This window comes from Cervus canadensis, chromosome 25 (assembly GCF_019320065.1).
Source record: "Cervus canadensis isolate Bull #8, Minnesota chromosome 25, ASM1932006v1, whole genome shotgun sequence".
Lineage (NCBI taxonomy): Eukaryota > Metazoa > Chordata > Mammalia > Artiodactyla > Cervidae > Cervus > Cervus canadensis.
Genome location: NC_057410.1, coordinates 39,509,371 through 39,653,549, shown reverse-complemented (window position 1 = coordinate 39,653,549; position 144,179 = coordinate 39,509,371).

Genomic DNA, 144,179 nt, shown 5'->3' with positions numbered 1-144,179 from the left:
GACAGATAGATACCTAAACCATTCTACATTACACTTACTAAATGACAGACACTGTTCTAAGCACATTTATGTGTGTGTACATGTATATATATATATATATATATATATATATATTTCATTATATATATATATATTTCATTTAATTTTCCCAAAGCCTCTATCTGTTTATTACTATTACTACTTCATCTTCTTATAAGAGGTAACTGAGTATTATGAACTAAACCAAATCAATTTGATTGTTCAAAATTGTTATATTGTTTTAGGTTGTTATAGTTAGATATTGGATAATCAACTCTGCTGCAGGTGGCATGAATTATAATGAACTCAAGTCTCCAAGTGAATTTGCCTCACACTTAACAGCAAGAAAGTACAAAAATAACCGTACCACCTGTTCTGTATACTTGATGAAATTCCAGCTCTCTATTATTTTAAATACTCTGACAGCACATATCATGAAAGGTTCATTCCAGGCAAAAGCAACATTATTAGAGGCAGAGTAGCAGAAATCAGCTAACCTAATTGAAGTCAAATGAAAAAATACTCCAGTAAGTATTTAACCTAGCACCATCAGAATTCTTCTGAACCTAGGACATCATCCTGACAAAAACAAAATTCAGCACTCCCAAGAACAAGACAGGGACTTAAAGTAAATTTGCCCAAAGTATGCAAAAATCATTTAATGGAGATAGATTTTTAAATTACCAAGCTATAGTACCTATTGCAGAAATAAAAATACAGTGAGTATGGAAAAATAGTTTTTTAAAATAGCTTTATATGTAATAGTCTCAATCTAGGGAAAAAACACAAAATGTCTATCAAAAGGTAAATAAACAACATGTGGTAAACTATATGCATACAATGGAATCCTCTCATAGGTAAAAAAGAAACAAACTATTGATATAACCAAAATATGGATGAATGTCAAGTTCATTATGTTTGGTGAAAAAAGCAATACAAGATTACATACTCTATTATCCATTTACATAAAATTCTAGGAATTACAAAGTAATCTATAATGGAAAAGAGCAGATGAATGACTGCCTGTCATGGTCACAGAATGGGACCAAGGTGAAATGAGAGATGAACTTGCTAAGGGGCATGCAGGTACTTTTGTTGGCAGCAAGCAGTTTTGCTATTCTGACTGTGATGATGAAATTCCAGCTCTCTATTATTTTAAGTTTTAAATATATAGACATAAGTTTTAAATATATAGACATAAGTACATGTGTTGAAGCTCATCAAATGGTACTCTTTAATAAGTCATTTTACTATATGTAAAAAAAAAACCTCAGTGAGTTTTTAAAAACTACAATTATTGTGAGGGTTGTCTCAAAACCTGAGAAGAGAGGATCCCCAAGGGAACAGAGGAAGGAGATGAAATCCTGCAACTTCATTTCAGATTGAACTCAAGATGCACTTGAAGAGGCATCATCCTTCCCCCACCAACCTGGATCTTATTCCTATGAGTCAAGAAATTGTCCTCTTTTGCCTCAGCCATTTGGGACAGGTATTCTATCACTTGTAACAGAGAGAATCCTACCTGCAACAGAAATATTGCCTGTCACTCAGTTCTAGCAAAGATAAATAAAATTGTTTATGCTAAATCTAATTTAAAATTTAATTATTTTCAATGATTGGGCTTCCCTGGTTGCTCAGTGGTAAAGAATCCACATGCTAATGCAGGAGATGGGCGTTCAATCTGTGGGATAGGAAGATCCCCTGGAGAAGGAAATGGCAACCTACTCCAGTATTCTTGCCTCAGAAATATCATGGGCATAGGAGTCTGGCGGAGTACAATCCATGGGATCGCAAAAAAACTGGACTGACTTACCAAGTAAACAATATCAACAAAATCTCATTTATCATTTATGAATTGTAAACATTTATGAATTGTAAACACTTAGCCCAAGTAGCAGCTTATCATTTACAAATTGTAAACATTTAGCCCAAGTAGATAGTTCTGTCAAAGGTTTAGATTATCTTTGGGGATTTGTTTATTCTCCAGTAGGTTCCAACCAATGTCCGCTACTGGATTTTGAGATGAGTCCCATGATGTGAATCTCCTTTTGCCTAGAACAAGAGGACTTGTGTCTAAGAAGGCTTAGATTTTAATACACTGGATCTCAGTATAAAGTAATGCCTACATGACAGCAATTGGCAGTTTTGCCTTGAGAAAATAAAAGATTCTCCTCAAGGCCCAAATGCCACTTCTTCTATGAAGCTTTTATCTTTTCAACCTTTTCTTCCTACTCTCCAGAGAATGCAATTCCCCTTAATAGTGATATTTCCCTTACTTCTCCTCAGACTCTGTATTTTTCCCTAAAGGCTTAGTTGTTTAGCAAGGCAGAAACTGAAGAGGAACAAAAGAATCTCTTAATGAGGGTGAAAGAGGAGAGTGAAAAAGTTGGCTTAAAACTCAACATTCAAAAAGAGATGCCAAAAATGTCATCCAGTCTCATCACTTCATGGCAAATAGAAAAGAAAAAGGTGAAAGAAGTGATAGAATTTATTTTCTTGGTCTCCAAAATCATTGCAGAGGGTGACTACAACCATGCAATTTAAAGATGATTAGTCCTTGGAAGGAAAACTATGACAGACCTAACAGTGTATTAAAAAGCAAAAACATCACTTTGCTGACAAAGGTCTGTCTAGTCAAAGCCATGGTTTTCCCGGTAGTCATGTATGGATGTGAGAGTTGAACCATAAAGAAGGCTGACTGTAAAGAAGGTAGTCATGTACGGATATGAGAGTTGGATCATAAAGAAGGACTGTAAAAAAGCTGAAGAACTGATGGTTTTGAATTGTGGTGCTGGAGAAGACTGTTGAGAGTCCCTTGGACTGCATGGAGGTCAAACCAGTCAACCCTAAGGTAAATCAACACTGAATATTCATTGGAAGGACTGATGCTGAAACTGAAGCTCTGATACTTTGGCCACCTGATGCGAAGGGCTGACTCATCAGAAAAGACCTGATGCTGGGAAAGATTGAAGGCAAAACAAGAAGACGGTGGCAGAGGATGAGATGGTTAGTTAGATAGCATCACCAACTCAATGGACATGAGTTTGAGCAAACTCTGGGAGACACCGAAGGACAGGGAAGCCTGTGTGCTGCAGTCCATGGGGTTGCAAAGAGTTGGATACGACTTAGTGACTGAACACACAAGGATCGATTTATTTTTAATTTCTTTTTATTGGGAGGGTAATTGCTTCACAATGTTATGTTGGTTTCTGCTGAAGAACAGCATGAATCCGCCATAAGTATGCATATGTCTCCTGCCTGTTGAGCCTCCCTCCCACACCCCCTGTTCCACCCCTCAAGGTCATCACAGAGCACTGGGCTGAAATCCCTGTGTTAAACAATTTCCCACTAGCTCTCCGTTTTACACATGGTGATGTATATATATCAGTGTTACTCTCTCAATTTGTCTCACCCTGTTCCCTTTCTGTGTCCACAAGTTCATTCTCTATGTGTGCCTGTCCTGAAAATAGGTTCATCAGTACCATTTTTTCCAGATTCCATATATATTCTTTGATATATGATATTTGTTTTTCTCTGACTTCCTTCACTCTGTATAATAGGTGTAGGTTCATCCACCTAGTTCAGTTGACTCAAATTTGTTCATTTTTTATGGCTGTGTAATATTCATTGCATACGTGTACCCTGACTTCTTTATCTGTTCATCAGATAAAGACATTGTTGATAGACATTTAGGTTGCTTCCCTGTCTTGGCTATTATAAACAGTGCTGCAATGAACATTGGGGTGCGTGTATCTTTTTGAATTTGTTTTTCTCAGGGTGTATGCCCAGTGGTGAGATTGCTGAGTTAAGTGTACACTGAAGATAATATTATTTTCTAGGGCTCCTATAACAAAATACCACAGACTGGTGACTCAAACAACAGAAATATACTTTTTCACAGATCTGGGAGCTAGAATTCCAAGATGGAAATGTCAGCATGTTTGGTTTCTTCCAAGGCCTCTCTCTTTGGATGGAAAGCTTCTCACTGCTTTCTTGTACAGTCGTCCTTCTGTCTGTGCTGTGTTCTAATGTCTACTTAGAAACACTCTAGTCATATTATACTAGGGCCCATTCTAAGAACCCCATCTTAGCTTAATTACCTCCTTAAAGGCCTTATCTCCAAATACAGTCATATTCTGAGGTCTTGGGAATTAGAGCTTCAACATATGAATTTTGGAAGGAGATAGTTCAGTCTATAACAGAGATAATAATCCATGTTTTCTGCTCCTGATTCTTCTCTTATAAACTGAAAACTCTGAGAGAATGAACTTCAAATAAATAAACATTTTGAACATTTGAAATGTATCTTATAAACCACACTCCATTACACATGTCGAAGTCATTTGATTGAACTAAATTATAAATGCTTACCTTTATATTTTCCCACATAATAAATTATCAACCTGATCAAATAAAGTATCCCAGCAGAGAATGTCCGCATCTAGTACACCTCCTCACTCAAGTACTTAAGCGAGTATATACATATTCCTCAGGGTTTCCCTGGTAGATCAGATGGTAAAGAATGTGCCTGCAGTGTAAGAGAACTGTGTTTGACCCCTGGGTCGGGAAGACCCCCTGGAGAAGGGAATGGCAAAGCACTCCAGTCTTCTTGCCTGGGGAATTCCATGGACAGACCGTGGGGTCTCAAAGATGGACATGCCTGAGTGACTAGCACTTTCACTTCCATGCATATTCCCCACTGCTTGTGTGTTTGCTTTATTCTGCTTCATGTGCAAGCAGGACATTATGCCATCTGATATCCCTCTTAGCTTTATGACCTTCCTCTTTGCCATATGCAATCGGAACCTCCTTTGAACTTACCTTTTAGAGTTTTCTTTGCTGAGTTTCCCAGTTGCCCTCTGATTCCCACTCTTCTCCAGGAGGGAGAACATGTCTTTGTCTCCTGCTTATATAAGAGGATAATCAGTCAAATATTCCTTGCCAGGCCATTGCCATTTCTGTCATTGAGAAAATTTAGTAACTGCTGGAGTATGATGACATGAAAGTATGTGTACATTCAGTCTCTTCCTGAAACTCTGCACCAGATATGCTCTGACTCATATCACACTCAGACCTGTCAGCCTATCATTTTTCTGACTGACCTATGTCAAACTGTACTGAGGCTGGAGTTCTCAGAGATATTCATAGGACAATCTCAGCATGTGTCTCAAGACTAAGAATGTTTTCTAAAATATCTCAATGCTGTAGCAAAAAGCATGGATAGAAGTAAAAGATTAGGAGTGATAAAATAACTCCCATAAATTATTTTTTCTCTGGGATCAAAATTGCAAGACTAAGCTATTACTTTTTTCTTTGCCACTCACTGTCTGAACAAGTTTTATGCCTCAGTTTCCTCAAATAAGGTATTAACATTCCTGAAAGAGTGTGTCATACATAACTAATGGTGGTAATGACCTTGAATATATGAACACTTATTATAAATCCTGTGTGCATTCCACACACTACTGAAAATAATAATTACATTCTCTGTTAAGGTTCCTACCATACAGAATCTCCAAAAGAATTATAGTTCTTAGAGCCAGAATCTGTGGGAGGCAATTTCAGTCTAAAGAAAGATAAGTAAATTAAGCCAGGAGTCAGGGGCTGAAATGTGTTCTTTTTTAACTGTTAGTTTCTTTATCTCTGAAATTTGTTTACCATATCTATCTTTGTCTAGTTCCCCAAATTTTCATAAAATAATTTTAAGCAGATTGGAGCATTTTTATAGTTGATATTTTATGTAGCAATACATATACTAATTCACTAGACAGAAAGATTCACCTATACAAAGGATTCTTTGGCCATATTCTCTACTTTTTTCCCTTCTTCTTCAGGTTTTTCAGGCAACTGGAAGAGCAGATCAATAAGGCCTGGAAGAAAATATCTTCAGGATATTTAGTTCATTTAATTCTAGAAGCCCGAGACTCCCATTTTATGTACTGTTTTATGTACTATTTTATGTATGTACAGTGAAAACACTGTTTCCCGATTTTGTTTTTCTTATTGTGATTTTTTAAAATATAACATAAATACTTTTCATATTCACAAAAGATATTAAAATTGAAAGATATAATATTCTAAGTGTCCAAAATCATACTTGGTTGATTAGCACGCTGTTAATACCATATTACTTAAAAGGTGACACAGTTGAATTGAATTGCAATGTGCAAACTATTTCACTGATTTGTATAATGTGAAGTCAGAATATAAAGCCAGTCTTTGGTAGGAACTGTAACATTAAGTTTAACTATCTATACAACTTCAATTATATTTATTAAAGATTAATATGATTGTTTTGCAAGAACTTAAAACTTTTAAACACTACTGGGAAAAGTATGATTTTTTCTAAGAGAGTAAAATATTTTCTTTGTACACCTGGTTTCAATTTCTGTATAAATCTAGAGAGTAGAGGAGTTAGGAAAGTATACTTTAAGGAAAATGCAGTAATTTGTTAGGGCTGCCTGGCAATTTCTGTGGTTTATTCAATCTCTCACCCTTCTATACTATTTCATACCCTTTTTTCCTTAAACCTGAAATACTTCTTGCCATTTGTTCTATGCTGGTGATATCAGTTCCTATTCCATATGAAAAATGGAGAAGTCAGAAGAGAACTATTTTATGCTCCAGCATCTGCGAGCCGGTCCATCTGCTTCCATAGATTCTCTAGTTCCCTATAACCAACAGACCAAGGAAGAGCCAGTGCTCTTATCTAAAGCCAGCCTCTCTCTTCATGGCAATCACGTCTTACCCCCTGAAGGGCACGGCTCTAGTACTTTCTCCCTCTGTCTCTTCCACAATCAATCTTATTAGGTTGACCCAAAAGTTCATTCGGATTTTTCCATAACATCTTACTGAAAAACCGGGGCAATCTTTTTGTCCAACCCAATACATCCCTCTAATAAATCATGCTTATTGAACCCATGCCATATTATATCCACCTGAAAAAATAATTTGTTTTCGTGAAAACTCAAGCCACCCTACCTTTCCCTTCTATTCCTTTTCCTTGTCCCTTTAGCCCTGAAACTCCTCCGCAGTGTTCCTCCCCTCCTCTCTCCCCTACTGTTCTTTTTATTCTTCTCGGACTCACTATAACCAGGGCCTCATTGGTGTCACTCCTTTGTAACAGCTCTTTACACCATTTGGTCTATTGTATTAATTATTCAACAAACATTGTGAGCACTTGCTATGTGCCACATCTCTTCAAAGTACTGAGTGGAGAACCTCAGAATGATATTTTTATTTCCTTCTCCTCTGGAAGTAAAGTTTTATACTCTCTAAGGGTAGCATAGCTGGACAAATCTTGGTACACTTTCAGGAAAATTACACAGTTGGGCAAGTCCTGTGCACCTCAATTTCCTGTTTGTCAGAGGAGATGGGATGCACAGCCACCCTAAAACAGACCCAGGGCATCTGGAGCAGTGAGTACATCCTTCTGTGCACTGGTGACCTCGGCTTGGCCCACACAGTCACACTCTAAGTTCAGGTCCCACGCTCTAAGTCTCTAAATTACATGGATTCAAACATGCAGAGAATCTCAGTGCACATATTCCTTTTAATCACCTTTATCTTCATGACTGTCCCAGCCTCTAAGACTGCATAATTAGATACTAGATGGCTTCTAGACATCCCGTGTTTTCTGTGATGTAACTTTTTTTTTTCCACTTCTACTTTCAAGTGCCTTGACTGTATAGACTCCAGAAGATTCCCTGTTGATTTTGGCTTCCCTTTTAATATTTTATTACTTTTCTTGAAAACCCTCATCAACCGTTTTCTTGAAAGCCACCCTCAGTGGCTAGTGTAGAGAAAGGAAGTGATTTGATAATTGTCTCTGGGTACTAGGATGCTGCTTTAGGAAGATATCACTTACTTCGTCAAAGACTGAGTTTATCAAGGCATTATAAGGTGGAAGATAGAGGGCCGCTTTTTTCCTTTCTGCTTTTCAAATGGATAGCTTTCTGGATTTCTCTGGTGGTCCAGTGGCAAAGACTCCAGGCTCCCAGGGCAGGGGGCTGGGTTCATCCTGGTAAGGGAACTAGATCCTGATAACCCAAGGCCCTGTGCAACCAAATAAATAAATATTTTTTAAAAAAGGATAGGATATCTTTCTCTCAGATATACTTAAAAAAATGGAAATAGACCATCAAATCTTTGGTAACAAGTAATACGAGTTCTAAATTTCAAATAATGTTGTCCATAATAAACTAAAATGATTACTTTTATAGTCCTAACCTCAAGTAACATGTACCCTGCAGATCCACTGACAGAAGCATGATCTAAAACGTTCCAAGTTCCTAAGAAAGGCATCCTCTTGTATTTGATGAATGGTATATCTGGAGAGCATCCTCCTTTTAAAGATGACCAATTTAAACCATTTATTAATTCTACTGGTTGTCTCTAGTTATTAACAAAAAACAGAAGTAGAAGCTGCTTTGTGGAAATAGCAATGGACCTAACAACAGGATGTTACATGAAACAATCAGGGAGACTGCTTTGATTAAAGTTATGAACACACAAAAATAACAAAACTAAACTTACAGAGTTCCTTCTATTGTATAACTCCAGAGCCTTATACCAACAATAACAACACATTTTCCAATGAGGTACAGATCTCTCGGCTGGACGCCTATAGGTCTTATTATCAGTGTTTTTCAATCCTGGTCCTTTTGAAATTCCTCAAATGAAAATAAGTCAAGCATTTGACATAAAGCCACCTTTAGGATTTTTTAAAACAGGTTTTCTCCTCTGTAGTGTAGTAACAGATTTGCATTTTTCTAACATACCTCTCACAGTTTATGCTGGCAACAATGCAATTTCAAGCAGCAGATGGTTACTTGCATATCCTAGATAAGGAGGGGAAAAAGCGAGTGATACACCAACTGGGATTGTAACTCTGGGAAAACTTGCATATTTCAGCAAAGCCTACAGAGATTGAATGTTTATGACAATAAAGAAAGGAAAAGTGAACAGGAGGCACAAACTTTAACAGAAAAAAAAGGAAAGGTTAATGGGGCAGCTGGTGGGCCTGTTACTCCTCCTTGAGGAGAAAGCAAGTGCCTTTGGTGATGTTGCGGCGTAATTTGTACACCATCAGAAAAATGCAGCATGGACACAAAGTTCTGTAGAGAGGAAGATAGGGACTTATCGTGGCCTCACCACTGAGACTGTCTTAACACTGTATGACTCCTCTGCACACACAGTCTAGCTCCTACCTGTAGTCTCCTTTTCCTTTCTGATCTGTTGATCCTGATTTTTTTCTCATCTCATCATTAATCTATATCAATTATACAAACCTACTAATAAATTTATCACCTCTGTAGTGTGTGGTGAATGCTCTAATTTGCTCACAGCTTTAACAGAACATTCTGATATATTGTTACCAAACCCAGGTCCAGTTGCTTGCTGCTCAAAAACCAATAAAAACCCAGGCTGGTGGAAAGAAAAGTCTGCTTTATTTTGGATGCTGGCAGTGGTGGGGGGTTGGGGAGGAGGCACATGCCTGTCCAAAAGCGGACTTCCACCCCCGCCCCCACCCCGCAGCATCAACAATCAGGGTGTAAGAACTTTTATAGATAGAGATAGGATGGTACATGCAGAAATAGCACAGTCAGCTCTGACAGTCATCCTGAAATCGGTCATTGGTGGTCTGACCAGTATCATCTTGTTTGTTTTAGGTACAGTTAATCTTCAGGTCCCTGGCATGCTGCCGTCCATGAGGTCCCAAAGAGTCAGAAATGACTGAGCAACTGATCAGTGACAACGATCGTCAATTCCAGAGTAGGTTTATTTTCATTTTTCTAAGAACGGTTTTTAGGATTGTGGCAGCTTATGTGATAGCTGCAGTCTGGTGATCATGTAGTTAACTTCTTTTATCTGGTGGGGGTTCAGGCTTCCCAGGTGGCACTTGTAAAGAACCCACTTGCCAATGCAGGAAATATAAGAGATGCACAACCAATCCCTGGATCAGAAAGATCCCCTGGTATAGGGCATGGCAACCCACTCCAGTATTCTTGCCTGGAGAATCCCATAGACAGAGGAGCCAGGCGGGCTACAGTCTGTAGGGTCACAAAGAGTCAGATGTGACTGCAGGGGCTTAGTGCAAGCGTGCACAAGACAGCTCACAGAACATGGCTAAGAGTATCATCTGTAGCCTTTGAGGAGCACCTGAAGGTCCTTGACTTTGCCTAATGACTGAATTGTTACTATTTGGTCTCCTTTGACTGTTTTCTTTTGTGTTTGCATGTTCTCACTTCTCCAATCAAACTTACCCTTCGGCTAAAGCTTTTCTACAAACAAAAGGCAGGCAGAGGACAGGGGGGCAAGGACCATAGGGTCCTGCTACATTTCAATAGGAACGAGATTTGGAACACATCAGAACATATCGACTGTAGAGTTCATTGGGTTTCAGAGCAGTCCAGAAAAAATTTCTATAGCTCATTTCATACCTGAGGCCCATTTTGTTATTTATCTATGTATATCCTCATTTGCAAAAGGGGATACTTCCAGTACCTATCGCACAGGTTTGCTCTGAGGAGTTAGTGAGTAAACATAAAGCACTAGAAGAGCAAGCACTCTGTTGGTTACTCAATGATATTTTTAGTGTTTTCATGTTAATATGATTTGCTGTGTGTGGATAACACTGCCGAGGAGTTACTGCAGACTTTTCTCTAAGAATTCCAATTATCCTCTGGTGCAGCAGAAGATTTGCCAAATAATTAGAGCTAACCTTTAGTGTTTCTCATGTATGAGGCACTATTTTGAGTGCTTTCTATGTGTTAACACACATAATGGCCACAATCAGCTCAGTTCAGTCACTCAGCCAAGTCTGACTGTGATCCCATGGACTGTAGCATGCCAGGCTTCCCTGTCCATTATCAACTACTGGAGCCTACTCAGACTCATATCCATCACATTGGTGATGCCATCCAACCATCTCATCCTCTGCCATCGCCTTCTCCTCCCACCTTCAATCTTTCCCTGCATCAGGGTCTTTTCCAATAAGTCGGTTCTTTGCATCAGGTGGCCAAAGTTTTGGAGTTTCAGCTTCAGCATCAGTCCTTCCAATGAATATTCAAGACCGATTTCCTTTAGGATGGACTAGTTGGATCTCCTTGCAGTCCAAGGGACTCTCAAGAGTCTTCTCCAACACCACAGTTCAAAAGCATCAATTCTTCGGCACTCAGCTTTCTTTATAGTTCAACTCTCACATACATACATGACTACTGGAAAAACCATAGCTTTCACTAGATGGACTTTTGTTGGCAAAGTAATGTCTCTGCTTTTTAATATGCTGTCTAGGTTGGTCATAGTTTTTCTTCCAGTGAGCAAGTATCTTTTAATTTCATGGCTGCAGTCACCATTTGCAGTGATTTTGGAGCCCCCCAAAATAAAGTCACTCGCTGTTTCCATTATTTCCCCATCTATTTGCCATGAAGTGATGGGACCGGATGCCATGATCTTAGTTTTCTGAATGCTGAGTTTTAAGCCAACTTTTTCACTTTCCTCTTTCACTTTCATCAAGAGGCTCTTTAGTTCTTCTTCGCTTTCTGCCGTAAGGGTGGTGTCTTCTGCATATCTGAGGTTATTGATATTTCTCCTGGCAATCTTGATTTCAGCAATTATGCTATGATAAAGATATTAATACCACCCCTATTTTCTTTATAAGGAAATGAAGGCACAGAGAAGTAAAACCCTATTGTCCAGAGACAACATGGTCAAAAACTGGCAGAGTTTAGCTTCAGACTCAGACTGTCCATCTCCCAGGCCCACATCCTTGACCACCTTCCTCCATGCCTATCTACGTTTATTCTCATGTTATCCTACCTCTGTGTCTCATGCTTTTAGTCCCTAACTCAGCTGAGCTTCTCACCTGTTTTTTTTTTTTATTAATTTATTTTTTATTGAAGCATAATTGCTTTACAGAATTTTGCTGTTTTCTATCAAACCTCAACATGAATCAGCCATAGGTTTACATACATCCCTTCCCTTTCCATCTCCCCCTTGCCCACCCCACCCCTCTAGGTTGATTCAGAGCCCCTGTCTGAGTTTCCTGAGCCACGCAGCAAATTCCCATTGGCTCTCTATTTTACATGTGGTAATGTAAGTTTCCATGTTACTCTTTCCATACATCTCTCCCGCTCCTCCCCTCTCCTCATGTCCATAAATCTATTCTCTGTGTCTGTTTCTCCAGTTTTGCCCTGTAAATAAATTCTTCAGTACCTCACCTGTTTTTTTACTTGATGATTTCCCATCTTTGGCCCAGCAATTTGTAATTCTCCCTTCCTTTCAAGTGTTTTCATTCTCTTCTATATCATTGATTTTTCAGTTGCTTTCCAAACATCAGTTTTCCATTTTCTTAAAATAAGTAAGCACAACTCTTAGATTAATATTATTGTGTCTAGGAATATTCAAAATTTTCCCTCTTAGTCCATGTTGAACAGCACAAAACAAGTAACTATATTCTATGTGTTCTTTCCTCATCTACTCCCACCATTCCCCTTTGAAATCTGAAGGGGACCCAGGCAAATCTGAAGATTTCCTTCGGATTACCTCTTATTGGAGGCAGGAAGGGGCCTTTGGAAATAGAGCCCACAGAGGTAGTTATTCCAGGTAATGAGTGACTTAGGGCAACAGGGAGGATAGTATAAAAGTCTTCCTTAAAAAAAAAAAAAAAAAAAATCAGTGTTCAGGCTTCCCTGGTAGCTCAGAGATAAAGAATCTACCTACCACTGCAAGATACACAAGTTCAATCCCTGATCGAGGAGCATCCCACATTCCATGGAGCAACAAAACACATGTGCAATAACCATTGAGAATGTACTCGAGATCCCGGGAGCTGCAACTACTGAAGCCCAAGTACTTAGAACCTGTGCTCTGCAATAAGAGAAGCCACAGCAATGAAAAGCCCTCACACCACAACTAGAGACTTGCCCCCACTTCCTGCATCTAGAGAAAAGCCCATGCAGCAATGAAGACCCAGCACAGCCAAAATTAAATAAAAATATTTTTGAAAAGAAATTCAGTGTTCTTTTTTTACTTTTATTTACAAGCTCTTCAGGAGCTACTCTTGATTACTTAGTATTTAAATTGCTCATTCTTTTACAAAAATTTTACCAATATCTATGTTTGAGGATTTTTTTGTTGCTCATTCATTTGACATTCCTTTAACATTGTTCTGTTATCCCAAACTAACAACCTCACAAAAACTTCTTGCAAAAGAATTAGATAATTAGCATAATAATATCTGTGACTTTCCTTTTCTTAAAGCGATTGACATTTAAGAACTAGTAGAACAGCTTGTCAGTAAACTGCAATAATTACCTATGGACTTTGCAGATAATTGTTGATTTAAAAACAGTCATGGTTTGATACTGAGTATTGTTTAAAAAGGAACGTCAGCACATGCTTAAACTACTTATAATTTGAATCTCAATAAAATTCCCAGGGTTCAAAAAGAAGATTTAAATATATGTCTGTCTGTCTACCTACTTAACATCTGTTTACCCATCCCTGACATAACTTGAGAGCTAAAACCCTACCTGAGTTTTTAATCTGTCTACCTGCTTAACATCTGTTTATCCATCCTTGACATAACTTGAGAGCTGAAACTCTACCTGAGTTTTTAATTCCAGAGATCTGTTCATTCAGGAATCGTAATAATCATATTTTATTGATGCTTATAGATTTTTTTCTCAACAAAGAAGATTAAAAAAAGTTTTTTTTTCCTGGTGAAGTGTGCTTTTCTCACTAAAAAGAAAATAAAAAGAAACATCAGTATCTATGAAAGGGCTTTTTTAAAAAATTTTTTCAGTATGTTGGTTTCTGCCGTTAAACAATGTGAAAGGGCATTTTATTATTGAGCTGGCATTCATGCAGTGTCATTTCCTGACAGGGTTTTAAGCTCACCTTTTTAAGGGTATCTTTGTATCTCTCACAACACTAGCACGGTGTCTAACCTAGGTTAAGTTCTCAGTAACTGTTTTTGAATGAGTGCACACATTCACGGGGGGGTTGGAAAGGTATATGGGAGTATTTTCAGTCTGTATTGTTTCTCATCTGCATGTTTCATTTAAGAATAATGCGGTGTTCCAGGAGAAGAATCTTGTAAGTTGAACTAAAAATAGGAGGGAAAACATAGTACACAATATCCCCTCTTTCCACTGAATTCTAGTCTAGCAGTCGGGGTGTTTAGCAGTGTTAGGTAGTTAGAATAGGAAAAAGGAGTCCATAATGATGGTGGCTAAAAGACAAAGAAGGTAAAAGCCCGCGAAAATAGGACAAAGGAAGGTCCGAGGACTGGAGTGAGAACCTTAGGGAAAACAAACAGCCCTCCTGGCTGTCCAGTTTACATAGGGTAGGCTCAGGGGGAGGAGAAGAAGCATAAAAAAGAGGAGCCAAAATTGAGCTGGGGGCTTCTCTTCTCTTTGCATCTTTTTGGTGGTCAGCCCTCTCACTTCAAGGATATATGATCCTTTGCTTGTCAAATAAAACTGAGCTGTAACACGGAGCTGTAACACTGGTCCATCCATCGCTTCAAATTTTTGCTGTAGCAAGACAGAACCGAGGAAATTGTAAACTCCCCTGACATATATTGTGCCATTTCCCAGATTTAACTTGGCTGAAACAACCTCAGCTCGGCTCCCGCGAGGTAGAGGCTGAGCACAGCAGAAGCCCAACTTGGTGGAAGCTCCCACAGTGGAAGCTGAACACAAGGAGAACCCAGCACAGTGGAAGTGACAAGAAGCCCATTGTGCCAGAAACCAGGACATCAAAAACAAACTCGATAGAAAGCTCACATGACTCAGTCTCAGATTCCAGGAGACTCTGGTTGGGGGTAGCAAGTCCTCACTCCTATGGTTGGAAAGGCATATGGCTAACAAAATCTTAATTCCTTTACAATGTCTCATTTCTTGCTTCCTTGAACCCCCTGCGAACAGGCAAGCAGCTGAGGGTGCCCCAGGTTGTCCCGAAGGCTCCACTATCTGCAGTGCCCTCGTAGGCCCAAGTAGTGCCCAAGTAGGTGGAGGTTCTTCTGTCCTTAATCTTCTTTGTGCCAAGGATCAGGCCAATGAAAACTGTGAGCACGGGTCAGGTATTTAGCAGATTTTCCAGCAGGTTATGAAGGGGATTCCTTGTCACGTTTTTCCCACTGCTTTTTCCTCCCATCCTTCAGCTCCTCTCTCCATCTATGCCACTGCTTACAAAGTATTGGGCAGGTCGTTATCTTTACATTTCTATAAGTTGTGCTTGAAACCGTTTACCTAAGATCGGGACTCAAACCCGCATGGCAGGGACTCTGTGCTGTGCTTTGTCACTCAGTTGTGTCCGACTGGGACTTGAGCCTGGCCAAAACCCATGGTGCCCGGCTTTAGAACATAATAAAGCTCGGGCTCTTGAAGTCTCATTGCAAAAAAATTCAGCGAGAGACACAGCGATGGGTAAGAGGTGGATTTGTTCGGATTTAGAGAGAAGCACACTCCAAGAGTGTGGGCCATGGAATGTGATGTGGTTAGTTTTCCCAAGCTCGGTGATTTCATATGCTAATGAGTGGGAGGATCATTCCAACCATTGGGGGACCACCCACTCCTGGGTCTTTTGACAGTGATTTGGCACTGTTCTAGCACCTCTGGGTGTATCATTTAGTTTGCAGATTGAGGATCAAGGTTTAGTTGAATTTGACTTGTTTTCTTGGACCCACTTGATTTTAATCAGTTTATGTTATGCCCTGTGCTATGTCATTCTTTCAAAAGTTGTGCCCTGCCCCCTTCCCTCCTGCTTCATGCTCTTTTCCTGAGCCCCATCCAGGCCCACAGTGCTGCCTCTACAATCTTCTGGAGGGACAACCAGAAAATAGCTGGCCCTTGGGAGGGAAATACTGTATAATATCTAACCCTTCTAGATATTCAGGCCTTCATCTTCCATGTTTCCTACATATGCAACAACAGCATCTCTCTGTGGACCCGCTAGGGCGGGTGACAGGCACACAATGTCTGCTAGAAGTCCATCTGTTGACAGGATCCCTTCAAGGGCAATCGGGTTTCCAGGGATAATGTTTGCCACTTTGGGAGTTAGCCCTGTAGGCCGTTTGGGCCCAAACCCTTGCCACCCTTCTCCTAAAGTTACAAACATACCCCTGGATCAAATCTCCACTCTGCTTTTATGGAACATTTGCTCTGTTACCTCTTATGAATTTGTTCTTAAGCCACTTACTAACTCCTACAACCAGGACCTTGCCCCCTTGTAGGTAACATTGCTCCACCCTGCTTATTATTAAAATAGTCTTAATGCCCCTAACAGGACCGGATAACCCACTCCTTTGTCATTACTTCTATTTTTACCTAAAGTGTGTCTATGACAATGAAATGTTTACCATTGGAGACACTCTAAACTGCTCTTATGAAAAACTAGGGGAGGAAATCAGTGACTTACATTCCCTAAGAGCAATAAGAAGATAAGGCTTATGGCTATTTGCCCAGGTTCTGAGTCTCAGGGCACAGATTTGGACTGCTTTACATCATGGTATTTATTCCCATCTGCAGTGGACAAACTAGCAATGAGTTAAGATTACAACCCAACCCCTTAATCCGATCCAGCATTGGTCATACTGGAGACCTTGGGGGTGCCCAACTCCAGTCCGGGGGTCCCAGGAGGTCAACCTGCCTTGACCTGTCTAGGGATCTGGTCCTCGAAAGGTTGTCACACCCCAACCTTCTTGGGGATCCACCAGTCCAGGGGTCCCAGGAGGTCAACATGCCTCGATCTGCCCAGGGACCAATTCTTGGGAGGCTTACCTGCCTCAACCTGCCCAGGGATTTGATCTCCAGGAGGCTTTCATGCTTTGGTCTGCCTGGGGATCTGCACCCTGACCCAGGGATGCCTGGCTCTCAGGTTGCAACAGTACTGGTTAGGATAAGCTTCAGAAAGACTCACCCCTAAGGAAGTCCACCCATGGAAATAGAAGGAAGCCTATTAGTTGTGGGACTGTGCCCAGTCTCAGCAGTAACTCAGGACCCCAACAAGAACCCCATTGCCTTTCTGGAAAGGCTAAAGGAGGCCCTCCAAAAGTTTACCAATCTGGACTTAGGCTCTTATGAGGGACATGTGATTTTAAAGGACAAATTCCTGTCCCAATGTGCATCAGACATCAGGATAAAGTTACAACAGCTATAGCAGCAGGACCCTGCTGCCTCTTATAGATGAGATGGTCCAGACAGCCACCAATACCTTTTATAACAGAGAACAGGACAGGAAGGCCAAGGCCCAGGAAGTGGAGAAAAGGAAAGAGACGAGGCATGTCCAGATCCTGGCCATCCTCCAGGGAAGCTGTATGGCAAACCCTGAGTCTTTAAAGGACAAGGCATGAGGCAAATGCCTAATCTGTGGACAGGTGGGGCATTGAGCCAAAGAATGTCCAAACCATGACAAGTCTCCTAAAACAGCTTGGTACAAATTCCATCAATTGGGACATTGGGCGGCACTCTGCCCTCAGGATCCAAGATCCTCAAGGTCAAGTACCAAGCCTTCCCTCATGATGGTTCAACAAGACTGAAATGGCCCCCTCCAGCCAGCCCACTTGTCACAGATAACCATCACGGGGCTGGAGCCAAGGGTGCAACTGGATGTGGCAGGCAAGTCCAAGAATTTCTCGGTTGACACAGGGGCTACCTACTCTGTCCTGACCTCCTACTCTGGAGCCTTCTCCTCTCAAACCATTTTGGGTGTTACAGGAAAAACAATTACAAAAAGATTCACCCGAGCACTTCTTTGTTGCTGGGATGGATATATTTTCCCACCAGTTTCTGGTGGTCCCTGACTGTCCTACTTTCTTATTGGGAAGAGATCTTTCCCTTCGAAATCTTGAAGCTATTGCAGTCCTGATAGAAAATGCTTTAAAACTCTCTTTTGGGATAAACTAACTATTTTTACCAGCCAGCAAGTGAAACAGCTTCTAAATGGGAGAGGTCATTTATGGATGTCTGATCAAAGAAGTCTCAGATATCAAGTAGTGCTGCTGGAAAATCCAGGCCTGACTACATCCCCTTGTGAGGTTCTTAACCCAGCTACCCTCCTGCCTACTCCCGAGAGCTCTTCCCTTTTCACTCTTGCCTAGAAACTTTGGACCATTGGGCAAAACCTTGAAAGGGATTGTCAGAAGATCCTCTGACAAATCCTGAGGAAATCTGGTACACTGATGGAAGAAACTTTGCCTTGGATGGAAAAGGAAGAGCTGGATATGCAGTAGTCTCCAATTTTGGGACCATAGAGGCTAAACCTTTGCCACCAGGACTTCAGCCCAATTAGCTGAGCTCATAGCCCTGACTCAAGCTTTAGAGCTGGGAAAAGGAAAAAGAATAGCCTTTTACACTGACTCCAAGTATGCCTTTCTGGTTCTACATGCACGTGCTGCTATTTGGAAAGAAAGAGGCCAGTTGACCACCCCAATCAAATATGGTAATCAAATCCTTAGGCTCTTGGTGGCAGTACATCTCCCTGCTGAGGTTTCAGTCTCCCACTGTAAAGGACACTAAAAGGGGAGCCCAGAAGTGGTATGAGGGAACCAAGCAGCTGATCAGGCAGCTGAGAGAGCAGCATTACAGAACAATGACCTAATAGAGGTTGCCACCTTAGTTCCACAGACTAATTTGCCAGAAACTCCTTCATATACTGAAGGTGAGACTCTTAAAGCTAAGAGTGAGGGCTTTTAAGGTCATATGGGGTGGTTCCGAAAGGAGGGGCTCCTTTTTCTGCCTGGGAACCTCCAGTGGAAGTTGGTTAACTTCTTACATGCCACCACTCACTTAGGCCCTCCAAAGATTACTAGAAAGATCTTTCAGAGGAACAAGCCTCCCAACAACTATAAGGCACATGGTCTCCTCTTGTCCCACTTGTCAATTAAACAACCCCCAAGGAGCTTGAAGACCCCAGCTAGCCCAGCCCATCCAATGGCATGGGACCTACCCAGGAGAGGACTGGCAGATGGACTTCACCCAGATGACAGTTTCTCAAGGCTATAAATATCTATTAGTGATAGATGCATTCACAGGATGGATTGAAGGCTTTCCCACTCAGGCTGAGAAGGCCGAAGAGGTGGTAAAAAACTGCTCCGTGAAATCATTCCAAGATTTGGTCTTCCCAGGTCATTACAAAGTGACAATGGGACATCATTTACTTCTAAGGTCACCCAAGGGGTCTCTAAAGCATTGGGCATTACTTATTATCTCCATTGTGCCTGGAGGCCTCAGTCTTTAGGAAAAGTAGAAAGAGCAATTCTTAAAATCAGTGATAAAAAAGATAACCCAGGAGACCTCCCTGAGATGAAGGAGGCTTTACCAATAGCTCTCCTCTGCACCCATAATACCCCTAAGGAACAGGTTGTTCTCAGTCCTTATGAGATGCTATATGGGAGACCTTTTTTTTAATGTCAATGATCTCTTCCTAGATCTACAGGCTCAGACCCACTGATCTTATACTATGGCCATTGGGCAATTCCAACAGGATATATGCTTGTGGGGTGTCAACCAGGACCCAAAAGATTCTAAAGAGTCACCACTATATTCTCCAGGGACTCAAGCCCTAATTAAAGTTTGGAAAGGTGGGTCCCCAAAGGCTCAACTCCAGCCCACATGGAAGGGCCCCTCCCCTGTAATACTTTCTACCCCCACAGCAGTCAAGGTACCAGGACATGACTCCTGGGTTCACTACTCATGAGTCAAGCATGGAAGAAAACAGAAGAGGACACTCAGTACACCTGTGAGCCCCTGGGAGATCTCAGATACCTATTCAGGACTACAAATGAGTGCCATTCTAATGAACACCCCCAAAATTGAATTTCTGGGGATCAGATTTCTCAGGATAGCTCCAAAGAGCCAACACAGCTTGGCAGAGACAACACAAAATAGACAGGAGATAGATTTCCTGATCCCTAAACAAGGAGGGACTTGAGTCATCTTGAACGAGACGTGTTGTTTCTGGGTAAATACCTCCAGCCAAGTTAAAAAAATGTCTCACAGTCCTCAATAAAAACATTCAGATCCTATAGGATCTCAAAAAATGAGCTGGAGAGTTCTCAGGTGGCTATAATCGCTTTTGGGGGGATCCTTCTCCTGGCAAGGGAAATTTGGAGTTGGCTAATGCCCCCATTAATCCCTGTCATAAGCATACTGATGCTGCTTATGATTGCTCCATGTATTATCAATTGTTTAACCCGTTTTGTTTCTGCCCAGGTCAACAAGCTACAACGTGCAGTGCCAGTTCAACAAGGATATATAAAACTACACCCAACCACAGAAAATATAGCTCACCTTTAGATGGACACCACTATAAGGATTCTGAGGCTTGAGACTAAGAGGGGGAGGCCCAATGCCCCTCGCTGTCCCAGGTCAGCAGGAAATAGCCAGAGAGACTCTATGCCCCTGTTCCCAAAGAATAGGGCCTCCCGTCTCTTGAGGGGGGAATGTCTGGTAGTTAGAATAGGAAAAAGGACTCCATAACAGTGGTGGCTAAAAGAGAAAGAAAGGAAAAGCCCACAAAAATAGAACAAAGGAAGGTCCTGGACGGGTGTGAGAACCTCAGGGAAAACAGACAGCCCTCCTGGCTGTCCAATTTACAAAAGGCAGGCTCAGGGGGAGGGAAAAAAAATATACAGGGAGGAGCCAAAAATTGAGCTGGAGGCTTCTCTTCTTTTTGTGTCTTTTGGATCGGCCTGCCCTCATGCCTTGAGGGTGTAATTTCCTTTGCTTGTCAAATAAAACTGAGCTGTAACAGTGGGCTGACCATCACTTCAAATTTTTGCTGTGGCAAGACAGAACCGAGGAAATTACAAACCACCCTGACAGCAGGAAATAATAGTTACATAGTCATAATAATGCAAATGCTGGATATTGATTTAAACAAAATTGTGCTAGAACTACATTGAAATCTGTATTAATCAGGGTTCTCTAGAGAAACAGAATCAATAGGACAGACATATATCTATACATAGTTATAGATACAGATGTTCTGTGCTGTGCTTTGTCATGTCCAACTCTTTATGACCCCATGGATGGTAACCCCCCAGGCTTCTCTGTCCATGGACTTTTCCAGGCAAAAATACTGGAGTGGGTAGCTATTCCCTTTTCTAGGGGATTTTCCCAACCCGGGGACTGAACCCGGGTCTTTGCATTGCAGGTAGATTCTTTACCATCTGAGCCACCAGGGAAGCCCAGTTATAGATACAGATGTAGATATAGATAAATACAAACAGTTGTATCTATCCAGGAAGCAACAGTTAGAACTGAACATGAAACAACAGACTGGTTCCAAATAGGAAAAGGAGTACATCAAGGCTGTATATTGTCAACCTGCTTATTTAACTTATATGCAGAGTACATCATGAGAAATGCTGGGCTGGAAGAAGCACAAGCCGAAACCAAGATTACTGGGAGAATATCAATAACCTCAGAAATGCAGATGATACCACCTTTATGGCAGAAATTGAAGAACTAAAGAGCCTCTTGATGAAAGTGAAAGAGGAGAGTGAAAAACTTGGCTTAAAACTCAACATTCAGAAAACTAAGATCATGGCATCTGGTCCCGTCACTTCATGGCAAATAGATGGAGAAACAGTAGAAATGGTGGCTGACTTTATTTTGGGGGGCTCCAAAATCACTGCAGATCAGTCCTGGGTGGGTGTTCAGTGGAAGGACTGATGTTGAAGCTGAAACTCCAATACTTTGGCCACCTGATGCGAAGAGCTGACTCATTTGAAGAGACCCTGATGCTGGGAAAGATTGAGGGCAGGAGGAGAAGGGGATGACAGAGGATGAGATGATTGGATGGCATCACCAACTCAATGGACATGAATTTGGGTAAACTCTGGGAGTTGGTGATGGACAGGGAAGCCTGGTGTGCTGAGGTTCATGGGGTTGCAAAGAGTTGGATACGACTGAGTGACTGGACTGAACTGAAAGAGACATTTTTATAAGGAATTAATTCACACAATTATGAACACTGGTGTGTCTCAAGATTTGCAGAGTGAGTTGGCAAACTGGAGAACTAGGAGACCTAATGGTTTGGTTCTAGTTGAAAAGCTACCTGGTTGAAGACCCAGGAGGAGTCAATACTCAACTCAAATATGAAAGCAGGAAAAATCCAGTGACCAGTTCAATTCAGTTGCTCAATCGTGTCTGATTCTTTGCAACCCCATGAACTGCAGCACGCCAGGCTTCCCAGTCCTTCACCAACTCTTGGAGCCAACTCAAACTCATGTCCATTGAGTTGGTGATGCCATCCAACCATCTCATCTTCTGTCATCCCTTCTCCTCCTGCCTTCAATCTTTCCCAGTATTAGGGTCTTTTCCAATGAGTCAGTGTTTCACATCAGGTGGCCAAAGTATTGGAGTTTCAGCTTCAGCATCAGTCTTTCCAATGAATATTCAAGACTGATTTCCTTTAGGATGGACTGGTTGGATCTCCGTGCAGTCCAATGGACTCTTAAGAGTCTTCTCCACAACCATAGTTCAAAAGCATGAAAGCCATCAAAGAGTCCTACTTGAAAGGGTCAGACTTATTGTTCTATGCAGACCCTTAATTGATTAAATGAGACTCACCAACATTAGGAAAACAATCCACTTTATGCCATCTACCAAGTTGAATGTTACTCACTCCCAAAACACATTTATAGAAATACTTAGAAGAATGTTTCACCAACTATCTGGGTGCCCCATTGCCCAGTCAAGTTGACACATCAAACTAACCATTGCAGATGCTCTCAGAGTGTAGTGTATGAGGGAGAGGAGCTAAGTGCAGGGGATGAGGAGGGAGGAGTAAGAAATCTAAACAGTTGTTAAGCAAATAGGTAATTCTAAAATATGCAGATCAGAAGCTAGCAGTGTAAGAATACTTGAAACTCTGTATTAGAATTCTTTATCAATATGAAATAAGATGTGTTTAGAACAATACCCAATATACCATACACTCAATACATATTAGGTCTTATTTCCCAAATATTAGGATTCTTAATGATATACCTCGCCCTTTCTTTTAATATTATTTTTATGCTTTGTATATTAATTTCTCAAGTAGTCTCAGTTTTCAATATTAAGTAAGTAATTTTTCATATAACAGTACTGAGAATATGACACTCTATGAAGAGGATGAAAAGACTTACAGTCAGTTCCTACCAAAGAACTGTGGTGAACTATAAAAATGTGAATTTTGAGGTCATGCATAACTATTTCAAATATTAGACTCATCTTTTACTAATGCAAGCTCATACTCATGATATTCCACATATAGCACTTTCAGTTTGTGAAATAAAGTAATAATACCTAAATCAGAAGTTGCTGTATGGTATAAATGAGTTTAACATATGCTATACTCTGCATACAGAGGCAGGATGAATTCAGAGAGTACTAATTCTTCTTATTTCCTCTGAGGACTGAACAGATTGATTAACAATACATATATTCTAGATTGATCTAGGGCAAGTAACTCAGTATCTGTGTGTTTCTGTTTTCTTATCTATAAAGTGAGGTTAATAATAGTACCTTATTATTATTGCAACAATAAGTGCTATGAAGATTAATGGAGTGAAAATTTCTAGTGTGTAGAAAGCCCTTGGAGTAGTCCTGGAACCAATGGGAGCTATTTGTGTGATAATAATAGTACAACAATGATAACAATTACTGTGATATTATTTGCCCCCAGAAACATTAGTATTAGTCACAACTAAAACAAATAACAGCTATTATATTTTCCAAAGTCTGGCTTTTAAATTATTCATTTTCCAACTAGTCTTACACAAGTTTAGGCACGGTGCTAAGGAGGCACTAGAGAGGTCAGGAGTCTATTCTTATCAGAAAGGCCTAAGAAAATGACCTCGGATGCTGATAGTAAGGAATTTTGTGGTAAGTTTGCCATTATGTTTCTATTCTATTTCCCTTCCCACTCCCCCAAAGCAAGGGACTCTTAAGAGACAAACTCTAAAGGTTTACATTATGTCCCTGAACTTGAGGGAATAAATGATGGTACGTAAAATCACTCCCCCAAAGCATTTTCAAAGAAAAGGCCAGCCAAAGAATCCTGAGGAAGCAATATATGGGGTAATGTGCTGGTATATGTTTACCAGTTGTCAGACCCTGCAGGAGGGGAAAAATATACATATATACATACCTATATATACATATACATATATATGTGTGTGTGTGTGTGTGTGTGTGTTTAAAAACCCTGATTTGTAGGACTTGTTGATTTCCATCATATAAGTATGTGCACTATGGTGGATTTCAAGTTACCACCATGAAGTTACTGAACACTGAATTGGGAATTGATGCTATCAGCTTTCATTAGCCCTAGGAGCAAGCTACATTGCTACAGAAAGCATTATCTTTAACAGTTAAAGTTCTAGCAGGTGAGGCTATCAGAAGAAACTGCTGAAGCATCCTACGAGAAAAACAAAGCCACCATCGTAACCAGTAAAAAAAGACCCAACATTAAGTTACAACAGAACCAATCATGTAAAGTCTTTTTCCCCTTTCACCGCTTCTCTATTCTCCTACACCTTGTTGACATTTAATGGTGGCACCAGCAGTAAAAAACCCGCTTGCCAATGCAAGAGATGTAAGAGTTGTGTTTGATCCCTGGTTCGGGAAGATCCCGTGGAAGAGGGCCTTGCAACCCACTCCGGTATTCTTGCCTGGAGAATCCCACAGACAGGGAAGCCTGGCAGGCTACCGTCCAATAGGACCACAGAGTCTGACAGGACTGAAGTGACTTAGCACACAGGCAACAAGCAGAAACCTCAGATAAACTGAGAGACCTGAAGGAGGAGCTCTTACATCCTGTGAAGTAGCAGAGGCCAGCAGAGAAGACTTTAACACTTTTCTTTCCTGGGAGGGAGCCAGTCAATGAAAAACCAAGAACTCCTTATTTACTCAGCCCTCCCAACTTCCTTCTCCTCTCTGTAAGAGCGTGTGCCTTCTCTTGCTGTGAAGGGGGACTTGCACATGGCTCACCATGGTTGCAGACTCCAAATTGCAATTCTCAGTTAATCCTGAATAAACCGATATATGCTGGAGAAGCATCTGGCAGTCTATTTGTTTCAGGTCTGTTGGCCTGACACTGTAGAGAACAGAAATGTGAGATAAGTGACAGAGCATGAGGTAAGAAATACATCAAGAGAAAAAAAATGAGGTCGGCTATGACATTCTTCCCCAGTGCAGCCTGCGGCAGTCTTGAGCAGATGTTGGAGAGAAGTTTTAAATTGAATCATGGTCTCTCTTTTCATGTGAAAAACCTAGATTCTTTTGCGTTATTTCAAACTTTTCTAAAAACTGTGGAAGAGGAAATGACAACAAATCTTCAGATAAAACCCAAGAGATAGAGGTGAAGAAAAGAAAAGAGAGTTGCATTCTGCCTGTGCCCAACCTGGTCTAGCTGGTTCAATAGATTAGTTCTAAAGTAATATATACGGCTTCCCCAGTGGTTCAGCGGTAAAGTGTCTACCTTCAATGCAGGAGACGTAGGAGATGCAGGTTTGACCCCTGGGTCAGGAAGATCCCCTAGAAGAGTGCACAGCAACTCACTCCAGTATTCTTGCCTGGAGAATCCCCTGGAGGACAGAGGAGCCTGGCAGGCTAGTCCATAGGGTCGCAAAAGAGTGGAACATGATTGAAGCGGCTGAGAAGCATAAGTAATATAGAAGTCACTCGAGAATGAAGGCTTCATTAAGATATAATTTTAATAAAGAAGAGTAATGGTCACAGTGAAGCCCAGTCTTAGCTGGCTAGCCCCTGCTATTATAGTCACATTATTAAAATTAATCATGCTTTTTAAACCCCAGTGAAGGTTGTTATTCCTATAAAGTTCTTAGCACAATCTTTCTTGGATTTTCTCTTGACTACTGAATGTCCTCTTGACTGTGAGTACTTGGGGGTTGGGACCAGGTGTGTTGATTTTCTGTTTTCCTGCACTGCATAGAACAAAGTACACTTTTTCACCTGTCCGTAGCTGTGTGCCGTCATGTACTTGGGAAACATGTGTTTCTTTTAGTAGATTAAAAATATTCTTTGTTCTTTGTATGGAACTGAATTTGCTCAACAAGTCATTTTTTATCTGAAATGTAAAGGTCAATTTAATCCCAATTTTGGTCAATAAAATGGTATACTTCACTCAACTAAAATGGAAATTAATGGTGTTTTATCATCCAGTGGGGATGATTCACAGCTCCTACAAACCTGAAGAATAAGCAGACATTGGAAAGAGCACAGTTAAATGGTGGACATAGTGAATCCTTAACACCAACACCATAAAAGTGTCTAACTCTTTTAATGAATGTCTTCCCTTTGGAATTTTGTGCCATAAAAATGACAAAAACCACTACAATATTGTAAAGTGATTAGCCTCCAACTAATAAGAATAAATGAAAAAAAGAAAAAAAGAAGAATAACTTCCTAATTGCATGTGTAATATAGTTGAGAAAGAGAAATGTTAAGCATCCTATAAATTTATGTAAATTAACATAAAGAAGAACACCATCCTTTTCTAATTCATTGGAACAAAATCCGTTAGCTCTTGCTCACATTCTCTCTGTGGTCTGAAATGTATGAATCGTCTCACCTGTGTACCGGGCTTATCCTCAGTCATGTTTATTTTGGAATTTCCTAACTTGCACTCTTGTTGCATTTTCTTCCCAAACTTGTTACATGCACAGCTTTTCATAGTTTGTTTGACAGTAGCTCTGTCAGCTTATAATTGTTCTAATCAAAAACCTTAGCATCATCTATGACCCTTTTCTTTTTCTCATAATCTATACTTATTTTGTCAGGAATCTTGCTAACTTAACCTCCAAAAATATATGGAATCTGACTCATTTTGTTGATCCAAACTGTTATCTGAAACAATCATAAGCTGGTATTTCTATTTATAGCGTGTCTCTTTTCTCTTAGAGTGAACATTACTTTCTTTAAAAAAATATTAATCACTTTTAATTATTTAATTGCTCTATTCTCTATTACAATGTGAGCTCCACTAGGGCAGGCATCTTTCTCTGTTTTGTGTCCACCGATGTATCAAGGACACTTTATACAGTACCTGGCATTCAGTAGGCCCTTAAGCACTTTGTTGAGTTAATAAATATTTGGCCTAACAGATATATTTGGATAATATCTCTCTTTATACATGTATGTGTGTATATGCTATATATATTATATGTGTTATCCACACATATGTATATACACGCATATATGTATCTGTATATATGTATATTATTTGGATAGAAAATTTATTTTTCTGGTAGAAAGAGTGCAAGTATATTTGTTTTGGATCTTACTAAACACATTTGTTTCTTTCAAAATTCCATTCTACACAAAGATTATGACTTAACTTGTTCTATTAAGTTTAAATCAACATTTTGAATGAGGAATGGAGTTCCTCAAACAGACCATAGAGCAAATATTAGAGGAATGGGCTTATGTCATTTATGGATGTATCTACAAAAACAGCATGTTATGTGTCTTATTTAACAGAAAAATGGCTGAACTCTTTACTTAGAAATATTAGTTTAGTATATACTGCATACCTATTATTGTAAATAGTGTTTTTTTTTTTTTTTAAGCACTAAAGTGAATGAGACCTGGGCATTGTTCTTAGGAATCTAATAAGTTTAGAGTTTTATTTAATATTAAAGTAATTATAACATGTGAGTAATAATATAACTATTATCATGCCAGGAGCATACATATAGTGTTATTGGCACTCAAAGAAAGAAGAACTAAATATGAAGTTTTGTGGTTTTATTTGCTTGTATTGATGTGATGGAGAATAGCAAGGAAACTTTTCAAGTTGGAAAACTTCCCTTCCTCTTTGAAATGAAATATCTACAAAAGTTTATTAAAATATCATGCAACAATTAAAGACATTTTGAAAGCATTATCTTTTTTAAATTTCAAAACTCTTACACTTTGAAATGTGGGATGGTTAAACTTTTACAACATGAAAGACTACAAGAGCTTTGTTTTTGTTGAACATTGTAATATGGCTATTTCAGCACAAACATCCAAGTTAGGCACTAATTAAGTATATATCAAAAGGACCACCCATATAAAAAAGTCTTAAATACCCCTGGAATTAAGATAATTTATGTTTAGGATTAAATGTAGGAATAATTAGTCCACTTATAAATTATGGAATGAAGAATATAAATTTGTGTTAGAAACAACAAATCCTGTAGTATTTACTTTTAGCTATGAAGTAGACAGTAAAAATATATTTGCATTTTTGAAAGATAGTCTGATTTCTTAAACTCAAAATTTGTAATTATTCCATTCGGCAGTTTCTGGGTATAAATTTTATTCATTGACTCCTTAATAAATCCATCTCTAAAGGAAAAAAAAGTAGATATTTCTAGGATATTCTGCTTTTCTCTCAACAAAGGCAAATCTCACAAATTCAAAATATTCAGAAAGTTCTCCCTAGTTCTATATTTTCCTATTCCCACAGAATATAATCCATCCCCCTAGTATTTACTCTTACCATTTTACTTCTAAGTTCCTTCACAAATTTCCCTGACTTTAATAACTGTATTTATTCCTCCTGTTTCTTTTTAAACTGTTTATATTCTTCTACATATTAATAAACCCATAGGGTTTTAGATTTGAAAGAACGAAAACTCTTAATCATTGCACTGACATCATCTATAAAAACCCTGTAGTATGCTGGTAAACTAGCTCTCAGAAGGAAAAAAAAAATCCTGATTTATAGTGTTTGCCAATATCTTTAATGTAAATATTCCCAAAGTTTACTGATTTTAAGATACCTAGCCAACTGGAAAAATTCCTAAATATTTAGCATTTGTCTTTCATAACTGGTAGGAGATAACTCAAGTACATGTTGCAAGTGTTCAACTCTCTCTATTTAGAATATTTTTTGTGACCTGCAACGACTTCACGAAGAAGCCCATGTACTGATAGACTTCAAGTTTTAAAGAGATCTCCCTTATATATACTCAAAATTCTTTGCTGTGAAATTTACCTCTGAGTTCGCATTAATCACAATTCAAAAGCTACACAATATAAAAAGAAACTTTTTGCCATATGACGGTCAGTCAAAGACTATGGAACTTCTACTTCTATTAATGTCTTCTTTCCCGGGTTAACCATAACATTTTTTTCTAACTCTTTCTCATATCCCATGGTTTCCATAGACCTTAACAACCACTTATGTTCTTGGGCTGTACTATAATTAACTGTCAACGGAGTCTAAAAATTAACACATAGCTCCAGATGTGGTCCGGGCAAAGCAAAGAGCCACAGAATTATTACTTTGCTTTCCCTGGGTATTAAAATTTTGCTAATGCAGTTTGAAAATTCATTAGAATCACACGGTTGGTTTTACAGAATTCTAAAACTGACTTTATCCAGACAAGTTTTTTTTTTTTTTTAACTAAAATGCAGTTAAGCCAGTGTGTGTGTGTGTTGTTTTGTTTTGTTTTTTTAATAGAATCATCCTGTACTTGCCCAGCTAATTTCTGAAAACGGGTGTAGGAAATTACATTAATACCTCTGGCATTTCATCCTATTAATTCAACTTTTCTTTTCAAACAACAATACAATTGAATTCATAGTCTATCAACTTTTCCTATCTTTATGTTTGTGATATTTTCAGATATAAAAGTATACTTTCACTGTTTGCATCCAAATACAAAATAATCTAAATGATAAAGTGACTAGAGTGGATGGGGAGCCTTCCTATGGGAAGCAGCATATGAGAAAAGCCTGAACTTGAGATCTTTTCATTTTTCTCCTGCGATGGTCTCTTTTCCTTTTCCGACATCCCTCATTCTCAAATGAGCAGCTGTAGCCCAGGAAATACCATCAAAATTTTTGTATCATCTGCGTGGCCTCAATTCCAAATGCTTATTTGTCTTCAATATGCCATGTTCAGTTAGATAAAAGGATGACATCTCCAACTGTACAATCCAAATCTCCTGCCCCCAAAACTTCAGACTTCAACCTAAGACTTCAAAGTAACTAAAGATATAATTCATGTTCCTTTCTGATATATCACTTACTCAAGACTCAGCAGGAGAAGAAAGTTACTTGGGCTTTTTAGAAGTTTTGGCAAATTCCTCCTTATCTTGGAGATAATACCTTTCCCAATTAGCTATGTGCGTGCTCCGTTGCTCAGTCATGTCCGACTCTAGTGACCTGCAGGGCTCCTCTGTCCTTGAGATTTCCCAGGCAAGAATACTGGAATGGGTTGCCGTTTCCTACTCCAGGGGATCTTCCTGAACCAGAGATCAAGCTCATGTCTCCTGCATTGCAGGCAGATTCTTTCCCACTGAGCCCCCTGGGAAGCCCAGTTAGCTATGGGGAATCTTTATATAACTAACTCTATATACTTCAAGAGAAAACCATTAGTGCTTACTGTACATCTTTCCTCCAGGAAATGATGTTCTCTGTGTGTTTATTTATACAATCTACTTATTTGGCATATATCAGTGTGAATATATCATTGTATCAGCCCATGTTATCATATACCCAATATATTGTAAGCTTATCTGCTTATATCACTTCTGTTTTACTTAATTTATATCTCACAAGGCACTGAAATTGCTTAATAATTTTTATAAATATGCTTGCTGTCTTAAGTGAGAATTTTCTCACAGGACTAACTAATGTAGTAATATGACTGTAAGATTGATTAAAATCTTTCTAAATACATTGCTATTTCTTTATTGAAATAGTAACAGCAACAGCAAAGTTTTCTCCATCGTTCCCAAATGAATTAGATACCCAAAAATAATTTCATCTCTCATTTTTATTTTCTAACTCATATTTTAACAACTCCAGTCTTCTCACATACAACTTGTTCTTTCTTGCTCCTTGGTTTTATTGCTTCGACTTGTCATGCTTCATTCTGTTCTTATTTTATCTACTCGTGTCTCTGATATCAAATCTGAGATCTAAGCAAGGCTTTTCTAGGAAACCTGATCTTAGTAGCCATGCCTGACCTTCATCAACTCTTTCTATGCATCCTCTCAAGCACTGATGTATGTACTCAGTGTGAAGCACACTAAATCACACTTATTAATATGTCACAAACACATTACCATTCATCATATTTCCATCTTTGTCATATGCATCCCCACATCCATAACATCCTCTACCTGGGTATGGATGTTATCAATTTAATTTAACTCTCTGCTCAGAGCCCTTCCAGGGCATCTTCTATAAAACTAAAATTTTCTTTGAACAAGATATGAAGCCTCTGAGTGCTGTTCATCTTCTGGGCTCAACAGTTGATATAAACAGCTCCTCACGTCTAAGTCTGAGTTGCTCCATAAAGTTTCCAGAAATTCTATACATTATCCCACACCCAGTGTGCTCCTGCTGCTTCCTGAAATGACTGAAACTATATCCCGATTGGAAGAAAATGTCTTTAGGCATCAGGCTTATTTCAAGTACTACTTTCTTGATGAAATCCATCCTGTGTTCATAACCATAAAAAGTGTTCCACTTTTCCATTCAACTTTCTTTTCCACTGATGCAGTTCTATAGGCAAGAGTCAGCACAAGCTTTATAGTCACATAGACCCGGTGTGAATCCAGCATATTCTTTAACAGAAAAACACGAACAAAAACTAATGACTTGTCATTTTCTGATATAGCCTATATTGTGTATCCTCTAAGTTTCTTCTAGAATGTCCTTTACCCTCATCTCTACCCTACTTTTTCTTACCATTATATTTAATTTGTATATCTCATATGCTGCTGCTGCTAAGTCACGTCAGTCGTGTCCGACTCTGTGCGACCCCATAGAGGGCAGCCCACCAGGCTCCCCCGTCCCTGGGATTCTCCAGGCAAGAACACTGGAGTGGGTTGCCATTTCCTTCTCCAATGCATGAAAGTGAAAAGTGAAAGTGAAGTCACTCAGTTGTGTCCAACTCTTTGCGACCCCACGGACTGCAGCCTACGAGGCTCCTCCATCCATGGGATTTTCCAGGCAAGAGTACTGGAGTGGGGTGCCATTGCCTTCTCTGGTATCTCATATACTCACTTCTTAATTTTATATGATAGACATTGTTGAAAATTGAAAGGTGATTACAAATAAAATCTAGTTGAATTTTATCAAAATGTGTAGAAAATAAGAGAAAAAAAACATTTGTATTATTTTTCCCACATCACATAAAACCAAATAACACATTTTTAAAGAAAAGTAAAACTTATGATGGCATTAGCCTTTAATCATGAATTGATTATTTTGCTTCTCCATTATAGAAAGTCTTGCATCCAAGTATCTGTCATGCTGGAGGCTTTTCCAGATTTAGCTCTTCCTCAGATTGCGCTGGCATTGTCGTGAGTTAATGCATTGTGTTTTCACTATGGCGAAGTAGGTTTATAGCAACAGTACATTCTTGTCTCCCTTGTGTCTGATGAACTCTATTTTTTCTTCATTGCAATTACCTTTTAACAGTTATCATCAGAGTCTTCTTTTAAATGAATTAAAAAAATTTTTTTTAGTTTTGACTTAAAATAAAAATTAAAAGAAAAAAAAGCACTTGGGATAATTCTGAATTCTAAACCTGTATTACCAAACAAAGCAATGTCATCTGACAAGGTCAATCCCACTTAGGAAAGTACCTGTCCTCTTGCTTTGGGTATTTAATTTGCTCCCTTCATTCACTGGAGGACTGGAATGAGTTCCTCAAAAGTACTGATGTTTAATTGACAAGATACTGGTGGAGTCTCTTATTTTCTGAATTTCTCTTATTAATTTGAATGCACATTTTAAAGAAAGAAATAAATATAATCACTACATTATTTTAAAAAGCATATCAATTAATCATCCATAAATGAGAGGAAGGTATCTTAGGATTATTATATTCTACCATGCATTCTATTTATTATTATGCATTTCATTCTCTCCTCGATTTGGAACTCCTGTAGGTAAAATGCCTACCTTCTCTATTTCATTTAGCACTGAAAAAGTCAAATACGTTGCCTTATTAAGAAGAATTCAGTTCAGTTCAGTCGCTCAGTCGTGTCCAACTCTTTACAACCCCATGAATCACAGCACGCCAGGCCTCCCTGTCCATCACAAACTCCCGGAGTTTACTCAAACTCATGCCCATCGAGTCAGTGATGTCATCCAGCCATCTCATCCTCTGTCGTCCTCTTCTCCTCCTGCCCCCAATACTTCCCAGCTGGGAGGGATTAAGAAGAGTAAGTGCATTAAAAATGTTGAATCAAACTGCATTTGATTAATTACTGGATTGGAAAGATCCCCTGGAGTTAAGAAATGGAAACCCACTCAAGTATTCTTTCTTGGAAAATTCCATGGATGGAGAAGCCTGGCAGTCTAGGGTCTATGGGGTCACAAAGAGTCAGACATGACTGAGAGACTGAGCGTGCAGCACAGTTACTGGCTGGTTATTTTGAGGCGAGGGGAGGTCTATTTCTGTATGTTGTTGTTTTGTGATTATACACTGTAACATCCAATAAAAGGTTCAAACAATTTAAATTTAGAAATGTGTACTGCAATCAATGCTAATCTTTATCACAAAAATTCCTCTACTGAAAGCCCACCTCTCATCAAAAATGTCGTCTCATTGCTGTTAAGAAAAGAGATGTTCATGTAGAAATCAAATGATAAAAAGTATTCAGCACCTGCTGCCTCTAGGCAAATTCTAAATTAAAGTTTTCCATGTTTAGAAATACTACACATCTAGATAGCGAAAGTGTAAAATTATTTTGTTTGGCAAGATTATCTCACCTCAACTTTTTGATGTATAGATATTTGTGTGAAATAATTTAATCACCACTTATTGGTTATGTGACAAAACCTTTGTACTCTTACTATCAGAGGATTCATTGAATTAATTGATTGGTCTTCCTAGGGCCTCCTTTTGACTGTAACACTACTAAATTATAATTTTCAGAAAGATAAAATTATGACATATAAAATAAGCGTGGGCAAAAATTTTATTTAATTAATTAATTAATGGGGAAATCAGTGAAATGTTATAATCAATTCAAAGGAGAATTTGACAATCAGGCCTTTAAATTCTTCAAATTAATTTGCTTATAGATTCTTTAATCGTCCACGCAACGTTAGGTCATATTTGATGTCATCTTTTCCATGAGGCAAGAATCCAGTTTCTTTCCTCCCTGGACCATATTGATTTGCTCTATGATCCTTTTTTGAATAAGTTATCATCTACTCTTATGGAGAGGTATTTATTTATTTTTATTTGTCGCTCAGTCGTGTCCGACTCTTTGTGACCCCATGGACTGTAGCCTACCAGGCTTCTCCATCCATGGGATTTTCCAGGCAAGAGTATTAGAGTGGGTTGCCATTTCCTTCATGACCTAATTGAGAGAAAACCAGTAATAGCTACACACCTTTATGTGCTAAGTCGCTTCAGTCACGTCCGACTCTTTGCAGCATCATGGTCTGTAGCCCGCCAGGCTCGTATATCCATGGGATTCTCCAGGCAAGAATACTAAAGTGGATGCTCCAGGCATCTTCCAGATCCAGGGATCAAACCTGAGACTCCTGCGGCTCCAGCACTGCAGGCAGATTCTTTACCAGTGAGTCACTGGGGAAGCACACCTTTATAGAAAGAGATAAACCCAGAAGATAAAAGTCTATCCAATACTCTCCTTTGTAAATTTGGGCATTTTTTTTTTTAAATGAAAGAATATCTAATTTTGGAATGTGATCTTGATATTTAATCTTTTCTAGCATTTTTCTCAGTAGTGAAGCCTACTACAGTTTGTTTTAATGTTATTCAACAGTATGATTAATTTTTTTTAAGGATATAAACTTTTCATGGCAACAGACTGGTTCAGAATTTACCTAGATACCAGAATTATTTAATATAGGCAGTGACTCAAGAATTTCTCATTCTATGATCTTTCTGAGCTCAACCCTTTTAATTTGAAGCTTTACATTAGTTTCTCTGCTTCTCTAGCTACTAAGGGTTTGTGGTCTGGTTTAAACTACAGGTCCAAATTAAGTTCAAAGCTATTTCCAGTTCCCAAGATCATAAACTCATTCTATTTCCTTCTTAACTTCCGTATCCAGAAGTTCTTTGAGTCCTATTGTTCTCAGGCCAGGATAAATCTCTTTGCTGTCAAGTAGGGCTGAGTGGAGAAGAAGGGGAGTTCAGATTTTCTCTAGCAGGGTATGTCAATGGATCACTTATCCTTTGATGAAAGACAAGAGTAGTTCTACTTGTTGGGGTGGTGGTGAGGGCTAAATAAATGCCTTAGAACCACATCTTAGCCAAAGAGAGAGTGATAACATTTTAAAAAAGCAAAACACTTCAGAATGCACCTTTCTACTTTGAGTCATAGGGAGCATTTTCAAAGAGTTAGATTTCCAAGGAGTCAGTTTATGGGAGAAGAGCTATGCAGGTGATGAATTTATTATTTTAGAAACTAATCATATTCTATACTTGCTGACCTGAAGAATGACATGCCAAATCATTTGCCAAGTATAAGAACATAGTTTTACTCCTTGAAACCATCTTTAAGTAGTCAAATCACACTTCATTTGTATAAATCAAATATGCTTTCATGTTCTATTATTTAGCAGTGCTATCAAAGGTGAATTAATGATAGGTAACAATAAAGACAAGGAGCCCAATTAATTGGACGTTTCAATGGTCCAAGTAAGATTTAATGATAGACTGAAATGAGGCTAGTTGCTATAGGAAAGGAGATGGTTCCAAAGCACAATTATCAGAATTTGGTGAACCAAGTGTGAGGGAAAATGTAGGCTATAAATTGGCTTAAGTTTTTTCTCAGAGTTTTATTAGCACAAGTACAATATGCACACAAACTCTCTATTCATTTCCTTTGCTGCACAGACTGGCATTGGAACTGGAGACTCTGGTGGCCAGCTGGGTTGCTCTTTCCACAATGGCTCTGTAGTTCTTGGAGGAGACACCGTGTGCTCTCAGCATAGTAAGATTCGTTGCACATCAGTAGCACTTCATGGAATGGAAACTTCTAGAAGCCACTGAGCAGCAGGTGCTTTGTTTGCTTGTTGCTCCCATAACCCATATTGAGAATCAACATTTCCGTAGACAGAGAATTCATTAATTGAGGTTTATTACCTGAATAGTAGATGCAGGAAATAAGAGATGCTGTGACATTTGACATTGATGATGTTGAGTTTGAAACTCTATTAACTCTTCTGGAAAGTAGTTCAGGATCTGAAAACTGGAAATACACAACTGAGGTTATTGTGTTTATAGGCTTTAGTTAAAACCACAAGTGATGATATTGTCAAAGAGAGTGTGTGCATGGAAAGAAAAGACTGATCATTAAGAGAATGAAACTTGATAATAGAACCAAAACGGAAGCTAAGAAAACTAAGTCAAGAGTTTGTTGAAAAACTGTGGATAAGTTGGTGTCAATTAGATTATTGGAAGAATTGAAAGCCTTGAACATATACATATATTCATATATTTATATCTATAGCTGTACCTATCCATCCTGAAGCCATAGAACCAATAGAAATCAGGAGAAGTTAAACATTTAGGAGAAAGAAGATAAATTTTTTGGACAAAGATCCTGGAAGAAGAATACAAAAGCATCTGCAGGTATAAATTATTTTGTACAAAGTTGGCAGGTGGTTTATATGGTTCATGCCTGATGACCTCAATTTTATTAAAAAAAATGCAGGTAAACTTGTTAAATGTGTCAGGGTAGGCTTTTTAAAAGAATCTAAAGAAGACCAGTTATATGTATACCAGATTCACTTTGCTGTGTACCTGAACTTAATATAGCATTGTAAATAAATTACACCCCAATAGTTTTTAATTCTAAAGAGAAAGATAAGTATATGAAAGGTATTAAGAAAGGAAAAAAAGTAACCGACCAAGAAAAATATATGGATGGTTGAGTGTTTCTGTAGTTCAGCTTAAATGGGATTCCCTTAATTTATAGTGGTTTAAATAACACTATAACATACTAAATCTAGGCAATTTCATGATTTTCTCCAGTAGTGGCAGATCTGTGTATTAAGAGGTTGAGAATACTTGGTAAAATCAGGTTCAGTGACTAACCAAACATCTCGGTACATCAGAGAAGAAAGTTCAGTTGAGAATAATACACTGGGAAGAAAAGGACCAGAAGTAAAAAAATAGCTTCTGGAAATGAGGGTTTGAGAAAACAGGAATTTTAGGAGATGATAAATTTGAGGTTTATGATTAGAGAAGTGGAATTGACTCAAAGTTAACGAGCTTAAAGCAATAAGAATTGTGAAATTAGGCCTATATATAGGTCCTTCTTTTGGACTTTGAAATCACCACAATTAATTATAGAACACTGAATAAGGAAAAATACTGATTCAGATTCCAAAACCTTTCATCAATATGAGATAGTGACTAAATGTTTTTAGATTATTGTAAAAAGGAAAAATAGAGAATGATGTATTCAGAGGTTGTGAATTTCAAATAAAAAGGAAATATTGTATGAAAGTAGAGAGTAAAAGTTTGGAAATTATGGAAATTAGTAGTAGAAATCACCCACACAAGGCCTTATGGTATGTAGGAAAAAAAATATTTACTTTTTGTGAAAAATTTAAGGGAAAACTGTTCTTCTAATAAGGAAGGTGGAAAGCAAGTGTTAATATTGTTAAACAATTTATTTTTTATTTTATGAATATTTTAAAATATTAGACTAGTAATTCATTAGGTATATTTTAAAGTGTGGAACAGAGGGTGAGAAGAACAGTTGTGTATGAGAGGTGATTGGGTAGTAATATATAAAAGAGAGATTTCCATAGTGAATGTTGACCAAGATGCAAGGAGCAAGGTTGTAAAGTGTGCTATAATGATCTGGCCATAGAGTCTGGAACTGTAATGTCAACTTGGTCACAGCTTCCTGGTGTCTCAGAAAGGGATACTCACATGGAAGCCTAAGGCTTTTGGAATGAGAGTTGATGGAGTTGGGATCTAAACTAGAGCACAGTGTTTGCCTTTATGGATAATGTTGGGATGTTCCTCATTTCCCCACTAAACATCTTCAAATGGCATGATTTTCCTTTTTATCCTCTTTTGAGCAAGCTCTGGCTTCCTCAGTGTTCTTAATGTGGTACCCAGAAATAGTGTATACACTTACATCCTGACCTAAACACAGAAGAGGACTAAGATACTCCCAATACACACATGAGTGTAAATGCAAGGGAATACTGTGTTAGCTCACTGGATACTATTGTACTATTGTCAAAAAGCAACTTCCACTATAGCCCAATACTTTCCTTTTTCAATATGATATATATGTATTTTAGATTTTATCAGACTATAATTATTATTTGACATCATGATTTCAATGTACTGATTTTCCTTCCCAATATGGTGGTTTGAAAATTTTAGTACTTTGGAATCACCAGTGTTAATTACAAATATGAAATAAGGCACAAAGATACAGCCTGTGGCGTGATATTAAAGATCTCTTTTCATGTTGACATCTTTCACATGTAGTGGTTTGTTCACCTAAAAGCCACTCAACCATAAACTATTATCATCTCTTCCACATTTGTGTATTATTAATAAGTGTACCATGAAAAATGTTGCAGGCAGCTTAATTAGCACTATGCAGTCTCTTTGTGTGTGTTAGTTGCTCAGTCGTGTCTGACTCTTTGTGACCCATGAACCATAGCTACCAGGGTCCTCTGTCCATGGGCGTTCTCCACGCAAGAATGCTGGAGTGGGTTGCCATGCTCTCCTCTAGGGGATCTTCCCAACAGAGGGATCAAACTAGGTCTCCCACATTGTGGGCAGATTCTTTACCATCTGAGCCACCAGGGAAGCCCAAGAATACTGGAGTGGGTAGCCCATCCCTTCTCCAGGGGAACTTCCTGACCCAGGAATTGAACCAGGGTCTCCTGCATTGCAGGTGGACTCTTTACCAGCTGAGCTACCCAGGAAGCCCTACAGTCTCTTTACTTGACTTCAAAAATCCCATAAATCAGCACTTCCTAGAATTTATGTGGTGTGGTGAAACTATTTTGCTAAATCCATCCTCTGAAGGCTTTTGCTCTTGTTTTCCTATTGCCCCAATTCTGCTTGGTACTTCTCAAAACTCTAAACCTTTGGTCAGTTTTCTGAGACAAGTTTGTTTTTTGTTGTGTTTTGATGGCACTGTGCGCCATGCAGGATCTTGGTTTTCCAACCAGGGACCCTGCGCCCCCTGCAGTGGAAGCATGGAGTCTTAATCGCTGAAGCACCAGGGAAGCTCTCTGAGACAAGCAATTTAACTAAAGATTTTAATACAAAGTTTCTAAAATGATCTCTGACTGCAGAGAGGAGAGCTCTCCAGTGGAAGATCTTGGATAATAATAGAAGCTAGTGCTCCAACTTATAAATAGCCTAAGACAATAATATCTTTCTGTCCCTCAAGGCTCAATTAAGTTATTTATTCAACAGCAGACCCACCACTGTCCTATTTATATTGAAGTCACTTTTGTTGAATATTTTATGTACCAGGCCCTGGCAAATATTGGAAATCCACAGGTGAATACAGTTTAGTTTTTATCCTTAAGGAGCTCATAGTCTAATGACAGAAATAGATATTTAAATAGACACTTCATGGTAACAAGTGTAAATAATATGAGAATATATAAGACTTGAAACATGTGCCAGCTGGAACCTAAGTATAAAAAATTATTTCATAGTGTTCTCAAATTAGTACCATTTATATAGAGTTTTGTCTGAAACTTTTCTCATTACATGGAACATTCTGTTTTGAGGCAAACACTTCAAGGTGGCATTTCATCAGACCGGTCTTGGCCCACCGACATCGAACAGCTACCCACACCCATGTTCATCAACCAGCTCTCTCATGTACCCTTTTGTTGTTGCTGTCTACTTGGGGTCAGTATAATACAGTCAGAGCATCCCTGGGCATAACTCAGAATGCTGATTAGCAATCCATTTGCGTTTCTATTTCACATGAACCCGGAGTCTGTTTCTCTATACATATTGTTCAGCACAAAGTTAAAGAAAATAAATTCATTGCTTTCTGGATCAGAAAGCAGGCCTAAGCTTGTTGACATCTGTGGCTTCTTTCCAAGTGCTTACTTTCAAAAGCCAGATCTCCATTCTTTTGTTGAGCTGAAAAATCAAAAACAACAACAACAAAAAAGCTATAGGAAACTTTCTTTGTGGAGGAAGAAACCATGTGTGAAGAATTTTTATCCACCCTGCACTGTGCATGTTCCTAAGTCTAAGTACTGAGAGCGCTGCCTCATGATTGAATCTGCATACCAGTGATTAAGGCCATAAATTACACAAAGAAAATGAGCATACTGCTAAAATAATTGCTCCAACATTAATTCTACCCTGTTACATCTTGCTAGGAATTCTTTGCCATTTATGTAGTCCCATCATGTTTATTGCAATTTTCAAGCCTGGTCTAATAAGATTTTTTTTCACCCCCACTAAATCCTACTCCTTTCTTGTCTTTAAGTATCATAAGGACTGGATAATGAAAACTTTAAAATTACTCTGCAATTCTTGCTTACAAGGTGGTCGAAACTACCCAATTTTATTAGTACATTAAAAAAGCCATATGAAAGAATTAAATTTATATGTTTTTATGCTAGCAGCCCTATTACAATATTCCTTTCAGTTTCTATGAGAGGCCTTTCATCCTTAGAACTACAAAATTAAGAGACATTCTGCAATGAAATAAGGTCCTTTCATGTTTTAAGTATCAGAGTGATTTACGACTCCCCATTGACATGAAGGTGCTCAAATTATTGCCCCCCCCATCTTTCTTTTCAAGTTCAAGATGAACTAAGTGAATTTGCCTTTGGTGTTTTATAATGTCAATGAATTTTTAAAAGCTTTTGAACAAATAATATTGCCTAGGCAGCCACCTGGGACAAGATCATCACATGATTTGTTTTCTACTCAACTGAAGCTGTCTCACTGATTCAGACAGGGCTCTGTAAAATGGGTGCCTCGGTACTTCAACCACTTGTCAACACCATTCCTAGGAAACTTGCCCACCTGGGCTTTCCTTGAAGATCAGTTCTCTTATCCTTTCTTGTGAAGAAGAATTACTACTAGCAGGTGGCCTTACCACTACAAGTGTGATTTGGCCCCTCCTTCAAGTGAAGTCTCTACCTTCTCAAGTAAATCTCTTACTAAGGCTCCTTTGTATACATGAAATTTTCACAAGGCCTCTGCTAAGCCTCATCCTTTTACACTAGCATGGCTGCCCACCACTCATGTACCATTCAAATTAGAAACTCTCACTCTCCTTTCCTCAGACTTCAATGGATTTACGTGTAAAGACCCTACTTTTTTCCAGGCTTCCCTGGTGGCTCAGCTGGTAAAGAATCTGTGCAATGAGGGAGACCTGGGTTTGACTCCTGGGTTGGGAAGATCCCATGGGGAAGGGAAGGGCTACCCATCACTCCAGTATTCTGGCCTGGAGAATTGCATGAACTATATGGTCCATCAGGTCGCAGAGTCAGACAAGACCGAGCGAAATTCACTTTCGTGTAACTTTAGTTGCTCTACAGTTAAATTGCCTTGATGTCCAAAAGTTGAAGCTTGCACATGAAGTAAGACTCTCAAAGCTTGAGACTTAATTCATTGAACAGGGATAGAGCGTGACTAGAATGAAAATAATAGTTCTTTTCAGTTCTGTGGTATTATTAGCTGTCACAAACAAAGCAGGCTTGGACTCATATCTCTCATGAATGACAGGCCTTGAAATAAACACATGCTACTTCATGAAAGGTGTTGTCGAATCTTGGGGATCATTTTTTTTTTCTAGGAGTGATATTATTTAGAAAAACTAGAACAGTGCTCTCTTGAAAGGCTTAGCTATTTATAGGCATGTCATCTTAAAAGCTTCTTTTCATAATGATGACTATAATAAGCATCTCTGAAAAGGTACAAGCCTCTATAAACAACTATGCTCAAAGCAGTTTTTGAAAGTTAAATGTAATTTACTCACCAAACTCAAATGTTACCATTCTGATTTTTCCTAACATCAGTCAGTCAGTCAGTCAGTCAGTCAGTCAGTCAGTCCAGTCGCTCAGTCGTGTCCGACTCTTTGCGACCCCATGAATCGCAGCACGCCAGGCCTCCCTGTCCACCACCAACTCCCGGAGTTTACTCAAACTCATGCCCATCGAGTCAGTGATGCTATCCAGCCATCTCATCCTCTGTCGTCCCCTTCTCCTCCTGCCCCCAATCCCTCCCAGCATCAGGGTCTTTTCCAATGAGTCAACTCTTCACATGAGGTGGCCAAAGTATTGGAGTTTCAGCTTCAGCATCAGTCCTTCCAATGAACACCCAGGACTGATCTCCTTCAGGATGGACTGGTTGGATCTCCTTGCAGTCCAAGGGACTTTCAAGAGTCTTCTCCAACACCACCATTCAAAAGCATCAATTTTTCGGCACTCAGCTTTCTTCACAGTCCAACTCTCACATCCATACTTGACCACTGGAAAACCGTAGTCTTGACCAGATGGACCTTTGTTGGCAAAGTAATGTCTCTGCTTTTTAATATGCTGTCTAGGTTGGTCATAACTTTCCTTCCAAGGAGTAAGCGTCTTTTAATTTCATGGCTGCAGTCACCATCTGCAGTGATTTTGGAGCCCCCAAAATAAAGTCTGACACTGTTTCCACTGTCTCCCCATCTATTTCCCATGAGGTGATGGGACCAGATGCCATGATCTTAGTTTTCTGAATGTTAAGCTTTAAGCCAACTTTTTCACTCTCCTCTTTCACTTTCATCAAGAGGCTTTCAGTTCCTCTTCACTTTCTGCCATAAGGGTGGTGTCATCTGCATATCTGAGGTTATTATATTTCTCCTGGCAATCTTGATTCCAGCTTGTGCTTCTTCCAGCCCAGCGTTTCTCATGATGTACTCTGCATATAAGTTAAATAAGCAGGGTGACAATATACAGCCTTGACGTACTCCTTTTCCTATTTGGAACCAGTCTGTTGTTCCATGTCCAGTTCTAACTGTTGCTTCCTGACCTGCATACAGGTTTCTCAAGAGGCAGGTCAGGTGGTCTGGTATTCCCATCTCTTTCAGAATTTTCCACAGTTTATTGTGATCCACACAGTCAAAGGCTTTGGCATAGTCAATAAAGCAGAAATAGATGTTTTTCTGGAACTCTCTTGCTTTTTTGATGATCCAGCAGATGTTGGCAATTTGATCTCTGGTTCCTCTGCCTTTTCTAAAAACCAGCTTGAACATCTGGAAGTTCTCGTTCATGTATTGCTGAAGCCTGGCTTGGAGAATTTTGAGCATTACTTTGCTAGCGTGTGAGATGAGTGCAATTGTGTGGTAGTTTGAGCATTCTTTGGGATTGCCTTTCTTAGGGATTGGAATGAAAACTGACCTTTTCCAGTCCTGTGGCCACTGCTGAGTTTTCCAAATTTGCTGGCATATTGAGTGCAGCACTTTCACAGCATCATCTTTCAGGATTTGAAATAGCTCAACTGGAATTCCATCACCTCCACTAGCTTTGTTCATAGTGATGCTTTCTAAGGCCCACTTGACTTCACATTCCAGGATGTCTGGCTCTAGGTGAGTGATCACACCATCGTGATTATCTGGCTTATGAAGATCTTTTTTGTACAGTTCTTCTGTGTATACTTGCCACCTCTTCTTAATATCTTCTGCTTCTGTTAGGTCCATACCATTTCTGTCATTTATTGAGCCCATTTTTGCATGAAATGTTCCCTTGGTATCTTTCATTTTCTTGAAGAGATCTCTAGTCTTTCCCATTCTATTGTTTTCCTCTATTTCTTTGCATTGATTGCTGAGGAAGGCCTTCTTATCTCTCCTTGCTATTCTTTGGAACTCTGCATTCAAATGGGAATATCTTTCCTTTTCTCCTTTGCTTTCCACTTCTCTTCATTTCACAGCTATTTGTAAGGCCTCCTCAGATAATTAGATACAATTTTTCTTGCCCAGCAATAGTATATTTGTTTTTTAGCCTTCATTAAATTCTTTTAGACCTGAGTTCAATCCCTGGGTTGGGAAGATCCCCTGGAGAAGGGTATGGCAACCCACTCCAGTATTCTTGCCTGGGAAAACCCAGGGACAGAAGAGCATGGGGGAGCTATAGTCCATAGGGTCACAAAGAGTTAGACACTACTGAATGACTAACACAACACAACAACAAAAAACTCTTTTATCCTGCTCAATTTTTAATGCCAATAATCACTGGCTAATTAGAGTCTGAAAGATTAGATTTGCATACTGCATATTTGAAATATATGAATTGTATTTTATTATAAATAGTCTATTAAATTGTTTTATATGCCTTTAGGTAGTTACATACTAATTTGTGGAAACTTTAGAATGCTCTGACAGTACTTTTTAAATGTAATATGGCTATAAGTATAAATAGAATGGTTTGTTAATCTATTTTCAACTTTATCTTATTGGACATGCCAATAAGATATTGATATTTTACAATATCATTTGCACAAATAAGCATTTTCACAAATAAACATTTTTTCCTGAATCCAAATAAGTGCTAAACACACTTAGGCTGAAATCTAAATTGTCATGATTGAATTCCTAAATTATAGTCTTTAAGAACTGCGCTGAACAGAAAAGTATTTCAATTAACAAAAGGTCATGACGTTATTAGGGGGAAAAATAATTTTCCTCTACCCTTTTAGGTTCTTCCAGTTGGTCTAAGAATTAAATTGACATGAGGCAGATTTAACAGAAGAAAATCAAACAAGGTTTAATAACATGTATACTTGGAAGACATCCAGGAAAGCTGAGTAACTTATCCAAGTGGCTGAAAATCTCACTTAAATATCATCTTTAGCTAAAGACAAAAGAGGATGTTGGGGGAAGGGGTTTGGGACTTCAAAGAAGAGGAAAACAGTGAACATGAAGTTAGAAAAATATTTGGTAAATATGTTTCTGGGCCATACCGAGACAATGGGACACTGAGTGAACTTTGATCTCTAGGGAACCTTGTTTCTGCTCCCCACTACACTTAGCTCATATTCTTTGCAGATAACTCTGGTGATAGCTCTATTTCAGGAACATGCCCTCTAGCTAAAATTTTTCAGAGACAATTAGGGAGAAGGTCAAACTTCATTTGTGAGTTTTTTTGGGCCTTGATTATTTTTAGCTCCAAATAATCCACACATTTGGGGGTAGCAAATTTTGTTGCCCTACAATGTACCCCTCAATATGTACACTCTTATACACCTTAGATTTAAAAATTGTTTCCTACTACTAAAGGTAACAGGGGCTTACCTAGTGACTCAGTGGTAAAAGAATCTGCCTGCCAATGCAGGGCACCCAGGAGACACTGACTTGATCCCTGGGTGGGCAAGATCCCCTAGAGGAGGAAATGGCAACCCTCTCCAGTATTCTTGCTTGGAAAATTTCATGGACAGAGGAGCCTGTTCATGGGGTGTCAAAGAGTCAGACACCACTGGGCAACTGAGCATTCATGCATGCAATAGCCCAGATGGTGAAATTTCAGTATTCCCCCCAAACTGGCCCTGATCCTTATATTTACTTTGTCTTCTTATTTTTTAGCACACTGAGTCTGCTGATGGCATTTTCATTCAGACTGACAGTGTTAATATTTTCTGAGATTATATAGGTGTTTTATGGAGTTCTTTATTGCAAGGGCAGCCAGTTAACCAGCTGAACTGGGTTACATGTTGCTACCAGTTAGAAGCAGGAGGTGTTTGCTCCAAATCTGTTTTCTTCTCTGTGTTAGAGAACATATGTGTGCTTGTAAAAATATCATTAATCCTTGAAAACATCTATTCAGCTGGACAATGTTTCTTTCCCTGTTACATGTGCAATTTATGGCTTTCTAAAACAGAAATCAAGATGTTCCCCAAGTAAATATTGTAGAGGTACATCACATTTAGGGAATGAAAACAAAAATAAAAACAAGCAAAACCTAACAAAACAAAAAGCAAACCTACTCAACTGAGTTAGATATGTAAAATTCAATCTAGAAATGAATACCTGTAGAATTAAATGAGAATTCTGAATACAAATATATGGACCTAACAGGAACAGAAGGTATTAAGACAAGGTGGCAAGAATATACCAAAGAAATATTGAAAAAAAGATCTTAATGGCCCAGATAACAAGGATGGTGTGATCACACACCTAGAGCCAGGCATCCTGGAAAGTGAAGTCAAGTGGGCCTTAGCAAGTATTACTACGAACAAAGCTAGTGGAGGTGATGGAATTCCAGCTGAGCTATTTCAGATCCTAAAGGTGATGCTGTTAAAGTCCTGCACTCAACATGCCAGCAAATTTGGAAAATTCAGCAGTGGCCACAGGACTGGAAAAGCTTAGTTTTCATTCCAATCCCAAAGAAGGGAAATGCCAAAGAATGTTCAAACTACCTCACAATTGCACTCATCTCACATGCTGGCAAAGTAATGTTCAAAATCCTTCAAGTTAGGCTTCAACAGTATGTAAACTGAGAATTTCTAGATGTACAACCTGCATTTAGAAAAGGCAGAGGAACCAGACATCCAATTGCCAACATCCGCTGGATCATAGACAATCAAGGGAATTCCATGAAAACATCTACTTCTGCTTCACTGATTATGCTAAAGTCTGTGTGGGTCACAACAAACTGTGAAAAATTCTTAAAGAGATGGGAATACCAGAACAGCTTATTTGCCTCTTGAGAAACCTGTATGCAGATCAAGAAGCAACAGTTAGAACAGGACATGGAACAACAGACTGGTTCCAAATTGGGAAAGGATTATGTCAAGGATGTATATTGTCACCCTGCTTATTTAATGTATATGCAGAGTACATCATGCAAAATGCCAGGGTGGATGAATCTCAAGCTGGAAACAAGGTTTCCAGGAGAAATATCAATAACCTCAGATATGCAGATGACACCACCCTTATGGCAGAAAGCGAAGAGGAACTAAAGAGCCTCTTGATGAAGGTGAAAGAGGAGAATGAAAAAGCTGGTTTAAAAATCAACATTAAAAAAACGAAGATCATGGCATCTGGTCCCATCACTTCATGGCAAATAGGTGGGGAAACAAAGGAGAAAGTGACCTTATTTTCTTCAGTTCCAAAATCACTGCGGACAGTGACTGCAGCCATGAAATTAAAAGATGCTTGCTCCTTGGAAGAAAAGCTATGACAAACCTAGACAGAATATTAAAAAACAGAGACATCCCTTTACTGACAAAGGCCTATCTAGTGAAAGCTATGGTTTTTCCAGTAGTCATGTACAGATATGAGTTGAATCATGAAGAATGCTGAGTGCCAAGGAATTGATGCTTTTTAATTGTGATGCTGGAGAAGACTCTTGAGATTCCCTTGGGCAGCAAGGAGATCAAACTAAATCCTAAGGGAAATCAACCCTGAATATTCATTGGAAGGACTGATGCTGAAGCTGAAGCTCCAATACTTTGGCTACCTGATGCGAAGAACTGACTCACTGGAAAAGACTCTGATGCTGGGAAAGACTGAAGGAAGGAGGGGAAGGGGCAACATAGGATGAGATGGTTGGATGGCATCATGGACTCAACAGACATGAGTTTGAGCAAACTATGTATTCTCCTGGAATAATTTAATATTTTTAAAAGATGTATGCAGATATCATTGCAGGGATCCAGTTGTGATTTTTATATGAGGTCTATATCAACCATACAGATAGTGATTCTTTCATCTGCATAAAAGATATATGTTTTATTGTACTGATACATTTTAAATCATCTGATCACTTTCCTCTTTATTTATCATTAATTCTATTTCTAGTTTTTAAAATTGTAATGTTGCAATGAATAACTTTGAACATGTATTTCAATATATTCTTGTGAATCAATCCACAATTACATAAATAGATGTGATATACTGGAACAGAGAGGACATGCATTATACATTTTGATCAGTTCAGTTCAGTTCAGTTGCTCAGTCGTGTCCGATTCTTTGCGACCCCATGAATCGCAGCTAAATTCCCCTCAGAACACTTGCATCCTTTTACATCACCACAAAAACTTCTGAGAACACTTATTTCCTTCTTCTCTCACCAACACTAGATATTATCTAACTTTTCATATTTGTCTATCTGATGGAAAAACATAGAATCTCATGTTTTATTTTTATGTCCTTTTATATGAGCAATGTTGAAAATTCCCTTATAAATCTGTAGGCTTTTTGAAAGCTTCTCTGGTTAATCTTTTCCATTTTAACTGTCATATTTAACATATTATTTTATTGTGGTTTTGTATATTTATTATTTGAGAAATCAGTTATTTGCTATTTGCTATTTTGATTGCTACAGGCACTATATATGCTTCTGATGTGAGTTCACAATTCTATTTTGTTAACTTCAGATATTTTTTTCTATATAGAACTTTTAAGTTTGTATGTATCAAAATTATCAACTTAAAAAAAAACTATATCCAGTTTTATTTTACTTGGAAAAGTCACCTTACTTTAATATCATATTAATTCACCAAAGTATTTTTCCAGCTTAAAGTATTTTCATTAGCAACATTTAATTATTTGATAAATACATTTCATATTTTCATATCAGTAGTGAGATGAATCATTTAAGCCACAATTTAAGTAAGTGCTCTATAACCATATGCGACTACTTCTGTATTATAGAATTTTTCCATCATCACAAAATTCTTATTGGACAGTGGAAGTATAGAGTCCTTTACCTTCATATTCAGATTTTTTTTCTGGGTGGTCCCTTAGATTTCTTTAATAGATAAACAAACAATGCACTGGGATAGCAGAAAAACATATATGTGCATATCTGATATAGTCCAGAGCTGAATGGCATATTGTGGCCTAGAAAAACTAAAGCAATTTTACTGCCTAAACCACTGAACTTTGTTATTGCTATGGACATATTATGGTAGTGTGCTGGATAGAACCAAAGAAACTCTTAGGGATCAGCTAGTTCAAACATCTTATTTTCTGTAGATGTGGAGACAAAAGCCTTCAGAGAAAAAGTAGATTTCCTATGTAGTTACTTTGTAAGATAATGAAGAGAAGAATTCAGGTCCCCTAACTCTCAGTTTAATCCAGCACCACATATTTATTATTAACCTATATCTGTGTGGAAAGAGAAATTATTTGGTACACTCAAAGAATAATCATATATAACCACAGAGATAAAAAAACAACATTAGCTACCTGAGTCAATGTTTAATTATATTTGAATCCTGTCTACCTCCCTGTGATTTATATACTGCAGATCTCAGTACCTTTATTCCATAGAAGAGGAAGTGGAGGTTTATATCAGACATTGAACAGCAAAGGCCTTAAAATTCCTCATCATATGTATTTTCTCTCCAGCCTCTTCCTTTTCCTGTGGCAGTAGGTGTTCATGTTCTCTTCTGTATTCTACATAGTTTTCAGACCTTGCCCCATTTCCTTCTTTCTAAACATTCCAATATCAAAGGCTAGCCCCTTTGGTTGGGGGTGGGGGTGGCAGAATAATACAGATACTCCTTGTTTCTGCATTCACAACTTTCAAGGTGATCACCAACAGAAGTTCTGTTGCGAACTGACCCATCCCCCACCCAAAGTCATCAGCAGCTCATGGATCTTTTATTAGTAGTCATCTAAAAAGTTTGTAGTAGTCAGCGTTTACTCTACTGTGCAATATCACTACCAGTTTACAATGAAAGTAAACAAATTCTCAGGTCATATTTGCCACAAACATCAGCAGTTCAGTTCAGTCGCTCAGTCATGTCTGACTCTTTGTGACCCCATGGACTGCAGCAAGCCAGGCTTCCCTGTCCATCACCAACTCCTAGAGCTTGTTCAAACTCGTTTCCATCGAGACAGGGAGGAAGGATAGATTGGGGGTTTGGGATTGACATGTATCAGTTCAGTTCAGTCACTCAGTCATGTCCAACTCTTTGTGATCCCATGGACTGCAGCACGCCAGGCTTCCCTGTCCATCACCAACTCCCGGAGCTTGCTCAAATTCATGTTCATTGAGTTGATGCCACCCAACCGTCTCATCCTGTCATCCCCTTCTCCTCCTGCCTTCAATCTTTCCCAGCATCAGGGTGTTTTCCAATGAGTCAGTTTGTTGCATCAGGTGGCCAAAGTATTGGAGTTTCAGCTTCAGCATCAGTCCTTCCAGTGAATTCCTGGATATCCAGGACTGAATTCCTTTAGGATTGACTGGTTTGATCTCCTTGCAGTCCTTCATTCTATATGGTAGAGTAGAAGAACATGCGCTCATTTTTTCCTGTGAGAACTGCAAAATTACAACTCACTGCTGAACAACCATCGACAGGAGAATGTTGGATCCCACCAAAAAAAGATACCCCATGTCCATGGGGAAAGAAGAAGCCCGAGCAAGCAGTAGGAGGGCAAAATCGCATTTAGATACAAACGCCATACCTACCAGAGATGATCGGAGGGCTCAACCCAAACCTTGTGTGCCCCAGGAGACCCTACAGAGACTGAACTGCATCTGCCTTTGAGTGTTTGAGTGTCTCCTGTGGAGGTCCGGGTCAGCAGTGGCCAGCTGCAGGGGCAGGAGCTCTGGGTGCAGCAGACCTGGGTGTGGCATAAGCCCTCTTGGAGAAGGTCGCCATTAAGCCCACCATAGAGCTGACAGAACTTACACAGGACTGGGGAAACAGACTTTGGGAGGGCACAGACAAAACCTCATGCACACCAGGACCCAGGAGAAAGGAGCAGTGACCCCACAGAGACTGACCTAGACTTGCCTGTGAGTGTCCTGGAGTATCTGTCAGAGGCGTGGGTCAGGGGTGGCCTGCTGCATGGTCGGGGGCACTGAGTGTGGCCGCGCCTGCCTGGGACCTTTTGAAGGAGGTTGTAATTACCATCATTACCTCCACCATAGTTTGGTCTCAGGTCAACAACAGAGAGGGAACACAGTCCAGTCCATCAAAAGAAAATCGGATTAAAAATTTGCTGAGCATATAAAAAAAGCTGAGCACTGAAGAACTGGTGCTTTTGAACTGTGGTGTTGGAGAAGACTCTTGAGAATCCCTTGGACTGCAAGGAGATCCAACCAGTCAATCCTAAAGGAGATCAGTCCTGAATATTCATTGGAAAGACTGATGTTGAAGCTGAAACTCCAATACTTTGGCCACCTGATGTGAAGAACTGACTCATTAGAAAAGATCTGAAGCTGAGAAAGATTGAGGGCAGTAGGAAAAGGGGACGACAGAGGATGAGATGGTTGGATGGCATCACCGAATCAATGGACATGAGTTTGAGTAAACTCTGGGTACTGGTGATGGACAGGGAGGCCTGGTGCGCTGCAGCCCATGGGGTCAAAAAGAGTTGGACATGACTGAGTGACTGAACTGAACTAATCATGGCCCCACCCACATTTCCCCCACAGTCAGTCTCTCCCATCAAGAAGCTTCCATAAGCCTCTTATCCTTATCCTTACCAGAGGGCAGACAGAATGAAAAACACATTTCACAGGAAACTAATTAAACTGATCACATGGAACACAGACTTGTCTAACTCAATTGACATGCATAGACAGCTATAATTAAAATAGATAACCAACAAGGACCTACTGTATAGCACAGATAACTCTGCTTTATACTCTGTAATAAATGAAATGGGAAAATAATTTGAAAAAGAATAGAAAGAAAGAAATACACTAGTTTTATTCAGTGTATCATGTGAAATGCAAGGCTGGATGAAGCACAAGCTGGAATCAAGATTGCCAGAGAAATGTCAATAACCTCAGATATGCAGATGACACCACCCTTACGGCAGAAACTGAAGAGGAACTAAAGAGCCTCTTGATGAAAGTGAAAGAGGAGAGTGAAAAAGTTGGCTTAAAGCTTAACATTCAGAAAACTAAGATCATGGCATCCGGTCCCATCATTTCATGGCAAATAGATGGGGAAACAGTGGAAACAGTGAGAGATTTTAATTTTTTTTTTGCTCCCAAATCACTGCAGATGGTGACTGCAGCCATGAAATTAAAAGACGCTTACTCCTTGGAAGAAAAGCTATGACCAACTTAGACAGCATATGAAAAAGCAGAGACATTACTTTGCCAAAATGTCCATCTAGACAAAGCTACAGTTTTTCCAGTAGTCATGTATGGATGTGAGAGTTGAATTATAAAGAAAGCTGAGCACTGAAGAATTGATGCTTTTGAACTGTGGTGTTGGAGAAGACTCTTGAGAGCCCCTTGGACTGCAAGGAGATTCAACCAGTCCATCCTAAAGGAAATCAGTCCTGAATATTCATTGGAAGGACTGATACTGAAGCTGAAACTCCAATACTTTGGCCACCTGATGTGAAGAACTGACTCATTAGGAAAGATCTGAAGCTGGGAAAGATGAAGGCAGTAGGAAAAGGGGACAACAGAGGATGAGATGGTTGGATGACATCACCAACTCCATGGACATGCTTTTGAACAAGCTTCAGGAGTTGGTGATGGACAGGGAGGCCTTGTGTTCTGCAGTGCATGGGGTTTCAAAGAGTCAGACATGACTGAGGAACTGAACTGAACTCATTCAGTGGAGAAAAGATATTAGCCAAATCTATGCCTGATAGAAAGGAAATACAGTCACAAAGTGGCAACTGGGGAGCAGTTCCCATGCTGTGTTTAGAGAATTTTCCTAAAAGACTCATGTTTGATAGAGTCAAGATAATCTGAAGAATAAATTATTTCACCTCTATTACATTCACTTAGAGGAAGCAGGAATAAAATGAAACATATTAGTATTTGTAGACTGAGCATATTTATAAAGTTACAAAGATTTTAAAGATAACCTATTTCAGATCCTTCATTTAACAGAGACAATTCTAAGTTCTGAACAAGAATATAACCTTCCAACCAGAGTTTAGTGGAAGAAGTAGAAATCGGATCTACGAACTTCCTGCCTACTGCAAGTTCTACAGTAAAAAACACCAGTATTTATATTTTTCTGGCATCAAATTATAAAGAGGACTAAGCTGACTAAATAGAAAATGGAGGAGAGTCTATGAGGAGGTAATGCTGGAATTTCCAGCTCAGAGAATTAAAGAGATGGAAGAATTATATGGTTAGAGGCAAGGTAAGCCTACAATCCTGAAAGGAGACTGACACTTGAGTCAAGATGCCCGCTAAGCAGAAGGAGATGTGGAAATGCCCTAAAGAAAGAGGGGAAAGTCCAATGAGGAAATGGCAAACGAAGTTTTATGTGCTAAAGCCACAAGGGCAGAAGGACCCACAAGAAAAACTAATTGAGTTTAGCAGCTAAATTATTTACCTGCCCAATATTTTCATCAGTAATTCATTTATTTACTAGTATGTTAGATAATAAATAAAGACTATGATAATATTGACTTACACATGTTAAGACAAAAAAGATGGTACCTTTTTGGGACTTCCCTGGTGGTCCAGTGCAGGGGGCCTAGGTTCAATCTCTGGTCAAGGAACCTCATACCACATGCTATACAGCCACAGTTGAGAGTTCACGTGCCGCAGCTAAAGTTCCCAGATACCATAAGGAAGATCAAAGATGCCTCTAAGACCTAGTACAACCAAATAATTAAACTTAAAACATTTTTAAAAGATGACATCTTCTAAATAGTAACTAATCAGCTTATAGGAAACCTTATATTTAATATCTAACAACATAATGATTTCATTTCGTAGGTTATATAATTATGTAAATTTTGCCTGAAAAGGCAAGTATGTTATTATGGCAATTGTTCTAAAATTACAATAATTTACTGCTGCTATAGCATTGAACTTGGGTCTACATTTTTGAAAATTGCAAGCCCTGTGGCTGGTACTTTAAAGTTTATTTTAGAGTTTGTGAAAATATACTTTCGTGATGATTACTTATTCTTGGCTCTAATAAATATAATGCTTTAAAAGTCATGGACAGGCAACAAAATTACCACTGATACTTTTTTTTTTTTTAATTGATTCATTAAAACTTTCTTTCTTTCTTTCTTTCTTTCTTTTTTCAGTGGGTTTTGTCATACATTGACATGAATCAGCAATAGATTTACACGTATTCCCCATCCCGATCCCCCCTCCCCCCTCCCTCTCCACCCGATTCCCCTGGGTCTTCCCAGTGCACCAGGCCCGAGCACTTGTCTCATGCATCCCACCTGGGCTGGTGACCTGTTTCACCGTAGATAATATACATGCTGTTCTTTCGCAACATCCCACCTCACCTTCTCCCACAGAGTTCAAAAGTCTGTTCTGTACTTCTGTGTCTCTTTTTCTGTTTTGCATATAGGGTTGTCGTTACCATCTTTCTAAATTCCATATATATGTGTTAGTATGCTGTAATGTTCTTTATCTTTCTGGCTTACTTCACTCTGTATAATGGTTAGAACTGGTTCAAATGAATTCTTTTTAACACTTTTTAACACTTTTTAACACTCTTTAACCACTGATACTTTAAAAACAAGTATTTTCTTTAGAGCAAGTAACAAAATAATCACTGATAATTAAAAAACAAGGCATTTAGTTTAGAAAATTATTCCCTCTCATTATTTTATTCCAGGAATGAATTCAAAACTTCAAAAGTAATTCAGTGAATTCAAAAAAAGTAAAATAATTCTATTTTAGGATTTCAGTACCATAAGGTTTAAAAATAAAATTTAATATAAATTGTGATAGGCACAGTACTGCTCTGTCGGCTTTGTGTTGTGCTAAGCTAATTCACTTCAGTCGTGTCTGAGTCTTTGCAATACTGTGGACTGTTGCCCACCAGGTTCCTCTGACCAAGGGATTCTCCAGGCAAGAATACTGTTGGCTTTATTTGTGTGATATTTTTAGAAAAAGTTTCAGAGAATAAGCAGAAGTCTATAATCTTAAGAAAAAGACCTATCTTTTACTCTACTGAAACAGTGAGCTAAATCACGTCTAGAGAAAAGAGACTCACCCAAACCAAGTGTTTTAGAGTTCTAACAAGAATTCTTATGACCTTAGGTAAATAAAATAATGATCGACCTTAATTTAAGAATGTTTTAAAATCTTAGTGTAGAATGTTGTAATCCAGTTAAGTAACATTTGCCACAATAAATTATATGGTTGTTTTGTTACATGTGTGGTTTCCCTGAGGTGGAATAAGGCAAACCATCAAAAACATAATATGAACAATGCCTAAACCAGAGTAACTACAGTGAAAAGACATATGCGTCCCCATAAGGGAAATGTTATTGTTCGACATTTGTACATATCTTATGTTGCCTCTCAATTGAAAAAATAATTTGAAACTGATAATTAGTAAGGATAATAAAATTTTACTTCAGGGAGTCCTGGGAGAGATGGGAGGGGGAGGAATACAAAGAACAGTTCATGGGTTCATGTCAATGTATGACAAAAACCACTACAATATTGTAAAGTAATTAGCCTCCAACTAATGAAAATAAATGAAAAAAATTAAAAAATAAAAAATAAAAATGGCAAGATTTATAAGAAAAAAAAAAGAATAGTTCAGAGGGAAAATGGAGAGATCATGTAGTTAAGAATCTACTGGATCTCTAAAACTTTTCAAAATGTCTAAAACTTCTACAAGCAATGTAGACTCAATGTTTCATTGCATATTAAATGACTGGATCCTAAGAGAAAGATTTAAATTACTGACCCATAACAAATAAGTTCAAAACTCACAAAAAAAAGAAGGAAGAAAAAAGTTCCTAATCCCTTTAGAGATGTCATTTCATTTACTTGGGAAGTCAACACAAGGAAGCAGATAATATTTTTTTTCTCATTTTATTTATAAATATATATATATAAGCACATATATAATTTGTATATATTGAAGTAAAAACTACAGTATAGTTGAGTACAGTTGACTTACAATGTTTCAGTGTACAGCAAGAAGATTCAATTATACATATACACATACATTGATTTTGAAATTATTTTCCAATATAACTTACTATAAGATATTGCTATAGTTCCCTGTGCTATACAATAATGTATGGATGTGAGAATTGGACCATAAAGAAAGCTGAACACTGAAGAATTGATGGTTTTGAACTGTGGTGTTGGAGAAGACTCTTGAGAGTCCCTTGGACTGCAAGGAGATCCAACCAGTCCATCCTAAAGGAGATCAGTCCTGGGTGTTCATTGGAAGGACTGATGCTGAAGCTGAAGCTCCAATGCTTTGGCCACCTGATGCAAACAGCCATCTCATTAGAATAGGCCCTGATGCTGGGAAAGATAGGCAGGAGGAGAAGGGGACGACAGAGGATGAGATGGTTGGATGGTATCATCAACTTGATGGACATAAGTTTAAGCAAGCTCCAGGAGTTGGTGATGGACAGGGAAGCCTGGCGTGCTGCAGTCCATGGGGTCACAAAGAGTTGCTCAGACATGACTGAGCAACTGAACTGCCTTCTTTCATAAGAAATATTACTTAGGTTAATGATGATCACGTTGAAATTTTCAGTAAGATTTGTGGAAATGGAAGAATCATGTTCTCCGTGGTGCAGGGACATGTGTAAGACTGAATCCTCAGTAGCCAATCAACCTCATTTGTATGCCTGCACTATGATTACTTTGTTATGATTTCAATTTGCTACCATATTATACATGAGGTAACATTATGGATGTGTAAAAGAGAAGGATACCTACAAGTTTCAAAATTTTGATTACCAATGATGGATTGGGAGTTTCTACTCTTTCCTTAATTTTTCTAAAAAAATTATTGTTGAAGTATAGTTGAATTGCAATGTTGTTTTAATTACTGCTCTATAGCAAAGTGACTCAGTTATTCTTTTTCATATTCTTTTCCATTATGGTTTATCACAGGTTATTGAATATAGTTCCCTGTGCTATACAGTAGGACCTTGTTGTTTATCCAGTCTATATATACCAGTTTGCATTTGCTAATCGTATGATGTTGAGTCATATGAGCTGTTTATACATGTTGGATATTAATTCCTTCCTGTCAAATCATTTGCAAATATTTTCTTGCATTCAGTAGTTTGTCTTTTTGTTTTGTCAATGGTTTTCTTTGCAGTGCAAAAACTTCTAAGTGTAATTAGGCCCCACTTGTTTATTTTGCTTTTATTTCCTTTGCTTTACAAGACAGACAAAAAATTGCTACAATTTATAACAAAAGCTGTTCTGTTTATGTTTTCCTCTAGAAGTTTTATGGCTTCCACTCTTACATTTAGGTCTTTAATGCATTTTCAGTTTATTTTTGTATATGGTGTTAGATAATGTTCTAATTTCATTCTTTGACATATAGCTGTCCTGTTTTCACAGCATCACTTACTGAGAGACTGTCTTTTCTCTTTTGTATATTCTTGCCTCCTTGGTCACAGATTAATTGACCATAAGTCTGTGGGTTTATTTCTGGGCTCTGTAGTCTGTTTCACTGATCTATGTGTCTGTTTATGTGCCAGTGCACTACTGGTTTGACTACTGTAGCTTTGAATTATAGTCTGAAGTCAGAAGAGACATGATTCCTTCAGCTCTAGTCTTCTTTCTTAAGATTGTTTTGGCTATTTGAGGTCTTTTGTAATTTATTGAATCTGTTTTTTAGTTCCAACAAATTTTTGATGGGGTATTTAGCTTTTCTACATGTAATACCATGATATCTGCAAATAGAAAAAAATGCATTTCTTCTTTTCCAACTTGGACACATTTAATTTCTTTTTCTTGATTAATTACTCTGGCTATAACTTTCAGTACTATATTGAATAAAAGTGGCAAGAGTAGGCATCCTTGTTTTATTTCTGTTCTTAGAGGAAAACCTGAGTTTTTCATTGTTGAGTATGATATTAGCTGAAGGCTTTTCACATATGGCCTTTATTATGTTGAGGTAAATTCATTTCATACCCATATTGTTCAGAATTTTTATCATAAAAGAATCTTCAATTTTGTCACATCCCTTTAAAAATCAGTTGAGATAATTTAATTTTGGTAAAGTGATATATCACATTTCTTTATTGATTTGTGAATATTGAACCATCCTTGCATCTTTAAAGTAAACCCCACTTGATCATAGTATATGAATTTGTGTCCCAACATGGAGGATCACATTCAGCACCTATCATGCTGCTAAGAAGCTGAAATCTCAAGCAACATCTGGTAGAGAAGAGTAGCTGGGAGACGAGGATTTTTGCCTGTTTGCTCTGTACTGGGCCTGGGTATATAGCTGGGGGAAAGGGGAGGCAAATCCTCCTGTACCTGTTAAGAATTGTTGCTCTGTTTGCTGCCATCCTGTGGGAATCATGAAAGCAAGCACCACTGATTATCAGAGCCATATGATCTGGGGATCTAACCCCAGGCAGAAGTCCATACACTGGAATGCAAACATGCGTTTGAACTCCTTCTAGGGAGATGCTGGCAACTGTGAGCAAAGTAATGGGGGACAACAGGTAAGGTGTCCACTGCTTCCTCAGTCTCCAGGGAGAATCATAGCCAGCCCCTATACATGTGCTAAACTAGAAGTCTGACCCTCAGCTTGCAGGTTTCAAAGTTTGCCAATGGAGTTCTTTCAGAGAAAGACTGAGACTGGTGCATTTTTGTCTGTTATCTCTATGTTAACCCCTGAGGGGATATTTGTAGCAAGTGTTTTTCTGTCTGTTAACAACTACTGCATTATTTGCTATACTTATAGGTATCATGGGGCTTTCCTGGTGGCTCAAATGGTAAAGAATCTGTCTGCAGTGCAGGAGACCCGGGTTCAATCCCTGGGTTGGGAAGATCCCCTGGAGAAGTGAATGGCCACCTTCTCCAGTATTCTTGCCTGGAGAATTCCATGGACAGAAGGCCTGGTGGGCTACTGTCCACGGGGTCATAAAGAGCTGGACAGGACTGAGTGACTTTTACCTTCACTGCTTTATAGGTATCATAAGCACAGCTTCTGGTTTATGGAGCTAGTTGTTTTGAGGACCTGTACTGTGGGTGGGAGTCTTAGAGGTTGGGGTACTAAATGTGGGCTCCAAGCCCTTCACTCCTCAGGGAGAAGCTGGGAGTTGGGAGTTCCTTCCTAACTGTGTGGAACTGTGTGTGTGGGGAGGTGGGGTTTGTGGTGACAGTCTGTCTCAGCCTTTCCTATCCCTTCCAAGGTGGACATTTGCTTATTTGCTGAATGTGTAGGAGTCACTCAACTAGTTTCAGAATTTCTTTCAGAAACAATAGCTCCTTGTTTGCATATTTGATGTGTCCATAGGACAATGGGAGTTCAGGGGCCTCTGTGTTACCATTTTGGTCGACCCTTCTTCATGATTTCTTATGTCCCCCTCCCTCAGGGAAATCATTAGGTCAGTGGGAATTATAACTACAAAGGGAATTTGACTGAAAATTTCTTGGAATCATATATAATCACCAATAAAATTACTAATTGTCCTCTTGTTCTATGCATATAAGAACACAAAAATGAAAGCAAAACAGAATTAAAAAACAAAATAAAATACAGATTTTGTTAACTATTAAAATAAATAACTTAGATACATAGTTCAATGCAATGCATTATCTAAGAAACATTCAAGCAAAATTCCTAATCTCAATTAGATCCTTGGTAACATGTACAAAAAGTGAGTATTTCCTTAATGAGGGTTCTAGTATGGTATGTAGATAACAAGGAGAGGTGATTGTTATAGATATTGGCTATATTAATCAAAGATGTTAATTCTTCTTTATTGGAGAATAATTGCTTTATAGTGTTGTGTCTGCTGTACAATGAAGTAAATTAGCTTTATGGATAAATTTATCTACATCTATTGAACAATAGGGGTTGTCTTTTAATAATTTGAATTACCACTTTATTTAGCATATTTTCCTTTTAATAATGTTTTTCCACAAAGTCTAAATTATTTCAATTTATTTCAATGACCTCCCAAGAAATACAGAATTGCACGAAGTTGCTTCAGTCGTGTCTGACTCTTTGCAACCCCATGGACTACCAGGACCCACCAGGCTCCTCTGTCCATGGGTTTTCCCAGGCAAGAATACTGGAGCGGGTTGCCATTTCCTCCTCCAGGGGATCTTCCTGACCCAGGGATTGAGGGAACATGTAAAGAAGTAGAATTGTGCCTATATTTTACTTTTCATTGTGGAAAGATTCAATTGAATATATTAATGTCTGTGTTTATGTTCTTATAGGAAACTGCCTATTTTGATGCCTTATAAATATTCCATATCTTTACTCTATTGGAAATAAACCAGTCCTTTTGAAAATATACATTCACATGTGAATAATCAACACACTTTAAAAAAAATGAGAACATTAGTAATGAAGGTTATGGATGTTTAAAATGCTTTTTACAGTTACTGAAATCCAAAGTTATTTTATGCTTTTGAAATAAATACACCAAGATTACCACAATTGAAATGTTTGAAGAATCTTGTCTGTTCCCTTTCAGATAAACTTGCTTCTGAAGCATATAACTTTCTTTTGTGATAGCCTCATAAAAGGCAAGCTCCCTTCTGTATTCCTCTAACGCTGTTATGCTCTGTGAAGCTGGACTTGTGGCAGTTCCATCAGCTGCTCCGTGGCCTGGCCTGGCCTTTCACTGGCACTTTGGAAGAGGCTTGTCAACATGGTTTTAGAAAAGGAGTAACGTTATCATGTTGTTTCAGTTCCTTTGCTCTTGATGGTGGAGAATTCATGACAGAAACCAGTCTAAATTAAAGTCATTACATTTTCACTTTACTAGTCTTGCCAAATCCTTTCTACTTGCTGAGTTCTCACACCAAGGAATTCTTCTGAATGATGAATAAAGCTTTTATTTGCTTTTCCCATAACGTACCTCCACGTAACCCTCTAATTATCTCATTTCCTTCCCCAGTGAACAACCTGTTCATAATTAGTGTTAATAATTTTATTTTGGAAAGATTTACTTATCTTTTGTTTATACATGAGTATTGCACAAAAATATTGGGAAGTGATTTCCTATGTATTCATCAAGGGAGATGGTAATTAAAGTGTTTTAGGGTTTTAGATACCTCTGATATCACAAATGTTTTCCTGGATATTGTATTCTCAGGACAGTTTATGCTTTTATTTCAATGTAAAAGAGAATTGCAGTTTAAGCTTGTGATTTATTGTCACAGACATTTTTTAATTAGGTGAAAAATGGAATGATATACTGATTTTTTAACAGTTCATGACACTTAAATCTATTAAAGCAAAGTGATCATATTAATACAGGGGTTTCATGCCTATATTCCAAATGACTCAGTGTGACATCTATTTTCTTAGGAAATCCAGATATGAAGGTTGCCTCACACAAAATGGCAGTCTATTTTAGGTGTTCCTTCAGACATTAGTCTCCCCACCCCTCAAAAACATATATGTGAATGTAAATGTCTTTATTCTCAGAGAAACTTTAAGTGAATTCAAGTAATTGTGTTATATATCTTTGGTCCGGGGGATAATTATATTAAACAGAAGTCATATTAAAGGCCAAGTTATGTAGGTTTTAGACTAGAAAGAAATGCTGAATAATTTTGACAGAAGTGATCCACTTCATTACTCAATTATGTTGACTAATGATTATCTCAAATAAAATAATCAGATTACTGAAATTTTTTTTACAGTCTTTTGATTGAAATTAAAACACAAACTTGAGGGAATTTTATCGTACTCTAGTTATTATATCTTAATATGCAATATGATGTGAATAACTTGGTTGCTATAAAATATTAATATCTGTTTTATGTAAATGTTGCTTTCTTCAACTAAGATCTTATTTCAGAAATGTTTCCCTAAATTCTCCAAAGTAAATCACTTCAGCTATTAAATACTAAATGTATTTGAATCATGAAATACTTTGGGAAGAAAAAGTGTGGGTCATTACAATAATAAAATTCTGCTAGTATGGAACTGGTACATATTCACTCTCTACTGATACCTTTTCCAATAGAATCACTTGAAAAGCTATACCAATTGGTAACAAAGACTTATTGATAAAAACTAATAAAGAGCTCAGTTTAACTTTCTCCTGCTCTTCCAAAAAACCTATTGAAAGCCATCCAAAAGGTGTTGTACAGTTAATTCTTCAGTCATCCAGCATTGTTTGTCTCCTCATGTTTCTTGGCCTCTGAAAAATAGTGCTGTCTTTAAAATATTCACACTGAGTTGAAATTTCTATCTGTGTTCTATTTATGTAACCTACAGACTGATACCCTGCAACATTTTATTGATCAAGGGGTTAATTCATCATTGAAAAAATTAAATGTTTTTGCAAGTTCAGCAATAAACATGAAACCCAAGACTCTCTAAACTATGTTAATTACTTTAGAAAGTTTAGCTTTATAATTTGTTTCCAAATTCTCAAAATTAATAACACAGATAAAAAGGCAGAAACAGTTTAAAATTAGGCCTTAAGATCAAAATGACTCTAGTTCTCACTAAATGGCTGAGTTAAAATACTGATAGTATTTTGAGAGCTGAACAAATAAGAGATGAATGTAGTTGACATTAAAAAGTCTTTGCTGAGTAGATCTCATTATTGATTTCATCTAAATAAGCTAAGTGTTTCAGACTCTTCTATGTTTTCTGTAACTTTATTTTCTTCCCCCTCCCCTCTTGAACAATGTAATTTACCTGTCAGATAAGAAATTACCACCAGGTAGGGAAAGAAAAATACAAATTTGATCTATAAATCAATTAATGTCCAGACAGTTTCCTAGGAAAATATATATTTAAATATAAGATTCAAAATTTGGAGATTTAAATCCAGTGCGTGGTGCTAAATCACTTCAGTCATGTCTGACTCTTTGGACTACCCATGGACTGTAGCCTGTCCGTGGAATTCTCCAGGTAAGAATAATGGAGCAGGTTGCCATTTCCTCCTCCAGGGGGTCTTCCTGACCTAGGGATTGAACCCAGGTCTCCCACATTGCGGGCAGGTTCTTTACCTTCTGAGCCACCAAGGAAGCCCAGACGATAAACTGAGGGGACATTTAAAAAAAGTTAGAACATCAAATATTGTGAAGAAAGAGACAAAACCACAATTTTCTCAAAAGAAAGATATTTGAAACTTAGGTGGGTTATTTGGAATGAAATTCTTCTTGTACCTTCAGTTTCTCCAGTCCCTAACTGAAATGAGATTTCTAGCTCAGTATTTAAGACAGCATTAAAGAAACACAGTCTTGATTTGCCTGTTGATTAGAAGATGCTTGGTCAAGTAACATGTTGTAGAAGTGGATGACATAGTTCCTGTCTATCCTCTGGTTTCAGGGTATAAACCACTTTGGTGATGCCCTTTCTGACTCACAAAGACTTGTTTATGTACCTCAACATATACGCTGTTTACTTTGTACTAACTCATTTGTCCATTTGTTTTAACCACTGGTTCATATCCATTTACATATCTTTCTGCATGATTGGTTGTATGCCAAGATAACCTTAATGTTTCTGCATAAAGTTAGAAAGGAAACATAATTATGAATCAAATAATTTTAGAAGTAAATCATTCCATAGTTTACATATCTGTGTATAACCTGATTAGTAAACCACATTAAGATGGTTTCCAAGAAGCGTTCTCTGGACTGTGCTGAAGAAATGCTCTGCTAATTGTAGGTTCCAAATGATAATGTAAGACATAGCCCAGAGAGCAAGAGTCATGCCACAGCATGATTGTAATATACCTCGCTCAATTAGGAAGACAAAAAAGAAAACTCACTGTGTGTAAGTCAAGTAGCTTCTTAATTTGTTTCCCAGAGAGAGAAAGCCTGATGCCAGGCTTTCCAGTTTAAGAAAACATTCTGATACTTGGCAGTCTCATTATTATTAGTTGGGATTTTGAAAAGTGTAGTGAACAGTAATACTGTTTACATCTAACTTATGTCTCCTCTCCAAGTACGAAAATATTGAGTTAGTACTCTTTTATAATAAAAAAGAAGACTGAATTTTAATGAGATGTAGCTTAATTGTAGTACAGAATGTCTTTATATTTTTAATTCACTTTTGTCCTGGTATCTTGACTACAACAAAAGAAGGCTCTTAATTAAAATCAATAAAATCTACTTCCAGGTTAACTTTTACCCAGATTGTAAATCATTTCAGACAGTAATTTTGTACACTTCTTTGATACATTTATCATAATTTTAGCTTTGACACATTCTACAATAAATTTAGATAGAAACTTGAGAAGGTACTTTTACTTGCCAAAACTGACCTAGCTGAACAGATAAATGCTTGGCTACATTTCACGTCACTAGGATCAAGACTTTATTTAACAAAGTAACACTTAATGGCAAGATATAGATTGACACATTTTTAATGGAACTAAAATAATCTTGATTAATTCTACCACTAACAAGTAAATTCTAAAATGGAAACTTAAATATTTTGTTAAAGTGGAGAATAATTTAGGAAAACAGAATAAAACATGCATTTATATTTATAAATAAACTTTATGATATTATCATCTTAATAATTAGTTGTAAATTTATAAAAAATATGCTTGCAGATTTTCCCTTAAACTATGTTAAATCATGATGTACTAGTGACCCTAATATGCAATGAGATAGCTTTATATAGATAAAAAGTTGACATCACTTCTATTGCTATAAATTACTTTGAAGTTTATAAAATTAAATATTTCTAAATAACTCTAATCTAATAGTCTATCTCCTATTCAGAACTTGGCAAACACAGGATTCTTTGAGAATTCCTGGTGGCTTAGTGGGTAAAGAGTCTGCTTGCAATGTGGGAGACCTGAGTTTGTTCCCTGGGTTGGGAAGATCCCCTAGAGAAGAAAACGGCAACCCATTCCAGTATGCTTGCCTGGAAAATCCCATGGATGGAGGAGGAGCCTGGCAGGCTACAGTCCATAGGGTCATAAAGAGTTGGACATGACTGAGTGACTTCATTTTCACTCTTTTAAGTATTTGCTTTAATCCTTATAAGAAGATATTTGATATATAGCATATTGACATATAAAAACAAAATTCAGTGAAAGAAAATGTATATATTCAGAACTGTTGAAAATGGAGCTAAATTTTTACATTAATCTCATCTAATTTAGATAATAAGCTGGCAAACAAAGGTTTTGATTACTAAGTTGGTAATTTTGACATTATCAAATGTGATTACTTGAACAAGTATTAGATTTTATTACAGGATTTATTAGTAAATTAATAGTTGTAGCAACAATAACAGCCTATATTTTAATAATGTATTTGATTTCAAATCAAATATCTATTAGATAAATATAGTATGTATATATCCAAAGAAATATAAAATAGTTCTGAACTGACAAATCAGAGGGGGAACCCTACATATTATATTGTAGATTTTGACAATTTTGTGTTTATTTTAACTATATTACATTTATGAATGAAAATATTCTGATTTATTTTATCACATGAATAACACATGACCTAATGTGAAGAGTTTGCATTGCAGATAGTGTTTTTTTTGTTTCAATGAATCAGATTTTATACAAGAATTTTTTGCAATAGATCATGCCAGTATGAAGGGATTTCCAGGTGGCACTAATGGTAAAAAATCCGCCTGCCAAAGCAGGAGACGCAAGAGACGCCGGTTCAATGTCTGGGTGGGGAAGACCCCCTGAAGGAGGAAATATATTCTTGCCTGGAAAATCCCATGGACAGAAAAGCCTGGCAGGCTACCACCCATGAGGTTGCGAAGAGTTGGACATGACTGAGCGACTAATACTAACGTGCCGGTATGTGACAAAAAAATATAATGAGATTGATTTATTTGTCTTGTACCCAAAAGTGATGTGAATTACCAGTCCGTTGGTCAGCTTGAAGGAAGGGAGAATGGCAATCCACTCCAGTATTCTTGCCTGCAGAATTCCATAGACAGAGGAGCTTCGTGGGCTATAGTCCATGGGGTCACAGAGAGTCAGACATGACTGAGCAACTAACACACACTGATCATAAAAATGACCAGGTTGCAAACCCTGTCCTGTGATTTTATTCCCATTGTGTGTGTAAGTACAGTCATCATTGCAGCTAATGCCAGAAAAGGACTAAATTTTAAAAGTACAGCTGCGAGTTATCAATTCTTGACTTATTGAAGCTATACAACAAATGCCTAGGACAGAGCAGGCATACAACAGGTATTACAAAAAATCTACTGAATAAAATGACTATCTGACCTTATTGAATATCGGTGTGATGGAGAACACATCACACTTGCATATAAGTTACTGTACACTTAGTTACAACTAATGAGTCCTTATTCCTATTAGTTGGACAGAGTTATTGTTGACATAAGCTGCAACCTCAACAGATGACCAGATCATTGAAACAGTGATGCCAAGGGCTACCTGAATTGAACAGTTGACTTGTTGGAAAAGACCCTGATGCTAGGAAAGATTGAAGGCAAAAGGAGAATAGGGTGGTGGAGGATGAGATAGTTGGATGGCATCACCAACTTAATGGACATGAACTTGGGTGAACTCCAGGAGATGGTGAGGGACAGGGAGGCCTGGCGTGCTGCAGTCCATGGGGTTGCAAAGAGTGGGACATAACTTAGCAAACGAATAACGAGTCAGCTCCTCAATAAACACAGAGTTCCCTCATGCTGGTTTCTAGTCAAGTCTCCCTAATCCCAGAACAGAGCCTACCATGGCTTCTTTCACTACAGGTCTTCATTGTTCTTGAATAGTATATATATATATATAGTGTGTGTATATAGATGTGGTTACATGTACTCTTTTGAGTCAGTTTTATTTTCATTCAAAGTTATGTTCATGTGGTTTATCCATACTGTTGCATGTAACAGCAGTTCAGTCATCTTTATTGCTCAGTTTTGTTCCACTCTATGACTACATCCCGATTTGGCTATGTCCCAGCTGAAGAATATTTGGGATGCCTTCAGTTTTTATTTATTACCAATAAGACTTCTATGAGCATATTAAGATCTTTGTACCATCCTTTATTCAAGTCCCAAAGCACGGTCTTTCCTGTTTTTATCTATCTCACAGGGTTCACAGGCAATAAAATCCCTGCCAATGAAATTATCCTTGGCAACTTATACCTACCCAGAATTACCTAAAGATTCAAGGCAGACACAGCTTGGATTCTAGCTTTGGGATCTTTACTGTATGAAATTAAAAGATTATGTAGCATCCCCATACGTTAATTTTTCAGTTTGACAAATTTAGAAAGGATTAGGTATAAACCACATAATCAGTCAAAAATATGAACCAGCTCTGTTGCATAGCTTGCAGGTATTTCAAAATGAAATACAATTAAAATTGCAGGTATTTAAAAAGTTAATTACTTTTAAGTTGATCCAAGACCACAGGTTACACCCCTAACTCCTGCAACTGGTCAAAACATCATACATAGAAAACAGAAATGAATCAGGTTGTTCACTCCACAACAAGAAAAACAATAAAAGTATTTTCATTCTGTTGACTTCTTAAGACTGTAGTTCTTAATGTCACTTTCTCCACATTTGTAGTTTGTTACGAATTATGGTGCATATCATAAACATTTTGTACTAACAAGAACTATAGCATTAAACTGTAGTTTAATACTTAAGAAATAATTCTTAAGAAATACTTAAGTTTAATACTTAAGAATACTTAAGAAATAATTCTTAAGTGATTTTATGTAGATCCAAGTTCATCTCATACCATAATACATTATTCCTATTTACATCTTTTCAATATTCCTCCTTGAATGAGAGGGAAGCTAGTGCCTTATAGTGAGAACATAGGATTAAAATGACTGAAGTGTATTCAGTAGAGGTGGACATGACCAGATTTGCTTTCAGGCAAGAACACACTGACTCTCCTAGGCAAGGAAGTGGTATTCCCTGAGATGTCAGCATGAATGAAGAAGAGTAAAGTAAGTGAAAGAGTAGAAGATGAAATCAGAGACATACAGGGTTTGCAGGGTCCAGATCACACATGGTCTTGTAAATAATGGCAAGATTTAGGTTTGTATTCAGAATTAGAGGGGGAAACAGTGAATCGTTTGAACAAAGCATGGTATGATCTGACATTTTTAATAACATTTCTCTGGCTATTGTATTGACAATAGACTGGTGGAAGGAAAGGAGGACAAAGGGGGAAAAAGGCTCATCAATTAGGAAGCTCTTGGAATAATTCAGCTGAGGGACAATGATGGATTAGACTAGAAAGATAGCAATGAGGTGGTAAGAAATGGTGAGATTCTGAATATATTTTGAAGCTAGAGTTAGTAGGACTTGCAGATGGACCAGAAAAAGGAGTGAGGAAAAGAGATCAGCAAAGAATTTTGCCAAGGGTACTGGGTTAAGCAGTTGGAAGTCAGGACTGGAGGCTTTCATTCAGCCCACTATAAATGTATATCCTTTGTAATGTAAGAATCAAGCAAATATTTCTGAAAGCTGTACTGAAATTATTAAACTACACCTATTAAACAGGATTACTCAGAATCTGGGGAGATTATTACTGACAAGGAAAAAGTAATGAGATCTGGGTGAGAATAGGATACTGATGCCTCTGACTGAACTTTCCCTGTTTTAAATGTGACATAATAAACAGGTCACTACCTGGCCTTTGTTACTTTGGCTACAGATGGACATGTTATTAATAATAATTTATATTTGCAAGGGACCACATTAAGTTATGTACGTGCAAAAATATTACAAATTTTAAATAGAAAAATAATGCAAGGTATTTTCTTATATTATATATTATTACATAATGTTATAGAATATGCATCTGTATCTATTTTTTTTTATCTTTCTAGCATAGCCTTTTTTTTTTTTTTTTTTTAGCATAGCCTTTTATTACCTATTCATATGGGCTTTCCAAGTGGTGCTAGTGGTAAAGAACCCACCTGCTGATGTAGGAGATATAAGAAACATGGGTTCGATCCCTCGGTTGGGAAGATTCCCTGGAGGAGGGCATGGCAAACCACGCCATTGTTCTTGCTGGAGAATTCCATGGACAGAGGAGCCATGCCGGCTATTGTCCTCAGGGTAGCAAAGAGTTGAACACAACTGAAGCAACTTAGCACACACACATCTCTTCATATAACCACAATTTTGAAACATCTTTTTCTATAGAGTCAGTATAAAGATAATGTAGGCTTTCTTTAGCTAGTCACCCAAATATCATTTTTTATAATTGAGAATTTGAACAATTTTTTTGTAATTTTTAACCATCAGAGGTTTTAAGTTGCCCTGTGATATAATAAAATAGTGAACACTGTGAAACTCTGCTGGATCTTCTTGTTTTTCAGTTTATGTGTCTGCCTTTCACCAGAATACTTTCTGTCATATATAAATTTTGGCAAGATTAATAGTTCTGAAAAAATGTAAAAACCTAATCTGAAGTTTTGGCCTACTCAGGAGCGCTTCAAATGCATGTTCTAATTGTCTCTGTGTTGTATTGAGCCACTCAGTTCTGTAAACAAATGACTCTTATAGTACATATTTTAAATTATTGACAAATGTGTAGGAGACATCACTGGAACACTTGTTTCTTCAGGCTGTTTGCTACACTGGTGTCAGTTTTATACATCATTCTACCTGAACCTGCTAGACTCTATCAAGGCAAAATGTGTTAGATAGGCTAAGACTTGATCCCTATACATAAAACATGAGAATTCATGTCCAGACATACTTGTGATTTGTCATCCTGCTGTCAGCTGTACCCATCCTACCAATACAATAACTGATAATTTCCATTTTGTACAATTCTCATTAAAGAAAAGAATTTGCACGTATAATTTACTGCTAAAGTGAATATACAAAACAGAACTTCTCTATTTGCTAGGCACAGGAAGAACTAAAATCTACTGCTTAACTTTTTGCACATATAATGACTAGAAGAATTTTCTACAGAGTAGTTATGATTCTGGTTCTGTATATTTCAAAACTTGTTTCTCCTCTGCCACCCACATGCTCCTGGCTGTCACCTTTATGAGCCCATGTGTTGCACCTACTAAGTCAGTCAGTGTGGTGAAGTGATTGGAAGTCTTTCTGAAGGCTATTCTATCTGTGACAGGCAAGAACTTAATTCTGGCAAGAAATGACTATAAATCAAAGAACAATATCAGAGTGAAGCCAATTAACTGTCAATTCAACTCAGTTGCCCTTTATAGAGATCCAAAAATATGCCTGTGACTACTATCAAAACTGAAATGTGATCAAGGCAAGATCAATATAATGGAATGTATGAAATTATAAGCATATTATATATCACCTATACCAAGATAAATTGTAATACATAAAACATGTGAGTTCAAACACTGATGAATTCACCATTTGTAGCAGTGTTTATGTCCTACAAAAATAGTAATTATGGTTAAATGTAGCTTGTGTATTTCCATAAAAAAGAAAACACATTGCATTTATAATTTATAATTACAGTTCTAAGTATGTAAGAAATAATGTGATCGTACTGTGATTATGTCCAGCCCTGTATCTCACAATGCCAGGTGAATCTGAAAAATCCAATTTGTATTCAGATAAAGTATAAAATTAAAAATGTTACAATATGATGTCTTTTCACAACATGTGGTACTGTAGATATTAAACACAAATGTCATTCTTTTTTAATCCCTAAATAGTACCAGAATCCAGATGGAATCCATGAATATAGCATATTTTGACCTATTTTTAATAATTCGGTGAAAGCAAATTTAAATATTTATGAAGGTAGAGTTTATTTTTTAATATATTATTCACAGGCCAATCTCTTTCATATAACCAATGCTCATGGAAAATATCAACCGAGGATCATGATTCTATCCACCATTATTTATTAAACCCTAAACAGAACTATTTTCCACAAAAGGATGTTTCATATTATGATTGATTGCCAAGTGAGATAAACTGATTCAAAAATTGACAGCCATTTCAATTTCTGGTATACCAGAATTAATTTGAACAGATCCTTGTAATTCAAAGCAAAGCAATATAGAGTCTGGCCCCTTTCCTTTTGAAGTTCAACATTATTAAAATATCTTTGATGAAATGAGAAGGCTTGCTTGACTGAGGTTATCTTGTAGATGTGGACAGCAGGTACTCATAAAGTGGAATTTACTGAAAGGATGGAAATATATGTATTCAGGACCTGGGCTCGAAACCAATTTCTAGAACACAGTGTGGTTGAAACAAGATTCCCCTTCTGACCTAGCCATACTCATGCTAATATGGTTTCCCTTCAGGTAAATGCAACTTGTAAGCTCAAATTTATAAATGTGATATAGAACTGTTATAGAAGCCTTCTTCTTCTTTATCATGGTGTTAATGCATGCTTAGTCACTCCAACGTAGCCCACCAGGCTCTTCTGTCCTTGGGGATTCTCCGGGCAAAACTACTGGAGTGGGTTGCCATTGATCTTCCCAACTCAGGGATTGAACCCATGTCTCCTGCCTCTCCTCATGGCAGGTGTATTCTTTACCACTGAGCCACAGGGGAAGCCCTTATCAGAGTGTAACTATTGCTAACCATAGTATGGGGGCAGAGAGGTTTTCCCCTCTAATGCTATCTGCTCTCTGAGAAACTTCTGTGTGTGTGTGCTATGTCACTACAGTCATGTCCTGCTCTTGGCGACCCTACGGACTGTAACCCGCCAGGCTCCTCTATCCAGGGGGATTCTCCAGGCAAGAATACCCGAGTGAGTTTCCATGCCTTCCTCCAGGACTGTAACACACTAGCAAATATTTCATAGAAAAAAAAATATAGTTCTCTACTGGTTTATTGGGGCTTCTCAGGTGGCTCAGTGGTAAGGAATCTGCCTGCAATGCAGGAGACGTAACAGATGCAGGTTCAATCCACGGGTCAGGAAGACCCCCTAGAGGAGGAAATGGCAACACACTCTAGTATTCTTGCCAGGAAAATCCCATGGACAGAGGAGCCTAGTGGTTTGCAATCCATAGGATCACAAAGATTTGGACATGACTTAGCGACTGAACAATAGCAATGGCAACACAGGTTTACTAGTTCTCATTCTGTGGCTATAATCACAGAACAAAAGATCAGGACTCTCTGTCAACTTGAGCAGGTTTTCTAGTTTTCTACCCTACTGTAATATTAGCCAGTTTTGGTTGTAAGGCAGGAAAAAAGAATGCAGGCAAGGAAATAAAGCCTTTCTCTCTACCTGTAATCTCTCTGTAATCTCTGGAGCTTGAGATGACTTAATTTGAATGGTCTCATATTATGCTATTCTATGCTGAAGATGCATTGTTATTGTTTAGTCCCTCAGTCGTGTCTGACTCTGTGACCCCATGGACAGCAGCACACCAGGCTTTCCTGTTCTTCACGATCTCCTGTAGTTTGCTCAAACTCAGGTCCATTGAGTCGGTGGTGCCATCCAACCATCTCATCCTCTGTCATCCCCTTCTCCCCCTGCCTTCAATCTTTCCCAGCATCAGGGTCTTTTCCAATGAGTTGGCTCTTCAAAACAGGTGGCCGAAGTATTGTACCTTCAGCTTCAGTATCAGTCCTTCCAATGAATTCCAATTGATTTCCTTTAGGATTGACTAGCTTGATCCCCTTGCAGTCCAAGGGACTCTCAAGAGTCTTCTCCAAAATCACAGTTTGAAAGCATCAATTCTTTGGTGCTCAGCCTTCTTTATGGTCCAACCCTCACACCCATACGTGACTACTGGAAAAACCATGGCTTTGACTAGACAGACCTTTGTCAGCAAAGTGATGACTCTGCTTTTTATTACCCTGTCTATGTTTGTCATAATTTTATTTCCAAGAAGCAAGCGTCTTTTCATTTCAATGGTTGCAGTCACCGTCCACAGTGATTTTGGAGCCCATGTAAATAAAGTCTGTCATTGTTTCCATTTTTTCCCCCATCTATTTGCCATGAAGTGATGGGACTAGGTGCCAGGATCTTCGCTTTTTGAATGTTGAGTTTTAAGCCAGCCTGTTCACTTTTCTCTTTCACCTTCATCAAGAGGCTCTTTAGTTGCTCTTCGCTTTTTGCCATTAAGGTGGTGTCATCTGCATGTCTGAGGTTATTGATATTTCTCCTGGAAACCTTGATTCCAGTTTGAGCTTCATCCAGCCTGGCATTTATCATGATATAATTTGCATAGAAGTTAAATAAGCTGTCCATGGAATTCTCCAGGCAAGAATACTAGAGTGGGTTGCATTCCCTTCTCCAGGGGATCTTCCCAATCCAGAAATCAAACCTGGGTCTCCTGCATTGCAGGTAGATTCTTTACTATCTGAGCCAACAGGGAAGCCTGAAGATAAATAGAACATTTTATAGTAACCCCTAGTCAACCTTGGAGAAATGAATAATACAGTTGCAATTGGGAAAGTAGAACCCTTAAGACTAAGTATTATTTCACATAAATTTATTTCTAAAATTTGGTAGAATTCTCAAGTTACTTGATAAGGAGCCAAATGGATATTGAAAGTCTTTATGTTTAATTGTAATATTTAAATTAGTTCTATAAGTGAAAGTGTTTGTCACTCAGTGGTGTCTGACTCTTTGTGACCACATGGACTATAGCCTGCCAGGTTGCTCTGCCCATGGAATTCTCCAGGCAGGAATATTGAAATGGGTTACTATGCCCTTCTCCAGGGACTCTTTCCAACGCAGGGATCAAACCCATGTATCAAACCCAGGTCTCCTGCTTTTTGGGCAGATTCTTTAGCATCTGAGCCACCAGGAAAGCGCAAATGACTATTAATGTAAATTAAGCTTTTAAAGCATCATGATATCACATAGAGTGTAGATGAGATTATCCAGAGAGTATGTGGTGTGAGAGGAGAAGGGACAAATATGAAGACTGCATGACCACTGAATTTCAAGAGTTAGATAGAGCCTGCTAATTAGGCAGAGAAGGAGCAGATGGAAAGGAGAGCAAAATAAAGGAGAAAGTAGTCAAAGCGGCTGTACTGACATCTGGACTACCTCTGGTGATCTGTGAAGACAGTGTGATGGAATGTTATATAATAATATTAGTGTGTGTGTGTGTGTGTGCATGCGTGTGTGTGTGTGTGAAAAGCCAAATGGTCAAATGAAAAACTGCTTTAGAGTTGAAAAGATCTGAATTTGTAACTTGGGTCTAATACTTAATAGCTGGATGACTTTGTATTGCCTCATTGTCATCCTTTTTAAAATAAAGACATTTATGCTTAAGGAGTCTTTAAGGAATAAACTAAATAGCATGTGTACACTCACTAGCCAATTTTAAATACTAAGTAATGGTAGCTATTGATACTGTTAAAACATAGCTTAGATCCTCCCTCTTTCTAATGACTTTATTATTAACGATGGTATTACTCATGATAATAATAATAATGCTAAATGCTGCTGACAGACTGTCTTTACTAATCAGGTTTTCTTGATGTCTAATATGAAATATAATTAACTTAAGCACTAAGGGAATTTATTGGAAGAGGGTGTCATGTACCTAACAAAATTAAGTAAAACACGAAGATGCTGAGATCAAGCACGTATTGCAGGAGACAAGGCATAGTCAAGATGACAAAAGGTTGTCACAGACACCATCTGCTCAGAACATTGCAGCCTGGCTAGACTGGTAGACATCCCCTGCCACCTCCTGAAACCTGTTGCTAAGATACTGCATTGTCCAGTCTGTCACTAGTTCTATTCCAGGGCTGCTCAACCTCAGCATGACTGACATTTTGGTCCAGACTTTGGTTTTTGGTCTTACTGGTAACCTGTAGGAATCTTAGCAGCATCTCTGGCTTCCGCCTATTAGATGCAAGTAGCACTTCCTCAGTTTTGACATCAAAAATTTCTCCAGACATTATGAAAGGGCCCCAGTTGAGAAACGCTGTGCTTTGCGAGTATCTCTGACTTACACCTCTGCTTACCTCTTTCAAAATTCAAATATGGAACAGGGGCATCCACTTAGTTATACCTGGCTCACACGAACAGCTTCTAATTACCAGGAGCTGAGAAGACAAATGATATTGCTACAATTTAGTTTTCATTGTTGGAGACACTTGGCCCCCACTTACCTTGAATTCCCTTATTATATATGAATTGTATTAGAGTACTGCTCCACAAAAACAACAATATCCATGGAGTCCCCTATGTGCCAAATATTTTGCTAGACTGTTTACAGTGATTTATAATATTTGCAATAACTTTAAAGCAAATGCTGTTAAAAATCATTTAACTGATGCACAAGATGATTTTTTTTAATTGGCATTGGGTTTAAATTTTTGTTCCTTTTCTGTGTTTTTTTAATTGGAGGATAATTGCTGTCCAATATTACATTGATTTCTGCCATACAACAATGTGAATCAGCCATAAGTATACATATGTCCCTTCCCTTTTGAAAAACCCTTGAAGATGTTTTTCAGACGATATCTGAATAAAAGAAAAAAGTCAATTCCAAGTTTTCTCTTGCCTGAGTTCATTTTTATATCCTAATTATGTATCCAACTCAGGATTTCTCCTCCTAACTAGCAACATAGCCCCAAGTCTGCCAAATTGAGTAAGTCCCAGTGTGGAAGCTTGCTGGCTATACACCTAAAGTATCTTGAGGACCCTGCCCAACTGGCCCATGTAATTTGGGCCCTGAAGACTTTTAGTCCAGCAGTATCTATTGTATAGACATTGTTAAATGATTCTTCGTTGACCAGTTAGTTTTCTGTTACTTGGTAATCTCTGTAAATATCTTATCATCTAAGCCTATTTGGTCTACTGCAACAAAAACACCGTAGAACGTGGCCTAAACACAAGCATTTGTTTCTCAAATTTCTGGAGGCTGGGAAGTTCAGGTTCAAGGAGCTGGCAGATTCACTACCTGGTAAAAGCCTGCTTCCTGGTTCATAGATGGTCTCCTCCGTGTCCTCACATGAGGGAAGGGAGAAGGAAGTCTTCTGGGGGTCTCTTTTAGAAAGGACACTAATATCATTCATGAGGCCTCACTCTCACGACCTAATCCCCTCCCACCGCCTATACCATCACATTGAAGATTAGGATTTCAACATATGAACATTCAGTCCTTTGCATTTTGCTTTGTATTTCATCCTTACCACACACTTGCATTTATTATTAGGTCATTTAGAGACATTTGGTTCAACAAATATAAACCTCACTGAACAGACATGCAAAAATTACTAAACATTTAATACAGCTTTGTTAGCAATAAATGGTTTTGACTACAGGCCAATCCATTTGCCAGAACCAGAAATATTATAGCATCCATCATTGATAATGATCATTTTTGGATTAAGAAGTCTGTTGTTCTCATTGTGACCCAAATTCTTTCATTCTCTGGTGAATATCATGCTTTTTAAGTTTTATCTTTCTACATTAAATACAGATAAGAAGAATGGGAAAGTCTGGCAAAAGAAAGAAATTTAATCTCAGTGAATTTCACTCTTTTCCATTATGTATCCGTATCAGCTAAGGTGCCAAAATGTAAGAGTAGCATAACAATATTAATAGCCATTCTTCATTGCATGTATACCAGGTTACATGTACTAGACAAAGCGGTTTATATGCTTTATTCATTTATTATTCAAAAACCACTAGGAACTACATTTATTATTACTTGTTTTATAGCTGAGGAGTTTGAGTTACAATAAATTGAAAGCATGCAGCCGGTCGGTACCAGAGCCATGTTCTACCTGCTGCTTTCTGCTTCAGAAACCTAGTTTACATTCTTGTTGGAGGAGACCCACATTTCCTGCATTGGAAGGCAGATTCTTTACCACTGTGTCACCAGGAAGTCCCATTTCCTTTTTACCAGGCTTAAATTCCATAGTGAATTATAAATAATTCCTTGCATAGCAATTTTTCCATCCCTACTTGATCTTTTACATCAACTTATTAATATGTTATTATATCTCTCTCTTCTCAAAAAGAACAAAACTTACATTACTCCCATTTCTCTCTGTAAATACCCCCATTTTCCTCCTGGTCTTTAAAGTAAAACTTCCATAAAGTCGTTTTTCTACACTTATCACTAGTTTATCCTCTTCCATTTCTTCTTGGACTACTTCAGTTCTTTACCCCTAGTACTAGATCAGAACTACAATAACCAGCATCACCACTGATCATTGTTCAATCCAAAAACTAATTCTTAGCCATTGTACTTTTTGACTCATCAACAGTTTTTAAAACTTAACATACTTTATCTTTCACTTTTTTCTTTCAGAATGCCACCCTCACTTGGTTACCCCCTTAACTTTCAGACAGTTCTGTCTTTGTCTATTTTGTGGTTCCTCCACATTTCCTCCAACCTTTAAGCAGTAGAATATTCCAGGATTCAGTTCTCGGACCTCGTCTCCTTATATTTATGTTTTTCTATTTATATTTACTCCCTATGTGGTCTCATCTAGTCTCATAGCCTACTAACATCTATATGTAGGTGTATGAAGAAAATAAATTTTTTTCCAACCCATACCTCTCCTCTGAGCTACAACCATATACATCCAGTTGCTCCCTGCATATCTGCATTTCAAACTGAACACATTCAAATTTAGTTCCTGGTATTTTTCTCTTGTACCCTGTTCCCAGTTCCATTCCCCCCACAGTGTTCCCCCTCCATCCCACTCCCATTCTCACACTTTCCCCCGTTGTCAACTTCTCTACCCGTAGTTGTCCCATTTCAGATATCCCATTCCATTCCTTGTCTGATGGCTTTATCACACATTCCACAGAGTATCTTGCTTGCCCCAAAATTCAACCATAAATTCACTCTTCATGACCATCCCTCTTCCATTCCATCCACTGGGTTGGGCACATTTCCTTCCTGATTGTGTCCATATGTCTACCCTTACCACGCTAGTCTGTTTTTCAATATAGAAATTAGCTTTCTTTGAAAAACACGGTTAGGCCTCTGCTGAAATTCTTCCATTGGTATCTCAACTCATTAAAGTAGAAGTCTTAAGTTTCTATAAGGTGAACAGGCCCTATTTGACTTCTTTGACCTCTTCTCCTATGACTTTCCTTCCCCGACACTGATTGTTTCCTTTTCTTGCTCCTTGTACATTTCAGACAATCTTCCCTAGCAGAAACCTGCTCTTTTCTCCAATTATACACATGTGACTTTCTTTTTCACCTCCTTCCATCTTTACTCAACTGCCATCTTCTAAGTGACACCTCCTCTAACTACCCATTCAGAAGCAATCCAGTCTTCTGTTGCTTTTAGGCACTCACTGTACCCCTTTCTTTGATTTTCTCAAGGTTTGTCAACAGTGAACATGTTGTCTATTTTATACACTTTTTAAAATCATCATGCAGAATGTTAAAAAGACATCAAGCTAAAGCTTTAGTAATAATACATATTATTATTTAATAGTAATAATTATTATGCTTCAATCAAGGATTTTTTTTTAAGAGACACTGGCCATCCTATTAGTGCCTGGCAGTGAAGAGTGCAATGGTTACCAGTACAGTTTCAGGCCACTGCCTTGATTCCTGCTAAGGTACCAGCCTACCATTGCTTTTTTATTAATATATCAGTATAAGTGTCAATATAATGAAAAAGATAAACAGTGTCTTAATAGTGTTAAAAATTGCTTTGACTTTGTGGATCCTCTGAAAATTTCTCTGGAACCTGAAAGGCTCTGAGAACCACAGTTTGAGAACTAATATCTGAAGTGCTTTGGAAAATCAGAATAAATATGACAATATAAACATAAGAAGCTTACAACTTTAATAATTATTAATACCACCAACATACTGAAAAATCAAATATTCAGGAAGAAATGCAATTAAATAGCAAGCATTTTCAGATGCAATGCCATGACCTAAACACAAACCCTGAAGAGTAAGGAAGAACAGTGTGTGTCAGAACTTTAAAAACAAAACTTCTTGATTAATGGAAAATTGTAGTTTAGAGGAAAAGTTCAGAAAATCTGGAAAGTTTAAATGACTTATACTCATTTGATTATTGAGAGAGCTAAGATTGACTTCTTCCCAGTGTGCTGTGCTATTTTAGAAATGACACTAGCCTGCACAACTCTTGAATCTGTGTGTATAACTCAGATATTTCTCATATAGAGTCAGATAGCCTTTCAACTACTTTCAGGGCATCTCTGTCAGGCTACTTGTCACTCTGTTCCTTTTCTGAACACCCTGTTATCCCATAAACTCCCTGGGGGAAGATTCCACATTCTTCATTTCTATGGCCCACATATGTGCAGCCTAGCATTTAGTACAATGGCTGGAAGATGGTAGTTAAAATTCTGAAAAGTTTTCTCTTTGCCCTTACTTTGCCAAATAATAGATTTTACTGTTCTCAGGTCTTTCTATGTGTTCTCATTTACCCCTCACAACAATGCTATCAGGTAAATATATTTTCTAGGTTTTATGAAAATAAATGTAAGATCCTCCAAGATGATGAGTAATTTGGCCAAGTTGCCAGTGTTAATAAGCAATGGAGTTCAGGTTCAACCCACCCTCTTAGTCATGCTGAAATGTGTAGTAATACTCGATAATTGTCAATTAAATGAATAAAGGCCACTTTGGAGGGCCTTTAAAAACATGAATAAACAAATCTCATTTTGATGGGTTTCATTTATTGAATTATGGGGAAGCAAACCTTCTTATAATAATAATAATATATATATATATATATATAGTTCAGCTATGTTCTTAAATTAAAAGTGTTATAAAATTTTACCAAGGGAAAATAACTTTATGAGGAATGATTATATTGATATAAATGCTATGAGGGTATTTATATTCACTCATTTTTTTCTATGTCACAAAATACATTTATTTGCTCTTTATAACAAGTGGGGAGGCGTCTTCTTTGAAAGTTAGCACAACATTAATAAATGTGTATAGCCAAAACTTTACTCTAGTAAATAGATACCAAACTGCATATTGCTTTAAAATTCTTAGATTGTTTTTCCTGTGCAAATAATGCATTACTTTCTCAAGTGTAGAAATGGTTTTGTATGGGGTTTATAAAAACAGAAATATACATTATGTTTCTCTTGACTATGACACAAGCGGTGTGCACACAAAACTAAACTAGATGCTTGTCAGTCAACCAATCATCAACTTAATAGCTTACACATCAGGGAAGATGCTGTGGGAATTTTTTCTAATAGATTATTTCAGTGATTATTTGACTTACTTTCTATCCAGTTACTTGCATTTACTATATTTAGCTTCAGAAAAGAAATCTTGATAGTTCATATCACATACTTTCTTAATTTTGTATATATACATAAGAATCTCTCACTATGTATATAATTTTTCTGTTTATCATCTTTTCTGTTTATCATCTCTTTGGATGAAATGAAGTTTTATATCAATATTTCACCATTGCCCTGGAGCATTTAGTGGAACAATCAAAGATGTCAAACTTCTCTTTTTCTTCCAATGATTTGTTTTCCAAAAAGTTCTAATGATAAATACTTTCCAGTAGTCACGTATGGATGTGAGAGTTGAACTACAAGGAAAGCCGAGCACCAAAGAATTGATGCTTTTGAACTGTGGTGTTGGAGAAGACTCTTGAGAGTCCCTTGGACTGCAAGGAGATCCAACCAGTCCATCCTAAAGGAAATCAGTCCTGACTGTTCGTTGGAGGACTGATGTTGAAGCTGAAACTCCAATACTTTGGCCACCTGATGCAAAGAGCTGACACATTTGAAAAGACCCTGATGCTGGGAAAGATTGAAGGTGAGAGAAGAAGGGGATGACAGAGGATGAGATGGTTGGATGGCATCACTAACTCAATGGACATGAGTTTGAGTAAACTCCGGGAGCTGGTGATGGACAGGAAGGCCTGGTGTGCTGCAGTCCATGGGATCACAAAGAGTTGGACATGACTGAGTGACTGAACGGAACTGAACTGATGCCATATCTATCAGAAATTCTAAGAACATTGTAGATAACTAGAAAGATTAATGTCCAAGGGAAGATGACAGGGCTCAAATACCAAGGAAGCAGAGCTTACCTGTGAATTATACACCATAACAAAAGCTTTCAAGTTGGACACATGTTGATTCAAATCCTTGTTCTATCACTTATGATTAAGGCAATTTAAAAAGCTTCTCTGAGAACTATAGAATCTTGTAAAACAGTGGTAACCAACTATAGCTTTGTGAATATTGAATTTAATATATATAATCATATATAAATATATAATCTATTACTAATTATTGAACCCAGGTCTCCCACATTGCCGGCAGATTCTTTACCAGCTCAGCTACAAGGGAAGCCCAAGAAGACTGGAGTGGGTAGCCTATCCCTTCTCCAGTGGATCTTCTGACCCAGGAATCAAACCAGGGTCTCCTGCTTGCAGGCAGATTCTTTACTAACCTAGCTATCAGGGAAGCCCATATATAACCACATATAAATATCTAATCTGTTACTAATTATCATTATATATAATTAATTTACAATATGGCATATACTATGTACCGACTTAATGGCATGAGTTTGAGCAAACTCTGGGAGACAGTGAAGGACAGGGAAACCTGTCATGCTGAAGTTCATGGGGTCACAAAGAATCAGACCTGACTTAGCAACTGAAAAAAATACATATACTATGCCACGTCATATCATATGTCACACACCATATACCATGTATTGAAACTGCCTAATGCATTGTAAATATGCAAAGTATATAAATACTCAATATAAATACCATTAGTTCCAAGACAAATTGTAATAAGCATAAGAAATCTTTGCAGTTTGAATGTAGGTTTGCCATTACAGATTAGATAGCAGTGGAACTAACAGACCTAAAGTTAAAGTAAGCAAGTTTTTAATCAAATGTTCAGTTGCTGACCATAATTTAAACCACAGTTGAGTAATAAAAATTATCTTTAATGTGTGAATGCTCATCAAGCTCAGCTGTTCAGTCGTGTCTAACTATTTACAACCTCATGGACTGTAGCCCACCAGGCTGCTCTGTCCATGGAATTTTCCAGCAAGGATACTGGAGTGGGTTGCCATTTCCTTCTCCAGGATATCTTCCCAACCCAGGAATTGAAGCCAGGTCTCCTGCATTGCAGACGGATTCTTTACCAGCTGAGCCACCAGGGAAACCAATGTGTGAATAATAATCAGAACAATTTTGGCTTTTAATATTTTAGCTATGTCATTTTCTTTTGCTTTATTTTGATAGTTGTGGGGTTAACTAGTGGATAAAGCGTGCTTTCAATGGTTCCTCATAGTCTATAGACACAGAAGCACACAGAAATGTTGCCATTTGAAAGGCAAGTCTATCACAGGTGATGAAACTGTGAGGATTATAAAAATCTTTGAATGAAAGGAATATATGTTCACCATTATAATAGATGAAAGATCGTGAATTTTGCTTATGACAGATAATCTAGTCCATAGTCTATAATATTCAAAGGTTAATGGAACCAGATGAGTTTAATATTGATTACAAAATGTCATAAAAATAATAATTTTCAAGTAAAAATGTAGACATTAACAACCCTTCTCCTCAAAATCAAATCTCTCTGATCTAAAAAGGTAATTTTACCCCAGTGCCTGAATGCTTAGATAACTTTTGCACAGCTAATTAATCATGGACCAAAGATTATATTGATATAAATGTTAGAATCACCATAAATTTAACTGGTACCAAACCTCAGACCTTTTGAATTGCTAGATTTGTATTATATCATTAATGTTTACAACGATCTCAATAAGAGGCTTGTAATATCAAGCTCCAGGAGATGGTGAAGAACAGGGAAGTCTGGCATGCTGCAGTTCATGGGGTCGCAAAGAGTCGGACACGGCTGAGTGACTAAACAACAATGTTCATACTCATAGTTAATAAATAATGGTTTTAGACATTTTAAAAATGATTAAAATAGCATCAATTTAAAAATATAAAAAAATTTTCTGTTTCTAGAAATAGTTTTAACTTGTTTTTTAGAAAATAAAGATGCTTTATCTTAATTACTTTCACTCTGTGAAAGTGAATCGCTACGTGAAATCTAATTCTCAAATCAAAGCAAAAATATCTGTAGCATCTGGCATAGTAATTAGTAAACAAATAATGAATTGCCACATTTTCATTAAATGAATTAAGAGATACAACTGTATCCTATTTCACTGAAAACTTTGGGAATTCTGAGATGATGGTTCACATCATTTTAAGCTATATTCTAAATGGATGTTGTGATGAGCTGCCCACATCATTTTCAGTTCAGAGGCACTGATATCCCCAGTAGTCAAAAAAGTGTTCACTACAGATGGCTCAAAAGCCGAGACCCTCTTTAGGACCTACACTCAGTCAAAGAAGCTGCCTTGCCCAAGCTTATGCCTCTTCTTAGAGTTAATTTATATCCAATAGCTAATTGATCCTGGGATACAAAGACTTGGCAACCTTTCCTTAATTCAAAAGGTCACCTCAGGTTTAGAGTTCCTTATGGTAACAAACAATGCCTCTGCTGCAATGGTATTGTGGTTCAACTTCTTCTGCCTAGCCCTCATCCATTTGTATTATGTTTCTGGGTGAATTCCTCAAAAAAGAAAAAAAAAATCCTGCACATAACTGCACATAAATATCCATCTTAGATCTGATTCCAGGGAATGTAAAATATATCAGGAATGCTCCTAAAGGCAGGCTATAAAATGAGATTTTATAAATGGAATGCCAGTTGGAAATAAAGCTTCATCACTTATTGTAGCTGACAGCTCCTGGAATGCTAGAGTGGTACAATTGCTGAGATCTTTACTGAGGACATATTGGGATGAGATAACACATATGAGGGATTGTCCTTGGCTGTTGCAATGCCTCTTATAGTTATTAGGAAAAAATGAAAATTCAATAGCTCACATTAAGTAAAGTCTATTTACCAGAATTACTATGGCAGATGGTGGAAGATAGAATAAAAAAGCTCATAAAATTTGGCATAGTGGGAAGAACCACCTATGTTCTGTGAGAGAACTGGTAGTTAAGACTCCTTTAACCAAAGCCATAAGAAAGGCACTGGCAAGAGGATTACCTTTATCGTTGAGGTGGGTTCTCCTCGTGTTCAGGACTAGTGGTAGTGAAAGGCCCTGGCAAGAGGACTGCCTTTATCGTTGAGGTGGGTTCTCCTCTTGTGTTCAGGACTAGTGGTAGTAACAGACTCCCTGATAGTAATTATGAAGCTAGGAACATAAAATAAAGTACCCATTGAATACAGCCCTCCAGGCTCCTCTGTCCATGGAGATTCTTCAGGCAAGAATACCAGAGTGGGTTGCCATGCCCTCCTCAGGGGATCTTCCCAACCCAGGGATCGAACCCAGGTGTCCCTCATTGCAGGCAGATTCTTTACCATCTGAGGCACCAGGGAAGCAGAAAATAAAGTCAGGTTACAGCTTTAACTACCAGAAACAAAGTGGGTGCAATTATTATCATTGGCAAGTAGTAGATCAAAGAGGTCTGACCTACAGAGGATATTCAGGTAGTTAATAGAATACAATGAAACCAGGAGCAAATTATACAATGGAGTCCAACAAATGTGGCGTTTAATTTGTAAACTAAAAGAAATCATCATGGATGCCCAAAAGGTAGAAGGCAGCCATCCCAATAAAAAGCTATATTCCCTTGCCCAGTTTCTGGAATTAAACCAGTCACAACTCATGGAACTGTACACCGCAAAAATAAAATTTACTATGTGTAGCTGTAAACCTTAATTTAAAACTCACCTGGGCCTCTGGATTCAGAAATAACAATTGAGAATTTTTTTAAGTTTTTGAGAATAAATACACTGTGTTAATTGAAAATTTGCGACACTTTTTTTATTGCAGTATAATTTATTTAAAATATTATGTTAGTTCCAGGTGTAAGGCACAGTGATTCAGTTCTTTTCCAGGTTCTTTTCCCTTATATGTTGTTACAAATTATTGATTGTAGTTCCCTGTGCTATACAGTAGGTGCTTGTTGGTTATTTGTTTTTTATGTGTGAACTGTACTAAGTTGCTTCCACTGTGTGCAACTCTTTGCAGCACCATGGACTATAGCCTTCCAGGCTCCTCTATCCATGGGATTCTGCAGGCAAGAATACTGGAGTGGGTTGCCATGCCCTTCTCCAGGGGATCTTCCTGGCCCAGGGATTGAACTGGCATCTCTTACGTCTCCTGCATTGTCAGGCGGGTTCTTTACCAATAGTGCCACCTGGGAAGCCCATCTATTTCATACAGAAGTCTGTATATGTTAATTACAAGCTCCTAACTTATCTCTCACCTCTTTCCCCCATTTGGTAACCATAAATTGGTTTTCTGTATCTATGGGTCACTGTCTGTTTTGTAAATAAGTTCATGTGTATCTTTTTTTTAAAATTTATTTTAAAAATCATCATTTGGAGACCCCGTAGGCTAGAGCTGCCACAATAAAGTACTACAGACTGGATGGTTTAAGAAAAGAAATTAACTTTTTCACAATTCTGGAAGCTAAAAGTCTTAGATCAATGTGTTGGCAGGATTATTTATTCTGAATCCTCTCTCCTTGGCTTATAGATAGCTCTTTTCCCTGTATTTTCATATCATTATCTCTATCTACATTTCTGTGTCCAAATTTCCTCTTCTGAAGATGACACTGGTCATATTGGATTAGAGCCTGCCCTAATGACCTCATTTTAAATTAATTACCTCTTTAAAGATGCTATGTGCAAATACCAGCATATTCTGAGGTCTTGGGAGTTAGGACTTCAGCATATGAATTTTGGGAGGGATTCAGTTCAGCTCATACAACCACCCATTTATTCAAATACCCGTATTATGACTATTATATAAAATAATACTAAAATACTGTTGACCCTTGAACAACATGGGAGTTATGGGTGCCAAAACCCCCACATCCTCAAAAATTAGTGTGTAACTTTATATTCAGCCCTCTATACTGAGGTTCCACACCCAAAGATTCAACCAACTACATAGAGTGGAGTACAGTGGCATATGCTTACTGAAAAAAAAATCCTCATGTAAGTGGACCCATGTAGTTCAAACCCATATTGTTCAAGAGTCAACTGTAATGATACAAGCTAAAACAGGTGAAATATTAATTTATTAATTTCTAATGTCCAAATACCCAATTCAAATGCTAACTCAAGTCAGCAGCATTCTTTATCTGAAGATAGTTTTATAAACACATACAAGTGCCTTCTAGGTCACTTTACTCTTCTTTTGGACTTGAACATAAGTCAAAATGCATTGAAAACCTAACAACATCATTAATGGGACTCCAAGTTTGCTGTTGTTCATTGTTCAGTTGTCCAGTCATTTCCGACTCTTTGCAACCCCATGGGCTGCAGCATACCAGGCCTCCCTCCTTCAACATCTCCCTGAATTTGCCCAAGTTCATGTTCATTGCATTGGTGATGCTGTCCAGTCATTTAATCCTCTGACACCCTCTTCTTCTGCCCTCAAACTTCCCCAGCATCAGGGACTTTTGCAATGAGTCATCTCTTCTCATCAGATGACCAAACTATGGAGCTTCAGCATCAGCCCTTCCAGAGAGTATTCAGGGTTGATCTCCCTTAACGCTGAATGGTTTGATCTCCTTGCTATCCAAGGGACTTTCAGGAGTCTTCTCCAGCACCACAGTTCGAAGGTATCAATTCTTTTGCACTCGGCCTTCTTTATGGTTCAGCTCTCACAACTGTATGTGATCACTGGGAAGATCACAGTCTTAACTGTACAGACCTTTGTCAGCAGAGTAATGTCTCTGCTTTTCAACACACTGTCTAGGCTTGTCATCGCTTTCCTGCCAAGAGGCAACTGTCTTCTGATTTCATGGCTGCAGTCACTATCTGCAGTGATTTTGGAGCCCAAGAAGAGAAAATCTGTCACTACTTCCACCTTTTCCCCTTCTATTTGCATGCAGTAATGGGGCCAGATGCCATAATCTTAGCTTTTTAAATATTTAGTCTTAAGCCAGCTCTTTCCCTCTCCTTCTTCACCCTCTTCAAGAAGCTTCACTTTCTGCCATTAGAATGGTATCATCCTCATATTGGGCTTCCCTGGTGGCTCAGACGGTAAATAATCTGCCTGCAATGTGGGAGACCTGGATTCAATTCCTGGGTTGGGAAGACCCCCAACCACTCCAGTATTCTTGCCTGGAGAATTCCATGGACAGGGAGCCTGGCGGGCTACAGTCTGTAGGGTCACAAAGAGTTAGACAGTACTGAGTGACTAAGCACAATCGACGTATCTGAGGTTGTTGATGTTTCTCCCGCTTCTCTTGATTCCAGCTTGAAACTCATCCAGCCCCGGCATTTCTCACGATGTGCTCAGTGTATAGGTTAAACAGAGTGACAGCAGATAGCCCTGTTGTACTCCTTTCTCAATCCTGAACCAATCAGTTGTTCCATACATGGTTCTAACTGTTGCTTCTTGACCCATATACAGGTTTCTCAAGAGACAGGTAAGACGGTCTGGTAGTCCCATCTCTGTAAGAGCTTTCCACAGTTTGTCATGATCTACACGGTCAAAGGCTTTCGTGTAGTCGATGAAACAGAGATAGATGTTTTTCTGAAATTCTCTTGCTTTTTCTATAATCCAGCAAATGTTGACAATTTGATCTCTAGTTCCTCTTCCTTTTCTAAACTCAGCTTGGACATCTGGAAGTTCTTGGTTCACATAATGCTGAAGCCTAGCACGCAAGATTTTAAGTATGACCTTACTAGCATGGGAGATCAGTATAACTGATGGTTAGCACATTCTTTGGTACTACCCTTCTTGGGAATTGGGATGAGGATTAATCTTTTCCAGTCGTGTGGCCACTGCTCAGTCTTCCAGATGTGCAGACATAATGAATGCAAAACCTTGTTGGCTTCCTTCTTTAGAAATTTGAACAGTTCTGCTGGAATTTCATCACATCCACTAACTTTATTAACAGCAGTGCTTCTTAAGAAGGCCCACTTGACTTCACACTCCAGAGTGTCTGGCTCTGGGTGACCAACCACACCATCTCAGTAATCCAGTTCATTAAGATCTTTTTTTTATACAGTTCTTCTGTATATTCTTTTCACCTCTTCTTGATCTCTTCAGCATCTGCTAGGTCTCTATGATTTTAATCCTTTATTGTGCCCATCCTTGGCTTGGGCAGAATGCTCCCTTGATGTTTCCAATTTTCCTTAAGAGATCTCTAGTCTTTCCCCTTTTTTTGTTTTCTTCTATTATTAAATATTGTTCATTGAAGAAGGTCTTCTGGTCTCCTCTAGCTATTCTTTGAAGCTCTGCATTTAATTGGATGTACCTTTCCCTCTCTCCCTTGCTTTTTGCTTCTCTTCCATAATATTGTATAGGAGATGGTGAACAAAACCATCCCAAAGGAAAAGAAAAGCAAGAAGGCAAAGTGGCTATTTGGGGAGGCTTTATGAATAGCAGAAAAATGAATAAAGAGACTCCAAGTTACCCATCATTAAAACTGACCTCTCTTCCAGAGAGAAGCCAAGTGGTTCATCTTGTCTTGTGATCCTGCTCAGTTGTGTCCAAGTCTTTGTGACCCTCTGGACTGTAGCCCAGTGGTCATGTATGGATGTGAGAGTTGGACTATAAACAAAGCTGAGCACCAAAGAATTGATGCTTTTGAACTGTGGTGTTGGAGAAGATTCTTGAGAGTCCCTTGGACTGCAAGGAGATCCAACCAGTCCATCCTAAAGGAGATCAGTCCTGAACATTCATTGGAAGAATTGATGCCGAAGCTGAAACTCCAATACTTTGGCCACCTGATGCGAAGAGCTGACTCACTGGAAAAGACCATGATGCTGGGAATGATTGAAGGCAGGAGGAGAAGGGGATGACAGAGGATGAGATGGTTGGATGGCATCACTGACTCAGTGGACATGAGTTTGAGTAACCTCTGGGAGTTGGTGAAGGACAGAGAAGCCTGGCGTGCTGCCGTCCATGGGGTCGCAAAGAGTAGGACACTACTGAGCGACTGCACTGAACTGGACTGTAGTCCGCCAGCTGCTCTGTCCATGGAATTTTTCGGGCCAGAATACTGGAGTGAGTTGCCATGCCTTCCTCCAGGGGATCTTCCTGACTTAGGGATCAAACCCCTATCTCCTGTGTCTTCTGCATTGCAGGTGGATTCTTTACCTGCTGAGCCATCAGGGAAGCCCCCAAGTAATTCATATTTTATCACAAACTTCCTGAAGTTCATTATTTCTGGTTCCATTTAGTTTGACTATCACTTTGTCATATGGTGAGTTAGCGCCACTGAAGGAAGGAAGGTACCATTTATGGTTACTAGGAAAAGGAAGCCAGAGCAACTCTACCCCACTTCCAATTTTGTTTTTCTGATTCACTCTTTTCCTGCTGCCCATAAGCACTGCCTTTGTGAATCATGGTGCCCTTTCCTGTAGACTCAAGACACCAGGGCATTTTCTTACACTGAAAGTTTAGCAAGAAGACAATTGATTTATAATAAGGTTTTGTTTTGGTCTCAGGTTTTGTTTTTTAAGAATACATACGTATATTTCTCCATTTATGAGTTCTTGCTCAAAGTCAGGGAAGTAGTATTCATGATATGTAATATTATTGCTGTGATTCTGATTCTCTGTTTAGATTATGCACAAAGGTGAATATGTATGTATTTTCATTTACCCTACATTATATCCTTTCCTCACAGTCAAATGATTAAGGTAATTTTCAGGTAGAATAATTTTTTCAAGAATGCTTGGCAATTACTTTGCCATTCAAATCTACTTAACTGCAAACTGTTGCTTTGTTGTCCTAGGATATAAAACCAATTCACTTCTAAAGTCTGAATATCACTCTGGGAGGGTAAGTATAAAATATGCCGTAGGCAAGATTGTGAGGCAAATGAAATAGCTCTCTAGCTGAATGCAAATGTATTCATGAAGAGTATAATGTTTGCACAACAAAATCAGAGCTCTGGCCAGCACTTTCCAATGGGAATGTTCTTAGTGACCATTTAGGTATTCAGAGAATTGTTGTTGTTGCTATTGTTTAGTCTCTAAGTCACTCTTTTGTGACCCCACGGACTGTAGCCCACTAGGCTCTGTCCATGGGATTCTCCAGGCAAGAATACTGGAGGGGGTTGCCATTTCCTTCCCAGGGGATTTTTCTGCCCCAGGCATCAAATCTGCATCTCCTCCACTGGCAGGCAGATTCTTTACCACTGAGCCACTTCGGAAGCCCATTCAGAGAATAGTCTTTTTCAAAGCCTGATAATATCCATGAAGTTAGAATACTTCTACTTGAGAAAAAATTACCAAGACTTTAAGATATAAAACTGTGCTTTCTTTGGACATATATTACTTAAATCATCATCTATATCAGGATTTTTCAACCGTAGCATTATTGCCATTTTGGACTATCCTTTGCTAGAGGGGCTTTCCCGGGCATTGCAAGATTTTTTAACAGCATTCTTGATGTCTACCCATTAGATGCTAGTAGCAAACCCCCTTACTTCAATCATGAAGAGATAGCTCCTGGCATTACCAAATGTCCCCTGGGGGACAAAACTACCCCTATTTGAGAACCACTAACGTAAATATATTCTGCCGTATTCTGTGCACATTATACCAAACGTGTTTATTTTCAAACTTGGGTATTATAATCAGACATTTTCCTGTGCTTGCATCATTTCTGGATGCTCAAATAGTAAATGGACTTCAAATGAAGTAATGCAAATAGTCTTTGAAGAAAGTGGCCATTACTAGAAAGTCTAGAAAGGGACAAAAATAATTCTTCGATTAGTAGAAAGAACACACTTGGGATAAGGATTTGTCTTTTCTATGTAGATCCACAGGCTGAATTAGGAATGTGAATGGAGATTACAGAAGAAAGACTGTAACTGTGTAGAATAATTTAAATAACACCTTGATTACATGCTGCTTTAGTTTTTTGACTTTATTTGTTACTGAATCTACACATTTCTAATATCTATTGATCATATGATATTTGATAATGTATTACTTTACATTGTAAAGTAATGTAAATGTAAAGTAATGTAAATGTAAATGCAATGTAAATGTAAATTTAAAATGTAAAGTAAATGTTTATGTTCTTTGTAATTTTACTATTGTGGTATTTGTATTTTCTTTTTAATTTGTAAGTGCTTTTGTACAAGAAAACTGTTAACTTTTGCCTGCTACATAGCTCATATATTATTATCTTTTTAAAATTATTCTTTTTATTTTTGATATTTTTGATATAGAGTTCTTAAAAAATTGTGTACTCCAAACCATTAATTTGTTACTGTTGTTTCTTCATTTGCTTTTATATCTAGTAAGCTCTTTTCCATAATTAGGAAAATAAATACATTAATTTATGCATGAATTTTTATATTATATCTGTAAATTCTGAAGGACTTTCAATGCCAGGCTAATGTATGAATGTGAGAGCTGGACCGTGAGGAAAGCTGAGCACCGAAAAATTGGTGCTTTTGAACTATGATGTTGGAGAAGACTCTTGAGAGTCCCTTGGACTGCAAGGAGATCCAACCAGTCCATCCTAAAGGAGATCAGTCCTGGGTAATCATTGGAAGGACTGATGCTGAAGCTGAAACTCCAATACTTTGGCCACCTCATGCGAAGAGTTGACTCATTGGAAAAGACCCTGATGCTGGGAGGGATTGGGGGCAGGAGGAGAAGGGAACGACGGAGGATGAGATGGCTGGATGGCATCACCGACTCGATGTGCATGAGTTTGAGTGAACTCCGGGAGTTGGTGATGGACAGGGAGGCCTGGCGTGCTGCGATTCATGGGGTCGCAAAGAGTCGGACACGACTGAGCGACTGAACTGAACTGAACTGAATGTATCTTGGAAAAAGAGGAGAAAACAATCTAACTGAATTGTTACATTGTCAGTAAACCAATCTAAATTTTACTGAGTGCCTATCACAAGCCTGACACCATGCTAGTTGGTTTATAGACTGATCATAAATGTAACACCACTATTAACATTTCATCATTATTATTATGCTAGGTTATAAATATGAAATTGAAGCCCACAAAGTATAATAGTTTGATCAATGACACACAGTTTGCAGGGCTTCCCAGGTGACTCAGTGATAAAAGAACCCACCTACCAGGGCAGGAGCCACAGGAGGGCCAGCTTCCATTCCCTGGGTCAAGAAGATCCCCTGGAGAAGGGAATGGATACTCACTCCTATTCTCTGCCTGGCAAATCCAAAGGACAGAGGAACCTGGCAGGCTACACTTCATGGGGTCACAAAGAGTTAGACACAATTGAGCAGACATACACAGACAACATCTAGTTTGTAAGTCAGAAATTTAGATGGTTCTCTTTGACCTAAAGCCCATGTTCTTTCTATATTCTATAAGAACTATTCTATAAGTAACAATGAGGCTCTTGGACTTTTGAGTGGAAAATAATATGGTCAGAACTGGGCTGTAAGAAAATCATTTTAACAATGGCTGAGATGGGAAATTTTTGTTAGGACATTTTTGTTAAAGGACATTTTTGTTAAATTCTTATTAAAGGACATTCTGGAAGCTACTGAAGTAGATCAAGTCAAAGATAATAAAATCCCTGTATCTAAAAACAAGTAGTAGCTAGAAATTGCAGAGGGAGGAATAGAGAAGAGATACTGAGGAGATAGAATTGACAGGACATGGTAACTGGATGTTGGGGAAAGAAAATAGATGTATAAAGATTAGGAATTTTCTGGTAAGTCATCTTGAAAGAATATCTGAGTAGTTTTTCAAATATGAAGTTTTTCTAAGGAAGATTAGAAGGTTAATTTTGTATAATCTCAAGTGACAAATGAAGAGGGATAATCCTATGTAATGGTTTAAACTAGGATTGCACCTTGGGACAGGAAAAAACGGGTTAAAATTGAGTTGGGAATCAACTGCACTGATATAAGGAAACTGTGAGGTTACCAAGGTTACAAGTTGAAATGAGAAGGATCATGGGCAGATGCTTGGGAATATATGTATTTAAGTGGTGGGAATAGAACAAGAATGTGGGTACAAAAATAAAGTAGTGTGGCAACATGGATGGACCTAGAGATTATCGTACTGAGTGAAGTTAAGTCAGACAGGGAAGGACAAATACATGCTATCGTTTATGTGTGAAATCTTACAAAAAAAGAAAAAAGTGCAACTGAACTTATTTACAAAACAGAGTCACCAATGTGGTAGAAAACAAACTCGTGGTTACCAGGGGATGGGGGTGGCACGGGGGGTGGGGGGAGGTGGTAAATGGGAGATTGGGATTGACATATGCACGCTATTATATATAAAACAGAGGACTAATGGGAACCTACTGTATAGCACAAGGAACTCCTCTCAATATGGACTATTGGGGGAAAGAATATAAAATAAGTGCATATATGTATGTGTGTAAATCAGTTCAGTCACTTGGTTGTGTCCGACTCTTTGTGACCCCAGGAACCGTAGCATGCCAGGCGTCCCTGTCCATCACCAGCTCCCAGAGTTTACCCAAACTCATGTCGATTGAGTCAGTGATGTCATCCAACCATGTCATCCTCTGTCATCCCCTTCTCCTCCTGCCCCCAATCCCTCCCAGCATCAGGGTCTTTTCCAATGAGTCAACTCTTCGCATGAGGTGGCCAAAGTATTGGAGTTTCAGCTTCAGCATCAGTCCTTCCAATGAACACCCATTCTGCCATATACATATACATATGCATATATGTATAAATGATTCAATTCAACTTGCTATACACTTGAAACTGACACAACTTTGTAAATCAGTTATTTGCCAATAAAAAATTTTAACAGAGTAAAGGAGAGTGTAGAGAAGTAGAAGGAGAACAAATCATTTTTCTAAAAAGAGGATAATTACCTGTTGCAAATGATGTAAATATTTTCAAACAACATATAACCTGCACTGTCAGGGTCATGCTCATAGGCCCTCACACTTACCAGATTAGCACATGGCTATTGAAATTCCTACTCCCAGGATCTGCTCTCGTCACCAGAGACTGCCATCTTTGCTCACACCACACTTATAGTGTCAGAGGATTTCCTTCCAACCCCAGCAACCCTCAATCAATTGATGTGACTTTGGGCTTCCCAGGTAGCTCAGCTGGTAAGGAATCAGCCTGCAGCAGACACCTTGGTTTAATTGCTGGGTCAGGAAGTTCCCTTAGAGAAGAGATACCCTTCTCCAGTATTCTTGGGCTTCTCTGGTGGCTCAGGCAGTAAAGAATCTACCTGAAATGTGGGAGACCTGGGTTTGATCCCCTGGAGGAAAGCATGGCAATGCACTCCAGTATTCTTGCCTGGAGAATCCCCCTGGACAGAGGAGCCTGGTGGGCTACAGTCCATAGGGTCACTATGAGCCAGACTCGACTGAGCGACTAGGCACAGCACGGAACAGTGAGTGTATAAATACTCCAGTCCCTTCGTCCTCGAGAGGATGCTGTTGAGGCACCTCTTCCACACTGACTATGCCATTTCCCCAGCATGCTTGACTTTAAGTTGTCCTCAGGGGAGATTTTATTGATCATCTTATTATTGCCTGGTAGTGTTTCATGGAATCATTTAAGAATGTGTTTTCAAACTCAAATCTACCTCAGGATCTTCTGGAAGAATACAAGTGAAAACAGAACAAGAAAAATGATAGAGGATGTTATTCTTAGGGACAAGGAGGTCACTGAGGACTTCAGGGACAGCCCTCACAGGTGAGTGGCAAACAAACTGGGTGTAGGAAGCCTGAGAATGAGAGGATGCTTGGAGATGCCAGGTAATCTGAGGTGAGGTCGAGGGAAGTTGATAGGATTTGATCCTGGTCTGAGTTGAGAATGGGTTTGAGCCTTGTTTCTCAGCCTAGAGTGAGATGAAGGGAGATACTGAGGTTCTGAGAAGAGCTGATGAATCCTAGAATGGTTGCTGCAGATAACATCATAAGCCATCCATCAAAATAAAAAATATTTTAAGATATTATATAATATTAGTTAATGAAAAGAGCAATTTTTTTTAGTCAGACTGACCTGCATAAGTATTCTGGCCTTACCACACCAACTGTGTAACATTTAAATTCTCTGGCCTCATTTTTCATCTGTGACATAGGGATTTGTTATTGTTCAGTCACTCAGTCCTGTCCAACTCTTTGTGATCCTATTGTGAAATAGGGATAAGATTCATCAATCAAATATTTGCGGATTGAATCCAACAATGTTTAGGGTTTCCTGGCACATACTAAACAATAAATGTGAGCTGTTACCCCATCTGAGGGATGAAAAGACCCCAGTTGCAGTGTGATTGTATGAGTTCAGAGTGGCAATATTCAGCTTGGTGTAATGCACCTTTAAAAAAATTAAAATGTTTATCTCTACTACCTAAATCTTGAGATAAGAAGTACCTATTGGGTCCAAGTTTTCCTTTCCCAGGGGTTCTAACAGACTCACAGGTCCTAGTTTGATAACCTACTACATTTGTATGGCATGTACTTAAAAAGATAACAAAAATAATGGTTTACTTCAGCTTTAGCTTTATGGATATTTTACATGGGTATTATTTTTCAGGCAATGAATGATATCTGATTATTCTGGGAATATCAGACTTGACTTGAGGTTTCCTTCTCAATTTTATTTACAAATCAAAACAATGTACTGAATACCAAATAAAAAAGAACTTTTCAGCCACATTGTTATGTCCCCAAAGGAAGCAGCAACCTCAAGTGAACTTCCTTGTTCTTATTACATATCCTATTTTTAAAATTTTTCTCTTTTAATAGTAGATTTTATATACTTTGACATTCTTTTTAGTATTAGGGTTTATTATATATGGTATTACATCAGAAAACATTATTTATATAGCTATGAATCAATCATGTGAATTTTTTGCGCACTATATTTTCTAAAAACATGGAAGAGAAATATTCACATAATCATTATACTTTAAAGTTTATGGGGTCAATTACTCTTATTAGACACTAGCAAGCAGGAAGCAAAATGTTTGTGTCAGCTATGATCTTTCTGGCCTTTGAATATGAATATTCTGTGATTCTATTTGCAGATGGCAAGGTTTTTTTTTTTTTTCTCTTTACAAATCCAGATTAAAGTAAATTTCAATAAAGAAAAAATTTAATAAGTTATCAGAAAGCATTTTGGTGGCATTGAATTGCACCTGAAATTATATTTAAAAATATGCCAAGAAAGTTTATTTGGGTAATTACAATAGAATATGGATTTATACCCTGTGTTAATTTAAATTATTCAACATTATCTTATTGAAACTTGCCATTTCATATGTTTATTACTAAACACAAAAGTCACAAAAATTAAAAACTCACAGTGCCACCTCTCAAGAGTTTAAACATCCAGGGAAATTATTAACCTGTCCACTTCCCTTTTATGAATATAAATTATAAAAACAGGATTTCCTTAGCCAGGAATTCAGCCAGCATAAAAATATTTTTTTCTTCCTCTGATTTTGTGGCTTCCAGAATTTTGGCACCAATATAAACCTTTAATTTAGCCATCCATGCATATAACCCATAATACTAAAATAACCTACTAATCTGCACTGGAATAATTTTAGATATCTTAAAGTTAATGCTCTCTCTCCAAAGCCTTTTCCTGTCCAAAATTTTTCCATTCAATTCAATAATGTGCTTTGACCCAAAAGCTAGAAATCATCTTTTATCCCTTTCTTAACACCCTTAATCCAATACATCAGCAAGTATGCCAGCTGTAACCACTTATCCTTTCTACCATTTACCTAATCCAAACATTATCATTTCTCATCTTGGCTAATACAATTGCTTCATATACAGTCTCTTTATCACCACTCTCACCACTATGTCCACTCAGCCACTAGAATAGCTTTTAAATTATGTAAATGGGTTATATCCCACAAAATACAATCATATATCATATCCTCCACCACCTCTGGTCCTGCTTTAAATACTCCAGTGGCTTCTGTTTCAATTAGAATAACATTTAAACTCCTTACAATATCTCCCTGGGTTGCAAAGATTCCCTGGAGGAGGGCATGGCAACCCACTTCAGTATTCTTACCCGGAGAATCTCCATGGACAGAAGAGCCTGGTGGGCTACAGTTGACAGGGTCTCAAAGAGTCGGACACAACTGAGCGACTAAGCAGAGCATAACACAACATCTCACAATCTGTGACCTCATCCGTCTTCTTTCACTCTTTCATTTGTTCATCCTTCTTCCCTGGTCTTACTTTTCTTAAGAATACCATTGCTTTTCTTCTTTTTTAATATAAACTTTTCAGCTATAATTTTTTTTAATTAAGCACTGTATTAGCTGCATCCCATAAGTTTTCATATGTTTTGTTTTCACTTCCAATCATCTCAAAATGGTTTTTTATGTCACCTGTGATATTTTCTCTTTGACTCATTGGTTATTTAGGAGTGTGTCACCTAACTTCTACAGAGTTGTGACTTTCCCAAATTTCCTTCTACTATTGAATTCTAACATTGATATTCCCTGGTAATATGACACATTAATACTTTGTGTAATTTCAGTCAGTTTACATTATTGAGACTCATTTGATATAGTCTACACTGGAAAACGGCGCCATTTTGCAGTACGCACTTGGGTCTAAAGTACCAGCTGGGAGGCCTCTGGGCCCAGCCACCTAATAAGCCAGTGAAACTAGTAAGCACAAAGGAAAAAAAGAGGAGAGCAAGATGGCAGAGGAGTAGGTGGAGGTGGAGTACATCTCTCTCCATGGATACGTCAGGAGTACACCTTCAGACACAGAAGTGCATGCAGGACACCAGCTGAGGGTGGACAGGAGGACCTGACCAGTGGAACCGTGCAAAACCTGAGGTCAAGCCCTGAGCCTTGGGGTGGGAGCACTGACTCCAAGACCCTAGCCTACCAGGGAACTAACCCCAGGGAGTATCAAACAGTGAGAATCCACACAAAGGAAGCCACTTGAATACGAGACCGGCATCACCCAACCACCAGTAGCACCCTGTGCAGGATGCCTCATCTAAACAGCAAACAAAACCAAAATACTAACCCAGTCATCAGCAGACAGGATTACCACCTCACTCAGCCTTGGCCATTAGAGGAAAACAAACAAACAAAAACTCAGCACAAATCTCACCCTATACAAAACTTACACAAACCACTAGACCAACCTTAGGAGGGCAGAAACCAAAAGGAAGAAAGAATTCAACCTTGAAGCCTGGGAAAAGGAGACCTCAAACACAGTAAATTTTATATATATATAATGAAAAGGCAGAGAAATACTACAAAAATAAAGGAAAAAATTAGAAACACAGAAGTCCAAATACATGAAGAGGAAATAGGCAAACTACCTGAAAAAGAATTCAGAATAATGATGATCAAAAACCTTGAAAACAAAATGGAGAAAATGCAAGAATCAATTAACAAACACTTGGAAGAATTAAAGAATAAACATACAGAGACAAACCACACAATTACTGAAATTAAAAATACTCCAGAAGGAATCAATAGCAGAATATCTGAAGAAGAAGAATGAATCAGTGAGTTGGAAGATAAAATAGTGTAAATAACTTCTGAAGAGCAGAATAAAGTAAAAAGAATGAAAAGAACTGAGGATAGTCTCAGAGACCCCTGGGACAATATCAGACACACCAATATTTGAATTATAGGAGTCCCAGAAGAAGAAGAGGAAAAGAAAGGGTATGAGAAAATTTTTAAAGAGATTATAGTTGAAAATTTCCCCAACACGGAAAAGAAAATAGTGAATCAAGTCCAAGAGGCACAGAGTCCTATACAGGATAAACCCAAGGGGAAGCAAACCAAGACACATACTATCAAACTAACAAAGACTAAACACAAAGAAAGAATATTAAAAGCAGCAAGGGAGAAGCAACAAGTAACGTACAAGGGAAACCCCATAGGCTTGACAGCTGATCTTCAGCAGAAACTGCAGGCCAGAAGGGAATGGCAGATATGTTTAAAGTAATGAAAGGGAAAAATCTACAACCAAGATTACTGTACCTGGCAAGGATCCCATTCAAAATTGATGGAGAAATAAAAAGCTTTACAGACAAGCTAAAGTTAAGAGAATTCAGTACCACCAAACCAGCTTTACAACAAATGTTAAAAGGATTTATATAGTCAAGAAATACAAGAGAAGGAAAAATATCTACAAATCAACCCCAAACAATTAAGAAAAAGGCAGTAGGAACATATATATCAATAATTACTTTAAATGTAAATGGATTAAATGCTCCAACCAAAGACACAGACTGGCTGCATGGATACAAAAACAAGACTCATCTATATCCTGTCTACAGGAAACCCACTTCAGACCTCAAGACACATATAGACTGAAAGTGGGAGGATGGAAAAATATATTCCATGCAAATTGGAAGCAAAAGAAAGCTGGAGTAGCAATCCTCATATCAGACAAAATGACCTTAAAATAAAGAAGATTGCAAGAGATAAGGAAGGACACTACATAATGATCAAGGGATCAATCCAAGAGGAAGACATAACAATTGTAAATGTCTACGCACCCAACGTAGGAGCATCTCAATACATATACTGGAGAATGTTCCATGTGCAATTATAAAGAGTACATATTCTACTTTGTTGGATGGAATGTTCTATAGATGTCTATTAAGTCTACTGGTTTATAATATTGTTCAAGTCTTCTTTTTTTGGTGAATCTTCTTTCTGCTAAGTTGCTTCAGTCCTATCCAACCCTTTGTGACCTTGTGAACTGTAGCCTTCTAGGCTCCTCTGTCCATGGGATTCTCCAGGCAAAGATACTGGGGTGCATTGCCATTTCCTCCTCCAGGAGATCTTCCCCAACCCAGGGATCCAAAAGTCATCTCTTATGTCTCCTGCATTGGCAGGCAGGTTTTTTGTTGTTGTTTTTACCACTATCATCACCTGGAAATCTTCTTTACAGTGGTTCTATTCTGGCAACCCACTCCAGTACTCTTGCCTGGAGAATTCCATGGACAGAAGAGCCTGGTAGGCTACAGTCCATGGGGTCGCAAAGAGTTGGACATGACTGAGCGAATTCACTTTCACTTTTCATTCTCTACTGAAACTGGGATATTGAAGTCTCAAATTATTCTTCTTAAACTTTCTATTTATCATTTTAATTATGTAAGTTTTTGCTTTATGTATTTGGGGGCTCTTTGTTAGTAACAATGTTTGTCTTAAAGTCTATTTTCTCTGATGCTACTTTGTCTGGTATTAATATAGCTGCTCTCTATCTCTTTTGGTTACTTCTTATGTGACATGTCTTATCCATCTTTTTACTTTCAATCTGGTGTACATCTTTGAAGTGGGATCAGTTTTGAAAATCCATTGTGTCAATCTCTGCCTTTCAACTGAAATGATTAATCCATTCATTTAATGTAGTTACTGATAGATAGGATTTATCTCTGCCATTTTGCTGTTTGTTTTCCATTTGTATTACATCTTTTTGTTGTTGTTCTTTGTTTCTCCCTACTACTTTTATTTTTTTGTTGTTGTTGCTGTTAAGTAAATAGTTTCAAATATACAACTTTAATTCCCTTATAGTTTCCTATATTAGACTTTTTGAGTCATTTTCTTAGTGGTTGACCTGGGTAATACAAATAAAATTGCAATTTATAACAATCTAGTTTGGATTAATACCAACTGACTTCATGTCCGACTCTTTGCAACCCTTGGACTGTAGCCTATCAGGCTCCTCTGTCCATGGGATTTTCCAGGCAAGAATACTGGAGTGGGTTGCCATTTCTTTTTCCAAGGGATCTTCCCAACCCAGGGATTGAACCCGGGTCTCCCACATTATAGCCAGACACTTTACCGTCTGAGCTACCAGGGAATACACCAACTGACTTCAGTAGTATACAAAAGCTTTGCATCATTCCCTCCCCATTCTTTTGTCATCTATTTGCCATAAAAATGACATCTTTAGATACTTATGAATATAGATTTATAATTATCACTTTATGCAATTGTGTTTTAAACTTAGGGGATAAAAGTTATACAGAAAAACCACATTTACACTATCTTTTATGTTTTTCTATGTAGCTAGCTACTTCTTCTCTGGTGCTCTTAATTTCTTCATATCAGTTTAAAGTACTGTATTGTTTCCTTTCATTTCAGTCTGAAGAACTTTTCTAACATTTATTACAGGTCAGGTCTACTAGTGACAAATTAGCTGCTATTTCTTAATCTGGGAATGTCTTAATTTCTCCTTCATTGTTGAAAGGTAATTTTGCTAGATACAGAGTTATTGGTTGACAGACTTTTTCTTTCTGCCCTTTGAATGCCTTCTGCGTTCCAGGTTTATGTTGAGAAACCTCAATTAATCTTATTTAGCATCTCTTTAATGTGATGGGTCACTTCTCCCTTGCTACTTACAAGACCTCCTCTTTTTCTTTGCCCTTCAACAACTGGATTTTGATATGTATATGTGTTGATCTTTTTGTGTTTATACTCATTGCTACAAAGCTGGGGAGGGTAGAATGGGAGAGAGCAAGTTAAAAACACCACATAATTTACTGCATTTGATTAACTCTAGCTGTTTATTTTGAATAAATTCTTCTGGAGAGCTTCAAGCTTTCAGCAAACTTTCACAGTTCTCCAAAAACTGATTTTGACAATTTTCTCATTTCTTATTAGTGCTTTCATTAACTGAATAGGCTAATTTTGAGTCTCATCTTAACAAAGAAATTACAGTAAATTCAGTTTTTAATCTCCTTTTGTTTTGAACAGAAAAAGCTTTTCAGCGATCTGTAAAAGTTTTGACATGGTCTATCTCAGACACATTAAGCTATCATTAATATGTTTGAGCAAAAAGAGAAAAATTATCAGACCTATGAAAAAGCCCAAAAGAGAGAAATATATCTCTGTAGTTAGAGTAAATTGGCTGCAAGGAAAGAGAGAAAATACATTAATTGAAAGAAATTTTTTTAAAGTATAATGGAAAAAAAGGGCAAAGTGTTCCAGCAGAGGACAGATAATAAATGGCATCAGATTACTGCTGAGTGGCATAATTAGAGTTCATAATTGTCCAAGGGCACATTGTTACATTAGATAATTTACCTGTTCAACTTTCTCTAGACTTGCATGCATTATTTTCATTTATATCTTTTAAAGTGAATTTGTACAATAACTAAATCCAGGAGGATAAAAAATGGAATAGACACTGTTTATGTTCAGATTTCTTCCCTTGGTTAAACATTACAAATGCAGGTACTTAAGAGCACAGACTTTAGGACGATTTAAATCTAATTTCCATTCCTGCCCTATCTATTTAATAGTCCTTTGACATTAAACAAGTTACTATTTAGAAATATCATTTTCTCCCTATGAAAAATGTAGAGCTTATGAGAAATAAATTAAATAATGTATGTAAAGCTCTTAGCTCAGTTCCTAGGTTATAATGAGTGCTAAATAAATGGCAGCTATGATTAGTGCTTTGCCTGTATTAAATATCTTATGCCTATAAAAACAACTTCTCCTATTTCAGCAACTTTCATAATAACATAATTTTAAATAAGATCTAGTCCACATGTGAATGTAAACTACATATAACTTGATCAATAGTTAATGTGTACAACACAATTTGTAAGAAAGTATGGTTCTATCACATCTACTCCCTTGTGTTATTTGGGAAAATAATCCAGAGCTGTTTAAAGTGAGAGGATGAATAATTATGTTCATTATCTCACTGTTTCATTTCTCTTAATTCACTTCTTCATAAGTCTGGATTGTTTTTAATGCAGCATAATTTTTTTCCTTCTTTTTATACCATGCTTGTTTCTGTTTGGAATTAGAGCAAGTATACTACTGTAGAAAAGTCTTGCTATCATTCAGCTTGACTTCTTTACCATTTGTCTCTCAAACTCAGATGCGTAACTTATATCTGCAGGATTTCTATTGCTATAGCTATTTTTCTTAATTTCTATGTCACAGATCCACAAAATACTATATTATCTTCTATAGTAGCAAACATAATAATCATCACTACTATTCATTGAAGATTCTCTATGGACTAAACAGTCTCAAAAATCATAATACCAGTGTCTACCATTTATTGAGAAAAGATATATGTATATCTCAATCTTTATAACAAATATATTAAGGAATTATTATTCTTATTTTATATATGAGAAGATAAATATACTCTGGTTTAATTCATCCTCATCACAGTTCAGGAAAAGGTGTCATCACACAATTTACAATCAACCTCATCAGTCAAGAGTGAAATAAAGTTCAGATAATTTTATTTTCTTCCTTATAATTAATGATGAAAGAAGGTAGGGATAACTTATTAGCATAGTCATCTTATTGGCTTCCAAACAAATAAACAGGCCATCTCTCTTCAAGTTCACATTTTTTGAGTGGGTCTGATATAAAGCAACCATTTTGCCTTTTTGCATTTCCTTTCCATGGGGATGGTCTTGATCCCTGTCTCCTGTACAATGTCATGAACCTCTGTCCATAGTTCATCAGACTCTCTATCAGATCTAGTCCCTTAAATCTATCTCTCACTTCCACTGTATAGTCATAAGGGATTTGATTTAGGTATACCTGAATGGTCTAGTGGTTTTCCCTACTTTTTTCAGTTTAAGTCTGAATTTGGCAATAAGGAGTTCATGATCTGAGCCACAGTCAGCTCCCGGTCTTGTTTTAGCTGACTGTATAGAGCTTCTCCATCTTTGGCTGCAAAGAATATAATCAATCTGACTTTGGTCTTGACCATCTGGTGATGTCCATGTGTAGAGTCCTCTCTTGTGTTGTTGGAAGAGGGTGTTTGCTATGACCAGTGCGTTCTCTTGGCAAAACTCTATTAGCCTTTACCCTGCTTCATTCTGTACTCCAAGGCCAAATTTGGCCTGTTACTCCAGGTGTTTCTTGACTTCCTACTTTTGCATTCCAGTCCCCTATAATGAAAAGGACATCTTTCTTGGGTGTTAGTTCTAGAAGGTCTTGTAGGTCTTCATAGAACCATTCATCTTCAGCTTCTTCAGCGTCACTGGTTGGGGCATAGGCTTGGATTACCGTGATATTGAATGGTTTGCCTTGGAAATGAACAGAGATCATTCTGTCATTTTTGAGATTCCATCCAAGTACTGCATTTTGGACTCTCTTGTGGACCATGATGGCTACTCCATTTCTTCTAAGGGATTCCTGCCCACAGTAGTAGATATAATGGTCATCTGAGTTAAATGCACCCATTCCAGTCCATTTTAGTTCACCCGGGAGTTGGTGATGGACAGGGAGGCCTGGCGTGCTGCGATTCATGGGGTCGCAAAGAGTCAGACACGACTGAACGACTGAACTGAACTGATATAAAGCATGCTTTTGGCAGTCATCAAATTACTCAGGTTAGTGCAAAAGCACCTTACCAGTGTGGACGGTATTTTCTATGTTATGTTTTCTGTCCTCAAATAATTCTGAATTCTGTATACTCTGCCTATAAAGAACTAGAAAATTATAGTAAAATAAAGCAAAGTGGCAAGCTGTGACTAATAGAAAATTTGTAGTGATAATCTGATTTAAAATTTAGATAATTGTGTTTACAATAAGACAAGGCAGAAGCTGTTTATTTTAAGATATTTATATGAATCTAATTTTCTAAATTTATTTAACCTAGAATTAGAAGCTATGTTTTTAACATGATCAGTAATCATTGATATTATACTCTTCAGTTCAGTTCAGTTGCTCAGTTATGTCCAAATCTTTGCCACCCCATGGACTGCAGCACACCAGGCTTCCCTACCCATCAACAATTCCTGGAGCTTGCTCAAATTCATGTCCAGAGTCGGTGATGCCATCCAACCATCTCATCCTCTGTCATTCCCTTCTCCTCCTGCCTTCAATCTTTCCCAGCATCAGGGTCTTTTCCACTGAGTTGGCATTTCACATCAGATGGCCAAAGTATTGGAGTTTTAGCTTCAGCATCAGTCCTTCCAAAGAATATTCAGGACTGATTTCCTTCAGGATGGACTGGTTGGATCTCCTTGCAGTCCAAGGGACTCTCAAGAGTCTTCTCCAACACCACAGTTCAAAAGCATCAATTCTTTGGCATTCAGCTTTCTTTATAGTCCAATTCTCACATCCAAACATGACTACTGGAAACACCGCAGCTTTGACTAGAGGGACCTATGTTGACAAAGTAGTGTCTCTGCTTTTTAATATGCTGTCTAGATTGGTCATAGCTTTTCTTCCAAGGAGTAAGCATCTTTTAATTTCATGGCTGCAATCACTATCTGCAGTGATTTTTGGAGCCCAAGTAAATATAGTCTCTCACTGTTTCCATTGTTTCCCCATCTATTTGTGATGACGTGATGGGACTGGATGCCATGATCTTCCTTTTTTGAATGTTGAGTTTTAAATCAGCTTCTTCACTCTCCTCTTTCACTTTCATCAAGAGGCTCTTTAGTTCCTCTTTGCTTTCTTCCATAAGGGTGGTTTCATCTGCATATCTGAGGTTATTGATATTTGTCCCGGCAATCTTGATTCCAGCTTGTGCTTCATCCAACTTGGCATTTTGCATGATGTACAATGCATATAAGTTAAATAAACAGAATGATAATACACAGCCTTGATGAACTCCTTTCCCTATTTGAAACCAGTCCATTTTTCCATGTCTGTTTCTAACTGTTGCTTGTTGATCTGCATACAGATTTCTCAGGAAATCTTAGAATCATATAACACTAAAATCATTCAGTTATTTACATGTTCCTTAGATATGTACACATTTATCTTCAAAGCATCTATATATAGATTTTATGAGTCATTTGATAGTTTTACATGTCTTTCCATATGCTACATATGTCACTAACATATATACCAAAGGCACAAGTAACCTTATGTAACATACCAAAGGCATCGGTAACCTTATGAAGGTATAATTTAAATAACTTTAAATAATTAGTCTCTCTCCCATTTGCCAGTATTTCTTGAAAATATCTAACTATCAGATTGATGCTATAGTAACTGTCAGTGTTACTAGTGGCAACCAAGAATAGCAGTCTTGAAGTTCAACAATAAAAAGCCTCATAGGCAAAATTGGGGGAAAAATTATCAGTTTTGTATCTAACAACATGATGAAAAATAGCAGAGAGGGTATTTTGGAAATGTGCAAATCTTCTGTCAACTGGTTAACATGGTTCTAAGGCTAGTTTAATTTTCCAGGAGGAAACAGTTTTCACCAGAATTACTTTAATAGGTGTTAATTTTTATCTAAAAGTAGTAGTTGATGACTTATTTATATTACTTACATCATTTGAAGCAAATTTGTGTGACTTTGAATGTTTTAATTTATATTTAAAATGATGTGTGCCCCTCTTACAGTAGAAATACATGCAATTTTGGAATAAAATAAGTAAATTAATGCTAAATATTAATATCTTTTATTTAAACCAGTTTGTTTTGAAGACCATGTAAGAAATTATTTCAATTAACAAAATTTACTTTCAAAATGATTATAATTTAATGAAAAGATAAGCAAATATATTCACTTTCTAGTTCCACTAAAGTTTTTTAAATTTTTAAATATTTTTGAAACAAATCATAGTACAACACCAAATGGACATTGAGCACATTATGCTGGGCAAGATAAGTCAGACAGAGAGAGACAAGTACTGTATGATATCATTTATATGTCAAATCTAAAATATTTATACCTGCAAAAAGCAGAGTAAAATGGTGGTTACTAGGGCATGGGGTGTGGGTGGAAATATAACAGTGATGGTGCTTAAGGATACAAACTTATAAGAAGTAGTAAGTAAGCTATGGAGATCTGATACACAGTATAATGAATATAGACAGTAATACTACACTACGATGGTATAATGTGATAAATATTGTCTCAGTGGCAATCATATTGCAATATGTAAATGAATCATAGTAAAATGCTGTACACCTTAAACTTTCAAGATATACCAAACTTATTTTTAAAAAAGAAATTGATGGTGGCTTTCTGGTTGTTGTCATAACCACTGTGTGTGTGTGTGTGTGAGAGAGAGAGAGAGAGAGAGAGAGAAAGATATGAACAGATGAATTTAAAGAAAACAGTACTGAGGCATCATCTCATAGTTAGTTGCTCAGTCGTGTCCAATTCTTTGCGACCCATGGACTATAGCCCACCAGGCTCCTCTGTCCATGGGATTCTCCAGGCAAGAATGCTGGAGTGGGTAGCCATTTCCTTTTGGAGGGGATCTTCCCAGATTGAACGCACATCTCCTGTATTGCAGACAGATTCTCTACCATTTACCTACCAGAGAAGCCCCGTACGGAGGCATACTTTTATCTAATTGTCCTCAGCTGAATTATTTGAAAAGGCAGCAAAATTTAATTTACATTATGTTTTCCCTGGTGGTGGTTTAGTCGCTAAGTCATGTCCGACTCTTGTGACCCCATGGACTGTAGCCTGCCAGGCTCCTCTGTCCATGGGATTTTCCAGGCAAGAATACTGGAGTGGGTTGCCATTTCCTTCTCCAGGGGATCTTTCCCACTCAGAAATGGAAGCTCTCTCTTCTGCATCCCAGGCAGATTCTTTACTGACTGAGCTATGAGGGAATCCCATGAATCTCTGATTGTCCCTAAAAAATTTGTTTCAAAGATTATACTATGGTGCTTTTTTAAAGCAAAAATTATTGTGTGAACCAATGATTCTCTGTTGCAACCTAGCAAGTCAGTTTAGGAAGTAGAAATAACTAAGCCCCTTTAGACTATCAGATATTTTACAAAGCTTGGAAAGATTGAAGATTCATTGATGTGTCACAAAAAGTGATCACTCAAACATTGAAGCATCTGTCAAAAGCTTCCAAATGACATTTTAAGAGAAGTTGTTTAGTTTCTGGCATTGAAAAAAAGAGGATGCAGGGTTTACTAAAGAGAAAATGCACATAAAATTCTAGAGTTCTTTGATATACTGTGAGATGATAATTCTTCAAGCTGCAAATAATTTCAAGATCATGAGCATGTAATATCAAAGCAGAAATCACCTGATGTGCATACTTTTGATGGTGATTCAGAAGAGCATTTAGACTAGATAAGGAAGACATTTAAATTTTTGATATTAAAGTTTAAGGTGGTCTGTAGTTAAATGGATGGTCTGTAGCATGGTCTGCAACATGCTCTGTTGCAGTTGTCATTTTAAATGATTTTTTATTTAAGGTAACACTTTGTTCTTCTCACTGAGCTTCCAGTAAATGGATGATGTACCTTATAATTAATAGAGTTTATGAATTGAGGAAATATGGTCCTTATATTCATAGAGCAAATTCTCAGCTCAAATATTTTACTAGTAAGTGCTTTTTCTAAAATGATTGATATCACATGTGCTACCTTGAAAAGGCAGACAATTTTCATATGACTTGTTATCTATTTATTTGTGTAGCAAAACAAGGCATGGGTAAACTTTTATTGAATTTCATCTTTATCTTATTATTACTAATTCAGTAAGATATTTTCTTTTTCTATTTCTTTAGATGCATCCCTCAAGTTATGAAGCCTATATTATTCTCTGTTACTCTATATTTCTTATTGTAGTAACTGGGCCACATGATAACCCTTTTAGAACTTCTCAACCTCAGCACCAATAACATTCTAAGTCAGATAATTCCTTGTTGTAGGGGACTGTCCTGTGCATTATAAGACATTTAGCAATGTGTCTGGCCTCTACCAGGGCTTTCCAGAAGGCTCAGTGTTAAAGAATCCACCTGTATTGCAGGAGCCATAGGAGACGTGGATTAGATCCCTGGGTCAGGAAGATCCCCTGGAGTAGGAAATGGCAACCCACTTCAGTATTCTTGCCAGGATAATCCCATGGACAGAGGACCTGGTTACAGTTCATGGGATCTCAAAGAGTTGGACACTACTGAGCAAGAAGGCAGACACACACTGGCCTCTCCCACTAGATATCAGTAGCAAATTCCCCTTCTCCCAGTTATGACAACCTCAAGTATCTCCCCACATTGCAAAGTGTTCTCTTGGGAGCAAAATTGTTCTGACTGAGAGTCACTGATCTATTGTAATGCTTAAAGACTAGATAAAGTTCACCAGTGGAACTATGATCAAAACCCAGATTTATCCATTACTTATAATTTGTGGGATATTGGGCCTCATTTTTATAACCTCTGAAACATGCATAATACATTTCTTATAGAATTATTAGAATTTGATGGAATAATATATGTTTTAGGATAACAATTCATACATTTTACTATAAAGGAGATTTAAAACACTAAAAAACAGAAGGAAGCAAGGTCATATTAAAATGTTTATATTTATTACTATGTCAACTATTGAGCTGAATTTAATAATAATTTTGAAAATTATTTGGCATATCTCATAAAGTTATTTTAGTGTATTTTTTCTCCCACCTCTTGCTCTTTTCATGAATTTCTTTAGACCTGATACTTTGAAAAGGTTCAGAACATTTGGCCCCTTCTTTGTTATACCTCCTCATGTAATTAAGTAGAATTCTTGAGTCCAACCTCACACCTACTGTAATTATCCTCAATTATGCCTATTTATACTTTTTAATATTACCCATTCTAACTACTAATCATTACTTTCAACCAGGTATATTTCTCTTCATGCACTGGCCACTAAAATTTACTCCTGCTTAAATTGGGGACTAGTTAGATATTGGGAATAGTATCTATGTGATTGTATCTAGCTCTTAAAGGTCAATATAACTTAAGCCTCTCAAGTGCTTATTCTCACTAGTCTTAAATATCATCCAAACTTTGATGGCCTACCTTGACCCAGGTGGCCTGGAAAGAATGGGAGCAGAGAAAACTATTAGAAGACTATTTCATTAATCTGTGAGAATAATGCGATTGCAATGAAGAATATGGATATAAAACATATGTAGATAAAAATCTGGTTGGATATTGTTGGTGAGCAAAATTGTGGCATCTGAAGTAATTGAAGTTTTGTGGGACAGCTATAATTTAAATGATTAAGGAATTGTAACAGTAAAGAATAGCAAAAAATGATGAGGTGTTCAGTTTAGAATAAGCTAAGTTTGAGAATTAAATGGAAAACCCAGGCCCAAATATCTAGTAGGGAGTTAGATTAGATCCACATAATATTTGGAACTTAGAATTTTTAGCCAAAGCTAACCATTTGGATATATATATTACCATATATATGTATATATATATATATATATATATACACACACATATATAACCAATTATATATCCAATATAATGTGTATATATATATATGTATATTTGCATATACACATGTGTGTGTTTATGTATGTGCAGTAGTTAAGGCATAAGATGGACCCTAAAAAATCACATTCTCAGGCACTGGAATTACGAGTATCACGTTAAGTCCTCTCTGATGGTCCTAGGAATTTTTAAAGTCTCAAATGAAAGAATGTTACTTGTGAAAAAAATACCAGCCATCATATGATTGCAGATGTCAAGAAGATGACAATATTCTCAACACATATCACTGTAGTTCACAGACCATGACTTTCTGACAGCTGTGTAATTTTAGTGAAATTACGAAGTAGAACAAAGCATTGTAATGTTGGAGAAAAGTGCTTCAGAATCAGTCTTTGAACTGAGAGACTTTATATAATAACATGGTTGCTACTGACAAATACTTTCCCCTCAATTTTTTTTTTCCAGTAAAAGGAGCTGTCATATATTTCCTCTCACATATTAATTTCTAACTTCATTTATACTAACATAACTAATCAGATCTTAATTTCTGACTGGAACTTACTGCTCCTTATTTCATACCTCTCAACATTTACTTCAAATAATTAAATTGAAAATTCAGATTTTTCTACAAAAGTTCAATTTAACCCAACATCCTTCAGCTATTTTTCCTTCCATTGGTCTCTTTCACTAATCGAATAAGAGTTTGTGAAAAGAACTGACAAGAATGTTTTCAAATAATACCTACATTTGGTGATCTAACACATTGAAGCTTCAAACATCAGTAGGATAATGAGTTTGCTTTCAATCAGAAGCAAGGAATATGATATTTTGAAAGATTATTTTAAATTAAAGGAGATTTCTAATTCCATATTTATAGCTTGCCTTTACATAATGTAATCATGCAATTTATGACTTAGTTCTATAGAAAAAACTATTAATATAAAATACAATTTATGTAGCTGTAATACGATGTATAGGTACACACACACATATATAATAAGCTCATAGTACTCATTGTATGAATTTAAACAAAAGTTTATCTTTAAATCTCACAGTCCCTTTGAATCTGCCTATCAGAGAGATTTCTTCCCTTTCCTGGGGTAAAAAAAAAAGGACATTTCCATAATATTCAGCTTAATATCATCAACGAATATCAGAGTCCTACACTATTAACTCATTAACATTACCTCACTTCAGTAATTAAAGTGAGCAGTCTCATGTCACAATGAAAACTTTGAACTTGATTTAAAGCTAAAACTTCTTTCTGCTTCTGCTTTAGAGGCTTCTGCTAATGGGAACAGGAGAAAGAATACAAGGTACTTCTTTTATTTTTTCCCTTGGTTTAAGTTTCCATCATTCCTCTTCTCTCAGGGACACTTCAATTTCTGACTTGTCTGGAGATAAAGCAACAAGACATTAAAAAGCAAGAGAATAAAAGTTTATTACTGTACTGACAGTGTTTGTAAGATGACAACGTTCTCTGTGTCTGGTAGAAGTTCTAAGCTGATAGATTTCATAGAAGACTTTTCTTCCTTCCCACTTATTTTTTATTTTATTTAAAATAGCAAATGAATGAAATTGTATGTATTATTCAATAGATAGTGCAAGCATAAGTCTTTGCTATACCACTAGTACTTTTACCTATCTCTTAATTTTTGTATAAGCACATTCATCTTTTACTCACTTCAAAGTATTTGAAATTCACAAAACCATCCCAAAGTAAAAGAAATGCAAGAAGGCAAAGTGGTTGACTGAGCAGGCTTTATAAATAGCTGAGGAAAGAAAAGAAGCAAAAAGCAAAGGAGAAAGAGAAAGATATACCCGACTGAATGCACAGTTCCAGAGAATAACAAGGGGTGATAACAAGTCTATCTTAAATGAGCAATGCAAAGAAGTAGAGGAAAACAATAGAATGGGAAAGACCTGAGGTCTCTTCAAGAAAATTGGAGATATCAACGGAACATTTCATGCAAAGATGGGCTCAATAAAGGACAGAAATGGTAAGGACCTAACAGAGGCAGAAGAGATTTAGAAGAGGTGGCAAGAATACACAGAAGAAGTATCCAAAAATTTCTTAATAAACCGGATAATCACAATGTTCTCACTCACCAAGAGCCAGACATCCTGGAGTGTGAAGTCAAGGGAGCCTTAGGAAGCATTACTGTGAACAAAGGTAGTGGAGGAGATGAAATTCCAGCTGAGCTATTTCAAATCAACAACCTCAGCTATGAAGATGATACCACTCTAGAGGCAGAAAGTGAAGAGGAACTAAAGAGACTCTTGATGAGGGTGAAAGACGAGACTTAAAAAACTGGCTTAAAACTCAACATTCAAAAAATGAAGATCATGGCATCGAGTCCCATCACTCATGGCAAACGGATGGGGAAAAGTGGAAGCAGTGACAGATTTTATTTCCTTGGGGTCCAAATTCACTGCAGACAGTGATTGAAGCCATGAAATTAGAAGATACTTGCTCCTTGGAAAGGAAGCTATGACCAACCTAGACAACAAATTAAAAAGCAGAGACATCACTTTGTTGACAAAGGTCTAATCAAAGTTATGGTTTTTCCTGTAGTCATGTAAAAATGTGACAATTGGACCATAAAGAAGGCTGAGCGCTGAAGAATTGATACTTTTGAATTGCAGTGCTGGAGAAAACTCTTGAGAGTCCCTCAGACTGCAAAGATAGCAAACCAGTCAATCCTAAAGGAAATCAACCCTGAATATTCATTGGAAGGACTGATGCTGAAGTTGAAGCTCCAAAACTTTGGCCATCTGATGTGAAGAGCCGACTCATTAGAAAAGTAACTGATGCTGGGAAAGATTGAAAGCAGAAGAAGAGGGTGGCAGAGGATGAGATGGTTAGATAGCACCACTGACTCAATGGACATGAATTTGAGCAAACTCTGGGAGATAGTGAAGGACAGGGAAGCCTGGTATGCAGCAGTCCCTGGGGATGCAAAGAGTAGGACAGAACTTAGCCACTAAACAACAGAAACAAACCTATTTTTTCATCCTTCCTCCCATTCCTAGAAAAGATGTCTATAAATTAGACAACAAAAAAGTTCTGTTACTTCAACAGCCCAAAATACTTTTAAGTGACTCAACAATTATTCCAAGTTATGATTCACTTCTTTTGAATGCTTCATTGTTCTGTCACTGGAAAATTTTTAGTATATTTTCTGTGGAGTAGTGATGAATTTTCTTCCTAATGGATGTCCTATATCAACATCAGTAATAGTCTTAATGGCAGGACTCTCATCACTCTTCTAAATGGTGCTCTTGGGCTGAATTAAAACTGATTACGAGCCAGCTCTCTCATATAACTCATATTTAGAAAACACTCATGCATTCTTTTTTCCCACCACTCTGTGAGTAAGCCCTACCAAAACATCTCAGTCCATTTCTACCTTCTGGATTTTTCTATCCATGATCTAGAGAAGAGTCCACTGTGTCTTCCTAACTCCAAGAGATATGTGGCAAGCACTCTAATACTGAAGCTTTGCTGCCTTGATCTGATGTAAAAAAGTAAGCAACGTATACTATCAATCTCTCAATAAAAGAGATAGCTATTGAAGCACAGATATGGCCAAGGCATTTCTCATCACAGACTCTCTCCCAATTTTCTATAATTTGATGTGGGTGAAAGATCAAGAGTAGTGAAACAAATACTTAGCCCTTCTTTGGAAGCCTTCCTTTGGAAATGTGCTTTGTGTTCTGACTTGTAATCTAATATAAGGAATGCCTTATAACTTAGTGTATCAATCAGTATTTCTAGTTCAACATCCTGCTCTACATGTTATACACTGAGGCAAATGGCTAATTGACACTTATTTCTTTTTTCCTACAATTACAGGAGACAATTTTGCTAAACTTTCTGCCATTACATATCACAGATTTCCCATTCTCTGGTTTCTGATAGTGTGTTCCTCATTTTTATTTGAGCAGCCAATGGCTTAAAATCTTGTCTCCATTAATTATATTCATCTGAAATTCCAAACCTTTTAAAATTTCTATGTGGGTGTGGGCTTTTCTTCAGCTCAATTTTGTGACAAAATATTAATATTTACACTGCATATCTTGCCATCATGGGAAACCCCACAAAATAAAACCACAGTCAGAATATTTTGTTAACTTGGCTCTGATTACTGAATTACTTCTTTTTGTTAATGATATTAGCACTGTTATACATTCAGTAAGTTTTACGTGATAGTCTCATTTTACTCCATTATTTTATGCTTGGAGCTGAGCTATTATGGAGGATACCAAAAAAATAAAAAAAAACCACAGATGAACTTTGAGCCTTGTTTTAGGTGGAGGATGCACTGGCTAGCCAGATGTGTAATGCTAAATGATAGATTCTCTAGTTATGGTATGAAAAGCATGCAGAGGATGTACATAAATGTCTAATAGGAAACTAAGCTAGAGGGTCAGAAGATGCCTCTAAACTCAATTCTGTATGATCTCAGAAAAAAGGACCACTGAAACTAATTAACAAATTTTGTTTTGAAGTTTATTTGTTGTCAGCAGAAAGGGTATGGGAGAAGAAAGAGCTCCACTGTCAGAAGGAATAGCAATTATAAAGACATGAAGTCACTTGAGCATGAAACATTCTTAACCTAATTCCTACTCTTGCCTTTCCTCCCATAATCAATTTGTCACAGTCTTCTACTCTGACCTCAGAATATTCCTCTCACTTTCTCTATTTCCTTTGCTACACTTGAACTTTTATTTACTTTTATCTGAATTTATCTCTTTGATTCTTAACTGATTTTCCTATATTTCCTCTCTCCTGATTCTAGCTCATCCTATATTCCAAAGTCAGATAAATATAATTACATTAGAAACATGAACAGAATTTTGTCTTAACATCTGAATTAGAGCTTGTCACTATTCTAATTAGAGAATGGAGGCTTGAGTCAGTATGTAAAATAAAAGAGACAAGAAAAATAAAATGTTGTGTCGTTCTAAGGTAACATAGCCTGAAGAGATAGATAGATAGATGATAGATAGATAAAATATAGAACAGAGACTGTTTTATGAAGAAAAATCAGAAGGGAAAGTTTGTTGCCTTCTGATTTTCAGCAAAAATCACAAAAAGGAGCTTCCATTTGAAAGACAGTTTCATATATTACTAACATATCTGCAACAAGGCTTAAATGTATTAAGCTATATATGTTGTTTCTTGATGAGAAGACAATATTTAAAAGCTGATGCCAATTCTGTATAAATCATACTTTATATGAAGCTAACATGACAAAATGATTTTGGATTGAATGTTTATGAATAAAAAAATTGTTCATCCTCCCCAAATGACTTCCAACATTTTCTGAGGGTTTCTCAGGATGACGAATGCTTAAAGCAGTCTCTTCCTTTCTTCATCCCAAGCCTTCTCGGTACTCTCAAGCTGACTGTATTGCAAATAAAGCTTACATAATCATCTCTCTGCAGGACAGAACTAAACTGAGCTGGTGACTGCCTCCATGACCACCATTCTGGCCTCCATGCACTTGCTAAGTCACTTCAGTCTTCTCTGACTCTTTGCGACCCGATAGACTGTGGACCACCAGGCTCCTCTGTCCTTGGAATTCTCCAGGAATTCTCGAGTTAGTTGCCATGCCCTCCTACAGGGGATCTTCCTGGCCCAGGCTGGCCTCCAAGACAATAATCATCTTTTTAATTCTGTTTCATGAAGAAGACCAGAACTTGATTTCAACTGAATGATTTACAACTGTTTCTGGTGGGCTACAGTCCATGGGGTCTCAAAGAGTTGGACATAGCTGAGCAACTAACACACACACACACACACACACACACACACACACATACTCATCCTAACGTCAGGATGATGTTCTTTAACCAACCAAATAATCCACATCTCCATACTATAGAATCTAGAATAAACTTTCACCTGCTCTTAGAGAGAGAAGGATGGTGGATTAATTTTTATTAATTTCAAGTGAATATTTATCACCTATTAATTAATAAATACTATTTTACCTGAATGGACTCAGCTAATATTCTGCAAAGAACTTTGAGAGATAGAGAAGCAAAAGTGAAGATTCTGTCTTTAAAGAATTGAAAGATGAAATTAACATATAATTACACTTAGAGAAAAATGCAAACAATATATAATTAGTTGCTAAATTGCATGGTATAACTGCAATAAAAGAAGTTAGGCAGGATAATTTCTAAGGGGCTTGACAGTCCTTCAATGTTTGGCTTTTGACATTGGTGTACAGATATTTTAAGGGCCAGAAATGACGTATATAGTTTGCATGTCTCATGTTAATAAAACCATAATTTTCTAAATCTATTTCAAAGTGGAATTTCTTTCTATAGTATTTTCATTAAAGTGACTTTAATGGAAATCTGATTGATTATCCCCATCTTTTGCTATACAGAGTACAGAATCCATGGCGATTCTGATCATGTATTAATGCAATGCCCATTATCACCTATGTTATTACCTACAATCTTCTAAGGTGTAAATTACTATCCTTACTTTGAAATTATTGAAAATGAATCCAGGAAGCTAAAGTAGTTTGCCTGATCACACCATGAGGTCATTTCAGTCACTCAGTCATGTCCGACTCTTCGCAACCCCATGGACTGCAGCAAGCCAGGCCTCCCTGTCCATCACCAACTCCCGGAGTTTACCCAAACTCATGTCCATTGAGTCAGTGATGCCATTCAACCATCTCATCCTCTGTCATCCTCTTCTCCTCCTGCCCTCAATCTTTCCTAGCATCAGAGTCTTTTCAAATGAGTCAGCTCTTCACATCAGGTGGCCAAAGTATTGGAGTTTGAGCTTCAGCATCAGTCTTTCCAATGAGCACCCAGGACTGATCTCCTCAAGGATGGACTGGTTGGATCTCCTTGCAGTCCAAGGGACTCTCAAGAGTCTTCTCCAACACCACAGTTCAAAAGCATCAGTTCTTCGATGCTCAGCTTTCTTTATAGTCCAAGTCTCACATCCATACATGACTACTGGAAAAACCATAGCCTTGACTAGACGGACCTTTGTTGACAAAGTAATGTCTCTGCTTTTTAATATGCTATCTAGGTTGGTCATAACTTTCCTTCCAAGGAGAAAGTGTCTTTTAATATCATGGCTGCAATTACCATCTGCAGTGATTTTGGAGCCCCCCCCCAAAAAAATTCAGATACTGTTTTCACTGTTTCCCCATCTATTTTCCATGAAGTGATGGGACCAGATGCCATGATCTTAGTTTTCTGTATGTTGAGCTTTAAGCCAAATTTTTTACTCTCCTCTTTCACTTTCATCAAGAGGCTTTTCAGTTCCTCTTCACTTTCTGCCATAAAGGTGGTGTCATCTGCATATCTGAGGTTATTGATATTTCTACCAGCAATCTTGATTCCAGCTTGTGCTTCTTCCAGCCCAACATTTCTCATGACGTACTCTGCATATAAGTTAAATAAGCTGGGTGACAATATACAGCCTTGACTTACTCCTTTTCCTATTTGGAACCAGTCTGTTGTTCCATGTCCAGTTCTAACTGTTGCTTCCTGACCTGCATACAGATTTCTCAGGAGGCAGGTCAGGTGCTCTGGTATTCCCATCTCTTTCAGAATTTTCCACAGTTTATTGTGATCCATACAGTCAAAGGCTTTAGCATAGTCAATAAAGCAGAAGTAGATGTTTTTCTGGAATTCTCTTGCTTTTTTGATGATCCAGCGGATGTTAACAGTTTGATCTCTTGTTCCTCTGCCTTCTCTAAAACCAGCTTGAACATCTGGAAGTTCACGGCTCATGTATTACTGAAGCCTGGCTTGGAGAATTTTGAGCATTACTTTTCTAGCATGTGAGATGAGTGCAATTGTGTGGTAGTTTGAGTATTCTTTGGCATTGCCTTTCTTTGGGATTGGGATGAAAGCTGACATTTCTAGTCCTGTATCCCCTGCCGAGTTTTCCAAGTTTGCTGACATATTGAGTACAGCCCTTTCACAGCATCATCTTTCAGGATTTGAAATAGCTCAACTGGAATTCCATCACCTCCACTAGCTTTGTTTGTAGTGATGCTTCCTAAGGCCCAGTTGACTTCACATTCCAGAATGTCTGGCTCTAGGTGAGTGATCACACCACCATGATGCACAAAACTGGTGTGAGCTCCTGGAATACTCAGCAAATGTCAGAGAATAGGATGCTGGGGTGGGTTTAGGCAGGAAGGGTAAAAATTTGTTATCAAATACAAAGCATCTTTTTTGGAAAGTAGACTAAGTGTGCTAGAAATAAATTTCAGTTTGAAGAATCAGAAAAATGAATGTTTCATATTAAATTTTAAGAAGGGAAAAAACAGGGCTTTCTGGTGTCTCAGTGATAAAGACCTGTCTGCCAATGCAGGAGACATGGGTACAATCCCTTGTCTAGAAAAATCTCACAGGCCCCGGAGCACCTGGGCCCATGCACCATGACTGTTGAGCCTGTGCTCTAGAATCCCGGAGCTGCAACTCCTGAGTCCACATGCCTTAGAGCCCGTGCTTCAGAACAAGAGGAGCCACTGCGATGAGAAGCCCACACACCTCAACTAGAGATCAGCCTGGGCTCACCACAACTAGAGGAAAACCTGCCCAGCAACAAAGAGCCCAAACAGCCATAAAGACATCAATCAAGAAACAAAGTTAGTTTTGAAAAAGAGAAAGAAAGGAAAAACAAATGATGAGAAGTTCATCTTAAAGAAACAAAACAAGATAGAAGATAGGTCAACTTAGAAACCATAGGAAATAGTAATGTAAGCGGGAACATTTATCTCTTATCACATTTTATCTCTTCATCTGTATTTCTTCCCACTTCTCTTCCCAGATACTGTAGTCAAAATGAGCATTTTTAACATGTCCTGCAGATTAAGAACTCTCTAGACACTAAATCTTTTTACTTGTTCTTTTTTATCCAACACCATCTTAGTCATACTTGTAGATAGTTATTCCTATCATAAATGGGCTATGTTATGAACAGGGAAAATCAGATTAAAAGAAAGCATTTTTATATGCCAATAATATACTCACAAAAATAAAAACAACAGTCAGATATTAATGCTCACACTTATAACTTTTATTCCATGCTGCATCAAAGAAGGGCTTCTCTGGTGGCTCAGACAGTGAAGAAGCCACCTACAAGGCAGAAGACCCAGGTTTGATCCGTGGGTCAGGAAGATCCCTTGGACAAGGGAATGGCAACCCACTCCAGTATTCTTACCTGGAAGAATTCTATGGACAGAAGAGCCTGGTGGACCACAGTTCATGGGGTCACAAAGAGTCAGACATGACTGAGCAACTAACACTCCAGGTTGCTTCAAAGAGACAAAGGAACATTGTCAGGAAAACCTGAATTTCCAGACTAAAAGAAACTCCTGAGTTCTCAGTAGAGTCTGAAATTTTATCCCGAGGAAAAAGAGAAGACTCTAAAAGCTTGAGAGAGAGAAAGAGAAGGAAAAAGGTGATACACAAAGGTGAATGAATGGGGAAGTTATAAAGTTTCTGATCTGCCATACCAGGAAAATAATGCTTTCAAAATATTGATGTATTTAGAAAAGAAAAAAAAAATGGTATATACCTAGAAAACTAAACAAATGAAAAACTGCAATTATTTATGCCAGGGAAAAACACTATTTTACAAGAAGATAAAAATAATTGCAATACAATGTTGGATTGATAATAAGACATTGATAATAAGACATACTGGGCTATTGGATGTTGGGGCTATTGGATGCTGAGATGTGCTGCAATAAAAGAGCTAAAACCATTGTATGGTAGAAAGCTAACGAATGATGTCAAAATTTGATAGATTAGATAATAAAAATACTTTAAACATTACTTTTTAAAAATATACTGTTTTAAAATGTCTGTAAAAAATGAATGAAACACTTGGAAATTTGTCTTGGGGGAGAGGGTCTAGGTTGAGTGAGAATTGAAGAGCATGCTCTTAGTTTTCATGAAAAGTCTTTTAGTTTTATTTGATTTCTCAACGATGTGTATTTATAATATTGACAAAAATATAAAATGATTTCAAATAAAGTGAACAAAGATATAACTGCGCAGTGTGTGTGTGTGTGTAGTAAAACCAGGATTAACACATGTAGGCGAAGTTATGAAATTATTCTTAGTTGAGATTAAGATTTGATTTGGTATCTTTTGAGATTCAACATTTTCTTGATGGAAAAGAGAAGTAAAGGTTTTTCAGTATAGAAAATATTATGTGAGCTGGTCTCTACAATTCAAATAAGTTTATTGAGTTATGGATATAGCTGAGTTGTGGTATAATTCTCTATTCAATTACCTCTGACATTTCTGGATTACTTATATAAAATGTATATCTATATATAATGAAATACATTAAAATTACATAAATTTAATTCCTTGTATCCTTGCTTCATGTAGGTTACATAGATTTGTCAGTGTCTTTGCTTTTCTGATGTTCTAACTTGTTCAGGAGAGAACAAAAGGAAGAATGAATTACATGTGGATTGACATGAAGAACTTCCACATTCTTGTATGGAAAGCAAATCTTTAATATATGCAAGCATATATTTTCTTATAAGCAGATGTTGACATTACAAAATAACAAGTAATTGAGCACAGATGGTGTGCTTGGCATACCAAAAATGCTTAAAGGAAAGCATTTAGTAGAAAGCACAGATTTTCTTTTTAGTTAGGATTCTTTTGGCTTTAAATATTCCAGATTTCTTTCTCACTTAATGCCTATTTGCAAAGGGAGTGTTCTGACCCAGTATGAAAATAGTAATATGCTGAATATTAATGATAGATATAAAAGTGTTTTTTTATTCCAAATCAACCTCATGAGAATGATGGTACATAGCTTACAGGTAAATGGTAATTAACATTAATATTATGTATAAATTACCTTTATATCTTTTATTTCCAATTTTTATTACAGTGATATGACTATTACATTCATTTGTATTAGTCATTGAATAAATTAAGTTAAAACATGCTGTGATAATAGCTTAGTATTTTTGATAATTGCAGTGAATTAAATCTGCAGCAGAATAAAATAGTATCTACTTTCTCCTATTAATGTTTCCTGTTGAAATGTGTGTAACTACTTAACCAAAATACTAATGATGATAATTGAAGGAGGAAATGGGACAAAAAGTAAACTTTTAATTCTAACTAGGAGATAGATAATGGTTTCAAATTAGCATTGTGTGTAGCAAAATAATGCTAATTTTCATTTTAAAATATAATACCAAGACAGCCACACCATGTTCGCAGCACTGACTTTTAACAATATTAAAAGATGTATTTGAAGTTGACTTATCCTTATAAAAGAGGAGAGAGGTTAGACTCTATCACAAATTTCTGGCTGGTGTCCACAAATTTTTATGTTCAACTGAGAAAGAACTTGCATCATTTTATGCCCCAAAGCCATTTCTTCCCTCACAAAGGTTTTCCCATTGACTTCAAAGCAGGAGCCACAGGAGGGCATATTAACATTGAAATGGATGAAAAACAGATTCAAGTTTTTGAATGAGCATAGCAAATTGGAAGGCATCTAGTAGAAATAATCAGCAAATCAGTTACTCTGACAGACCATTTGAATCTCTATTAAAGTCAAATGAAAAAGATGAACATACTTTTTGCTTTGAATGTGGAAAATCTGACAGTCGAAATGCATATTCACAAGACAGGGGAAAGAGGAAACATTTAACTCCTTAGATGCAATGAGCTGTGACAAAGAAGCACGCAGGATACTTTATTTTTCACATTTCAAGCTAAATCTCAGGATACACAGGGATTTGGATGACTTAACAGTTCTTAGTCATTCTCACAGAGAATTTTTTTAAAAATAAAGACCCTAGAAAAGTTAGATAACTCTGATATTCTCCTGAGTATGGGAAAAGATTGAAGGCAAAAGGAGAAGGGGGCAGCAGTGGATGAGATGGTTGGATAGCATCACCGACTCAATGGACATGAATTTGATTAAACTTCAGGAGAGAGTGAGGACAGGGATGCCTGGCGTGCTACAGTCCTTGGGGTTGCAAAGAGTCAGACATGACTGAACAGCAACAAGAATAACTATGTATTAGGAACTGGTCTAGGTGCTGGGGACTCCCCAGAGACCAAATGGTAAAAAATTTCTACTTGGGACGTTTTATCAAAAGTACTGACTTCTGGGTCTTGCAAAAACCAATTGACTCAGACTATCTGGGGTGACCAGCCTGAAGATTGGTACTTTGTAAAGGCTCCGCATCTAACCTAACAATGCCACCAAGGCTGAGAACCACTGTTAGGAGATGGAGCCACATTGTTCTATCATCTAGCCTTCTTAAATAGTTCTTATGTTTCCATGAGAGTAAGGAAGAGGACAGTAACTGTTCACAATGGATTTTAATATACACTTTAATGATCACTGTTTTGCAGTTGATACCATTATCAGTTGACTGAAATTTAAGCTTACCTGAAACTCCACTGGGTGAAATCCTTCACTTATTCTTGGTGCCTTCAACTGCAGATTCCTCTGTTCAGATTTAAGAATTTATCCAATCTCATTAACTATCCTTTTGGAGTTTTTCAAAATTTTTGTTCTGTTAGTACCATTCTTTCTGTTCTTTGTATTATAATGGCCTCAAATTTGCTGAATAAAACTTTTCCTTTGATTATTCTGCAGCAACTAGTTCACTAGCATAACATATTCAATAAATATGTGATGAATCAAGTTAATTAGTAATTCTTTACCTCAGAGTGAAAAGAAAATTTTGAAATGTATAGAAAGAATTTTCATCACAGCTCCCCAAAGTAAATCTTTCATGGTATCTATCCTCTTGACCCTTAAAAGATTCATATAAAGCAAATCTTCTCCAAAATATATCTTATGTGGTTGTTGTTCAGTCATTAAGTTGTGTCCAGTTCTTTGTGACCCCATGGACTGAGGCATGGCAGGCTTCCCTGTCCTTCACTGTCTTTCAGAGTTTGATCAAATTCATGTCCGTTGAGTCGGTGATGCTATCAAATCATATCATGCTCTTTTGCCCCTTCTCCTCCTGCTCTCAATCTTTCCCAACATCAGGGTCTTTTCCAATGAGCCGTCTCTTCTTATCAGGTGGCCAAAGTATTGGAGCTTCAGGTGCAGCGACAATACTTCCAATGTATATTCAGGGTTGATTTCCTTTCAGATCGACTGATTTGATTCTTTGCAGTCCAAGGGACTCTCAAGAGTCTTCTCCAGCTGTAGGTTCAATCCCTGGTCAGGAAGATCCCTTGGAGGAGGAAATGGCAACCTACTCCAGTATTCTTGCTTGGGAAGTCCCATGGACAGAGGATCCTTGTGGTCTACGGCCCGTGGGGTTACGAAAGAGTCGGACACCATTTAGCAACTAAATAACATCAATACATAGTAGGAAATGAGCAAATGTTGGCAGAATGAATGGATAAATGAATGAGAATCAGATTGTCTTTAGGAAAAATACTAATAACTAGATAGTTGTATATAATTGAAAGATAAGATCACAGTTCTAAAGAAAATAGCAGGGATATATAATAATAATCTAGATTATAAATAATCCTAGGTTATAAATAATAATACATACATAATATATAAGTAATAATATAATCTAATAATCCTAGATTTAAATAATCTAGGATCAACTGATCCTAGTATTATACACAGTTGAATGAGCAATAAAATGTTAGGAAAAAACAAGCATGTTTAGAAATATGCATACACAATTTACTAGTAAAGCAAACTATGTGAAATCACAGCTCAAGGTCATACCATAAAAAGAAATCCAAGAAGTAGAGCCAGGATGTAAGGAGCATTTGAGTACAGCACAGATGTAGTAAGTAAAACCTGAAACCAGTTCAGTTCAGTCAGTGGCTCAGTCGTGTCCAACTCTTTGCAACCTTATGGACTGCAGCACGCCAGGCTTCCCTGTCCATCACCAACTCCCAGAGCTTGCTCAAACTCATGTCCATTGAGTCAGTGATGCCATCCAACCATCTCATCCTCTGTCATCCCCTTCTCCTCCTGCCTTCTATCTGTTCCAGCATCAGAGTCTTTTCCAAGGAGTCAGTTCTTTGCATCAGGTGGCTGATGAAGTTTTGAAGTTTCAGCTTCAGCATCAGTCCTTCCAACGAATATTCAGGACTGATTTCCTTTAGGACTGACTGATTTGAGCTTGCAATCTAAGGGACTCTCAAGAGTCTTCTCCAATACCACAGTTCAAAAACATCGATTCTAAAAAAAAAAAAAAAACAAACATCGATTCTTTGGTACTCAGCTTTCTTTATAGCCCAACTCTCACATCCATACATGACTATTGGAAAAACCATAGCTTTGACTAGACAGACCTTTGTCAGCAAAGCAATGTCTCTGCTTTTTAATGTGCTGTCTAGGTTGGCCATAGCTTTTCTTCCAAGGAGCAAGCCTGTTTTAATTTCATGGCTGCAATCACCATCTGCAGTGATTTTGGAGTCCCCAAAAATAAAGTCTCTCACTGTTTCCATTGTTTCCCTATCTATTTGCATGAAGTGATGGGACTGGAAGCTATGATGTTCATTTTTTTAAATTAATTCATTTTTTTAATTGAAGGATAATTGCTTTACAGAATTTTGTTGTTTCCTGTCAAACCTCAACATGCATCAAATGCTGAGTTTTAAGCCAACTTTTTCACTTTCCTCTTTCACTTTCATCAAGAGTCTCTTTAGTTTTTCTTCGCTTTCTGCCGTAAGGATGATGTCATCTGAGTATCTGAGGTTATTGATATTTCTCCTGGCAATCTTGATTCCAGATTGTCCTTCATCTAGCCTGGCATTTTGCATGATGTAACCTGCATAGAAATGAAATAAGCAGGGTGACAATATATAGCCTTGTCATACTCCTTTCCCAATTTGGAACCAGTCTGTTTTCTAACTGTTGCTTCTTGACCTGCATACAGCTTTCTCAGGAGGCAGGTAAGATGGTCTGGTATTCCCATCTTTTTAAGAATTTTCCACAGTTTGTTGTGATCCACGTAGTCAAAGACTTTGGCGTAGTCAATAGTAGTAGATGTTTTCTGGAACTCTATTGCTTTTTCTATCATCCAACAGATGTTGGCAATTTAATCTCTGGTTCCTCTGCCTTTTCTAAATCCATCTTGAAGAGAACCCAGTAGACTTTGCCACTTGGAAGATTCTCAGTACTGCAGGAAACTGCATTAAGATCCCATTTTATTTCTTTGATCTCCAATCACACTACTGGTTTTACAGTGAACAATTTTATACAGAAATTTTAAATGCTATTTATTATATTTGAGTTCCTTAAATCAAATCAAGTCACAAGTATTTAATAAAATGACCAAATAAAATATAACTGTTAACAGCTGCAGCGTGAAATATATTTGGCCTTTGTTCCTGGTTCCTGACATAGAAAGTCCTAAATCCCTTGAGATTCTCTGAGTGATATGAATATCTTTTGTTATTCTTAAAGAACCTCATTTGATCACACTAGAGTGTATGCTAATGAGGTGAATAAGAAGATGGGAATCCCTAGATAATCTCCAGATGGTGGTGGTCACCAGTAATTGGAGGGCTAAAATTTCAGCTCCACCCATCAACCTCCATATATGAGAGGGGCTGGAGATTAATTTTTGTGAAAGCTCCTGAACAAAGCATTTGTTAAGCTTACATTTTCACATGCTTGCTCCTGTTCTGGGAACCCTTCCAGACTCTGCCTATGTACCTCTTCATCTGGCTGTTTATCTATATCCTTTAAAATAACCAGGACAGCTCTGAGTTCTGTGAGCTGTCCCAACAAATTATTAAACCTTAAGATAAAGTTGTAGGAACCCCCTATTTATAATGGATTTATAGCAGTACTTTAGTAAGAAGTATGCAGGCCAAGACTTGTGACTGGCATCTGAGGTGGGGGGCCTTATGTAAGACTGAGTCCTTAACCTGAGCCAGAATTGAATTCTTAAACACCCATTTGGTATTAGGTGAATCAGAGGATTGGTTGTTGATTTTGGAATAACAGCCTTAAAATTTTTAAAGTAAGAAAAAGTGAAATACTAAAAGGAGAATGAAGGGTTAGAAAAGATACACATAATCATAGCACTATATTTTATATTAGTGTGCTAGCATATACTAATTAAAATGGATTTATTATAGAATGTGAATATAAGTACAGTAGTTAATATGATAAATATTGCCATAGAGGACAAAATATGGGCTTCCCTGGTGGCTCAGATGGTAAAGAATATGCCTGCAATGCAGGAGGCCCAGGTTCGACCCCTGGGTCAGGAAGATCCCCTGAAGAAATGGCAACCCACTCCTGTATTCCTGCCTGGAGAATTCCACAGACAGAGGAGCCTGCCGGGTTACAGTCCATGGGTCTCAAAGAGTCAGACACGACTGAGGGACTATCACTTTCGCTTTCATAACCTGAAATTGTCGTGGGAAGGATGATGAAAGATCTTGTATCCATTGCTCAGTTTTCTTGGCGGGCAGCTTATAGATATGAAAAATTGAAACAATAAATAGAAGGGTAACATCTAAATTATATGGACAGCTGTCAAATAAAAGCAGAAACTCTTTGCTTGTGAAAAGTAACAGCCTCTATGGTGGTGTGTGATCATGGAGTTTTTTCTTTGTTCAATATTCTTATGTCCTATTATGAAATTTTTGCAAGTACCACTTCTATAATTGACATACTTAATTTAAAACACGCTATCAACTACAAAGGAAATCACCATTATCTATAAGAACAGACAATCCAGAGAAATGTCTGAGTGTTCATATTTTATGAATATGACTTATAAAATACACATATTTGAAAATAAAAGACATATCCCTGTGTGTTTTTTATTTATACAATATATCCCCTGGAGGAGGGCATGGCAACCCACTCCAGTATTCTTGCCTGGAGAATCCCCATGGACCGAGGAGCCTGGTGGGCTACAGTCCATGGGGTCACAAAGAGTCGGACATGACTGAGTGACTAAGCACACACTATATATGCAATACACTTTATGCCTATTATACATTATAGAGCTGCTAACTTGTTAAAATATTACCTGCCTATTTCAAGTATATAGATGATTATTTGACCTACTTTTTCAAGTACGTTGAGGCAATAAAATTTATCAAAAATTCTTCCTTTTTAATTCTGTTCTAACTTCTTCATAAGTTTTGTTTGGATTATAGAATTATTCATAGAATATTTCCGAGTGTAGTGCTATCAATGCTTGAAATTTTTTGTCTTTTGTAATTTGCTTCTTTGCACTTAAAGAGTTCTTTTCTAATTTTGTGGAAGTCTTAAAATTATAGTTTTAGGAAAGTTGCACAGTGTGAGGTTAAATTAATTAAGAAAAAATAAATAAATTAATTAATTAAGGGCCGTTAGTGTGCTACAGTGAGATGCTGGATATGAGATCTTCAAAAACTACCTAGAACTTGATTAATTTTGATCTGTAGCACATCCATATCAGAGTAACTATAGCACTAACCTGTCATGACTAAAGAGAAATGTAGGGGAATAAGGTTGGAAAGTACTTTGAAAATGTGTGCCCCTTTATACTTGGACTTATCTTTGTGAAATTTGTCCTGTTTATGTGGGCACCTGCTTTTACAATGCAGTTTCCCTTTGTGAGCTCAATGAGATGGTTTAGTCACTAAGTTGTGTCCTATTCTTGCGACCCCAAGGACTTTAGCCAGCCAGGCTCCTCTGTCCATGGGATTTCCCCGTCAAGAATACTAGAGTGGGTTGCCTTTTCCATCTCCAGGGGATATTCCAGATCCAGGGATTGAGCCGCGGTCTCCTGCATTGCAGGTGGATTCTTTACCTAGTGAGTTATCAGGGAATCAAAACTAGGTACTGGGAAACTCACTCCAATACAAATTTATGAGGATGGTCTTACTTAGATTCAGAAGTTGCTCTTCTATGAAAGAATCTTTGTTTCCTAATGTGCCTGAAAAAAGTAAATGTATAAAGAAATTTAAATGGAACTAATAATGCACATAAATGATATGAGTGAGTTTACTTAAGCTAATTGACTATATTTAATATCTCAGGTGTAATAATTCATTAATCTGAGAAGGCTTTGTATTCATCAAGTATTTTTTTAATCTGAAGATTTCTTAGGTAAATTGCAGAGGTCCTGTAGATTTCCTTTGGAAGTTAATCAATGTCCATTTATCCATAGTTTGAAATTGCTGCTCACTTCAAATTTACTCTTTAAAAGCATGACTGTACATTGTTCTTTTTCTGTTTTGTACAGTTTCATGTGGACTGACCCCTCCCTCATCTGTTTTGTGACCGTGGCTCTTTTTTTGCCCTGCAAATAGCTTTCTAATTTTCTGTTTAGCCATACTTGTGCTACTCTCATTTCCTAGGGCTATATGATCACTTCAAATCTGCTTTTGAAATTTTATTTATGCCTCCTGACTCTATATTCTTGGGAGCTTTTATCTTCTTCCTATCAGAAATCATGGATGTAAAGTGCTGCCTGACCAGTAGATGGTCACAGCAAAATCCCACTGCCCTCTCAGAACACAGCATAAACATCCTCTTCTGTTTATGCTTTCTGGCTTCCTCCCTTTAAAGCATTGGCTATCAGAACTAGGAAATAGTCAAGCCTTTGAACACCCAACTAGAGTGATTAAAATATTTGTACTCTTTCTGTTCAGTATTTATGGGCTACATCACCATGAGCAATCTGGTTAAAAAGATATAACAAGTTACGTTTTCCTTCTCAGTACTTCAGTTTCCACATCTTCAAACATAAGAATAACTGTCCTTACATTTACAGTTTATTCTAAAGATTAAATAAAAACAACACACATTAGCACAAACTCCCAGCACAAGATCTTACACAGAGTAAGTTCCTTTAGAGATCTTGAAAACCATTGCCCAATAAGTATTTATCAAAAGGCTTTTGTTCTGTTGATTTAATTCTGAAAAAGGAGATTTATAAATTGCTAACAGTCTTTGAATATTTTCTTCAGTTCAGTTCAGTTCAGTCGCTCAGTCATGTCCAACTCTTTGCGACCCCATGAATCGCAGCATGCCAGGCCTCCCTGTCTATCACCAACTCCTGGAGTTTACCCAAACTCACGTCCATTGAGTCGATGATGCCATCTAACCATCTCATCCTCTGTCGTCTCCTTCTCTTCCCGCCTTCAATCTTTCCCAACATCAGGGTCTCTTCAAATGAGTCAGCTCTTCACATCAGGTGGCCAAAATATTGGAGTTTCAACTTCAGCATCAGTCCTTCCAGTGAACACCCAGGACTAATTTCCTTTAGGATGGACTGGTTGGATCTCCTTGCAGTCCAAGGGGCTCTCAAGAGTCTTCTCCAACACCACAGTTCAAAAGCATCAATTCTTTGGTGCTCAGCTTTCTTTATAGCCCAACTCTCACATCCATACATGACCACTGGAAAAACCATAGCCTTGACTAGATGGACTTTTGTTGACAAAGTAATGTCTCTGCTTTTTAATATACTGTCTAGGTTGGTCATAACTTTCCTTCCAAGGAGTAAGCGTCTTTTAATTTCATGGCTGCAATCACATCTGCAGTGATTGTGGAGCCCAGAAAAATAAAGTCTGACACTGTTTCCACTGTCTCTCCATCTGTTTGCCATGCTTAGTTTACTTTTAATTGAAGCTATGATATAGTGCTAGGTGCACCTGCTGTTTTCATACTCCAGTTTTTAGAAAAATAAACAGAGATGATAAAACTAAAAATGCCTCCAAGGATCTTATCAGTGACCTTGAATGATCAAGCATGGTTGAAATAATGAGATCCAAATGCAGCAGTTTTTGCTGGCTTTGCAGGGAAGCCTACTACCATCAATACAGGCTTGCATGCCCACATACCTTTTGAATTATAATTTTCTGATTATTCAATTTGAAGAGTATAGCCATAGCAAATTCAACAGGAATAAATTCTACCAGAGTTCTGTCATAGCTATGGCAAAATCAATAAAGTAATATTTTATCTCACCATCTTCATTTTTACTACAGTGTAGTGTGGGTTTTTATACCACATGTCAAACAATGGACAAAGCCCAGAGTTGGAAAAATAGAAGGATATATTATATTAAGGTTCTTATACTGTATACAAAGTGGAAGCTCTTAAAAAATTAAGTAAGTACTCATCTCAGTTCAGTTCAGTCGCTCAGTCATGTCTGACTCTTTGCGATCCCATGGACTGCAGTAGGCCAGGTCTCCCTGTCCATCACCAACTCCTGAAGCTTTCTCAAACTCATGTCCATTGAGTCAGTGATGAATCCAACCATCTCATCCTCTGTCATCCCCTTTCCTCCTGACTTCAATTTTTCTCAGCATCAGGGTCTTTTCAAGGAGTCAGTTCTTCGCATCAGATGGCCGAAGTATTGGAATTTCAGCTTTAGCATCCGTCCTTCCAATGAATATTCAGGACTGATTTCCTGACTGATTTGATCTCCTTGCAGTCCAAGGGACTCTCAAGAGTCTTCTCCAACACTACAGGTCAAAAACATCAATTTCTTCGGCACTCAACTTTCTTTATGGTCCAACTCTCACATCCATACTTAACTACTGGAAAAAACCATAGCTTTGTCTAGTTGGACCTTTGTTGGCAAAGTAATGTCTCTGCTTTTAAATATGCTGTCTAGGTTGGTCACAGCTTTTCTTCCAAGGAGTAAGCGTCTTTTAATTTCAAGGCTGCAGTCACTATCTGCAGTGATTTTGAAGCCCAAGAAAGTAAAGTCTATCACTGTTTCCATTCTTTCCCCATCTATTTGCCATGAAGTGATGGCACTTGACCCCATGATCTTAGTTTTCTGAACATTAAGTTTTAAGCCAACTTTTTCACTCTCCTCCTTCACTTTCATCTAAAGGTTCTTTAGTTCTCTTTCTGCCATAAGGGTGGTATCATCTGCATATATGAGGTTATTGATATTTCTTCCTGTAGTCTTGATTCCAGATTGTGCTTCATCCAGCCTGGCATTTTGCATGATGTACTCTGCATAGAAATTAAATAAGCAAGGTTGACAATATACAGCCTTGACTTACTCCTTTCCCAATTTGGAACCAGTCTGCTGTTCCATGTCCTTTTTAACTGTTTTAACTGTTGCTTCCTGACCTGCATACAGATTTCTCAAGAGGAAGATCAGATGGTCTGATATTCCCATCTCTTTAAATAATTTCCAGTTTATTGTGATCCACACACTCAAAGGCTTTGGCACAGTCAATAAGGCAGAAGTAGATGTTTTTTCTGGAACTCTGATCCCAGCTCTCAGAGGAGAAAGCAGGCGGCAGTGGTGGAAGAGGCACAGGAGCCCAGCGCTGTGCGGAAGGGGTGGACAACCGTGTCCTGAGGTGAGGAGGCTGCAGGGCCGTGCAGAGCTGGCTGATCCCATTCTGGGACGGAGGGCACGGGCTCCAGTGGAATATTATTCAACCATAAAAAGGAAATATTGCCATTTGTGGCAGCATATGTAGACCTTCAGGGCACTATACTAAGCTAAATAAGCCAGACAAAGAAATATAAATACCATATGATCTTACTTATCTATATTCTTAAACAGATACTTCATAGATTTAGAGAAGTAGGGGATCTATTTGCCTACTAAAGTCACCAGGAAATCACTGATTTGCTTTCTTTCAGTATAGATTAGTTTATATTTTCTAGAATATTACATAAATAGCATTATACAGAATGTATTCTCTTTTTTGGCTTGGCTCCTTTCATTCAGCATAATAATTGTGATACTCTTAAGTATAATAGTATGAATCAATAGTTCATTCCTTTTTATTGCTGCATACTGCTCCATTATATGGATATACAATAATTTATCCATTCACCTGTTGATCAACAGTTAGATTATTTCTCATTTAAGGCTCTTACAAATAAGCTGCTATGAACATTCATCTGTAAGTCTTTGTATAGTCATGTGCTTTCACCTCTTTCAGATAAATACCTAGAAGTGGAAAGTCTGGCTCATATGACAGGCGAATGTTTAACTTTTTTAGGAAATTGCCAGACCATTTTCCATTTTGTATCCTACCAACAGTGTATGTGAGTTTTAATTCCTTTGCATCCTTGACAATACTCACTATGGTCATGTGTCTATGTGTTTGTTTAAGTTTAGCTATTCTCATGAGTGTGTAATAGTATCTCACTGACTTTAACTTGCATTTTCCTAATGATTAGTATTGTTGAGCAGTTTTTCATATGGTTATGTTTTAAAGTTTTTTATCTTCTTTGATGAAGTGTCTACTTAATTTTGGTTTTGTTTCTTAATTGGATTTAAAGTAGTGTTTTAAAAATTCCCCTCAGGTGCTTCGAGTTCTTGAGAAGAATTTTTTAATTTTGTGTTTTCATTCCATTAAAAATTAGTGCACTTTCATTATGTTTAATCAGGATAACAAAGTATAACAAAACTGTGCCAAGCCATTTCAACTCCTGCATTTCCATTTGTGTGCAGAATTATCCAGAGCTATCTAGAAGTGAATAGTTGCCTATTTAAAACTCAAATATTTGTGCAGAATAACTGATACCAGGCAATTCACAGCATATTACTACTTTTACCCTCTGGAATCTTAAGATTTTTGTATCAGTTTTTCTCTAATCAAGCAATTCATATAAGCAAAATGACTTTGATATTCTGTGTTTTTTTCCTAGATTTTTCTTCCTTATATGTCAATATCTTCCATTCTACTTACCTTATATTAAAAAAAAAACAAAAAACTTGTTTTTAAAAAGTCTCTTCTTGCTAGCTTAGGAAAAAACATCTCTTCAGAACTACATCACTTTTGCTTTATCAAGGAACACGTAAGATTTGCCACATTCCCCACATTTATTTTTGTCTTTTTAAACATGGAACCACAAAATTATTAACGTGAAAAAGTAGCACCATTTTGTTTACGATGATATATGATTGTTACCAACACCTTTTTTCCCCCTCTGTGTCAATATTGGCATGTCAATGTAAATATTTTAAATCACCCTTCAGCTGAGGTAAAGAAAGGGAGATGAGAAAGGCATATATGTTTGTAGCAAATTTCTCATTACAGCAAAATGCAAACTCTTAAGCAAGACTCATAGCAGTGTATTTGAAGGTGTAAAAACAAAAACAAAACCTCAGCTGTTTTTATTATTCTTTATATTTTTAGTAAATCATGGTCCAATAAAAATGATCACTATGCAGTTAAAATGTATAATGAAAAAAATTATTTGTTTTTTCATTCAAACAATAACAATTCCATTGAAGTAAAACAAATTATTCGTTTGAAATATTTTACTTAGTGTTTATAGAGAAGTTTTTATATTCCTGTACATTACAAAAGCCTTATGGAAGAAAAGTGATCCATTTAAAAATTTTTCTTGAAAATAATTACCAAAAATGATATTAACACTCTTATTCATTAGATTTCTTTCTTAAGGATTCATAGAATGCTGATTTAGAAAAGACAGTTCTATAATGAAGTATTTTATTAGAGATTTTTAAATGCCTCAAACTAGTACAGTGCATTTATCTTGTGATGAATGAAGATTAATTTTATCCTATTGCTTATTTTCAAGAGCACTTAAAATTCTAAATTGCTAAATTACATAAATTACTTTCTTAATAAAAGTGAATCACTTTCTCATTATCAAGATGATAAAAGAGCTATCATTTATCATTGTTACATTTGTTAATGATAACGATGCTGTCTGAAATGCTTGGCTGATGTAAAGTGGTACTTTCATTTTTTTGTGAAATTAAAGTAAGATCCCAAAATTTTACATACCACCTCTTAATATTCACCTTTACTAAGTCAGAACACTTTTTTGTTTGATCATTTTACTAAGTGTATCCAAAGTCTCTCAGTAGGTAATTATGACTAAGAATGATTTAGTAAAAGCATCTTAATTACACATTAGAAAGTTAAATTTTTTAAAATCTCCATTTGCTCTTGGAAACATTTTAAAAAGTTAATAAATCATTGTTGAAACCTTTATATATTTATTTCACTGAAACTTGTACAATAACAATAAGTAAGATGCTTTTTGTCAGTGTTTAACATTTCCATTTATTATGATAGCACCCAAATATCTTCTTTCTCATCAAATAATTTTCAACTTTTTCTTTCTATATTACTCACATTAAAGTACAAGGTAGATAATATTTCTCACTTAAGACAGGAAAAGAATGGAATTCAGAAATGAGATTGATGGAAATTTGTTAATCATAGGATAAGGACAAATAAGAAGAGAGGGAGTAAGTCATTTACCTATTCATGCATTCCACAATTATTTGTTTAATACTGGGTGCTATGCTACATGCTGATGACATAAAGGGGAAAGAAGACATGGGCCTTGCTTTGGTAGAACTTTATTTGTCTAAAATACATTTTCCAGGCTACTTGTATTTGTACAATTTGTAGATGCACTAACTGTGACTGGATGATTCCCTTGTTTTGGCTAATAAGGAGAGAAATACAGAGAGTCATCTTTTTCCTCTGCCTAGAGACTGGAATTTTGATTAGTACAGCCTTAAAGAACACTGAGAATGTCAAGAACACTTAGAAACAATGTGTGTGTGCTTGTATGCTCAGCCCTGTCCAACTCTTTGCAACCCCAAGGATCAAAAATGTGTCTCTTGCATCTTCTGCATTGGCAGGCGGATTCCTTACCACTTGCTACCATTTGATTAAGTTCACATATTTATTTGCAGTCACAAAAATTTATTCAAGATTAGTATATTTTCCTATATCATGGCATAAAAGAATGGACTTAGCTGATTACATCATCACTTATGTATCTTTTATTTTCTTATATATTTTAAAGGAAGAGGGGAAAATGCTTCTTTGTTATATTTATGCAATCAAGAGTTGTTAGGTTTCTGGTATGACTTCATATGTATTGTTATTTGTGCTTCCATTTGTTGCTTTACCTAGAAAAAATACAGATTATTTAATATTCTAACAATAATGAACAATTTGGACACAATACTCTCTACAATTTAAAAATTAAAATAGCAGTATTTAATCCTCAACATTATTTATGACACTTAATACATAGTATGTACAAGTCATTCATAATAGAAATTTAATTTCTTTGATTTGGTTGCAATCTAACAAATTGTTCTGAGTCACTTTCATTTCTACCTACTCTTTCACTGATTTTTATTTTCATTTTTAAACTCTATAATCTATCTTCCAGTCTTATTTTTCACTTTGTTATCTTATTTATGTTTAAATTTACAAGCTATTTCAGACAAAGTGATACAACATGCTGCAGCCTCTGCTTAATTTATCCTGTTGGTAAAATTTAAATTGTATCCTAATATGACCTATCAGCTTCTAACACTTGTTCCAAGAATTGAAGGATCCCTTATTCCCTATTACTTCACTCTCCCCCGTATTTCTGCTGTCATTACCACCTACTCCTCATTTTATCACTGCCTTGTTTCGACATGTTGTCCAACTACCCCTTTTACGTCTGCCTGTGTTCTGTACCACATTACTTTCATACTGTCTGCCAATGCAGGAGACATGAGACTCCAGCTGGATCTCTGGGTTGGGAAGATCCACTGGAGGAGGGGATGGCAACCCACTCCAGTATCCTAGCCTGCAGAATCCCATGAATAGACGAGCCTGATGGGCTATGGTCCACAGGGTCACGAAGAGTCAGACATGACTGAAGTGACCCAGCACACCTACAACATTATCCCTTTTTCATATTAACCATTTTATTTTTCAAATCAGATAAATTGTTATTTCTAACGATTTTTCTAGTCCAGTCCCCAAATCAGTGGAAATTATCATGAAATTAAAACAGAATTTTGTGCCTGATTAGAAGAGGACTTTTCTTTGAAACAACAGTACTTTGTAAAGCTACAGTAATGTGTATCAGTTACTTTGTTTCATAATTACCATACCCTTAATGGAAAGTGGCTTTTTTGTTAAAAATGAAATTAAAAGCCACGTATAGAGGAAATTCATTAAAAATTAAAATTTATGGAAAGTTTTCAGTCAATATAGTATGACAAATGAAAATCCAGCATTTGTAGAAAGGAGGCAAAATAAGCAAATCATCCTTTTATTAAAAAAAAATGTGCTGTATATTAGAGATAATATTGCATTATAACCATTTTTATCAAAGAAAAAATGTAGTAGTTGCTTTGAGGAAGCAACCATTGTCTAGAAAATATTACTTACAGGTTTCTTAATAGAACTTCTTACCTTTATTCACAGATTTATAATATTAATTCCTCTCTGGTCACTCTCTACTATTTAATTTCCTCTCCACATGCCTTTATTGCATATGCTTAACAATCCTTAAGTATTTTTATAATTCCATGTACATTTTGTCAAGTTAATTAGGTAATTTGACATCATCTTATATTTCTTTTTTGTATAAATTTAGGTCTAATATTGATATTTGATCGAGATCTGCCCCAGTCTCCTTCAGTAACAATATGCTTATAAATTAGTACTGAAATAAATATATTTAATGTGATTTTTATATCTAATAAGACCCTGGGCCAAGAACATGGAATAAAAAGAGAAAGATAGGTTGAGCATGACTGTGGTTTACATCTTTGGTAACAGACCCTTATATTTAGAGAACTGAAGAGGAACTAAAGAGTCTCTTGATGAAGGTAGAAGAGGAGAGTGAAAAAGGTGGCTTAAAACTCAACATTCAAAAAACTTAGATCATGGCATTGGGTCGTATCATTTCATTGCAAATAGATGGGGAAGCAATGGAAACAGTGTCAGATTTCATTTTCTTGGGCTCCAAAATCACTGCAGATGGTGACTGCAGCCATGAAATTAAAACACACTTGCTTCCTTGGCAGACTAGCTATGACAAATCTAGACAGTGTATTAAAAAGCAGAGACATCATTTTGCTGACAGAAGTCCATCAACTCAAAGCTACGGTTTTTCTAGTAGTAAAGTATGGATGTGAGAGTTGGACTACAAAGGAACTGAGCGCTGAAGAATTAATGCTTTCTGACTGTCGTGCTGAGAAGACTCTTTAGAGTCCCTTGGACAGTGGGGAGATCAAACCAGTCAATCCTGAATGAAATCAACCCTGAATATTCATTGGAAGGAATGGTGCTAACGCTGAAGCTCCAATACTTTGGCCACCTGATGCGGAGAGCTAACTCATTGGAAAAGCCCCTAGGGCCGGGAAAGATTGAGGGCAAGAGGAGAAGGGGGCGACAGAGGACAAGATGGTTGAATGGCATCCCTGACTCAATGGATATCAGTTTGAGCAAACTCTGGGAGATAGTGAAGGACAGGGAGGCCTGGTGTGCTGCAGCCCATGGGATCACAAAGAGTTGCATATGACTGAGCAACTGAACAACAAAAATATTTAGAGACTGGGAAAGGGTAAAAGTAGGTGATTTGGGAGAAATATACATAGGAGGAACAATAGGTGTCCAGGTGCAAATAGTGAGAATAGATTCAGTTTGTCAAGCTTCAGGTGCCTGCTTTACGTTCAGGTGGTAATTCAGGTGGTAATGACTAATAGGTAGTAGGAAATATAAGTGTAGCAACAGGGTGATGAAATAGATTTGGTAAGACTTAGTCATCTGAAACTACTGGATTGGATGAAATCCATTCAGAGAATACTAAAAAAAAAAGAAGAGGAAGAAGGGAGAAAGAGAAAGGAAGGGAAGAAAGAAGGGAGAAAGAGAAGAGAGAGAGAAGGAGAAGGGAGGAGGAGGGAGGAAAGTAAATAGGGAAAAGCTCAGGAATCTGACTGCAAAACTAGGAGTCATTTATTTTAAGGCCATATTAGTAAGCATAAGCCTAAAGGGGGGCACAAAATAAGATATGTAATCCATGAATAAAAGGAAAAACATTATATAAGCATGATTTATAAAATGCAGAGGAACCAGAGATCAAATTGCCAACATCTGTTGGATCATCAAAAAAGCAAGAGAGTTCCAGAAAAACATCCACTTCTGCTTTATTGACTATGCCAAAGGCTTTCACTGTGTGGACCACAACAAACTCTGGAAAATTGTTTATGAGATGGGACTACCAGACCACCTGACCTGCCTCTTGAGAAACCTGTATGCAGGTCAGGAAGCAACAGTTAGAACTGGACATGGAACAACAGACTGGTTCCAAATAGGAAAAGGAGTATGTCAAGGTTGTATATTGTCACCCTGTTTATTTAACTTATATGCAGAGTACATCATGAGAAACACTGGGCTGTATGAAGCACAAGTTGGAATCAAGATTGCTTGGAGAAATATCAATAACCTCAGATATGCAGATGACACCACTCTTACGTCAGAAAGCGAAGAACTAAAGAGCCTCTTGATAAAGTGAAAGAGGAGAGTGAAAAAGTTAACCTAAAGCTCCACATTCAGAGAACTAAGATCATGGCATCTGGTCCCATCACTTCATGGCAAATAGATGGGGAAACAGTGGAAACAGTGACAGACTTTATTTTGGGGGGCTCCAAAATCACTGCAGATGGTGACTGCAGCCGTGAAATTAAAAGACTCTTTCTCCTTGGAAGAAAAGTTATGACCAGCTAGATAGCATGTTAAAAAGCAGAGACATTGCCAACAAAGGTCCGTCTAGTCAAAGCTATGGTTTTCCAGTGGTCATATATGGATGTGAAAATTGGACTATAAAGAAAGCTGAGCACCAAAGTATTGATGCTTTTGAAATGTGGTGTTGGAGAAGACTCTTGAGAGCCCCTTGGACTGCAAGGATATCCAACCAGTCCATCCTAAAGGAAATCAGTCCTGAATTTTCATTGGAAGGACTGATGCTGAGGCTGAAGCTCCAATTCTTTGGCCACCTGATGCAAAGAACTGACTCATTTAAAAAGCCCCTGATGCTGGGAAAGATTGATGGCAGGAGGAGAAGGGGACTACAGAGGATGAGATGTTGGATGGCATCACCAACTCAATGGACATGAGTAAAGTCCCAGAGTTGGCGATGAACAGAAAAGCCTGATGTGCTGCAGCCCATGGGTTTGCAAAGAGTCGGACACGACTAAGCGACTGAACTGAACTGACTGATAGCTTGTGAACAGAGTCTGAGACTTAAGGTTTCTATTCCAGAATGTAGGAGAAATGATTCACAAATGTTCTGATGGACTGCTGGTACCATCAAGCTTATCTTCCACAATTGCCAACAACCTAGCTGTGAAAGCTTTTTAATTGAGGATTCAAGAATTCCAACTAATGACTGCACTCTCATAGGAGATAGTAAACTCAGTAAAAAGAAAAAAAGCAGCAGCAGCAGCAGCTTAGATAATAAGGACTAACTATTAAAATCCGCTTCACTCATGGCTCAGAAGGTAAAGAATCTGCCTGAAATTCTGGAGACCTGCGTTCAGGAAGGGAATGGCAACCCACTCCAGTATTCTCACCTGGAGAATTCCATGGACAGAGGAGCCTGACAGGCTACAGTTTATGAGGTCACAAAGAGTCTGACATGACTGAGCAGCTAACACACATTAAAATAGTTAGCAAAACTGAAGTTCACACGCTAGAATTAGTTAATAAGAAACTTTAGTGCAAATGCAAAATAAGAATAGCAGGAGTATCTTTAAAATCACTGCATATTCTCAGTAGTTTACTTTTTGTCTAGGTTGGGGATTTTTAAAGCAGAGATGAATAAAAAGCCATTACAGCTGAAGTCAATGGAAGTGGGAAATGAGGTTTATTCACTCAAACACAAGCTTCCCTAAAAATAAAAGAGCAGGCCATGCAGCCTGACCAGGAGATCAGGAGTAGGGTCTCAGTCACAACTCCTTTCAGGGGCTTCAATCAGATTGGTTACCCTTCATCCATGGAGTAGGATTGAAAGGCAAAGAGTGCAACTTCTGGGAAGTCCCTCCATGTGGAAACAGGAGAATTGAGGATAAAGCAAGCTCTTGTAGCAAAGCACGAAGGTTTGTAGTCCCTTCTTCAGAAGTTGTTGCTAAAGATAATGAGAAAGTGCTCTCATTTCTCTGGGTCCCTTTTTTAAAAAGCCTCTCTTCTCTCTCCCTCTCTCTCTGCTCCCATTCCCCTCCAGTCTCCACTCCCCTTCCCCTCCCCTCTTTCTCCCCTTTCTCTTCCTCTCTTTTCCCGCTTCTTTCCTATCTCTCCCTCCCCACTTTCTCCCCTGTCTCTTCTCTCTCCTCTATCTGTTATACGATAAATATGCCTCCCTGTTTTGTCTGCATTTCAGAGTACGGTGCTTTGCTGTCTTCCACACTAGGGCTAAGAACAGACCAAGGCACTTAAGATTTTCATGAGTAAGAGGTCGCATCTTGCTACCCGGCCCTAATAATTCACTAGAGCAGCAATCCCCAACCTTTTTGGCACCAGGAACTGGTTTCAGGATCCTTCAGGCAGTAATTCGAGCAGGCAATGGGGAACAGCAGATGAAAAGTCCCCTGCCTGCCACTCACCTCCTGCGGAGGGCCCAGGGTTCCTAACATATTGCACTAGAATATGCCAAAGAAAAGGTTATTATTAGCAATAGAATTGCTCATCACATGGTTGTTTCATTCTGATAGTAGAATAGAATTGTCCCCTTTTCATTATTACTTTCTAAGCATAAAATCTGAAAAATATGATAACTTTCCTTCAGCCCAGTGGAGTGGGGAGTGGGGTGTAAGCAGGTGACTGAGGGTCAGTCTCGGAGGGGAATTGGGCTGGAGTTTCCTATCCTTCCAGACTCCCAGGTATAGTTTGTTTCTATCTACATCTGCCAAATCTCCTCTCACCAAAAGAAAGGTTAAGTTCACTCCCTATCCTCTAATTATGGGTTTTGGTTCTGAATTTTGAATTGAGACCCCCATATAGCCTTTTCTAGCTGACACAGATCTCTTCCTACCTGGAGCTTTGGGAAAGTCCAAATGGGTGGATCCATTGCACTATGTTGGAAGTACTTATCCTATTTTTTTTTTTTTTAGTTCCTTTAGCAGCCTTCTCAGTAGCTCTGTTCACTTTAAATGAAAATTGAAGAGAATATCTTTTCAATATGAAAAAACATTGTAAAGAAATTTTGAAACTGTTATTGGATTTAAACTCAATGTTCTATGCTGATTATTTTTTAGTTTTCATATGTAGCATTTTATTCAGAAGCCTAATAAAGTACCTAGGCTGTTAATATAATAATTCAAGAGATTATATCAGAAGCCCGAGACATTTTCTTCTGCTGCATGCTTCTACAATTAGTCCTTTATCAGCTTCATCATTTATGACTAGTGTTTTCACAGTCTTTTAAATTTTTCCTTTAGAATGTTGGTTTCCTTCTTTGTGAGCTTCTTCTTATTTTTAATAATATAATTTTGCTGTGTTTTGGAATGACTTCATACCAACTGAAAGTATCTTATTAGGCAAGAATAATAACAGCACATTTTATTGTAAGTTATTGAAAAGGTTCATAGACAAATGGAAATAATGATCAAATACCATTTTTGCATTAAGAAATGTAAGTTCTATAAAGGAGATAGTGAAAATAAAATAAACAGCTATTAAAGTATATAGACTTAAATGAACCAAAAGAAAAATATGTAAAAATTAGATTATCTGACCTTATTCCAAATACATATGTTAATATTAAATGATGCTCCTTTATTTTTCACCAAACTCAGTGCTTTGCAATGATTGCCTCTATTGTTTTGATATTGTGTTAGTGCTTGTAGCATTTAGGAATGTGTTTGTTTATGTACCAGATCTATCCACAGTGGCTAAAACAAATAGGAATTACTTTTTTCAACTAACAAGAGTCAGAAAATAGGCAGTTGAGGTCAGTGCAATTGCTTAAGGAAATTATCAAGGACCAAAACTCATACTGGCTTCCTGATCTACCATTCTTAGCATATAATTTTGGACACCGCTCCACTTCCAGGGAATGTGATATTATTTCAGGCAGAAAAGAAGAACAAAAGGCAGGGCAACTCAATACAGCCTTCCAAGGGACCTCTACTTATAACCTTGGCTAGAAAACAACAACCCCCCTTGCAACTATTTTTATTTGTGTGTTTTAGCCAAATAAAAGCTGGGCTCTCTTAGTTCTTCCTCAAAAAATAAGAAAAATCTCAAATAAACAACCTAACCTACCATTTAAAAGATTTAGAAAAAGAAGGACAAGTAAAACCTAAAATGAATAGAAGGAAGAAAATAATAAAGATCAGAGAGGAAATAAATAAAATAGAGATTAAAAAATAGAAAAAGTCAGTAAAACCAAGAACTGGTTCTTTGAAAAGATAAACAAGATTGACAAATCTCTGGCCAGGTTCACAAAGCAGTAAAGAGAGAGAACACAAACAAAATAAGAAATGAAAAACATAACAACTGATACTGCAGGGAAAAAAAAAATACTGTGAACAATTATAAATAATTTCGACAAACTAGAAGAAATGGACAAGTTCTAGAAACATACAGCCCACCAAAACTAAATCAAGAATAAATAGATAATTTGAACAGACTGATCATGAGAACTGAAATAAAATCTGTAATTTTAAATCTCCCTACAAACAAATGTCCAGGACCAGATGGCTTCACAGGTGAATTCACCCAAGCATACAAAGAACGTGTACCAATCATTCTCAAACTCTTCCAAAAAATTGAAGAGGGAGCACTTCTTAGGACATTCAATGAGGCCACTATCACCCTGATACCAAAACCAAAGTTACCACCAAAAAGGAAAATTACAGGTTAAAGTAGGACTCTCTTCTCATGGTAAGAAAATAATATATTTGCCTTTGTATTGCTTTTTGACAGAAATAATTTACAACACTATAATGATTGCAGAAGTTTTCAAAATTAGAATGCTTAAGATTCATCTAGAAAGTTTATCAGAGATGGATCTCAAGTCCTCAAAAGTAGAAACTCATTTATCAAGAGAGATTAATCTTAGTTAATTCTAATACAGATTGCTCACAGACCATTCTTTGAGAAATAGTAGTAACTTCTAAAGAGGAGGCAATGGCACCCGACTCCAGTACTCTTGCCTGGGAAATCCCATGGATGGAGGAGCCTGGAAGGCTGCAGTCCATGGGGTCGCTAAGCGACTGAGCGACTTCATTTTCACTTTTCACTTTCATGCATTGGAGAAGGAAATGTCAACCCACTCCAGTGTTCTTGCCTTGAGAATCCGGGGACAGGGGAGCCTGGTGGGCTGCCGTCTATGGGGTCGCCCAGAGTCGGACATGACTGAAGCGACTTAGCAGAAGCAGCAGCAGCAGTAACTTCTAACAGAGTTAATTGAATATCATCTCCATTATGGTTAGTGGAGTTCAAAGATAATTGGTATTCTAATTTATTTGAACTTTATGCATCATGTTCTTATAATTGTATTCTTTATTTCCTTCAAATATCAATATTTCCATCTTTTCCTTTCTTTATTTTATATGTGAGACTGGACTATCTTATTACAAACCCTGTCATTTCTAATTATATTAATGTTTAAGTGAACGTAGTAATTATTTTTCTGTCTTCATTGATTCTTAAAATATAACCAGTCTGGAAGCTGTTATATGGTTTTTGGAATAAATTGTAGATCCATTACATAAATTACATTTTCAGACTTATATTTAAATATGGCAACAAAATGAGAATTTTTCAAGTTTGTGAGTATGCAAGTTTCAAGTCCTCAAAACAGCTGGTGAAATAAGGCTCCTTTTCTGTCTCCTCCCTTGATTCTGCTACTGATTTTAGCAAATATCTTTCCTTGTCTTCCATTGACTAGAATGTAGTCTACCTTAGAGGAGGCAAAAGGGCTTAGTTGTTGTAAATTACTAAGCTGTTCCACCCTCCTTGCTCATATTCAGTAATGAACTGGACCAGGCTTGTGCCTGTTAATTAAAGCCAAGTATCAACATCTATTCCCAACTCCATGTTCCATGATGTTGGGTTGGTTGTTTGAAATTGGCCTTTGTGTGTATATTTTACACTACAGAAATCAGCAAATGCTACTAATTAGGTTTTATTTTGCTTTGTTTTTGCTAGAACATTATTTATACTGCTTTTAAATTTCCTCAACTTTCCTCAGCTTCAACTCCTTAGAAATTTGAGTTTTCTTTTACATATCTAAGAAGTAGGTCTAAAGGGAACAAGAAAAGAAAAGTGAAGAAAGGAAACTAGGAGAAAGGAAGGAAGGATGGCAGAAAGAGACAGAGAGAGACTTGGTGAAATCAACCAAAATTTTGGCCTGCCAAGTTCTCAGTTTCATTAAAAATTAAAAAAAAAAAAGAAAGAAATGGAGTCAGATGATCTGAAATAGAATCCTTCTTCATAAAATAAAATAAAAAACTTTTTTTTCAATATCTTAACTAGTTTCCATCAAAAAAACTCTTAGTTATGTTAAAATTGTTGTACTTATCCATCTCTAAATGAAGAATCTATGTATTTCTGAAGGACGAGATTGGAAGAAAGGTGTG